Here is a 144,179-nt window from a genome sequence, read left to right as displayed (position 1 = left end):
TGCAAACAGCGGGAAAAAGACTAGGACAAAAGAGGCAGAAAAATATTCATAAAGTGTTGGTTAAAGAAAGATATGTAAATTAATTACTTCATGTGTCATGAGGGATACATTGAGATAAAAAGAAAAAAGAACAGTTTAGTGATACAGGAAATTGTCAGAGAACTGACACCTAACAAACTGGAGAACATTTTCACATGGAAAGTTGTTTAAATCCCAAATTCTTGCAATTTACAAGGCCACAAACATGAGAAAATACCTTACAGAGACGTGTCTACTGAAGCAGACAGACTGGCAAGATGCAGAGCACACCGCATTTCAGAGACTGGAAAAGTAAGTCCATCAGATATCAGCAACCCAGTTCTCTCCTCACACATTTACCAAGGGCACTCTTCTTCCCCAAATAACTTATTTCAGGGGATACAATTCTGATACCAGCTCACCTACTCCTCCCACTCAGAAGTGACCATTTAAAAGAGCAAAAGACCAAAGACATATCTGTATCCAATAAAGTCCAAAATTCTTATGCCAAGCATTTCATTGTTGGTTTATTTCTGAAGAAATAAGATTTTTAAGAAACTGTGAGAATCGCATATAGCATTCTCTCCTTTTATCTTAAAGGATTAGGCATTCTATCAGAGCAAATGCATTAATCACACAACTAATTATCACTGACTGCAATTAGAACTGCCCCAACATAGGTTAAGCAAAACCTGAACTCAGATTTTTTTTGGCAAACTTGCCCCTTCTGCTCCTTTACATTTAGAGCAGTTCTGCTGAGTACAGAAATAATATTTTAAACTGATACCCTGAGTAACACTAAAAAGTGATTATTATATGTTAACAAGTACGTATTTGAGAAATGGATTAAAATCAAGACTTTAAAATAGTATATTACAATACACCTCATTTCTTTTTTGACTCAGAACTATTCAAAACTGAACATGAAATTATGACAGTCTATACCAATATTACATTTAGTTTCATCAAGTGATTATCTCCAGTTCTTGCTCCCTTCATGTGCAATAATTCAGTTCTGGTTCAATTCTTCTCTAATCTGTTACAGACGTTTCAGTTCTACAATTTATCTTGACCAACAACGGTTTTCATGGCACCTAATGTTAAATTGTAATCTTATTTATGTAAATATTTAATGTGTTCTTTATCTTTGAAAAAGTTGAACAGTTAGCATCTGACAAATATGCTAATGCAGAAAACTATTCAGATAAGCATAAATAAGGCATAGGATGTTAGCTCCATTGGCAAAATAAATTACAAATAACCTTTAAATGGTTAGCAGCCAAAGTGATCTTTCTTATGAAAAATAACTAAACCCAAGATTAACATAAGCAAATTTAATGTTTGCTAAATTAAATAATTAAAATAGGACATTTTAACTGACATGAATCAACACAAAAATTTTATGAAGCTGACTACTGCTCAATTTTGCCAAGCAGGAGCAATATGAAATCTGGCACGGTGTGATTCAAAGCGCTACTGAAGCTGCCTGAGGTATTTCTTTCCGAGGTTCCAGAGCTGAGCGACAGAGCACAGAGAGCTAGATTTCAAAACGTTTTCCCAAGCTTTCATCATGGCTTTACACCTCATCCTGAGGAAACGTACCTAAAAGGGAAAGTTCCTGCATAATGAATGGCGGTGCGACTCTCAATTCACTTCCATGCAGATACCATTGTTCTCTGTTAAGGACTCAGGCACCTAAGCAAGTTAAGACAGATTCCACAGACCAGGGTTAACTGACCCGATGCATCCTGCTCTAGCCTGCAGCAAAATGCAGCTTTATCTAAATTAAGGGTGTAGTTTTAAGAGACAGCCTGAACCCATCTAACCTGAGGATGATACTAATAGGGCAGTCTCACAGTCTTCCATTCCCAGCCTTTCTATCCCCACATGCTCCTGCCATTTCCCATACAATAGAGGATGCTCATCTTATCCGCGGTGGGCTTTCGCCTCCCGCTATCCAGTCAGGTGGGCCACAGTACTTAGGAAAGCACAAGCAAGCAAGAGTAACCATAAGGGACAAGACGGAAAAAGCATCCCACCCCTACTAGCACTAGACCACAGCTAGACTGGCTCAGCCATATCTTAAAAGCACATTCCAAGATTAAGTTACTTGACGTTTGTCCCAGGCTAAGCTCACGCTCACAAGCAGTTGTCACAGGTTAGCTAATAAGTGTTAATGTGATAAGCTCTAATAAACTGATCATTAATTTGAGTCTTAAGAGCAAACCTTCACATTGTTTACATTCATCCACATAACTACACCCAGAGCAAATTAAAAGAAACCTACTCAATTTAACAATCCACCAGTCAACTCACCAGTCAAGTCACTCGGCTATTCTACCATTTAGATTGGTCCAAATTCAACAGAGGTACTTTCATCCCTACTGCTGTGTCAAGTTCATGCAGTCCAAACCGCTTAGTTTTAAGGGCAAAATACCCTTATCAAATAGGATATTACAAAGTACAAGTGGTGCACTGAAAGGAAACTTCTCATCCACAAAAATATTTTGCAGGTGAAAGCAAAGGAAGGATAGAGGATGACAGCTGAAAACTGAAATAATTGCTGGGAAATGGAGTTGAAACATGCACTTGTGAGGAATGCACAGCATGATGCAGTGGGTCTCACAGGGAGGGAGAACAGTACAGAACCTGAAGGCAGGGAAAGAGGTCTCTCAAACAGAACTAAAATTGAAAATGCTATGAATAAAGCTTCCCATTACCAAGAAGATTTGAGGGCAAAATTACAACACAGCATTATGTTACCTGCTACTAACCAGACTTCAGTAAATCCAGCAGTCTCAGAACATACACAAAAACACTAAAGGTGCTGAACTCATACCAAGAAGTAAACTTCTAATGGGAGTTATGGGTTTTTTTCCTCTCATATCGCCAGTTCATTCCAATAAAATGAAAGCCATTTCTTCCCTAAAGGTAGTCTGTACAGGTCTCATTTGCTCTAATATTCCTGAACTACATGCACATTATCTGCATGGAAGAATAGTATCCACAAATGTTTATCTCACAAGTTACATTTACTTAATCACTTATTAATAACTCAACTGTTTTAAATTTGACAATATTCAAATATAACTCAGCTTTTAGGGTACCAAATACCCAAAGTATTAATAAATAAATGAAACAGAGATGCTGATTGCTTTTTCTAAAGAGTGTGAACCAGTGAAAAAATATGCCAACATCCACATTAAGATAATAACAGTTTGTTTTAAAAATAGTAAAAAATTTTCTTATTCTTGAAATTGCATAGCTGCTTGGTAAGGCTAACTGGTCCATTTTCTGTCCTTTCAGAGCCCTCCCTCAGGAGACATGGATACTTATCACTAGAAGAACTGTGTAACTGTGTAACACTACTACATACAGTATCTGCTCCATGGCATATACCCAGGCTAGCTAAGAAATGAACAGAAAAAGCAAGCCTATCACTTCATGTGAAAAAAGGTACTTCAGCAGCAGCTTGAAAGGGTAATATCTGGCATTTCTATTCAAATACGAACAGAAAACTGAACACTTAGATGGAAGAGCAAACAAAGTTCTCGGAGCTGTCTTCCCTACTAGGGATGGGAAGAGACAGAAATGGTATGGAGATCAGTTCCACAAGTTGAGCTGTGGAAAAAACTGCTATACAAGATGGATTCTTTGCTTAGTTATTTCAACATAAGTTTATTACAGCATTTCTCCCATAATGTTCATTAACACACTATCCTATTTTCTTTAAGTGCTTTTTAAAACTAAATCTGAGTGCCTCAGAAGGTACCAGATAGCTACTTCTACTCAACACCTTAAACAATACTTGTCTGTATTTCTCTAAGTAAAAGTCACATATCAATACTAGGAGTAGCAACAGAACCTAGTTTCTCTCTAAAAGAAGATACCATCATCACTATGAAGTTAAAGCTATCCAAACATTTTAAGGCACCTACTGGTTAACAAATATAATTTAGTACAAATAATTATTGTTAAGTTGGGAGGGAGAGAAAAACTAATTAATACAATGAAAGCAACCATCTACAACACTTCCCCATACAAATCAGCTTTAAAAGAGGTATGCTTCCCAGTGAGATGTGAAAGTCTTAAGCAGGGAGAGACTCAAGAAGGAGAAGAGAAACTGTTAACTGACCTCCAAGCTCAGATTTCATTGTAGAAAGCAAGTCAGTAGTATGGAAGCAATCAACACATTTCCAAGGAGTAGGATATACATGAAAAACAAGGCTACTTGCTTTTATGCTGACAAGTAACTGTAATATGTGAACATCTCCATTCATTTCCTTATATCAAAAAAAAAATGACACTGTCTCTTAATACTTAATTGTACAAAAAAAAAATCTGGAAAATGTGTATGTAAGATTTTAAACAATAAGTAGAAGGGCCAAAAAGTTTGGCTGACTGGTTTCTTCTTGTTCAGGGATTTTCCTTTCGGAAGTCTGAGCTATAAGCAAACCTGAGTATATTTTTGCTCCAGTGCTGTTCACTACAGCACTACTATCAACTGGAAACCTGGTCATTTCAGAATTGAAAGAAAACAGAGCACTGCTGAAGTCTCCAACCAATGTGTTTATTCTCACACATGCAGGATGAAACCACTCCACGAAAAAATTAAGAGGTCTCTATTCATTCATTTTGTAACCAAAAACCAGGGAAAAACTGTTCAGGCATAAAGATATGTTCAAGAGAGTGCAACTGCAGGACAGAGCTATAATTAAATGCTTTAAAAAAAAAAAAAAAAAAGCACTGCCAGAAAAATAAAGTTAGTGATAATCTTTATATGTATGTATGCACATATCTTTAAGTGCTCCTGACTGAACTCTTCCACATTATTGTATCAGCAAAAATATTCAGTATGCTACTCTGTATCAGCAGAAGTATTCGAACAAAAGTGACATCTGTGCAAAATTAATGCTTCCTGCCTTAAATGGAGAACAAATATGCTATTTTAGAAGCACCACTTGCTCCACGATGCCTGGAAAGCCAAATAGTGAACTCAAGTTTCCAGTATTACAATGGAAACAGAATGAACTAAGGGATGGAAAGCAAGTGTGAGCAGAAGACAAAGCAAGGAAAAAAAAAAAAATCTTCAATTTAACTATTTCCAGCCTTTCAAAATACTCAAAAATTGAACATTAGATGATGACTGAAAGATCATCCTGAGGCGATTACTCAAGGGCTGAGAATGAAATTCACTCCTTTTCATTCTTACTCAGTCAGCATTTTAATAACCTTAAACTATGTCCTTAACTTGCTATTCATGCACTTTTCCCTGTATAACCTTAGCCTTATCATTTCATGCCAACCTAGCTATAAATGAACGTATGTTCAAACAAGAATTTTCAGGTGTCCCTTCAGATAGCTCTGATTGTCCAATCTGTGTACTTTCAATTACTACCACGCTTTTAACTTTGTAACAACTCAAAGTTAAATCCACCTCTGAAAGTCTTCAGCCTGAATTTGTCTCATTATTAAATGTTTTTCCCCTAAAACGCGCAGCTCAACAATATGTATTCGAATAAAAAAGACACTTATGGGATAAGAAACAGACCTATAGCTTATATATTCTGCAATTTTTCCCCTTCTAGCAGCAACAATTCATTAGCATTATGAAGTAAAACTCCTACTCATCAAGAATATCTAATAGTTTTAAAGCTCAGCAGGAGCATTTTATAACAAAAGGTCATCTTTCTACTTTTGCTTAACTGTAACTCTCCTCTTACATGAAATAAAAACAAAAAAAACCCAAAATACCACAAAACAAGTTTTTCCTCAGGTTTAATTTTGATTAAGTTATAAATACTTGCTAACATAAACATACTACATACCAGAAGCTTAATCTTTTCACAGCTGGAATCTCCAAGCAAGTTACAATACAAAAATGAGCTGCTGATCTCTAAAAGGTTGTATGAGTGGATACAAGTCTCTAAGATACTGAAATGGGAAATAACTCCAGAATATTCATCAAGATCAAATCAAAAGAAAAGCCAGATAAAGATGCTCACACTGAGCAGTACTGCTTTCTGTAATGGCATGACTGGGGGTTTATATTGTGCTTCTGGGACAACAGTGATTGTATGACATTTTAATACAAATAACCTTAGCAGTAGTATAAGAAATGGGTGACAATAATTAAAATGCTCCAAACTTTAAAACTTTCCATGTTTCCAATACAATATTATTACTTAAATAAGAACTTTACTACCAAAAATAAATCACATTAAAAACAAATGGACTAAAATCTGCATTTTTGTATATACAAAATATTAATCACGAACAAAGCAGCTCATATGCCTGTGCTGGCAGGACTAGGTTGTAAAGAACAGCAGGTCAGATGAACAGATCAACCTTAGCTATTTTAAAACTTGTAAACACATAACTATTTCCAGTTAAAAAACAGACCTGGAAGACAATGCTTAACCCCATGATCCACTGTACTACAAGATCCTTCTGACCTCACTGAGCATTCACACAGGCAGTGGCACACCAAGGACAGAGGTATACTGGGGCCACAGTAACGTGAACTTTGCGTCTTTGTACAGCGAGTTTAAATCATGAGCTACCCTAATGGTTCAGCTGGCTTTCACCAGATGCATCCCTGGCAGAAGTCCGAATTTAAAAGGGTCCTGAGACACCTAAGTAACTGAGATGTCAGAAAGGAGTATGTGTATATATCCCTCCTCCCAAAAGTCCCTCTCAAAATAGACCAAATCACATCTGAGTAACGCTTACTATGATAAAAGCTGTTTAAAGTGAATTCCTCGAATATTCAACTACTGTCATCTACAACAGCCTTTTCCAGAGGTGCTGGGAAACTGTCGTTACATGGCAATAATATAAACAATCTATTAGAGTTAATAATCTTGTTTGGCTGATGTATCTAGCACTATGCTTATATATTGCTTCAATGACCATTTCATTTTGAGATTATGGCATAATATATCAAATACAGTCACATTTCAGTGAAGAAGAAAACACCTCAATCTTACAAGAGAAACATTTTACTACAACACTAGAGCAGTTTTATTAAAGTGTAAATCTAATCCTCTTCACAATCATTTAAGCAGCCCACAAGCAGCTTGCCTGCTTTAACTCTTAGAGAAATTTTCCATCAAAAAATTTAAAACCTGATTTATTAAGAAAATAATCATTTTTTAAAATAAGCCACACTTTATAAACATGAAATGCTAACAGAAGACTGCAAGGCAGACTTCACTGAAATGTAAGAAAACCAAATTACCCTCCAAGATTACTTCATCAGTACCACACTGCTGTGCACGTCAAATACGTTCTCAGGTTCTAGGAGAAATTTACTCTTTTGAAGTGCTGGAAGTTTTGATCACTGTGTATTACAAATTGCAATAGGATGAAATAAACAGCAGAGGAAACCAACGGTAAAAGAGAGAAGGACTTCTTTTAATATCAATAGTCAAGTGAGAAAACCAATCGGAAAGGCACGAGGCTTCCTCTGACAGCTGTAACCTCTGAAAAGCCAATCCACATGCACAGAGGTCTGGCTGAGGCGGAGACAGGGATTCATTGAAGAAATTCTTGAGGGTGCCTTTACTATCAGCTCTACATACAAGTACAGATACATTAGGCAACAGCCGAAGTCTAAGCTAGACAACACAACTCGAAGGAGCACAAGAGTCAGTATTGAAAAAATAAATAAATAAATAAATAAAAATCAGTAGCACAGAATAGCACATTCGAACAGCAGAGCTGTGGGCATGAATTTTCAAAGTGCTGTCCTAATGCTTTGAAAACCCTGAGAAACTTATCTTTACCTTACAGGGACAAAACTTCTTTCTCCCTATCACACTACGAAAAGGAGAACAAGTATCATGTATGCGTTTTTAAAAGTTGCTGCTTAATTAAAAAAAATCATCTAAATGCTTAAAAGCATAATGCTTAACGCAACACGTCCAGCTGATGTGCCTGACAGCTGGCGTACACTCTGCAGCAGGAAACGCTTGCTTTCTTCTCATACTTAAAAAAAAAAAAAAAGCAAAGAAAAACCTCAAACACACACACACAAAAAAAATTCTTATAACCACTACCAAGAATTTCTAGCAGAGCATCTGTTTGCACGCCGCTGCCCCGTCCCGGCGGGAGCGGGAAGGCCGGTGCCGGCGCTCCGCCCCGGGCCGCGGCAGCAGCGACAGCGCCGCGGCCGCCCCGCTCCGCTCCGCTCCGCACTGCGCTCCCCGGCCCGGCCCGCTCCGCTCCCGCGGCGGCAGCCAAGGCGCGCTACGCCAACGGCGGCCACAGCGCCCGCCCGCTCATTCAGAGACGCCTCTTGCGCCTTCCTCCTTCCTACGCTAGCGTAAAGGCCTCCCCCCCACCACTAATCAAAACACTCGCGAGTCGGGACGCAAAGAAGATGGCGGAGCAGGGCCCGCTTACGGCGTCGGACAGCAGTTTACGCTGCGCTCTTTGCGCAGGGCCCCATAAGAACCGTGCAGCGCCGCGGCGGGGAGCGTGCGTAGTGCGCTTGGTGAATGCCAATGGCCTATTTCCCGTGAGGGGAGGGGGGTGTCTGATAAACAATGGTGCCCCCCCTGCGCGGCTCCCTTACCGATTCCTCCTCTTTCTCCATGCCCGTGGGCATCTGCGGCACAGCCCGGTTGATGGAGACGCAGTCGTTGAGGTCGGGCATGTCCTTGCCGCGGTAGATGGGCAGCGGTTTGGCGGCGTCTAGCGCCCGGGCTCGGAAGGAGAGTTTGCTCATTGTCTCCCCCTCACAATAACACCCCGGGGCCGGGCGGGCGGGGGGGCCCCTCACTGCGGCCGCGCCGCCGCCTCCCAGCCGCTCCCGCACCCGGCCCGCAACACCATGGAGGGTCCCGCCGCCCCGGAACAGCTCTCCGCGGGGCCGCCCGTAGCTCACAGCGCACGCCCCGCAGCCCTAGATCCGCGCCGGGCTCGCTCGATCCGCTCCCTGCGCCATGGCAAACATGGCGGACATTAACCAAAGCGGCCAGCGATCCCGACAGCCAACGCGAGAGCTCGGGACGGGGGCCGCGACGGTGGCGCCGCTCCCGCCGAGCCGGGGGCGGTTGCTGGTGGTGGCGGTGGTGATGGTGCTGGGGGAGACCCGCCGTCCTCCCGCCGCCGCCCCCCGCTCGGGCGGAGCGATAGAGTGCGCTGGCGGAGGCGGGTGGCTGCCGCCGCCGCGCGCGCGCCGGCCGTTGGGGCCGTTGGGGCCGTTGGGGCCGTTGGGGCCGTTGGGGCCGTTAAACCGCGCTACTTTACCACAGAGCAGCTGCGTTCGCCTCCCTCCAGAAGGCTCAAGCCCCGGAGCTGGAGGGCGCCCCCTCGGCCAGGTAACTCACGCCTCTCCAGGCTGACACCTCGGGTGTTTTATTCCCGAAACGATCAGCCAGCAGGAGAGAGGCTCCTCCGAAAACGACCTGATGCCGGGAAGGCGTGAGACACACCGTGCAGTCCCCTACTCACGTAATACATTTTAAGTGTATTCCCAACTACTCCTCACTGGGACGAAACTAGCCCCTTCTCAGAGACGGTCTCAGGTGCTTCAGCCTGTTCAGGCGGATTGTGGCTTCCCAGCAGCAGCAGCAGCTCTGTGACACCTGTCAGAGCGCAGCCATAGCAAATTTTGCTGGCAGTGAAACTTAAAGTCTTTATCCTTCTTTGTATTTTTATTTGGGATTATTCAGGCTCATCGGTTATTTGGGGATTAAAACAGATTTTAGCAATAAAAACAACTTAAATGGTGCAGAGAATTCACTTAGGTTGACATAAATTAACTTGATGGTACATAACTGCCCTCAGATTTGCCTTGTATGAGGGACGATTAGCCTTGTAGAGAAGACAGTGTTCATGCTGTGAAACAAGGCTTCAGCTACGCAGAATCACACAGTCCTCGCTGTACTCAGAGCTCCCTCACTACCTTTTGGACTTCAACACATCTGTGTAAGGCAGCACTGCTCACTGTTTAAGCATTGCTTGAATTAGAAATGTTGCTGTGCAAAACAAGACTGGGTAAAGGCCGCAGACTTCAGTTACGTCACAAACTAATAGTACAGAAATAAGCTCATACTGGCCCAGGATTTTTTTTTTCCTTCAGGAGTGATTTCCTGTATTGCTCTTTAAATGGATTTAGCTTTGAAAAGGGGCAGAAGTTCCATATACTGCAGAATGCAGGCACAAAATTTCTTATTTGTGAAATTTTGTACTAAAGTTTTGTCAATATCTGGAGTTACTTAAAGATAGCTATGTGTTGTATGTGTTGGCACTCTTCTACTATAAAAATGCCTTGTTCCTATTTGGCTTAGCCTACTTTCAAAGTATACTAAGCTAACCAGGAACAAGGCACCCAACTTTCAGAAGGAGATTGCCCACAACATGGAAAGAATAATCTTGAGCTACATGTGTGAGCAAAGCCACAGCCTTCTACCATTCCAGGGCTTCCCACATCTTTTCGGTGTATTGACTTTAGTCTGCAAAGCCCTTTGTAAAAGGTCTTTAGTACTTCAAATACCTCATCACTTGCATATTATCTTGACACCTTGAGATCAGGTCAGCTGCTTTTCCTCATCTCTTCCTTGGAGCTCTTACAGGAAATGTCAGTACAATCTTTTGTCTCTGGAACTAACCTGAACTGTTAGTCAAATAAAACTTGACCATGTTAACTTTTGGAGCTCAGTGCCGATTGTATTTAACACTCCGTTTTTTGATTTAAAAAAAGGCTGACTAAATAAGTTCAGTGTCTGAATTGCAGAGTGGTTTGGAGTTTGTTATTAGTTGCCTGATGCATTTGTTATTTATATAGTTTTATATAGTAAATGCAACTACTGTTCATGATAAACACAAGATTTACAAAATGAAGAGTAAAGAATTGCATCCACTAGAGAAAGAAATAAGGGAGATGGAACAAGTGCAATAATGCACAAGAAGGAAAAAGAAACAACAATAACTTTACCTACATAACCCATAGACCTGCATTAACTTGGGAAAGAGATCTTGAAATTATATTAGCTACTTCTATGAAAGCATCAGGTTAATGTTCAATAATAGTTATATGAACAAATGAAGCATTAAAAATTAGGAGAAAAGGAACAGAGAACAAAACTGTGATACACTGCCCTTATTTATAATTTCCTTAAAATATTTTTATTCATACGGAGACGATTCTTGACTTGGATTATAATTAACACCCTTCATGCAGAAGTGTATCATAAACCAGAGAGCTAAGTACCAATCTTATGTGCTTATAGCTGCTCAAACTGTGTAGGAGATGGGCAGCTGCACTCTTCATCAGCTGAAAATTTGGAGCATATTTCAAGAGTTATGCCATGTGCTAACAGTAGAAAACATGCAGAACTTGCCTGTGCAGTGGCTATTCAAGCCAGGCAAGGAGATCTACAGCAACATCTCTCAGTCTCCCATTACTGTGAATCAGGAGCAATTCTGTTACGGAAATTACTGCACAGAGACTCAGGTTCTGAACTTCTTTCTGCTCTAGAGATTTGATTCATTTTTGACAACTGCTTCCAACAATGTTTCTGCTTGCACAAACACTTAAAGTTGTGTAATCTACAGTTTAGAATTTATAGTTTAGTTAAGCACCATTTCAGAAGCAGCCAAATTTCCACCACCCAAAATTGATTTGATATCCCCAGATTGATTCACAGTTGCTTGGTAGCAGCTGAAGGTTGCCATTTTTCAAAGAGTAATTGCAGTGGGCTTCTGCATGAGCTTTGGATTTTCAGTCTTACTATGCAGCACTGAAAGATCAGTATTCAGATCTTCAGTCAAATTCAACTACAGCCTCTTCCTGAGGGGAAAACTGTGCATCTTGTTCATCCGCTCAGGTCTGTAGAGCAGTATAATCCCACTAGCTGTGGCTGAGAAAGTGGAAGTCGAAATAAGGATAGGGTAGTTGACAAAGTATATGAGGGGCGTGAACTCTAGTGTCAGTAAATAAAATGCATTTTCAGTTCATGGTTCATGAATTTTCTGTATAAACACCCATTATATAGATTCCTTACTTGTCAGTTACATAGTTGCAGCTTGCTGTACAAATAAATGCACTTTAAAAGATTAGCTTAGCTGCATGGGACAGGCAGTTCCTCCTGAAGTACTTCCTCAAGTAGTTAAATGACAAGAAGGACTTTCCTCTTTCTGCTGCCCTTCTAGCAAGAAAGCGGCATTTTATACACTGCCATAAGATTTTTTTTTTGCTTTTTCAGTTAGCACAATTGAACCATACATACTAATAACCTTACTCCCTTTGTGTGCATGTTTTGTTCCTTTTTCACTGCTTAAACCAAAACAGAAAAAAATGTAGCATATTTACCCTCAAGGTGGCTCTTGGTCCTAACCTCATCCCATTATTTTATTTTTATTCACAATGCACTTTTTTAAAAAAGAAAAGATGCCCTGTAGAATACTGAGGTTTTTTATATAGTTAAAAAAAGCTATTGCACATAGCTGAGAACATGAGTAAAACTAAAGTTTCAACTTACATTAATACTTCACGTAGCTTAGCTTTAAGCCAGAGCCATACATCTTTTTAGTACATATTCTTATCTCTTCATCTGTTAAAATATTACAGATTTTCTGAAGAAGTTCAGCTGTAAAAATAATTGCCAGCTGTACTTGACCTATAGATAAAATAGCTTACTTCTGATGCACAAATCAAGGAAACAATGTCTCAAACAAAATCATTTGTTCAGTAGTTGAATTCTGAATTGTCTTCATGTTTTCTATGTAAAATAATGCAATTGAATATACATATTTGTATGCTGGATGGACCAAAAATACCAAATTTCATTTGAACACATATATCTATGGAAGTCTGTTAGAGTCAGGATGAAAAAGAAATCCAGGAAGAACTGATGGTTTGGTTCACAGCAAGTGTAGTAATATTTGCTCTAGCCATTATTATTTTTCAGATTGCCCAGACTGTTCGTCTATCTGATAAAAGATACCCATTTTATTATAAGTATACGGTTAACAATATGACAGACAATAATATATAATGGCATAGAACTTATAGGATACAGTTATAAGACGGTAGGAAAAGTATGTATCATATCTTAGATACAGGCTATGGTGCTTTATGAGCTCTAACACAGCACATCCTTGCTTTTTGTTTCTGTTTCTCTATAATGATGTTTAACACAAGGAATGCTTGGTCACACTGTAGTTGGTTAAAAACTGGATCGTATCTGGAGGTCTTGTTGCAAGTTTTTTTCTGTTTCTTGCTAATAATTTACAGGTCACTGTATAAAGCTTACATGAAGCAGAAGCATTGTTTATGAACAATTATGTTAAGAATTCTCAGTGTGCTTTACTGCAGTATGACTTATCAGAAGCATTTAATAGTTCTTTGTTTTGTATGTGCTGTTTCCTTATAAGTACAAGGTGGAAAGAAGTATAAAAAACTGCACAGACAGTATAGAAATACAGATTCCAGAAGTGGTTAATGGCCTCTGAAAAAGCATGGTATAGTTCAGTCTTGTGGGGTGTTTGAAACTTTAATTAATTGTATTGTATTAAAAGTTAACTAGAATTTTAGGATGCTAATGACTTGACTGTAAATGCACAGAAATAATCATCTAGATACAAAGTATATAAAAGAATTATCTTTGAATGTTAGTCTTCTGCAACATGCCAAATATATAGTGCGTGAAGGTTTGAAGATAAGATTGTGAAAGTAATGATGATGATTCTATGCTCAGAAAGCAAATGTTTCCAATGTCATTGACACAACTATTGTGTATTCAGGGTTCCTGTCTTGGTAGCAGAAGCAGAAACCTCATTATAAGAGATTTTTGATCTCATGTTTAAGCAGAGCTTCACTAGAAGAGAGCCTAAATGTAGTCAGGAGGCTGGCTGAGTAACTTCAGCACAGGGAAAAGTGCTGAGCATTCTAGGAGATACATGAATGGACTAGGAGTCTTTTTAAAGGTTATGAAGTCCTTCTTTCTCCCTATGTCTGAAAACTCCTATTGAAGTGAAAGGAACCTCTGTCCTATTCATTTCAAAGGGGGTTTTGTCAGGAAAAAGAGCTTGATCAAAGTAGCTACTAAGCATGCTTAGTGGCTAATGTTCTCAGTTAAATATATCAGCTGTTCCAAACTATTTCTATTACAAATTTATTCAAAGGGTTTAGGGGACTGGCTGCCTGCACATTTTCCTCTTTCAGGTCACCAAAGCCCATCAGCCAAAACCTGAAATATACTATGGAATAGCTCCTTGGGAGGCTGTTAGATTTAAAGCATTGAATAAAAATTAGAAGACTGAAAAATAAGTTAAAACCTTGAGTCCAATAGCAATAGGCACTATATAAAACTATTAAAAAGGCAATTATGAAAATAGCTTGATTCCCAAAATTATAGCAGGAAGGTCAAATGATGAAAGATTCCTGAGCTAGGAAGCAGCAGGAAGCTCCTGATTTAGGAGTCATATACCAAAAATATCTATGTCAAGAAATAGGTTTAAATTGGCAGGAAAGTATGCTTTATATCTGAAGGTTACCAAAGGTATTGGAGAGGTCACCAAGTCTTTAAAGGAATCTGGTGCAGCTGTTTCCTATTGTATATAATTTTGGATTCCTAGTCAAAAATCCACTCTTGACCGTGCTGTTTTATTACACCATTCAACAAGTTAACAGTAGTACAATTATGAAACCAAATGAATTTGTCTTAGCATTATACTCCATAAACCTCTGCATTTATGTGACACTACTTCCTTAAATGACGCGGACTACACAGACTGGAACAACTAGTTTGCTCAATGGATATCAAAAGCTAAAGTAGCAGAAGTTTTCATTTTAAGAAAGGTCATTTTAGGTGCTTATAAAGACATTAAGTTTTTACCTTGTAGGCTGAAACTTGTTCTTCATCACCGTGGAAGTGCATACACATCTATATTAATCTCTCTCACATAGTTAAATACTTTTACTGAGTATACATAGAGCATGAAGTAAAACCGTTAGACACCTTTAAGAGTGTAACTCAGGAACACAGGAATGTAAGACTGAGATTTAAAATATGTAAGGAGGGGTAGAATATCAGGCAAAAATGATGCATTTGAAAACAAAAGGTTGTTCTAAAACAGCTATATTTCCCCCCAGAGAGTGTGTAATAATAAGGGTATTCATAGCTCAGATATCATGCATGTATTCAGATTACAGAAATCACCATGTCTCAGGAGTTAAGCCCACTGAAAATGGTAAACATTAAAAAGTTTATCAAAAGCATTTTGAACCCATTTGTTATCATTTAATCTTGAAAATGATAAGCATTGAAGGAATTGATAGTTCTTTTGATATATGACTTCATAGGAGATTCCAGTGTGGCATCATTGATATCATATGGTGTAATCTTGCAGATATTTCAGTGAAAGTGTAAAGGAAATTACTTAAGTCAGCTCTTTAAGTTACTCACATGCAGGTTTGGAAGACTGGCTAATGGCCCGAAAGTAACAGCTTTTTCTATGTCATTAAGTCCCATATATGAAAATGAACATAAGGAGGTAACGCTAAAATACCAAATCCCTCCTGTATTTTAGGAAAATCTCAGGATAGATTTTTAATATTTCCCTTAAAATAAACAACAACCCATTTGCAATTTTTCTCCTTCCCCTCTCAACCAAAAAAAAGAAAAGCCCCTCACACTAAACAAAACCATATGATGTGCTAGAGTGGCATGGGCTGTTCTCTTCCCGGTCATTCTGAGTAACAGTGCAGCTTTCACTGCTCACAAGGGATGTATGACTCATGTAAATATTGCATTTTAACTTGTTTCACCACCAGGAAAAAGGCAACTATACAATGGAATGACCAGCACAGAGGAGAACAATGGTTATTCCTGGAACTAGAAAACTGCTGTTATAATTGGCGCGTAATAAGTACACAGTATATACCATCAAGTATACCATCAAATTTTGGAAAATAACATTTGGCCTTAAAAAGAGAGAGATTTACCCAACTTTCATTTCGAAGAAACTAACAGAGAAAATCTTGAAAACTAAGTTTACAAATATATACAAATTTATCCCAATATCTCACAGCTCAGGAGGCAAATGCCACATAATTTTGGGGGGTGTTTTTTAAATCAATCTTTTTCTAGGAGCTGGGAGCTCCCCAACTCGTGTTAAAAAAACAAACAAACAAAAAAAGAACCTGCCACACAACTGCCTCTCTCCAAGTACATCAGTGCTTTTGTAAGGCTTGCCGATAAAACAGGAATCATGGATTTTTAAAAACTGTTATAATTTTTATTCAGATCTCAGAACCGAGGATGAAGGAATGTTCCTAAAATGAAATAGACTCTATGAAAAATTCTGCTCCAGCACTAAGTGATACTCCTTTTCCTCTTAAAAGCTTCATAATTCTGCTGAATTTTAACATAAGGGTGGAAATGGGCCTGCTTTCTAAAAATATGTTTGCAGACATCTGTAAAAAGAAGAAATCAGGAAATACACAAAACATAACTTTTACAAAATAACCTAAAAGCCACATCCTTACCTAAATAATCTTGAAAATTGCCGTCTCCTGGATTAGTGGCCCAGATACAACAATTTTTCTTCCTGCTTAGAAATGGCAACTTTTCCTCTGCCCACCTATTTCTCCCAAAACTGATACCATTTGCTTCAGACTGAGCCGAACTAGCAGTCCTTGCCAGTGTGGGAAAGTAGTATTTAATGATTTAATACAGTGAAAATTGGAACTATGATGTAGCTTGCACCAAAGTGTCAAGCCATGGAAAGACACCTTTGCCTGTGTCACCTACCAGTTTTTCCACTGTGGCAGAACAGCCCGACGGGGGGCTTGATGTCAGCCAGATTGTTTGCAGCCAGCCTGACATCAGGGTGCCTGGGCGAATCACAGTGACACAGCCTGGCTACTGATGTAGCCTATGGATACTGTGAATTCCAGCTGAGCAGGAAAGGGTACAATCCATGGCTTCTAGAGCTATGCTGGAAGAAAGCCTCTAGTGTAAATGCTGTTATTCCAGCAAAACTGTACCTTCTGTAGTATTGCTTGTTTTCCTTTTCAGAGAAGAAGCGGGATGGAAAACACTACCATATCAGTACAAAGTCCCACATTATATTTGCTTTTATACTAGCAATAGTATATTAACCCTTTAGTGTATAGACCATCAGTTCTCGCTCTTTTTTTTTTTTCCTTCTCAGATTATGTCCCTCCCTGATCTCTTAAAAAAGAAAATATATTTAGTGCTTCTTTGCAGCTGGGATAGCAAACTGGTCCACCACTAGAGCAGTGAGATGCTCGTGGTTGCTGTTCTTCCATGTACCAAGAGGAGCTCCTTGCTGCCTGCTCTGATGACCTCTCCTTCTGCGTCACTCTGTTCCTCTGAAGGGAATTGTTCTAGCGCTTACCACCAATTCTGGGTCTCATCAGCTGGCCTCAGCAGTGCAGGCCACCCGTGCTCTCTGTCATGGCTTGCCGGGCTCGGACAATAACAGGATGGCAAGGCATCCTTTAACCAGTGCTTTCAAAAGGCCACTTTGTGAGAATGAGTTCCTGTGATTCCATCCACTTCTGTGGATGATAGCCACTGTGCAGAAATAACCCAGCTTCTGCTCTTTGCAGTGATTCCCCTGCCCCAAATCTCTGTTGTGAATTGTGGTCTGGAGGTTTTTCCCTAGGAAGAAAGATTGCAGTTTCATTTTACTGCACCACTAATTAGAGGGAAGTTTAACATTGTTTGTAATCAGAATAGTGTCATTGTGTGTTCTGCACTTCAACCATAACTTCTGGAAAATGAGACCTGAGAACAATCAGAGAAAAAAACAAGTAAGTGTGTCACTCAATGAAGTTGCTATACATCAAGAAACAAAAATATTAGCTAGATTCTAAGAAAAGTCAAAAGAAAAATGAAAGTGTTAAGTTGACAATGAATAGTGCAGTGGCAATACTCTTTGTAGTATACTCTCAGTGAATAAATTCACACTTATTATGAAAGATGCACACAAAGTTTTTAGTTTTCTGTGATAATTTATGCAATGAACACAGATTTATAAATGTATTGAAGCTTCAAATTTCTGTAGTCCTTTGCAAAAGAAGAAAATAATGTAAAAAAGATACCTTTAATATGCAGATGTCAATCATAGCAAATCTGATACAGTATTTCCTCTTCCAAATTGCTATTGATCACTGTTCATTGACCAGTTCAGAAATATCTTGAAGTTATTGCATAACAAATACTTTAGAAAACCTGCTTCCAAGAAATTCACAAATTTATTCCAGCTATTGCTTCCTCAGAAACAGTAGTGTGAGCTACACTCAACTGAGCTCAATTTATTTGTATTTGAGTGACTAACGATTCAACATTGTTCCCTGAAAAGATGGGAAAACTTTGCGTGTTAGCACATTCAGCTTCTTCTCCACTTGCTCTTTTGGATTACAGTCAAGCTCTTTTGGAAAGGTGAGTAGTGTGTTTACTTGTGAGGTGGCTACACCTCAATGCCATGCATCCATTGCCAATTTCTGTCCTGGAAAGCACCACTTCAGGAATATAGACTCAGATGATGGGAGAGGTAGGAGTAGGCAGGGATAAGATGGCAGGAACTGGTTATACTAAAAAGGGCAAGTGAGATGCCAGGACAAGAGTTCTAGCTGTTCACATATATTGAGTCAACCCTTACCTTGCAGTCAGCTCCCCTTGGTGTAGCTGGCTAGCATGTACTGCAAAGACTTGGGTGAGGAGTGAAGATGAGCCCAGGGTTAGTACATGCACCATTCACTCCGTGTCGGGCTAGGGAGCTGGGAAAGATCAGCTGCACAGCATATGTGATGGGATAAGGCATGTAGAACATAGGTACCAAGGGCATGGCGTAGGTGCACAATGTTTTGGGTGTAATGCAGAGCTGAAAAAAAGGCCAGTTTGGAAAATTCAACAAACCAATACTAAGACAAAGTTGAATAGTCAGGAACAGGAATCTTTGGTGCATATTAGACAAGCACTGTCACTGTATGAATAATGCCATTCACAACTCTCAGAGCTTTTGTTTCAGTTTGGATTAATCTTTAGAAGATATTTTTATACAGCTGAGTCTGACTACATATTTCTCTAAGACTGAACTTGAAGCTGGATGTGAAGAGCCTATTCCTCATGTCCTAGACTCAGGTTTGGAGTACAGACGAAGCCATAGCTGTTGACAACATTTCTCTAAACTTCACTAAGATAGAAAGGAAGAAAAAGGTTAAAAGTGGGAACTGAATTATGGGATAAGAGGACACCTGTGAAGGGTGATGCCTTCAAGTTTGAATTTTCACATTTTACATTTAAGCAAATTATGAATAACTCAAGTTGATATTTGTGGAACTACAAGTAAAGATATGTAGTGCAATAAGAATTGAAAACCCTGAGAAAAGATCGTTTTGACATAAATATTTTATTTTAAATAAAAATTTCACTCTGTAGAGATGTGCAGTGAGACCATCTTCCCCTAGATGAATTAAATAATTGAGGAGGCTCAGAATTATACAGGTGGGCACCTAGGGTCTCTTAAGGTAGCTCACAGACAGAACACATCTCCGTGCATGTATTCACTTTGACAAGTCTGAGTAGCAATTATACAGCGACCATAGCAAGCATGTACCTATGGCAATCATGTAAATGCATCAGTAGCATTATTTCTGTTAAATAATTGCAAGCTGAAATGCTGTAATTTTTGACAATTTGGTGCTACCTGATTTGAGGTGGACTAGGACACTGCTTCCACACAAAACACTGCTTCCACTGGGAGCGGGGCATTGCAAATATCTTGCTTCCAGCACAGGTCATTGGGAAAGAGGGAGGATTTGTAGGAGTAATTATCACTGTTTGAAAAAAGCAGGTTATTCTATTTAGTCTTTTGTTTTCAGGTAACCCATTCATATTATTTTTCAGTGTACACAGAAAATTGATTAGTAAAAATAAGTGGCATTTGCTTTCATAAAAAATTTCTTTTGTTATAAGGTAAATATCAGTGATGCATGCATGGCAACCAACAGGTCAGAAGAGTCAGTGCACAAAAGAACAGGAACAGCAGAAAAGAACTGAAAATAAGAAAAGATCGGAAACGGCAAACCACACGGGGAAGTTTCTAAAGCGAGTGCCCAGGCAGTGTTAATCAGCATGAGACAAGCGATTGCAACTGTTTCACTTTCTATCTACGCTGGCGCGATTCAGTGTGAGGCAGAATTCTGGCATGCTTTGCTCTACGCAACTGGAACTTTGAAAGCTCTAGTAACAGTTGTGCAATACCTTATGCATTTGTTCATAGAAAAATCAAGCAATGTTGCAGGCGTGACGAGAATTTCTAACCCTGAAATTTCTGATCCTGAATAATGCCTGTGAGATTAAAAATCCAGACTCCGGGTGTTTCACTTTGCAATTTTTACTACATATACGCTCATGTACAGTTTCCTACAATGAAGACACATATAGCAAAAATCTTGTAAGACACTAAGCAATGGCTGGATTTTGTAATGTTTCAGTAAATACATAGATAATATCACTAATTATTCTTAGAAACAAAGGAGAAATACAGAAATGGGAAATACTGCCATTATATAAAATAAACAATGACATCAGAATTTTACTATAAATCTTCAACTGAAAAAAATATCAGTGCAATAGTTACAGTTTTCAGGAGCCCAAATTAATCCATTCCATTTTTTTCTCCTGTTTTCAGTGGTTGTTTACTAATGAATTTCTTTGCACAGTTCTTTCTTGATTTTAAACACAGATATTTTTGTGAGCTTTCCTTGAAGTCACAGACAGGTTAATCCTTTACAGGAAAATGACCCATAGAGCATAGGAGTTGCAAGGAGCAGTAATCCCAACCTGTAAAATTATCCAAAATATATTTGTAAACTACTAAGCTTTTTTTCTCTCGGTGAAATTATAATGCAACGTGGGATTTTCTTTGATCAGAGAAGACTGACAGATTTAAGCTCTCCTTAAAAGCAAAATAAGGTGAAGCTAGAGATATCTTCTCCTCTTGTCTTAACTACCAAACAGTACTCTATTGTAATAACTGGCATAGGAAATATAAACAAACATTTCTTTGTAGTTAGTGTATGTATTCTTCTGAGATGTTACCTGCTCAAGGAACTTGATGAACAACAGATAGTACTCAAAATGTAAACAATAATAAATGCACACAATGTCCACCACTGAACCCATAATGACCCATAAAACCAAATGATCTGTAGTAAATTTCTTGTTACATTCACCACTGAGCCTTTAAAAATTTCGTATAGTGGTTCTAGCAGGAAAAAGTATATTACTGTCAAAGTGGAAAACCAAATACATAGATTTAATCCAATAGCAAATTCTTTGTCTAAAACCTCCAGCTTATTGAAATGAGCGGCCTCCCAAGTTTATGAGAGCATTCTCAAGCTTTTCCTATACTGTTTTAGCACCTTCCAATAAAATATAATACCATATGGCAAAATCAGGAAAAAAAAATTGGAAGACAAAACAAAACAGTTATTCTAAATTGCTGTTAACAAAAGAAGAAGAGACATAGCACTGCGCAAGTGGAAGAACAATATAGAAACAACAGTTTGATACTTAAAATCACCACCAATGAAAAAAAGTTTTATTCTCAGAATGTGATGGCAGTCATTGAAATTAATATACCTATCAATGTATTTTGTCTGAGCCACGTTGTCCCTGCAGCTTAAGAAACAATAGTTATGGGGGTCTGTTAGGAAAGGTGCACATTTATGGGCACTCAGTAAGCCCTTTCTTGTTGCTTTAAAATGGCTTCTCTGGTGGCTCTCTTTCCCTTGAGAAATTAATTTTGGCAGAAAATCTTGTATTTATGAACCTTATAAGAGAGAATATTGAATGGATGAAGGGACCAGATGGTTCCACTCTTCAAGCCATGAGCTATGTCCTAGGGGAAATATTTTAATGCAGAAGCAGGAGCAATGTGTCTCCAGGAATATCCCAGTGAGCCTAGCAGCTTTAACTCATCGTCTGCAAAGTTTAGATACCAACTGTGTATCGTAACTCCCCTTTCCCATTAGCTACAAGCTAAATGTTGAAATATAGTAAGGTGAACTAAGTCACATAAGCTCCAGGTCAGAGATACTTCGGTTGAGTGGGACAAGATGAAATACAGCTAGTGCATAGCTTCCAGGAACTCAGATACCTGCAATACTATTTAAGGAATAATCCTTCTGCTATGCTAGGCTTCCTGTTGTCCTTCCAGAAATAGCTGCTGAGCTACTACATAGATCTGCTAATAGTCATGTCAGATCGTCCATGGTCCCTCTTCTAGAAAAAGGAGGTGTGGAAAATCCCATTTCTGGTTCAGAATCATCACGCAGACATCATGTGAGTGAAACTGGAGGAGCAAACTCTTCTCTTAGTTTGTTAATAACAAACTGACAGTAAATTGAAAGACTGAGCATGTGTGTATTGGGGTATAAACAAAATATGAAAGTGATTCTTCCCTTGTATTCTGCAGTTTGATATGCTGTCTGGAGAACTCTGTCTAGTTTTGGGCTCTCCGGTAGAAGAATGACTTTGACATACTGGAGCAAGTCCTGCAGAGCACTGCCAAGATGGTTAGGGGGCTGGAGCACGTGATGTATGAGGAAAGTCTAAAAGAACTGGGGTTGTTCTGTTTGGAGAACATCTTGTTTTAAAGACTCAATATACATTAGCTTTACATTGAAAGCTGAAGCTTCTCTTCTTTCTCCAGCCCCTCATCCATGCAAAATCAAACTGGTTGTGAGACGATCATCTTGCAACTATGATCTTTCTATAGGAGTAAAAAATTTTTTCAGAAGTCACGAGGGTTGAATCCTCATTCAAGCTGATCTTCAGGGATTGGGATCTGTGGCTCATAATGTGTAAAACAGCTCATACAATTTTATCTATTTCAAGTGGCTTTACCTTTGATGATTTAGCTACTTTTTTTTTTGTTCTTCCTATTAGCATGGGCCCAACTAATGTCAAAGCAGCAAAAGACAGTCCAGGACCATAGTCATGCATTTTTCAGAGGCTTTCAAAACAGAATTGTATCAACAAGAAGTCAACCAAAATGATCAAACCAGTTAATAATTTAGTCTGTGAGTTTCCCTAATTTCTTTTGGAAAAGTGAAAAACACAATAAAAATGTTTCCACACAGACTTTTTAATCAACTCTGTGATATTTCTGATGCACAAAATCTTAGCTTTCCATCTGAAAACTCTGATAATATGGATCTTGTCTAAGCTTAAACAAAATTTTCTTATGATCTATTTTTAACAAAAGGCTATCTAGGCCTGTTAGATTTTTAATGGACTAGCATTTTAAAAGAGATATGCATAATAGTAAGATTTGAAATAGAAAGTATATGTAACAAAAAAAAAAAAAACCCAGACAAGCAAGTCACATTAACAAAATTCATTTTCTTATATGACAAATTTGAAGAGGAAGAGAGAAGGATTAATTATTGTTTTGGTTTTGAAGGATTCTAAGGCTTCCTCTAATTTTTAGCTAATCCTCTTTCATTCAAACACTCAGCAATTTCAGATTGTCAGGTGTGGTTCAGAAAATTTGGCATTATTCAAATTCCAAATTACACTCTGGTTACATACACATGCTAGTTGCATATAGGAGAGCAGTGAGCACCATACAGTTGAAATAAAAACATACCTTCTCCTCAAAGAAACAGCCATTAAAAGAGTTCTTGCCATTATTTTAAACATTTCCTTTTTGTTTTCTATCTTATTTGGCTTCAGCAGTATCTGTGGTTGACATGTGGTAAGAATCCATGCTGAAGCAGCACTGAAGCATTATGTGGCTAGAATCTCCAGAATCCTGCCCATCACGAGTTTCTATGAATATACTCTTTTCTGGAGAAGAATGGGACTTTCATATTCCTGTAGCAATATTTGTATTAGCTTACTCGTTTATCCTTTTTTTTGTTGTTGTTGTGCTGATAAGTTTCAGACTTATGATTTTCACTCTAACTTCAGATATCTAGATGACAAGCTCAAAAGATTATCCTTTATTAATAAAACAGTGACCCCATGTCACCAGGAGCATACTAAAGTACTCTAAATTGGGAAACTATGGTTCTATTGTATGCAGCTTGCTTTTCATGCTTGCACCTGTTAAGTAATATGTTTTGCTCTTCTCTGACTACCAGTTAGAAAGGGAATAGCTTCTATATGTGACAAGACAACCGAAAAAGAAATCATAAGCCTTTGCATTCTATTGGGATTATTAATTTTCTGATGAACAGTTCCTCAGGTATTCATTCCACTGCAGGCAAATATTTCGTAATGCTTAACAATCACTGTGAAAGTTTTTCCGTTTCTCAGTTTCTCCAGCTCAGAACAAGAATGGAACCATTGTTACTACAGCATCAAAAGATTTGATGACATTCTTTCCAATGGGTCATGGTGTATTTTGAGACATCAAGGAGCATCTAAGGAACCCCCCGCTTGTGGGGCCTTAGATCTTAACACAATATGCTAAACACCACTTGGGCGTTGTAAAATTAATCTTTATATCTACTTCATGCTAGCCAAAATACCAGATCCATGGTACTTGACATCCAATATCTCCTGAATTAATGACCTCCCAATATTACTCTCTGTAAAATTACGTTATTAATTGTGAAACTGTGATATTTCCCCTCAAAGGGCTGCCAATAATGCTAGCTTTTCTTACTGTCCAAGATCCTGTCATTCACGTTAGACAGAAATGCTTCTTTTTTGGCCACCCAACAGTGGGAACGTTGAAGATGTTGGTATTCAAGTATCCTTTTTTAGCTATAATCCTGAGGTCTGCCAGTTTCATTTCCAGAACTGGTAAATTTGACAGTTCTAAATTCAATGGGTTTAACTGTTCCGCATTTGTCCTATTCCTATGGACACTTCATCATTCATGATACACTTTGAATAAATTAAATCATTTGAAATATTTTCCTCTTTTAAATGTACCTTTAATATGTTAGAAAATAAATTTTAAGAAGTCTTTTCAACATGAATGTTTGTGCACCCAGTACCCTAGGAGCCATAGTCATGGATGTATGAAGCAAAAACCCATTTCTGTCTGCCAAGTAATTTATAATCTAAATGGTGTAACCTTGGTTTTTGCACTTCCTTTGAATAAAATTTCATAGGTGCTCAGTTCTGAGATATGTATTTTTAGAAATGGTTTTATTTACATTACCTATGTGTTTATTTTTTAAATCATATCTTCAGGTAAATTCCTGTTACCTTCATTCATGACTAGACATGGCCATGTTAATGTAAATAGCCATTTGGTGATAGTTTAAAACATTCAGTGCAAATTTGATATTTTTATAGCAATAAGAGCAAGCAACATAAAAAAATCTTCATAAAAGTCAATTTTATTTCAGTAGTAACAGAGCACAGGATGTGGGGATACCAAGAAAACTCTTCTCCCCATAGGTGTGGTTAGTGGCAGGCAGTCAAAGTGGCATCACCACACCCAGGGTGTTTTTTTGCTAGTTACCAAACACTTCCAAAAAAACAATGTTTAAAATAAGTTTAAAAATAGATTTAACAAAACAAGTTTAATTTCAGTATGTCCAACAGTCCATTTAAGTATTTTGCTAAAAACATCTATTTTCAGCTTTCATGTTTTAATCCACAAACTGTTCTCTTCTCCTATTGCTCCTTGTTTGCTTTTGTTGGATATGTGAGAGTTTGCCTGAGAATTGCTCTCTCCTTGCGCTGGCACTAGGCTTTGCAGGCTCTCTGTAGCTCTGGCTTCACACTGTTGTACTTCAGCATGGTGGTCCCCGTCCTCAGTGTGCTGCTGAAAAACATCTATGTATAGATTAATGCAACAGGCAGCAAACAGTAAAGAATAGAGGCCTATGAATTTACTTAATATGAAAGAGCCTAGAATAGGTCATTTTACTTGCAATTCATGTTTTTCAGCAGTTAAAGCTGTTATGCTCAATAGTTGTAACTCCAGTTACTCCTGTCTGAATAATAAAAGATAAACTGGTGTATTTGGGGGATAAAGACTGGGCCTATATCTTAGATAGAAATTTTAGTTCTGTAGTTTTGCTTTGAGAAGTTTTCAATATAAATCTTAAATATACAAATTTATATAAATCTTCTTGTATGCAAACTTTCCAGCATGTATTCAAAAAGTGACTACTTTAAGCATGTGCTTAATTTAAGCATGACAAGTGATTTGCTAAACAGACTTACTTGTATGACTAAACCAACACATAGTTTGTTCAGTGGGACCAAAATTTGTTCCAGTGTGATTCATCAATGAGTAAGAATGATGCTATCCAGAGTTTTAATCTAAGCACAAATTTGAATAATGACCTGGATTTTTTGAAGAGGAGCTAACTAAGCAAGAAAAGAAAAAAAAAAACATTTATAAAGAATTCTATGGCTGATATCACTACCTATTTTCAGCTATATGAGTCAGTGAGCTATATCACATGGATTTTCACAGAAATATCAAAGCAAATCCCACTTCAAACCCACACCACTTCCCAATATATACCCTCACTCATCGATTCTGACAGAGCGACTGAACGTATATTTGTCTGAAATAAAAGCATAAGATAACACAGATCATAGCTACAGCAACAATTAGCTTTCTTACAGACTGTAATTTTCCGTGGAACTTCTGCCTAGGCTAATTTATAGAAAAACTGAGGAAAAAAAAAAAAAGCAATAACCAAATTCAGTTTGCTGGGATCTATAAGTGAGCTCTTTAGAACGTGTGCTGGGCTTAAGGGAGGCAAAATTTTTGCAAAATTGAAAAAAATAAAGATTTTTTCTAAAATAACAGAGATGGTAATTAGTGCAAATATTCCTTAATAATCATGGCTGAAAGAGCTTCAGCTGTCATGAAAGAATTAAAACCAAACATTTCTTCAATATCAGAGGCCTACTGAAATATAAATACGAGATATCTCTGGATACATGGGAGAAGCATAATTTGTACTGGTTCATGTTTTGAAACATGAAGCCAATTACTGTAGTGGAAGAAAACATCACTTAATCTGCTATAGTGTGTTTCTGCTAAATCACATCCTGCTAGAAGATGAAGCTTTGACGGACTTCCACTGTTTCCAGAATGTTCTGTAAGGTGCTGCATGGTGCTGCCAGATGTAAAGTCCTCTGGAAAACAAAAGAATGATTTAGGCAATATTTTTAATGGTGTATTCAGAACTGTAACATTTACACACAGGAAGACTGTTGTGTTGTATTTTTATTTCTTTTATGGAACTAAATAATTATGCTTTATAAGTCCTTCCATCTTAGGACATCATACTTTTTCCCAATAGTTTATAAACCTCTCTAATTAAAGATGATTAGGACCTCCCCACTACACAAACTAAAGAGAATTTAGAAAGGCAGCTGTGAAGAAGCAAGTAAAAAAGAGAAACAGAAGAAAACACTGACTTGCCTCACTGTTCCTTGCAAAGGTCTGCTTCCAGATCATCAGTTCAGCTCTGGGATTTGTGGGACGCCCCTGTTCTGCTGGACCCACGTTCACCAGTGAGCAAGTGTTCTTCGAACCCTGACTGAACAGGACGGGTGATATCAAACTCACCTTTGCAGTCGTCCAGGGAAACTTTACAAAGCTCCGTGAAGCCAGAGCGCAGCAGCCTCTGTCTTCAGCAACGCCAGCTGCCGAGAGCCCGAGCGCCCGCTCGCTCCGCTCCCCGCTGGCTGCCTCACCGGGCAATGTGCTGATCCAAAATCCACGAGTTGAAAGAATCATTGAAGGCAGCGACTGGTGAAGCTGTAAGCTCTACACTGTAACAGGACATTGCAGTGCTGCAGTCTTGGGGTTGCATAGTTCTGCGTTTTGTGGAATAGCTAGACTCCTTGTTTATACTGGAAGCACAAATATACGGCGGATCTTATCTACGTATATAAATACCTGATGGCAGGGGAGTAAAGAAGATGGAGCCAGACTCTTCTCAGGGGTGCCCAGTGACAGGACAAGAAGCAGTGGGCACAAAGCGAAACACAGGAAAGTCTACTTAAACATAAGAAAAAAAGCTTTACCATGAGGGTGGTCAAGTACTGGAACAGGTTACCCAGAGAGGTTGTGGAGCCTCCATCCTTGGTGAGGTTCAAAACCCGACTGGACACAGCCCTGAGCAACCTGCTTGAGCTGACCCTGCTTTAAGCACCTAAGGGCTGCCAAGATGAACAAGCAAGCAGCGAAACTATCATAGGAAAAAGAGATGAGAGGTGTTCGGCTTGTTTCGTCTAACAAAGTGAAAGCTGAGAAGGCATATGATTGCTGTCCGTAGAGGTATCGGAGAATAAATACCCAGACAGAAGCTAAACAACTGTGGTGGAAAAAGAACAAATGGATGAAAACTAAGTTTGAGCAAATGTAGGTTTGAAATTAGAAAAAGACTTCTACTCTGGAATGATCTCCCAATCAGAACAACTGCAATGAAAAATCGAATACATTTTGATGGAGCTTAAAAAATTCTAAAAGTTATACAACGCAGTGCTTAGTAGCACTGGCCAAGACTTTACTACATGAAGACCCTTGCACCACTATGTTTCAGGGTTAGAGTTTTTGTCATTTGTTTTTATGCAAAGTTCTTTAGACTATGTTCTTTGTTTTAGCACCAAACAAATAAGCATAGACTAAATAATGCACACTGTATTGCTTGGTGGATTTCTTGATAAGAAAAAGCACGTATGCAGGTTAAAAAATGAATTTCCTTCAGTGGCACAGAAAATTTGCAAGTTCTCCTAATGACCCAGGAAGAGGGAATTGCCTTGCAGTTATGAAAAGCAGGTCATTGACACTAAAGAGCGAAACACATTTCCAAATAGAGCAGCCTTTGTAGAATGCCAATTCAATTTTCGTGGACCATTCACATCCATTAAGCCCTGACCCAGAAGTAAAGGCAGGTAACTACTGCAATAATTTTATTGCTAAGCTTGATTGGGAGCAGGAATAAATTTAGCTTGGTTTACTTTGTGGATTAGACTGTGGTTTTAATATGATTTTTAGAAGATGCTCTATGAGAAATATTATAAAAATCTTTTCTAAAATCACTGAAAATTTGAATAGATGCTATTGTCTACAGGGTTTAAGTAAGAATTCATTTAAATTTCAAACAAAAAAGACAAAATGTGCAACATCAGTTAAAAGCAGTTATTTCTAAGAATGACAAACAAGCAAATCTTGGATTCTGTTTATTTACTTGAAAAAAATGGGTCCTGATACTTTTTTGCAATGCTAACATCAAAAGTTTTAAAAGAAACCTTGTTTTGTAGCTTGCCTTTTTTTTAAGAAATGTAAACTTCAAAACTTTTTACCCATTCTTTGGATCCAGAAGCAGAAAGAGCCAAATATTAACTGCTCATCAGTTGGCATGCATTACTTTTTTGTTTGTTTTATTGTAGAACAAAATTGAAATAAACCTCTGATTTAAGAGGCCCCCTAACTCATGAAATTTCTCAAGGAGAAGAAATCTCATTTTATCTTTTAAGAGATCATTAAAAAAACTATGTCGGCTGATAGTAAAAGGATTTCCAGAGTCTGATGTAAGGTTTATTTCCAATATTAATGTAGTTTACAATATAGAATATATTACAGAGCTGTAACTAATTATTAGTGATGTTACAGGAAGAATCTGAGTTTACCCAGTCAGATTCCTTGAATGAAGCCCCGACAATTGGACTCGGAGAGATTCATACTGATGTAAGAAATTTAATGATAAAATTTCATCGTATTGTAAAACCAGGAACAGTGCAGGGCTGGAGAAAGCACAAAAGGCGTCTTTTCTTCCCTCGGTGATAACATTTCAGCAAGCGGGAGCAGTGGCAAAGCGCTCTGACCGTTGACCACTGACCTACCACTGCAGAGCGAGCAGAGAGCTTGGGGCTAGTACTTGGATGATGTTGTGCATCGTAAGACATGCTTTCTTCACTGCCTGTCCTTGTACAGCCTGCTTTGGGGGGCAGCTAGATGAAACAGTTATCCTTTAGTATCTCTTCTGCTATCCAAGTTTTAATGACCACCCCCGGAGAACTTCAGGGCCACACACTATATTCCTCAACCCCCCCCAAGAATCGGCGGTTAAACCTGTGCCGCTGTGCGTTTGGATGTGTACAGCAGCCCTCGTTATTTACATCTGCCTGCGGCTGCTCCCACCAAACACATTCCCGGAGTGGGAACGTCTTGATCACAAGGTTCTGTTTATAGCTCCTTTAATTAATATTCATCGATCCTTTCCAGGAAATCAGATTTAAGCATAGGCAGAGCAAGCAGTAGCTTATGGCAGCAGGATGCCGGGAACAGCAAAACAGCCCCGGTCTCGACGCCTGCCTGCTCCTGCCAGGCCTGCAGCTGCGGCCGCCGCCGCTGCTATGGAGGCAGTTGGGGGTGGTGGTGGTGGGGAAGAGCTATTTTGGGGAGAAACAGCCACTCCCAGGAGCACAAGCGCTACCCTTGTCTCGGCGGGAGGAGCAGAGCTGCACATCTGCTGCCCCCCATCACTCCTCCTCCGTCGTCTACTTTCTCTCTTCCCCTTTTCTCCCAGGATAGGAATGGCCCCTCCTTGGCCCGGCCCAACTTCTTTCGCTCACATCTGTTGCTGAGAAATGCCCTGTATTCTGTGAACGGTTTGCAGAACAGATACATTGGCTCTTTTAAAAATGCTTCACATCTTCAAGATGTTCATCCCCTAAAAGTTTTAAGATCAAAATCAGTAAGCCTCTTACTTTTTCTTTCCATTTAGTAAATAATTGTGTTCATTTTGCTGCAGGTTCAATTATCCTCCTGATACACTTTGTTCTCTTGCTGTTTGTTCCATTATTGTATTAGACACTTAAGTCACCCTTATCAGACAACTAATAAGAGGATCATTGTAAATAGTTAATGGCAACATCTCCACTTGAAGACTAGTTAATAGAAACACGTCCTTCACGTCCTTCAGAGTTTGGCTCAACTTAAACTCTTGCTAGCAAAGCACAAGAAATCATTAAAAATATTCGCAGTTGCTCTGGGGTTTGTTAGAAGCTTTCATTGCCTGTTTTTTATTTATGCATCGCTCGTTATGAGATGATCCTCTTCAGCAGTAAAAGCGCAAAGACCACGGCACATTTTTGATTACGTGCACTACGAACGAGCTCACTGGCTCGCACGGCACGACCTTGGGCGCGCACCCAGCTCCCCGCGAGCCGGGAGCCTCTGCAAGGCGCTGCTCCTCCTCCGCCGCTCTGCGGAGGGGGCCTGCGTGCGGGAGGGAAGAGCGGCTCGGTTTGGGGGACACACAGGATAACATCTTGTTGCACAGATTCCATAATTAATTTTAATTTACTTAAATATTTAGTCTGTGGGGAGGAATATGACGAAGTTGCTTCAGGAGCTGACAACGGGCAGTTATTCTCAAGTTCTGATCCTGGAGGCATACGTGGTAATGAGAGCTGTATAAATACCTAGACAGATTGATTATATAAAATACATAGGATTCCCCCGGCACAGTCCTCTCCTGTGTTTTCAGAGTAATGGATACCTCTGAGCTTTGCTGGAGTAATTCGCTGTTCCCCAATTTCACAAGAAATTAAAACTGGCTTTGTCTGACTATTGGGGGATAAATATGATAGCATTAAAATGAAAGAAATACAGAAGAAAGTGGATGAATTAGACTGAATTGCCACTGCCTTATGTGGACAAGAGCAACAGAAGTCAAAATGTGGAGACATCAGTAGTTTCAGATTCGAGGATAGAGTTTAACAGACTGCACTTTCATTGCACAGGTGGAAGAAATCTTTACAGAGTGACTCAAAAAGCTGTCCAGTATGAAAGCACTAAATGTGCCAGATCAGGAGGCGATACTCTGAAAATGGCAGCTAGTTAAATTTATCCGACTTTTTGGGTTCAGCATGTGGAGGCTTCATTTCCGCACTAAAACTTCTCTGCAAAAGAGAATTTTCATTTGAAGACTTATGGCTTTGATTGTTAATGAAGTGGTTACTGATTTAATTTCTACCAGAAAAATCATACCTTCACCAAACATTAAATCAATAGACAACAGAAGTTGGGGAAATTGTTATTAAAATTCTAACGTGGAAATTCCCAAATCTTTTCCCCAACACACATAAAAATAAAATGATATAAATGTAAAAGAAAGCCAACAGATGTAGTGTCATATGGACTTGCTTAATAGCAATGCGTAGCCTTTCAAAAAAAGATTTACATTTACATTCACTACTAAAACTTGACATTTGCATTGAATAATTCATAATTTGTTGTTTATTATGCTTTGCTGCTTTTCTTAAATCCATGAATCTAAGTAATGTTATTTCTGCTGTTAGTGAAGTAGATTGATTCCCACAAATGCAGATATTTTGGTGTTAAAATGTAAAAATCAGCAAACACTCTGCATATAGCAGAAATACTCAATAAAGATTTAATTCGCACCATTATTGGGCTTGAGAATAGCTCTTCCACAAGTATCCCGAGCATCTTACCAACAATCGCCTGCAGTCAGGGTACGTGTTTTCACGCCTACACGCGTCTCATTTCATACAAACTCATTGCACCTTAGCATGGACGCAAATGAGATCGCCCTCGGTGCTCTCCACCACGCCTGGGAGACTTTGCAGCTCATCCACCGTTCGGTTCCCACCTCTTGCTGACCTTGCTCCAAACAAGAAAGCTGGCTGAAGATATGTCCGGATTCAGCAGCTCTGCGTCAGAGTGGTTGCCAAAAGGGGACCTAATGCCTGATTTCTGTTACTGCTTTGCTGTTTCTGACAGCAGCCTTGCAGATTTTAGGGTTGCAAACAGCATGCTTGTACGTTCATAAATCTCCTAACTAAAACTTGCACTGTTTTTTTTTTAATCTAAATTTAATCCTTGAAATTTTATTGTCTTTTTTAAGCTCACTCTCATAACCAAGTTGTTAATTACAAAGATTTAGGCAGTCTCAGTGTTTTCCTGGCGCTTAATCTGTTAGTCTGAGGGCAGCAGAGGGTGCTTTTGTAGACCTGCTGGCTCTCCTCCCGCATCAGTGCTTCTTTCGTTCCTTCTCTCCGAACAGTTTAATAATTCAGACTCGTGGATCAAACAGCACAGCAGATTTGATTCCACTAGCTTAGCACATGCTGAAGGGTCTAAGTACACTTCGCTCTACAGCTTCTCTGCAGAGGGGATTTGCCTAGGAGTAACCTCCCTCCTGACACCCGACTGGCCAGCGGGCAGGTCACGCTGCTTTGCAGGCCTGTTTTATTTTCATTTATTTATTTATTAACTAACTTTTCATGACCTGTGGACAAACTTGCTCCCTACAGATGCAGGCAGAGCGCTGCTCTACACCAGTGCGCACCCTGCAGACTTCACTAGATGAACCAGCAGCTACAAGCTGTAAGTACGGTGTCTAATAACATGTCTTCCAACATGAAGTTTTTTGAAAATTTAACAGTCTCTTTTCTATTCTGTATAGTTTATTCTTCTTTCGGTTCAACTTCTGTACTAAATATTGCATATATGATCAGGCCCTATCTGTGCACAAAAAAATCTGTGCAAAGTGTGACTATGCAGCCTTAGTGTTCCAGAATGGGAGTGTAAAAATTTAATGTTTAAAAACCAGAGTAGAGGAGGATGTCAGAGATTGTTATATCGCTGTTTCTCGAGATTCCTGATAATCAAAAGAACGTGTTAGAGACTTTAATAACTGGCTCCTAAGAGCCAATAACCTTCTTCATAACCTAAAAAGCAAATTAATAGAAAGGCTATCATGACATCATCTAAAATGCCAAATGCCTTTTATTTTCTTATTTATGTTCACTTTCTTTTTTGTAAAATAAATTTTTTAATATCTGAAAAACAAATAGCAGGCTGGAGAAGACTGCGTGTTGTTAGCAATTGAAACTAAGAACAGCTGTTCTGCGATGAGACCAACGGTGACACTGTAAGCAAGATGCTGAAAACCATTTCTTCCTCCTTTAAATATTCTTAAACATAGTTCACTGTTTTCTTCCTCACCAAATTTCCTGCCCGAATCCCCCCAAAGATCAAACACTTTTCACCTATACAGCAGCTCCAAGGTGTGCTGGACGACTTTCTTTTTTTTTGTGTGAAGTCCCAGATCTCTCTGCTTCCCAGTTGTTCTTCCCATTGCTGTTGCCCCCTCCCCATGCCCTGGAAGAGTTTAATCCTTGCAGAAACCTGCCGGGGGTGGTGGTGGGGGTGGTGGTGGTGGGCAGCAGTATTGCTTACCGTAAGAGATATCTAAGGTCAAAACCTGTAAAGAAAATGGCTTAGCTGAGGCAAAGAGAGATCCATAGGTCTCTGTGATCTCCCAGGTTATAGAAGGACCTATGAAGTCCGTAAATGCAGCTCATACGTGCTGGATGCTGGAGGCCTGGCTTCAAACCTGCGCTCGGGCCCAGGGCAGCGCCGCAGCAGCCCTCGCTCGCTCGCTCGCTCTCGCCCACGGCCTGGGTCTTGGTTTTTTGTTTTTTTGGGTTTTTTTTGTTTTGCAAGAACTGGAAGTCTGCCTACTCTCCTGGGAACATTCTGCAAAACCAGCAGCTGTTTCCGGGTACTTCTAATGCCTCTTTTGCATAGCTTAATATACTTCCACATTTATATATGGGAAACAGGTGCTTTTTCATATGATGAGAATTACCTGCGTATTTGGACAAGATATGCTTTGTCACCTGTGTGCCACCATGCTTCCCTCGCATCAGGATTAAAACGTTGCTCCAGGCTCTCCTTCTGTGTCCGCATCTTCTCTTTTTCCCCCAAGTAATTTTTTCCCCGACACAAGACAACAAAATATATTTAAAATCCAACAGGCAATTAAGTAGGCATGCCACTCTGGAGTCTATTTTTGAACACTGCGATGGTATCTTTGCGTCTAGCAGAGTAATTTCGGTCGTTTGGGCTGGTTTTGTTGCTATCTTTCAGTAGTGATATTGGGAGCAAGAATTACATGTTCTGTTTGTTGTTTTGTTTGTATGAAACTCTAACGATCTACGAGACTGAGTCATGGAACTACTATTTCTCATTTCTGTCACAATCAATTAAACTAATAATAGAATAAAACCCCTCTTTCCCTTATTTTTGGGGGTTAAATCCTCGCTTCTTCCTCAGAAGCACAGAACAGGTTCCACAACTGATAATAGATAATGGCGAGCCCTAATAATTTTTCCGAGTTTTATGACTCTTTCTCTTCCTAGGGAAGAGAGATAAGCAGCAAATTACTTTCCTGGAACTAAAAAAGTTCTACCACAAATTAATAATTGCTTCTACTTCAGATGGGTCTGATTCGATTGCTATTTGATGAGAATGAAACTTCTGTCGTGGGATTAAACAAGTATCTTCTCCATAAACTTGGTCCCTCGATCGAGGTATTAGAAAGAATTTCCCACTAGCTCCAAGAGGTTTTGCTTTTGCCTCACACGCTGTGGCTTCTTCAGTGTCGGCTTATACACACATACGTGCATATGTTCACATTCTACAAATAAATGTGAAGCAGGAATCAGCTGAGTAAAAGTTATATATATCTCTTTTTTTCAAACCAAAAGCATTTATTCCTCCCTGAATCTGGGGTATCGTTCTTCTGTTCCTTTGTACTGTAGGTCTAATTTTGGTATCTGGACATTTCCTCAGGGCAAGAATGTTTTTTTTTTATTATTTTTTACAGCATCACATGATCACTGGTTTCAATAACGGTTAATAGAGATTAACTTTATTAGCTAACTGCAGTCATTAACACCAACAGGAGGACTTACCTGCAAATTCTTTGCCCCGCCAGACCTTGATACGCCAGTGGCTGTAACAGAGACTTTGCTCTCTCATCTGCTGCTCTAATTGTTTTAGTGCTGCTCAAAGATGGACTGAAATCGTGGCTCAGATCCAGCTTGCAGACTTTGGTATTGATTTCCACCTGTAAATTTTAGAATGCCAGCTAGTACTAAATGTGTTTTTCCTGTTTTTTTCCTTTGCCTCCTGACAACCTATCTGGATGCATGTCCATCGACATGCTTCCCCGGTGCTTGCCTGCGCGTGGAAATACACGGGGGCAGCTTTTCATATCATCCTGCACGTGGTTACTCTTATTCTGGAATGAAGCTGTCTTCTCCAAATTAAGCGTAGTCCACAGTAAGTATATGAAACCCTCCCCCCACCTCCCCGCTTCCCATATCGTTTCTGGAATAAAAATTTCCAGAAAGAGCTATTATATAAATTTTTTTTTTCTGTTCTAAACCCTAAACCCTTATCTCCTGTTGGAATAGCATTCAATTATAGACAAATACTTATCTCGCAGCAGGTAAAAATATGAGAGATGAAATCTCTCCAGAATGTGCTTTCAAGGGAGAAAACAGAGAACGAGGGGGACGTTTCCAGCAAAATCAAACCGCTGTGATTTTTCAAAGCAACAAAAAGGTAGTTTCTTTTAATTGTTCATAGCCAATAAATAAATTAATTGTAAAACCTGGCAGAGAAATGATCTGTGGAGGCCTGATTCGCCACTGCTTTGCAGCACTTATCTTTCCCGTGCAAAGCGAGGGCGCCCTGCTGCCGCTTTGAGCTGTGCTTGTGATGAGTTTTGAACTAAATTATCTGTTTATGTGTTTTGGATTTTGTAAATTAAGAACAAGCTTAAACCACTTGGTTAATGTTTCTTAGGGAGTTCTGAAATGTGAATGTAAGATGCTCAGTTAGTACTGTTAAAAACAGCAGAGAGAATAAAGTAACTGAAGACTGCGTTAAAGGCGCAGTTATGTTTTGACGTAAATCAGTGTCCTGTTTTTTTGCCAGTGAAAGCTTCGACAGCCATCGATTTCCTTAACTTACCTGTCAGACGTCACATGGGATGACAGTACGCTGTGTACGATACAACAGGAAAACTACGGACAGGTGACCAGATTTTCAGTCTTAACTGTGAATTCTCTTGTTATTTAACATTTAAATCAACCTTAACATTGTTGGTTACTATTTAATTTTACAGTGGTGCCCATGGCCCCGTTTAGGATCGGGCATCCCCTTGTGCTAGGCATTTTACAAATACATAGGAAGACATAGTCCCTGCCCCGAAGAGAACATCACAGTAACTTTTTTTTCTGGTGATTTAATCATAATATTGACAACTTTATCAAAAATTACAAAACTGATATTAAAAAAATTTCTAATTCTTAGTAAGACTAGAATGGGTTTTTTTAAAAAATAGAAAAGCATTTTTATGCTACTGCTCTTCTGGAATTCTCACATTACAACCCTACATAGCAAAATACAAACTGTAACTAAGAAAGGTAGCAGTTCTAAGGTAATTCAGTCCACCATGAGTCCTCTAATATTTCTATACCACCAAACTCAGGGACTCCAAAATGATACCACATTACTTATAAACCTTCTGCAAAATTGACTGAGGAAATAACTTTAAGCTCTTTTTAACCCCTAAAACCTTAGACTGTGAGTATAATAGACCTAGGACATCAGAGAAGTGTTACTTTTTACTATGTGGATATTATTTTCATAGCTGATACCAGCAAAACTTTTTGTCAGAAGTGAAAATATGAAGAAAATCCATCGAAATAAATGAAAATATTTTTATGGTGTTCACAAAATGCACCATAATAGAAAGAGGAATATTTCCTTTAATTTGAATGTCATCTGAATGACTCAACCACATTGTCACCCACTTAGCAAAAAAAATAAAAAAATAAAAGGCATAATAAATAAATAAATAAATAGACAAGAATACGTAACACTTTACATCCTCAAAGAATCATGTAGTTAACTAATCTACCGAGATACCGATATACTTTGTGGGCTCGCTTTACTCAGCCAGTTCAGTTCTGTGTGATTGTGCCATATTAATGACAAATAAAGTGTTGTTCCACTTTCCACAATGGAGTATTTTTTCACCTTTTAAATATAGGAATTCTCTCTTAAATTAGAAAGTAGGCAAAAAGTATTTTTTTAAATTTTCATTTTAAGTCTTCTATTAGAAAAAATATAGATTTATTAAACAAAAAATAATAAGGTAGAAAGAAGGGTTGGGCCTCCATCAAAAAAGTATATTATGCTTTAATGCAAAGAGAAAGAAATGGCTCTATGGGCAAAATTCAAGTATGAGTGACCAGTTTTTTAATTGTAAAGTAGGTGCAACATTTCTTAAAATGTTACAACACTGCATGACCTGTAATGCTCACAATATTTACATTAACTGCTTACATGAAACCATAAAAACTCTAAAAGAGAAAAAAATTTGTATGGACTGAAACAAACTACTCCTAGCACCCACATCAATGCCATTATTAACCAATGAAACCAAGTGCACAAAAATACTTTACATAGTCTACTAATGTAAAGTATACATTGGTGAGAAAGTACAAACCTAATTAGTTAAAATGCCAAAAGAAGGGTTGGTCAATACAAACTCAGTTTTAGGACAGAAAGCAAAGGTAGAAATAAACTAAATATAAGCACGCACACGCGCATACACACACACACATACGCACACGTATTTATGAATAAAAAACGTAGGCGTAGACAACAGCAGAAAAGCAGGCTGGTATGGAAAATGGACAACATTAACTCTTTAAACATAACAAACACATTAACTCGTAACATAAAATGCCAACTCAGCTACACAAGCGATCACGTCACATGAGTTTGCATGTAGGACCATGGCGTCACACGACAGACGAATGAACCTACCCGCGGAAGGAAGGGCTCCGGCCCCCGGCCCCGCGGCCAGCGCAGCGCCGGCGCTCCGGGGCCGGGAGGGAGCGGAGCGGGCGCGAGACGCGCGCGCAAGCAGGGGAGCCCAGAGGTAGTGCTTTGTGCTCTGGCACCCGAGCGCCGAGGCCGGCAGAGCCTTCGGCCTCGTAGTCCTCGGGGACAGCTGGCCTCAGTCATGTCCTTCGGGCAGAGGAGCCTGGGATTTGGGCAAAGTGAATCGGAAGAGGAATAGCGACTCGCGATACTAGTGCCGCGTGCTGGCTACCGGAGAGTGGTCGCACCGCCAGCTTCACAGGGTGCTGATCGCTGCCAGTCCTTAGCTAGAGAGCAGAGATTTGGAAACTCAGGGAAAAAGGAACTCTGAGGTAAGTGGTGGTCCCAGATGAAGAGGTGGGGGTTAAGGACTCCATCCGGGGACCAGGAACGGTGAACTGAGAATTATTCGGGGAAGCCTTGAAGACAGAGTATGTCATCGCTTCCATCACCTTCACCACCATCCGTGTTAAAAATAAATGAAATAAAATTGAAATAATGTTGTGCTACACTTCCGTTTGTTAATTTTATAATGGCTCATAGCTTTAGACTTTTAAATCTGTAGTGTATTAATTTTTTTCTACATATGTTTCACATTTCTCACTTAATATAACATAAATAATTTGGTTAATAGATTTAACCTGCACATTTCAGCCACATTAATATATATAAGAATCTGTTAATGGTATAAATAATTCTTTTTAAATAAAATAAATCTGATATGTTACATAATACTGATAGAAATTACTGTTGCTAATAGTTTTGTAAGCCACCCTTAATTTTTCGTAGTAACACTGTAAGATGGATACTGGAATTACTTTTATGAACACTGTGGAGCATGCCCTCTCATTCTACTGCAAAACCAAACTGTAATCAGTACTGATCACGTTATTAAAATAGGGCTTCTGCCCCATTAAAAGTAAACAAGATGGTTAATGAAGTTAGATAATTTAAGCTAATAAATCTAGGGGTGTTGGAGGGTTCAATGTTACTGGGGATACAAACTGTTTAGTTTATCAGGTGGCTATGAAACTTTAACTACAGAAATGGTTGACTAAAATAGTCCATCTACTTTTTTTCTTTTTTTAATAAAATCTACAGCATTCTACTTCAAAAGTTAAGTAAATGAAAATGCAACCAACAGTTGCAGCCTTTGAGTTACTAATTAGACCTGTGATCCCACATCCCTTTGGGAATCTGCAAGGCTGCGCTCTCCTACAGAGACCGGAAATGGAGTACAGCACTTCCAGGCAAGGTTCATTCCAAACAGACAATATAAATGAACACTCAGTGGCGTGAAGTGTATGTCATAATTAAGGTATTACATAATCATGCCTTCTCTCTGCTGTTAAATACAAAAACAGCATCTTTTACATTATCATATAAAAGCATTTAGGCTGTATTTTTATTTATCACTTTACACTGGTAGTCTCTTGTATGTGTACTCAATAGAAACCAAAGAATTTTGTACACTATTTTTTTGTACAATAAAAGATAAAGTGTGCATTAGGTACGCTTGTACATGACAATATTGTACAATATTTACATTTCAGATATCACCATGAAATTCTGTATTATCTATATACACAATGAAAATTTCTCAGAAACATTTGGACTATTTCTTATAATCACAATTTTAGTATTATAGAAAAAAATTTCAGTAATCATCTGACATTGTTACTGTAACCTTTCAAGATTTCTGATTGGCTTATCCAGCAACCACTATCCCTCCTAATCATCAAAAATATTGTACCACTAATCCACGTAGCACCCTGTGATGGTATCTATCTGTCCTCATATAAATATTGATATAACCACGTCTATATCAATACCTACACACAGACTTATGTGCATGGTCATGTCGATAAGCACTGGACCAGTAACAAAGACATTCAATGTTATCTAGAGATCTTCCTCCTCTTGGGTTTTGGAGGCTTCACTTGTCTGTCTCCCTGTGGGATTTGGTGGACCTAAAAGTAAGTATATTTACAAGTTAGCAGCGAACATCAGGCAAAGTAACCAGTCAGTAACAAATGAGTTACAGGATTGCTTGAGATGCTATCACACTGCCCTCATGAAACGGTTCTTATTATTTAATGTTTAGATGGAAGCCGGAATAAAAAGGAAGCCCAAGAACTTTAAAACACACTGCCACAACCTGTGCATCTCCTGGATGCCACAACCTGGGCGTCTCAAACCTCTGCCACCTTGGAGACAGGTACCAACTACATTGAGCGCGCAACAAAAGCGTGATAACGTCAAACGCTATGAGACAAATCTTTATAAATCACTGTGACAATAGTGATAAAGTAAGAAGCAGGTAGGCAGCAAATATTGCTAACGTGCAAAAAATGAGAGAGGTCAAATTCAGGTCTGTGGCAGCATTATTAATGAACAAGCTACGTTCAGCAAACTGTTTTCATTTAACATTAAAATGAAATTTTCAGTTTCAAGTCAAATACTAGATTTATTTGAATGTGAAATATTTTTTCATCGACTGCTCAATAAAAAGCACAACACGAGTAGAAGAGACGACGTGTGAGAACGCATTACTGCCTAACGTGGGATACCACCACCATCTGTTGGTAGAAGTGAGCTTGTGTTTGAGAAAGAGCAGTTTTCAGCTTGCAAATAGCAGTCAGTCAAAAATAACAAATCCTTGAGCAATGTGTTAAATTGTTTCCTGGATTCCTTTCCAAATGCCTTCAGAGAGCTAATATTTACTGTATATTTAATGGCTCTTACAGTAGAGATAATGCTTTAAGCTAATTATCCTGTTTGCACATGCTTTTCATTCAAAACAACTGACATCTGAACAGCAGTAGCTGAAAAAAAATGCAAGTCACTACAACGAGAACAACCGTTGATTCCCTACGATTGTTTCCATCATAATATTCATGGAAATAAACCCTGATTACAAATTTTGTGACAAGATAATTAAAACACAATTCAAGACTATTTAGTGACGTACAGTCTGGCACATCGGCTTTTCTGCATTAGGAACAACCAGATCAGCAAAGCCAAATGGCAGCAGTTTCCCCCGAGCCAGTTTATATCTTAGTTAAAATGCATATAGCATACAGTTCTGATTAATACCGGCTTTATAAACAAAAGCAATGGAACTGGTATCGGTAGAACTGTTCAGCCCAGACATTTAAATTGTGGCGTAACAGACACAGAAGATGCGAGGGCCGTGAACAGATCTCACAGTTTGACTTTATTTGCAATAGGGCTACAATCAGTGGGTTTACTGATTCTTTTAAATATGCGGGTGTCCAAGTATCTTCAGTACTGAGCATCAAATATCAGCAAAAAGAACCTTTTATGCGTTCAAATGTTTTATAATTAATAATTTGAATAACTGCCAATGATATGTTATGAGATACACGTTATGTCACATGCACTCTGATACCCTTTTATGCATTTCTAAGTCTGCTTTAATGAAATTATAGGCATGTTTGTGATGTGAAGATCAGTACATCATATAAATCAATTTATAAATTAGAAAGATTCTGAGCTTGCAAAATAACAGTGTAAATATTTAAAAAAGCAGCACTGTTAGATTTGATATTAGGAATACTCTTTTTAACTTACCTTCAATGACAATAACTTTCATTTCACAAGAGAGAAAGTTTACTCAGAGAGTGTTACAAGCAAAAGAATGATATTTCTAAATGCAGTTTCAGTAACTTGCTAGTCAGCTGAAAAACAAATGAGCCTGATTTTGCACCACTAGTCAGAGAAAACCAAGGAATATGAGCGGGACTGGAACTGATCCAAATATTTTCAGGCTGCATGGATAAAAAGTATGTCCAGGAATCTATCTTTGTAAAAAATATAATTGGCAATGTAACTAAAACTATACATCTTTTCCAGCTTTTCAGAATGATTAGACATTTGCAGTTTTTAATGCAAGAGTAATACTGAAAATTCCACATCATTTTAGAAAATACAAACAAAATTTATATTAAAAAGCAATCCAAAACAGCACTCCCAGTCTTCAATTTGACACACATGCACAAACATAGAAAAATGAAAAGATTATTGCTAACATGAAGAGAGACTTACATTCCCAGACATTTTGTCTAGTTCACTCATGGCCTCATGAATAGCAGCTTCTAAATGGTTATTTAGCTTTCCACTTCTAGGAAGAAAAAATTAATTCTATCAGTAATTCTTAGTTGCAGAAAAAACCTTTAAGATTCATAATAAAGAAACACATGCATTCATCAGACATATTCTACTAACTGTATTCAGCCTCCCAGGTAGTTATAGTACAAATAGCAAAATCAGACCTATACACAGTATTATGTAAATTAAAAGCTTGTGTTATAATGACAAAAGAAAAATTAAGGACAGCACTTCAATGAGTTGTTAGTTACAATAGCCACAACATAGACTACAGCCACGAATAATAAGCAAGAGTACCGCACAGTAACATATCAATCTTGAACTATTATATTATATTTACATAAAAACACGGTGTTTTGTGCAACGTGCCTTTCCTTCTGTCGCTAGATTAGGAGAGCAACGAGCATCAGGCTCTCAGGGGTTTTGGTGAGGAGCAGTCAGTAGGCACAAGAAGAGTTCTCCAGCTGCTCTGCACTTTCTCAAAGACCTGAAGTGTTACTAAACCCGCAGTGTTGCTTGCCTCTGCCCGCTTCCCACACCATATTACACGCTGCATTTACTTTGTACTGGCAGTTGCATTTCAGCAATACATTTATGAAGGACTAAGTATGTTTGCTAATAGCTTCTTGAAAAATCAGTGCATGTTCTGCAAAGTTTTCCTCTTACCCGAAGTATGAAGCTCAAAGTTAAATAGCCCTTCTAATTTTAATTACCCGGAGGAAGAGAAGTCACATTGTTCCTCTCAAACGTTGCAGTTTTACCCTGGAAAGACAGCCCACTGAGGGCTACGATAAATACAGAAAGTGAATGCCCAGGGTTTCCCTCGTAGTTAACAGAGGGATGGAGATGCAGAGCAGGCGGCTAACCTCGGTGCGGTAACTGTTCCCAGAGGGAGCCTTCAGCTGAGGGAAGGGAGGCAGAATAGTTTCCTCTTCCAAATCTAAAGCTACCCCAAGTCATTGGGTAGCCCCATCCACATCTAGTATTACACTGACATTTCTGATTTATGTATATTTATTTAAAGAATTTTCCCCTCTTAAGCGCCATACTCAGCACTATGGGTCATACTTCTATGGCTTCTTGTTCAGAGTTGCAAGCTAGCAAATAGTGCTTAAGCACAAGTGACCATCATTTGTTGACAGCTTGTTGAGGATCTGTGCTTAAAAGATGGGCTGGTTCATTCTGATGAGTCCAACTCAACAGGGACATTTAGAAGAACAATGAACTTGAAGAGAAATGGCTGAATATGCGATGGGAGACGGACTGTCCTGGGGATTAGAGACAGTTCTGTGAGCATCCATCACAACACCCTTCTGAAGCAGGGAAGTGCTATTATCCCAACTCTGGAGATGCAGAAGTGAGGGGAGGAGCAAGAGTGCTGCCTAGCGTCTTAAAGCAAGATTATGGCACAGAGAGGAAACAACATAGCTTGTCCCAAGCTGACACTGGTGGTCTGGCTCGCTGGCCATCTATGACCTTCACAGAAGCAGGTGCTTTCTAAAAAATCTTCCCTTCAAAGAAAGAAAGATAGTCATGTCAGCCTGGACGTTCTTCCCTGGGACTTAAAAGATCCATAGTGACAAAGAGCACTGGCAAGAGATTCAAGAAGTGGCAGCAGGGACAAACGATGCAGACAGCATTGCTCTGCAGCAACTCCGTCCCCCTAGTTCAGCAGAATGATTTTCAAAACTATCAGTACAGCTGAGAGATCAAAGATGGGAGATCAGAGGGTCAGTTACGTTTTTCAGTCAAAGTTTTTTAGTCAACTGCTCTATCAGCAGCCCAGTATGTCTATATCTAATTTTTTTCCACTACTTAACACAATCTCCCTTTTTATTGGAGAACTAAAATGAAACAGTGTTTGCAAACCCAATATGAAGTGCTTTTCAATAACATTATTTGCCTAAAATTCAATATTAAATTAATTGAAGTTCATTACAAACAGTACAGAGAAACTTCATGCTATAACACATTTGATTTTAATGGCATTAGACCAAGGATAAACGTGCGTATACGAAGAATTGGTGCATCAATTAAAGCTTCCAATGAGAACTAAAAGAAATTGCAATTTTTAAATACTTTATTCCGCAGGTGTGCATACCACTAGTTTTCAAAATGTCAAAAATTCTGTATTGACATTAAAAACTTGAATTTCTGTTTTAACAGAACTGCATTTGAGCTGATGCTTAGTATGGCATTAACAGAATATCTAGCATTTCAGTAGCAATCAGTCCTAACAGAATGCAGGGAAATTTTAAAATGGTGTGGTACAGTTGCATAATTTCTCAGTTAAAACAATAAAGCCTTAGAGATCCTCCTTAGTGATGTATTTTTTCCCATGAACTTGCTATAAAGTATGGCAAACCCAAAAGTGAGGGATGTCACTCCATTACGTTGATTTTCATCGTCATAATGAAACAACATTAGCAATTAAAATAATCATAGGAAGCATTACATAATAGCCTTTTTTCAAATTTTTTTCTTAATATACCGCCTTTGGGTAGGAGCTTGATTAGATGACCTCTCGAGGTCTCTTCCACCCTTATTATGATGTCTATGAAAATTATTGCTATTTGGCAAAACAGCCATTTGAAAGTATTTAATATAAAAATGATCATTTGAATTATAGCCTTAAAACACTATTGCTGTGTACACTGCACCATGAAGAAGATGATCTGTCACTGAGCAAATCAAAGTTTTAGAAGTGCCCATCACTAACGTATCTATTTACTGCAGACAAATCACTTTAGCTAAAAGCCTGAAAGTTTAATTTCAAATAAATATATACATCAGGTCTCTAGTGATACAAACAAATCTGTGAATATCACAATTTTTGTTAAATTGTATTGAAAAGATTCTAGCAATACTTTCTTTTTCTTATTAAAAACCCATCACCTAATCTCTTTGAAAGCCTCTAACGGCCGACGGCTTTAGAGAGGGAATGTAAATTTGGCAGGCAGAGAGGAGAGCTGTTTTGTCAGAAGTGCTCCTTTCATCCTCTGCGCTAGAGCCCATTAAATTTTTACCAAATTGTATCAGAATGAAGTCTGAATGTGACTTCTTTGAGTTGAACAGGTAAGAACCTCTGAAGCTCCTTCCCACAGTGGGCATGTGCCAGACTTCAGCTGCGATCACTGCTCTGGGCTTCTGGCACTGGCAACAGGGAACCTTGATGTGGACCCACCGTGCTCGACCCAGACAGGATGGTGGAAGCAGCTACTAGATCCAAACGCAGAGCGGACAGACACACTGAGGTAGAGGATGGAGACTGACTGGAGCTGGAAGCTGGAAAAGCAGTGGAAGAGATGCAATAGCTCTTCCCCTACTCAAGTCCTGTTCAACTTTGAAGATGGCACATGGCCCATAGGAAGAGGGACGTCACAGACTTAACTCCCAAATGAATAAGCCATGCTCAACCTGCATTCTGAAAAAACTTGGTAAAATCTGGATGGATGGTAGGGATGGCAATGATGGCGATATTAAAAAGCACATTCCTGACAAAAGAGCAGCCTGGAGTGAGAACTAAACACAGAAGGACAGGAAACCACAGGAGCAGGAGAACCTGGTACTGGATGAAGACACTCAAGAGATACTCGCACGCAGTGGGACCAGAGAACACTAGTAGACAGAGGAACATAAAAAACTATGAAGCTTGGGAAGAACAAAAATTGGACCAGACGAGGCATTAAGAAGGGAAGACTCCAGCAGCTACTGCAGCAGAGATACAGCTGGACAGGTGAGGAAGCTGCTACGTCATGGCTGGCTTGAAGCCGAAAGACACAGTCCCAGTAAGGACAGAAAGGTCATGACCAGGAGGAACTGAGAAAGCTTGGGAAGGACGAGCGGTTTGTACCAGAGTACATCTTCCTATAGAGCCTAGAGCAAGTACAACCATTCAGGAGTCGTATCATTCCTCTGAGAAATCCCCACGCAAAACACCGCACCGTTTTCCAGGCAAGTTCTACACAAAATGCTCTGGATTATACTTGAAGTGGCAAAGCTCTACGTATAGCAGATCTAAAGCATCTGACTACGCCGATCAAATGTGCTACAATGACATTTTTTCTGGCTACTTGTTTGAAAACTTAAGAAACTGAACACGCAAAACATTCCCATTTAAAAAAACTAACAGTTAATGTGAGATTAACACTTAAAATTCACAAATACTGTATTTAGGGTTTTCTGTGCAACTTGAATTGCCCCTTACTACCATCCACACTATGATACAGTTTTTAGTTTCACAGACATTTTTTCCACCTCCTCCTAATTTAATGTGCATACGTCTGGAGACTGAGTCAAGACTGTGCAGCGAAGGAGATTATTGCGGCAGTCCCGGAAATAAAATTCGTTGCAAAAACTGGAAGACGCACTAGACCCAAGGCAAGGAACTGTGGGAACAGCAGGAGTGATTTGGGGGTTGAGATATCCCAAGGTCACGTTGAGGATCTGGACTCTAACCTTGCTCTGCCGAAGATGTTCAACCTATGCGATGTAGTTCATGCTCCTAAAACAAACTTCTCCTTGGGTTCTTTACTTGTGTATTCTTTATTACACAAGTGCCCAGGTAGGCGCCAGGACGGGACGTGCCCAAGGGCTGAGCTCTTGCACTTTATGCTCACGATGGCAACGGACACTAATAGGAAGGAGCTGTGTTCCACGCGTAACACCTACAACTAATTTAAATGTTCCAAAAAGCTTGGAGCCATGGGTGACAATGCAAGGTACCGCAGAGACATACACCACAGAAAAGACCACAAGGAGATTAGTAAGTTTTTCAGATCAATTTAGGACGGTAAACAGGTAAGAGAGGAAGGGGCTCCCCTCCAGTTCACGAAGAAAAAGCAAAAGATTTGAACGGCTACCATGAAACATGTGCAAGCAGAAATACGGACAGAAATGTATGCAAAGGCTGAAGCAACCCTAAGAAAAGGGGCAACCAGATGCCACCAACAGCAGCCGCTGCTTCCCCCTGCACCAGCAGCGGGACAGAATCAGCGACACCTCAAAAAATGGCCCTCGAATTGAGTGAAATTCCAGACAATTCCCTGCAGCTGCTAAATATACACATGCAGATCAGAAGATGGGAGTTTTTCTTAAATTGTACTGTTTATTTCATCTTTTACACCTCTTTAAATTTGCTCATGGTGTCACCTTACTTGAGTCGCATATTTTGCTTCAGAGACAACAGCAGATAACTGAGGAGTTGCCAAAAGCACTTTCCTGTTCTCACCACACACGCTTAAAAAAAGCAGTAAAATATTTTTGAGGGTGATCTTGGAAAAAAAAACCAACATTGTCTCACTGGCATTAAGAATATTTCTCTCGAGCACCGCATGACATATAAATAGAGGAAAAGCTTACACCTTAAAAGGAGCTGAAGACAAATAATTATTTAATTCCTTTAAGTCTGTGTTTATTGTTGTAAAGACGAGCACTGCAAGCTGACAGGGCTTCACGTTCCCCCGCAGACTCAAAGACAGACATTGCTGCTGCAGCAGTAGGTAAAACCCAGCATCCTAGAACAACTGCAATCACCGTGCAATTTCCACTTTTCTACCCTTTTATAGCTGTCAGGAATTTTCTCCTCTTAAAATCAACTTCATTTTCCCCTTTCGGTCTATGCCTACGTTTCCTGCTCTGATACTTCGTATTTCACAGTTTTTCTGTCCTTGTAAAACAGTAAGCAAGGGGGAAAGGCGAGCTAAACCCAAGCGGCTCCCACGTGCCTGCCTGGGCTCTGCCCGGAGGAGCCGCCGGGCTGAACGCAGCCAGGCGTCGCCAAGTCCCGGCCGCTGCTCACGACTGCGAAAACCACCGGATTTATCCGAGTCAGCCTGGGCTCTGCCTGCGGTCGGGCTGCCGGAGGGGAGGCAATGGGCAAGAGGGGCAGCTCTCCTTAAAAGGCAGGTTTAGGCAGGAAGGTTTCGGGGCGTTAGCTGCTTGCAGGTGTAAATCGCAGTCCTGCACGTGAGAGCTCGCACAGGCGCGCTGGCATTTCCCAAAGGCCACTGTAAACATCAGGCGATGCAACAAAAATGCAGACATCAGAGAGCGCGGACAATTATCATAACCAACATAAGGAATTCAGAAAATCAGCTCTCAGGGTTTGCAGGTCTGCTGAGCTCTCCAAAATGCAAGCCTCAGGAAGCAAAATAATTCAATTATTCCATTTCACTAGTGAATAAACGAGCGTTTACTTACTTTCTGTTCCTTTTTCTGGCTCGGTTGTAGGCTTCTAGACCTTCTGTTAGTGTCTTCAACTTCTCTGGCTCCACCTGAGTGAAGGTATGAACACCAAACCACATTACCCAGACCTGCAATTATTAAACACTGCTTTTACTTTACTGCTAGACATGCATTTTTTATGGAGCCTAATTTTCACTGCATCTATAAAACACTAACCTTCCCAGCAAAAAAGGGACTAATGTGTACCTGTACATACCCCCTCATATGTATATGTATATAATTTCTCTACATGTCCACACTACTAGCAATAGAAATACAAAAAGTAAAAACATGACATCTAGGAAAACAAAATTAAGAAGGAAAATCATATTTAAAAAAAATCTACTTTTTCTTTGTATTATTAATATGAACACTGTTTAAGTCTCATACTCTGTACTCACATTTTACACAGTTTTACACGCTTGAGACCACTTGGAATGCATTAAAATATTAAGTTCTCCAGTACACATGATACAAGTTTTACAGATGCCATCAACATTAGAGAGTTTTACATCGCCTCAAATTTCCAGGTAAAGCATTTCAGGCCTTAGTTCAACCATGCTGTTAATGACATGCCCAAATTCATCCCTTTTGCAGAAGAGCCACCGTAAACGCGTAAATTAAGTTAAAACAACCAACCAACCAACCAACCCACAGCCCCTAAAAAGCTTTGTTCAGGCATTAACCAGAGCTTGCTTTAGTGAGCTACTTTTTCGGTTCGGATAAAGGTCTTTTCTTCCTCTTAAGTACATACTTCAGTGATCTGCTGAATCAGGAATGCATCTGAGCACGTGCTCTAAAGGGTGGCCGAACTGGTATTTTAAGTACTTCAACTGGACATTTAAGTCCTCTTGAAATCAGCCAGAATATAATCTTACAAGCAGCCTGGACAGAAACCACTGCACATAACCACGGCACCGCTGCAGAGGTAGCGGCTATTACTAGTGTAAACAATACAAACGTGAAAGAAAATGAATTATATCTATACGATTGTATCATCTGCATTAGCCCCGTTAACTCTGCATCTTATTTTGCCTTGGTTCAGTCATTTCTACATTGACCAAAAAAAGAACTGAAAAATTCCTTTTCTTTGTTAGTAGCGTTGCATTTTGCTTGGCTCATTTTTAAGCCTTGCATAACTTCACAAGATCTTTATATAACATTTGTTTCATTAATAATAAGTACAGCTTGTATTCTGACACCAAGAAAATTAAATCAATAAATATAAATTTGTTAAGCATGCCTATGTACAATCTTAAAAAGAAATTTAAATGCAACTTCCCTCTAAACCCAACCTTTCAATTACTAAATAATTTATATTCACAATGAAACTGATTTTCAGAAGTGACGACCTGAAGTTAATGGGTGAGCAAGTTGTCAAAGTCTCTAGAAATCAGGCTAAATATAATAAATTCTTAGACCAAATTTAACATGTCTTGAACTTCTGCATCTGATAATGAAACCTGGGAATACTGCAGTTTGGGGGACTTGCAAGAGAACCGTCGCTGTCGGTGCAGCCGGCACATGGGGAGGCAAGATTTCCATTTTCATGAAACGGATTCGGTTACACGACAGATTGTACTGTGGACAGCACGGATCACCAAATTAAATAAATATACCTTTCCCTTCAAATTATGCTTACTTTTCATATAAGACAGCAGATACTTGAAATAATTCATTCCACAGTCGGACTTTGTAAAAATGCAAATGCGCATATGAAACACTATCTACTCAAAATAACCGCCTGGAGCTGGGGGGGTTTTACGGATAACCGTGAGCACAGAAGGCGCGCAGCGCTCGGGGGATGAACAGCCCAGCTCAGAAATGCATACGTTGCCTTACATGTCCTAAGTTAAAACGCGTTATGGGAAGCCACGTCTGCAACGCACTATAGCTGTAATTCAATCCTTATTTTTATAGGATGTTTGAAGAATAGCTAAAGAAAAATCTTATAATTTTCAACCTGGACAGAATTAAAGGGAAATAATATAATTAGTCCGAGCCTTTACCTATGAAACTGTACTACATGACAGAGATATAAATGAGCACTAAATTGCAGAGTATCCATATCCATGACAGATACGTGCATATAAGCAGCAAACTTTGCAGAAGGCTGCATATGCCTGCCATTAGATATATAAGAAAGTTTAACGGTAAACTGGTTTTAGGCAGAGTTCATATGATGTTTGGATAACAAGGGACTTAAATCTTTAGTACTGAACAGGCATCAATACCTTAATTTTTTGAATTGCACGATGGTAGAACACTAGAAAAGTCTGCTAGCACTTACTTTTTTGAAGAAGTAGGATCAAATTGCTAACTTAACCTGGTATCGAAAGCAAACAGGTTGGATATATTGGAGTTATAATGTCATAGGCCTTTGTTTACAATAAACCATTACAACACTAAATAATAAATACAAATCGGAAAAAGGTTTTAAAACTGTGTATTCAAAAGCCCAGCTAGAGGTACAAGGCAGTAAGAGACAGCCCAGAGGGTCTCCTCTTCAGGCAGGTCTCGCCATAGCTTTTTTCCTCTCTTTTTTAAGGTAGCCCTTATTTTGTTGGCATCTGCTTTCGCTGCCCTCCCCCAGACACTAAATATTTATCCACCTAGCTGTGTGCTTTTCAGGAATTTCTGCTGCCACTGCTCTACTTCCTGCAGATTCCTCCTTACTTTTCCAACAACCAAAACGCAAGCGTTCACTGGGAGAAAAAGGCACGTTCAACCTCTCTCCCTTCTCCTGTCGGAGACACCATTCTGGTTGCTCTTCAAATAGCAATATTCTTACATTTAGTACCCAAATTCTTTTAAATGGAAGTAAAAATTAAATTCATATATGATATAGAGAGCAGAGAACACACAACGCACAACGAAGCCCCACAGCACAGGAAAACTGATGCCACAATATAAGGAATTAACATTTGATTATACAAATACTTAAATAAGATGCTTTAAGAAGCCTCCTCAGAAAATACAATTTTCAAGACCGCTACTAGCGACTCCCATCACGAATTCCAGCCTTTCGGGATTTCCTGAAGCGCAGAATTTCTGAAGAGCATTTGCTTTGCAAGTTTTTTCTTTTTCCTTTTTTTTTTTGCTGCAGACCAGGCCGCCGGCACCTCTGCAGCTGGAAGCACACTGCCGGGGCACCGGAGCACCGCCACCGCCGGCCACCAGCAGCGAGAGCTCCTGCCGCTGCTCCGCTAGAAACGCACGTCTTTGCTCGTACTTATTTTCACCTCTCTTGCACTCTCTTACATCCCAGCTTTCAACCTCAAATCCTGCCCTCTGAATGGTAATTCATGCTGTATTTCTTGTTGGAGAAAATTAGACATACTTTTTATTATTAGGATTAAATGAAAGATCTTCTGAACCTAAAGGTGCTCCATCACGTGGGACCTGGTGGTGACGAACCTGAAGCAGTCTCTCTTGCTGCCTCCAAATTGCCTTGCGGTGCTGCACGAGCAGCAATACGTGCACTTGCACAGTTTAGAAGGGATCCATAGCTTGCTTCCATGTTGTTTGTTTTCCAGTATATAATAAAATCTATGCCATTAAATATTATATTATGCAACAAATGTATATTACATGAGAGAGACAAAATTAAGGTAGGTAGAATGTAGGTTTGCACAAAAGCAACTATACGTTTTCGTACTCACAAAGTGGTGAGAAGTTATAAAACTGCTAAGGAATGCAAATGTGAACATTTTCTGCAGTTTACAAAAGTTATAAAAATGTGAGCTCTTAAAATGTATTAAAAACAATCTTATAAATATGGATATGCATTAATTTTGTGACGTTAACACATACTTGGAACATCCATGCAGCGTAAGAAGGGCACCAGTAATTCATACAGGACAGCAAGGTTGTTCACCTCTTAATTTTTCCATTTTTATTTAATCGTTTACAGTTTGTGGTCTGCCTTATTAAGAAATGTTTGCCTATACTTTAAAAGCGTGTGTTATAACTCGGGGATCTAACTCTTTAAAGAGTGAGCTCCTCGGCATGCAAACACTGTTGCTAGAGCAGGCTGATTTCCCTAAAGTAAGAACTTCAGATCCGAAGGCTCGGAGAGGACCTCTTCGAAAGCTCTGCAGGTACCAACACCCCCGAGGAAGCTACCTGAAAACGGAGACTAACGTTGTGTTGAACCAGGGTCGAACCTGTTCTGGCCAAAGCATCGCCCCAGTTAATTTACAGCGCAAATTCGTTAGGGAGCTGTTGGACCGCTTGGGTAAACGATATTCGCACATCGGCCTCAGATGACTTTGTGACTACTAAGGGCAGTAGGAGCAGCTTTGGTTACAAGTTCCCGAGCCCCGCGCCGCCGGAGCGGGAGTGCTGCGGGGGAAGCACTCAACGCAGGCTGGCGCTCTCCTTGGGATGTCTGCTCTTGGCCGCTTTTTGGGGAAAGGAATACTTTGGTCTGGCTCAGGATGGCCATTCTCACGTTCCTGCGATGGTTTTCATGCACCACGTTCAGCAGGAATATGGGAAAAGGACAATATAATTTTTAAGTGGTTCCATTTCTTTGTGCTAGAGAGAAAAAGTTATTTCATTAGAGCTTTGTTTTCTGTTTACACATTTTTAGAATTTACATTTTTTTAAAATGGTATTTTAAAGCAGGTGGTATCTTCCCCGTTAACAGATGTTCCAAACCTGCTGTCAAGGAGGAAAAGCTTATACATTTCCTGCCAAAAAGCGTATGTGTCAGTCAGCAACCTTTTGCTTATTACAGATTCTTCATTCTGGTTAGATGAGTTTTACATTTTGCGGTTTTCATCACTTCTAGATGTCTACATACACCTTACACATCGGAGCAGTTTCTGCAGAAACAGTCAGAAGTTCAAGTAATTACAAAATCTAAGTTAAACAATTTTCTGTTAAAGCCAAATATTTTTTGTGTTGTAAGTATTTTGTGGACAAACTACTTAGTAAAGCAAAATTAGGCCTGAACATAATCTAACATATTTCATGGCACTGATAGAAATTCCTCATTAGGTAACTATGGGATAAACTCAGTTCTTCAAGTTATATATATGAAACAAAGCAATTTGTATTACTAGAATAAGAGACAAAGGAAAAAAAAAAAAGAAAGAAAAATATACCAAAATAAAGTTTTGATAAACATTTGCGTGGGTGTATGCATGTGTGCACAGACATATAGATAGATATGTGCATATATATATATATAAATATACCTTCCCCTCCTCAGTGTTTTGTTGACATGAATTGTGAACTTCTTCTTCTCTTACTAGTTTTCCAGGCCATGAAGTCAGTCCTTTGATTTGGCCCCAGACCAAGTCGCCAACATTAAACGTCCTCGGCCTGTAATGTATCAACTCATTTGAAGAAGGGGAATCTGGATTCCTTAGGTCATCTTCACTACTGATGCTTTTAGCATCTGAAGGGCTAGGCACACACCCATTAATGCTTTTGGCATTAAAATCTCCATTGTAATGGATATAGTCTTTCACCAATGAACTCTCCAAACTATTTGAGGAACTTGGAGACTGCTCTTCCAGGATTAGGTCTTGTTTAGAAGTGTTCAGCAACTCTCCAAATCCTCTGTTCTGTTGAGGCCTATTTCCATTTATGTGTGCACATCGTTCCACAGTGTTCTCCAGTCTTTCCTTAAAACTCATCATAGTTCTTTTGTAATTGTTATACCTGAAATTCTCCTCCAACATTTTATCACTTTGACAGTTTCGTTGTGACAACAATATCTGATGCTGCTCACCTTGTAATAATGGCAGTGTGGAGATGTTATTGGGTCTTTCATGACAAGGGCTACTATGGATATGGGTAGAGTGGTCTAGAAATTCCTCACATTTCCATCTATTTATCTCACTGACAGGACTCTGCTCCCCTTCCCACTGTTTTTTGGGTGTGTTACAACTTGTTGATTTGTAATATTCATACCCATCCCCTTCACTTGAATTTTTACCATGTTCTGAATTCTTCAGTATTCGTGTTCCTCTAGCGTTTCTTATCCTACCTTCATGATCAGAAACGGCAATGTTTCTTCCGTGGATTACTGCACTGACAGCACTAGAAAGATTTAATGGGTCACCAATCGAGGCTGTGAAGGCACTCATGGCACTCAAAGCTGGAATGGGACTCATCTGTGTTGTACTGCTAACGGCAGTGGTGACTACTACTTGCATTCCTTTGCTTGCAGCATCTACAACCGCTTTGTAGATAGCGTCCACCGATGTATCACCCTGAGCAGCGACATTGAGGTTATCCTTTGCCTGTTGTCCGAGAGATGGGTCAGTTCTTTGCTGCAAATCACAAGATGTTTCTTGGAAAGGAGGAAGCATAGTGTTGGAGCTCTCAGGAACTGGTGTCATTCCCATTTGAGTGATCATTCTTTTGTTTAGGACAGCAGCATCTTCCTGCATTCTCACCTGAAAAAAAAAAAGAAAGAGAAAAAGATGGAAATTGCTATTCTGCTTGAAGTTCCATTTCAATAGATAAACTGTGTTTTGTTTTAATTAAAAATTAGGAGGGTGACCTGGGTTACAATACATAAAAAATCTGATTTTGGTTATACATCAGCTACAAAGTTTAAGGCTGAAAAAGTAGATAGAAAAAAAAAAGCATAATTTAGAGGAAAACAAAACCCCTCGCTATTAGACTTTGCCTCACGGTGCAAAATAGACATGCATTTCATTTGCATGAAATGATACAACCTACCATCCACTGCTGTGACTACACTACCGTCTCCTCTTTTAGAGTCCTTTCAAGGGTTTCCTCTTCTGAATGAGGTACAGCATCCTCCCTTTTCCCTTCAAGTCCTAAACAACTCTACCAAGGTCAATATTTCTGTCCTCAGCTATTTTCTTTTGTTCCTTTTCAGACCCCAATTTTTCTTCTCTCCCTGCTCTTCTGGGCTCCTCTATGTTCGGTCCCCTTTGAACCTGTGGAATGTAGGTCACTTCGGAAATGCCCTTTCGGAACTGGCAAACATTTCTAATTTTTCCTTTTTCTTACGTGCTTCTCTCATGGGATATCTTTTTACTTCAGTCCCTGTAAACCACGTCTGCCTCCCTTCGCATTGCAGCTATTATGTCAGGCACTGCCACAGTAAACTGCAACCTTCAGATTAAACTAACTGTGCTTTTTATATTTCTTGTCACATATGTAGGGAGTGAAGACAACAATATTAATAGTAGTGCAATGACAAAAACCTTTAAGTAACAAGGGCAGAATATTTCCAAAAGCTCCTTTAAATACTTACCATTACTAAGTATTTATATAATTGAGCATCTGAAGCAAAAATAACTGAGATAAAGCTATCAAAATTCATACAAAACCAGAGAAAGGTAACAGGCAATTTTGGGACTGTGATTTTGCAACAGCAGTGAAATGTCTACACTGAGAAAACGACACGTCGTCTTCTTCCTTCTTGGAGGGTAAAAGCGTTCTCTGGCACTAGTATTTGCACGCTTCAGCCTTTACCTTTCGGGTTCTGCAGCAACCACAGTAATATTGAATAATACTAAATACATACTGTAACTCTGTTTTTATTACCTCTCTTGGTTGCTATGCTTCCTGTCAGTTTGTTATTTTAATAATTCAACTTGCATTATGAAGGATTGTCTATTTAGGCGGATAGTACAGAGGTATCATCTCTGCACAGTTTGTCACTGTATATTAACCCCAATGGCTGTTTTCTTCAGCATACACCGTCTAAATCAGAGCTAGCCTTTCTATTCCATTTCAGGGAGAATATAAGAGAACTGGTAGATACAGCAACCTACAATCAGCTTTTAAGTTCCTAGTTACTATAAAATACTAACGATATTTACTTTTCACCACTGAATTGTTCAGAGGGGTCTAAAAGTGAATTTATGATCATCTTTTCAGCATGAAAATTAATTTGCTAAAAAGGTATAGCAACTGTCAGAATACGCATAGCATAATTTTTTCAACATACAGAGCATAACTTTTTTTTTTCCCCAAAGAAACTATACCCAACTTCTAAGAAAGAAGGTATAAAATCTCAGTAACAAACGATACTGATTTGCAAAATGCAAAACCTACTGAAAGAGGCAAGCAACTGTGTACACCACGTTGCCTTACACATTCAGCAAAAATTCAGACTGTGGAGGATCCGGTTTTACCTCCTGAGAGCTGTGCATTTGTTTGAACACCGATTTGATTTTGCTCTCTACCTGGAAGTTTTGGAACAGACACGCCATGGGGTTCGGGTTGCTAGCCGGGCCAGGGAGCGGGGGCTGGCCCTGAAAGCCCTGCACGTTCTGGTACCCCTGGAGCAGGTGCTGCTGCTGCTGCTGATTTGAAGGAAACATCTGATTGTTGTTTAAGAGCGACTGGAGGTGACTCAGCTGATGGTTGTTCAGAGTAGTGTTTATAGATGACATGTCACCTGCAATTCAAACACAGGGAAACGCAAGTCAGCACGGTTTTCACAGGTCGGCAGGAGTTTCCTCGGCTCAAACTTTAACTGACTGCTAAGCAAATGCCTCTGTATAACACCACTTTTCCCCTTCAGTCTTCTACGGAAAGGTCCTCAAGGCATGCGTCTCCTACTCTTTACTCCTTTATTTCTTCAGCACTGCTTCTTTTGCATGCCACCTCTATCTGGGCTCTTTCTAAAGGTCTCTGACATGTCTGTCTGTCTGTCTGTCTGCGCAACGGTACACAGCCAAGTATGGCACGGGGAGCTTCTACGACATGCTGGGTCCTGGACTCTTACGCCTAGTTCCCAAAGAGTGACTGCTTCAAACAGGACTGGGGTGGTGGGCACGGGCGGGAGGAGGAGGAGGAGGAGGAGGAGGAGGAGGAGAGAGAGAGAGAGAAAGAGAGAAAATAATTTAAAAAACCCAACAAAACTGGTTTTTCATCAACCATGACAAAATAACTTGACCTAACTACGAAAGAGCAAAGGCTTTGTGGATCACGGACATGCCAGCCAACATGCCAAACGCTCTATTTTTTTTACATTGAACAGAAAAAACTGTATTAACATTTTTTATTACACAAAAATCTCACTGTGCATGAAAACAAATAAAAAATACCACAAGTTCTAGTAAAATAATACACTGTTGGACCTGACTTTATAAAATTAATAATAAAGCTTTAAAATGTATCCATTTCCTAATTTCTGTTATCAAGAGCTCACATTTTTTGTAAAGGTTTCAGAATCATTGGTTGATTGTATTTTACATGAAAAATGAAAAGTAGGGTTGAGTTCACAGTAGCAATTTGGTAGCTAGGTTTGAGGTATTAAGGAACGATGCTTTCCAGCTCTTCACCGCTATTTTATTCCTGCTAACAGTATACTTATTAATTTATGCAGTCCAAACAACAAAGGAACACTAGCTATATTGCATAGTCTAGTAAATTTAATCTAAAGACTAGGCACGAGAGAATTTAAACATAAGGTTTTTTATCACTTGTTTTGTGAGGCAGGTGCTTGTCAGGTGAGATACCCTGGGCTTCTAAACTACAAGATAAAGTAAAAAATGAAGAAATATGAGAACAGAAACATACAATAAAGGGCTCGAAGGGCAACTTCCCTCTTTGAACTTGCGCAAGGACTTACTTCGAGTGCTTTATGTATTACTTTACAGGGAATGTGCTTGTGGTTTTGGCACTTTTGCTTCATTTGGAAAAACGCATTTGGCCATTTTTCATCTACTGCACAGCTACTCGTACTAACCCTGTGATGCCACACGCACTTGAAATGAAACGCTGCATCCCAGAGATGCACCTGTGCTTTTAGTACTTGAAAAATGAAACGAGTTCAATTGCTTGCAGAATTTTAAGGTATATAGTAGGTCTAGGTGGCATCAGAATTCAGAACAGAATATAAGGTAATTTCCAAAACAGTTATTTAGTATTACTGAATTAAAGAAGAGTGTATTTAAAATTTCTTACAATAACAGTTATGTTTGTCTCCATAGAAATAAACAAGCTGTAACATATAAAAGCCTTATAGAAAATATTATGATAAAGTGGATTCTTTAAAAATAGAAACTAGAGTCAGAAATTCCCCCTCCCCAACCCTCTTCCTTTTTTTTTTTTTTTTCTTTTATATCTGTGAATAAATTGAACTTACCAAGCAGACCTGTCCCCAGTAGAGGGTTAAGTAGCTGTGGCACCACAGAGTTATTGTTGAGTTTAGCTGGACCAGATGCATTCCCAGCATTATTAGATATGTTGAGCAATGTTTCTGCCATTGACACCACTGCTGTCCCACCACCCAGGGTTGAGACAGACAGTGCTGCCACTGCTGATGATGTAGTGGTTGTGGTAGTGGTTGCTTGGGAGGAGGTGGCTATGGAAACCTCCGGATGATTAGCGGTGTTGCCCGACGCGGAGTTCAGGACACCTCCCACCAGCTGGGGATTCAAGGCCATTAATGCTGAGGCCCCAGAGACAGCTGGGAGGAGCAGGGGGTTGGAAGTAGTGTCAGCGCCCGAAAAGCTCGGCATGGGGTTCCCCAGGGGGTTGGTTAGGAGGGTCTCAACCCTGCTGCTCTCTGACTGAGCGCTCGGCAAGTGGTCGGGTGGGGCTGTCATCTGCGTTACTGAGGGCAAAGGGTTATTTTGCTGTTGCAGCAAATCTGAGATGGTCAGATTGAAAGATGGTAGGGGAAGCATGGCAGCTGCTTGGGCTTGGTTCTGGAGGAGGGTTGCTAGGAGCTGAAAGTGGACAGGCTGCAATACCTGCCCGTCCACGTCACTGGAGAGAAAAGCTAAAGCAGCATTTACATTTGGGTTGAGAAAACCTAAAGGGTTGAGGTTGACCTCAGACTTGCCTTCTCCTGCTGAAGGCTGTAGTATATTTAATAGATTCTGGTTTAGGAGATGTTGCTGATTCACTGGCAAAGAGATAGGTAGAGAATTGAGGAGGTTTTGATTCAAAGAGTGTGGAAGATTGTTGTTTGAAGAGCTGTTCTGCGGAAAATGAAGCGAGTGTTCGTGACCGGCAAAAGGGAAATCGCTCCCAATGGGCAGCTGGCTCTGGAGCGGGTTTCCAGCTGCAGTAGTGACTATAACACCATCTTGAAGAACAGATGTTGTCTTTGTGATGGCAGGTTGGCTGGTGCCAGCTATGGCTATAGATGATGATGGTCCTGAAACCCCTGCAATGCAAAGGAACAAAATATTAATAGTGCGCTGCCTTTTGCAAAACAGTCATCAAAGTTACAAAGCAACTAGGTTAATCCAAAAGAGCAGTGTTTGAAACTTGTGCATAGGAAAGAAAATATTCTGAGCATCCAGATTTCGGTATTTCTTAAATATGAAGGAATCTGCAATGAATTACTTCAGGTAATATATACTGTGCCACATCTCATCAGAAATTATGTATCTATATACTTGTGTTTCCCTTAAATTTCTTGAACAGTAAGGGGAGTTCATTCATTATATTTTTTTATTAGTGTGAGCTTGAAAGTAACTGTGACTTAATGTCATTAGTCACGGACCAATGTGAATTTAACTACAATTTAACTACAAGGATGAAGGATTGATGGGAGACGTGGAAGGTGCTGGGGGAAGTGCGTGACCGCATGATCTAAATGCAGATGTGAAGCTTGTGCTCTTCGGGTTTATTACCAGATCTATTCCACTAATGGGGTTTTGGAGAATTATTATTTTAAAGCCTTATTTTGGATGCTTGAAGAAAAACACAATGATGATCATGATTATGATAAAATCTAACAAGCAAAATATATTATGGTCAAATGTAAAGTATCAGACAAAAAACCCAGATTATTTATTTAGAAAAAACATAAGTAATTGGCATGGTCTAATCATATCCATCACTTGGCATGGAAGGAAAGACCAAGTCTTGCCAACTAGATAGATTTACTCTGATGGTATTACCCAAAAAACCATTATTATTCTTCCCCCATTTCCATGTATCTTCATACCACTTTGACCAAAGTTGAAGTCTAAAATAAATTATGCATTTTCTTTTAATTGAGGGAGAGTACTGAACTGACAGTGATCATACACAAAACAAACATGAGGGGAGACTAGGAGAATTAAAGCAAGTGAAATTACCTTGAGCTACGCCTTTCTACTTTATGCATTGTATTAGAGAATGAACGTTAAAAATACATATTAAAATAAACTAAGGTTTTGATGCTATGAAATCATTTTCCATTCCAAACTGCCCTGTATACATAGCTAATCTGAAGAAGATCCGAAGGTATCAAGTATCATTTATCTAAAGAAATACTATTTGAAAAGTTACATGCAACTAACTGGTAAGTAGCGTAAAGTATTGACAGCTCAAGAAGGCATGAAAATTAAGAGAGTATGAGAGTCCTCGTGCTGAACTCAAGGAAAGAAAGATCACACCTTGTCCTTCAGGTACCGTTATCACATTTCAGTACAGAAATTAAATAATAAATTAAAAAGAGATAAAAGTAAAAACAAATTGTAATCATACAGCACAGGGTACCCTATTCTGCTGTAAGGAGAAATACGTTAAGAAAGCAATAAAAACGGTTCCGTGACACACACATTTCTCTAGGCTGTTTTGGAACAAAAGACGGATAAGCCCTTGAGAAAAAAAACAACGTGCGCTGAAAATACGTATCCCGTTGGATTGCCACTTACAGGTTCGTGTTTGAACCTTCGGGTTAGGCAGCTCAGCAACTGCTCCGTCTTGACCCCCTCTCACCCCCCTGCCTCGCCAGCCCCAAAACACAGACGTCCGCGCTGCAGGCACCTGCCTGACGAGAGCCAGCAAGAAGCTGCCAATGAGGCAAGTCGCTCAGCTGCCTCAAACCGCGGTGAAGGTGGTAAGAGCAGCCCACGGGCGCAAGCGCGAAGCCTACGGCTACGGGCAGCGACTCTGCCCTCTGGCCAGGCACCTGCCTGTTCTGGAGACCAGGGGTCTCCGACAAGGTCTCTGAAATGGAGCATAACGGGAGGAAAAAAGAAAAAAAAGAAGATTCTCTCGAGCACACATTTACAAAGGAAGATGTACGTAACCTACTGAGACGATGTGTTGAAAAGGATTTGTGTCCGGGGGCGCGTGCACGTGTTTTCTTTTTACCAAGAGTTTTGGGAGTGTTCTGCTACTTCCGAAAAGCAGCCAAGAGTAAAACACAGTTCAGTCACATCAGCAGCGTGTCACTATAGTATTCGCTGGGCGCTTCTATTTCTTAATATAAATTCAACTCAGAATCATTTTCAACATGTATTATTAGTATTATTTATTTCTAACACTCAACTGAAAAACCTGGTTACTCAAATTCAATTACCCAAATCCCAGAGAACTTCAACTAAACTATAACTACGTTTTTTCCTTTTTTGCTAACCTCTGAAATATCTTCAATTACATTTTTCAAAAAGTAATATAACACTTTTTAGGATCTTTGGGGCTAAAAGCAAATTCTTTTTTCTTTCACCACAGACAACACTCCTATCTCTAAGAGTTTCAGTCTAATTATAGGCTTGTAATGGAGCAGTGCATTACAAAACCTACAGCGATACACGCTGAATGTCACACGCTGCTCTCAGGAGAAAGCAAGGCAGCGGGGAAAAACTTTCTCGCTTACAAAAAAGAAAAATTTCAACTTTTTTTTTTTTTAAATCAGAATATTCAGAGCTGCCGCTCTGAGGATCTGAGCGTCAGGAGAAGTCCCAAAGAGCAAACCGCGGATTTCAGAGAGACAAGAGCAAAGCCATGCCCGCGAGGGATCAGCTGTACCGCTGCCAAAGGAAAGGAGATGGGTTTGGCACACGGAAATACACGGGCCCTCTCAAACGACGCCGGCGGAGACAGGGCTCGCGGGGATAACTCGCTCACACAACCAAACGTCTGTCTCTGCACTTAGAGACGCATTAAACATTACTTTCTCCAGTTGTAATTTAGCCTAATATGGGCAAGTAATACCCAAATACCTTCACAGAGCTATTCCTACCACTTGTAAGTGACCTTTGGCATAAGAAACTTGCTGTCATATAGATAAAGGCAGGCTGTGATCAGCTTAGCCTGACCTACAGGGAAAGCCTGCTAAACCAGGCTTTTAAAGGCACAAGTTTGTTTCAGCCAGTTTCGCTTTTTCTTCTTCTTTTTTTTAAAGAAACTCTTCACTCCTGCACTAGGGAGAGGATGATATAAGCAATTTTTTTACCCAGTGGACAGGGAAGCCTTCCCTAGAGGAAATTTCCTTCAATGTCTTAAGCAGAACATGGGCAGATTTTTAATTCAGGCCTGAGCAAACTATCCTATATTTAGCTCTCATGAATATAAAACCTAATTTAGGTTTTTCAAGTGGACCTAATCTGTTTCTAATTTATTTATGATCATATTTTCCATTCCAGTCAGGTAAATGGTCACACCAAAGAATATATTTCGAGCTGGTAAAATTGTTGCTCATTTTTTGCCGAACAACAGCCTGTTTTTTATCCCCCATTAAACACTACTTCCAGAAATCCAACCTGAGAGGTCTACAGTGCATTCAACACTTGCCCTTCCTTCAGATTAATTAGGCAATTAATTAATTGCTATTGGGAAAAAGAAAATCTTGATGGAACCTGAGTAGTAAGAAGAAAATGTTTATTTCAATCCAGATTTGAGAAATTAGGGATTTAAAGCCTGGCTTTTAGAAGTGATGAGCAGCAGGAAACCACCCCTGCTTCTGTTAAACCTGCCTCACAGAAAGACGCAGCATGAATTAGGATAGAAAAGTCGTGAAGAACTGAAAAGTTGTGCAGCTAATACACTATTCACAACTGCATTCTGGAACGAATCTATCCACACCAACAGACTGATGTGTCAGAACAGAATTTTTGAATCTCTTCCAAAACAGCATCACTAACAAGTCAATATTGCAGATGGAGAAACACATGCAAACGCATCCTCATTAAAATACAGTGCTGCTAGTCATCTTCTGAATTCTTTATCCCAACCCAAAAGACAAAATACTGAATTGTTTTTTTTTCCTTATAAAACACATGGAAGAAAGCGATGCCCAACATCAGAAGTGTAAAGCCACAAAGAGTTCTAGGAAATTGTAGGGAAAAACGCAAGACATCGCCCTGAAGTAGCAGGAAGGATAAGCTATACCGCTGGTGCACCACCAGCCAAAGTCCTAGGAAGAGGCCTATCCTTCCGCATCAGGCAGCAGCAATAAAGCACAGCAGCGGCCACCTGAATTGACTCCGGATGTCCTTAGAGGCCCGTCTTTTATTCAAAGCAGTATTTTGAACCATACATCGTATCTACTACAATTTTCCGGGAGGGCAGGATGCCAGGGAGAAACACAGGGTGCAGGTCAGTCGGGAAGGATCTCTGCGCGACTGGGTGCCGCAGGCAGGAACGCTACAAGGAAAACAGAACTGCAATTCTGACCGTTTGCGTTTCCTTCGGGCCCCAAGGAGGATGACGGGGAGAAGAGAAGAAGAAGCACCACAGCACTGAAGGTGTTCAGTGGCGCGTTGGCTCGCCCAGCGCTGCAACCTGCAACGCTGCGGTAATCCTCCGCCTAGACTCCAAGCTGACAGTGAAGGTGTTTTAATGAGAAGTGCGAAGGGGAGTTGAAAGCTAAGAGGAAATCACAAGCTTTATTGCATGTTTCATGAAAACATGACAGTTTGCATCCTGGAAACCCAAGGCACCGTAAATGTTAGCTCAGTAAACAACAGTCCTCAATAACGAGAAGTTTTCAGAGTAAAAGTGGAATGAAAAAAAGATGAAGGAGTTAGAATAAAAGTAATCAAAGCCTACGATGAAAGCAGGCTTCCCAGTCTTGCAGATACAGATGTCTGCCAAGAGCCCGTTCACCAGGTACTGAAAAAAAGGAACCGTCTTTGCAATGCTGTGAGTACAAGAGATATCCAGAGCGGCGAAAAATATACCTATTGTCTTAGAGGGTCAAATTAATGTTTTGGGAATCAATAAATGGAAATTCAAGAGGATATACTTTTTTTTTTTTTTTTTTTAAGTTTTTTGCTTTCATTTATGTGCATTTTTAGTTTGTTTTTTTGAAAGCAGGTTTGCTTTCCGGTGTGGATTGTGCCTTCCCGAACTGCACCCCATTCCTTTTTCTGAAGTATTGCTTGACAGGTGCCCTTAAGCAGATGCAATAACATAATATGTATTATGAAATCAGTCTGCATTCAAGAAGATTCACTCCCTGCTCACTTAAAATAAGGAGATTAGAGTGGAAGATATTTATGATTTATATATCAGTGTTGTTTTACCATGAAATGGCAGGAACATATACGTACACACACTGCACCCTTATTTGTATTTTTCCATAAGAAGAGTAGGAGTCTAAACAATACTTGTTTCATATATGCCATTCTGGCTTGGAAGCACTCGTTTTTAACTGTTTAATTTCAACTTAATGGCAGAATAAACTCATCTCGGAATTAAACAAATGTTAGTATCAAAAACTTTGGCACCAGCTGAACAGGCCAAATCCTACATTTGCACACATAAGACTGTAACTCGCTCGGGTTCCTACCGAAATTAATGGTGGGCAGCTTTGCTGAGGGCACTGAGAAAACCTGACAAAGGAGTAAGGTCTTACCCTGATATTTATTTTTTCTTAAAATATCTTTAAAAATGAGGATTAAAACTACATTTTACTTAGCTCAATAGATAAGTAAAATTACAATTTAATAGGCATAAACACCAATTTTTCGGATTGTATATTGAATATCTAAAAGCCATTTATATGCATGTAAAACCCACTGAAATCAGGGTGATTTGAAAGAGCTCCATACATTATACCCTGAGCTTCTGCAACAACTCCTGGTACACAGCCGCGTTTGGCAGGGGACATTTATTTCCCTGCCGCGCTCCAATACAGTACTGAAGATTACAACGTCCTTGACTGTGCACCCCGCACAAACGAAACCCCGTGGTAACATCACTCCTTGAGACAACATTTGCATTTGGGATGGGTGAAACAGAACCACTAAAGCAGAGTTTTGGAGAAAAGAATGTGGTCTAGCGGATCAAATATCAGTAACTAGGCAGAGATCTTGACCCCTAGCTCTGAGGTGGATTCGCTGGGATAAATTGTTTTGTCTCATTCAGCCCGATTCGACGTTAGCTCCAGGGAGGTAAAAAAGGGAGAGCTCTAGTTTCGAAGGTACTGTGGGCTTGGGAATGGGGAGAGGAGAAACGTTAGCAAAAGTTTCTTAATTTCTCAAGAATTTCTCTCTCTCATACAATAAGAGCAGGCAGATGGGATACAAGGAAAAGGAAGGTCATCTGGTGTCGGGCTGGTAGGATGTATCTAGATGTCCGTCTAGTTTTGAATTCTAGTCTTTTAAACAGCATTAAGATTTGAATGGCAAGCCTCAATGGTTGTCCTCAGAAAGAGAGACTGGGATGTGAGCTATCGATTTCAGACCAAGCAAAGGGAGAGTCAAAAACAAAGTAACATTTCTGCAGCAAGTAGAAGGAAATTAGGTAGGAACACTAATGACTTCATACACTGTGAGCAATGCTCAACTTCCTTGCAAACCAGACAACTCAAACTGAAAGCAAATTGCTGTAGCCCTCACAGATACTAAACGTATTTCCATGAAATTAAAGAACATCTAACTATATTGTATTTTTATAATAAAACACAAAATGGCAATTCCAATATAGCAATTAGAAGGTGATAATGCAAAGGATATTTTACAATACATTCCTCTGTGAGAAACTATACATTATGCATTCTAACATTTCAATAGTTTCAACGTTGCATTGATGGAATTTGTGGAATAAATTAACCAAGGAGACAGGTATTAGATTAGGCACTTAGGAAATTAAAAGTGCTCAAACAAAACTGTGCTTGTCCTTTCAGGAAAGCACTTTTAAAAAAATCAAAATCTGTAAAATAAACAAACAAACAATTCCCCCTGCCAAACAATATTGGCTGCATTCTGCTGTAATTTAGTGGAGGACTCACTCAAGATCATTACGACATTAATATCTAAAACGTTTTAAGAGTTTAAAAACAAATCTTATACATACCACTTTTAAAATTTGCCAATTCTTACAATTCTGCATATTAAAACCAAAGTGCAGCTAGCATATTATTTTACAATTGGTATTTTCTTTACTGTTTGTTTAATTTAAAACATCTCCTGTTTTTGAAACCCTAGTCAAACTCACATTTAACTCCTTGGTCATACAATGAGCTTCTTGCTAAAACCTCCGCCCTTTTCTTCCTCTCCTAGGGTCAAACTCGGCAGCTCTCGCAGAAGGAATCTGCGAGATTCCTTTCGAAGAGATTCAGCGATGGTGTACCATCCTTGACAGTCAGCGTAATGCAGGAAAACTTGGTTAGAAAGAGAGGAAAGTTTCACTGCACACCTTACCCTAAGATTCTGAAGGTGTCAAAGCACAAGAGATCACTTACTCATTCTAATCGCCACTATATCGCAAAATGTTTGTGCAACGTTTACTGTAAAGAGTCTCCAATCCACGCTTGAGACCTCCAGAAACTACTAATATGAAATAACAGTAAAATAAATAAGTTTTCTGTTTTAGAGATACAAACACACTCTTTGCGTTAATGGCAGAATTTTTAAATTGGCAATTGTGAGAAGTTTAGCTTTCACCAAAGTATAAAGCCTGGTGGAAGCAATATGACTTCATATTCCTTAAAAATTGTAGACAACACGTTCCTACTTTAACTATATATCCCATCACTTACCTATAAACTTAGAACCAACGGCTATACACTTTTATAATTATGTTCTCTACATTCTTTTTGGAATGGAAAACATGTGAGATATTTATCTGGTCACACATTTATTATAGTGCTTTCAATTCCAAAGAAACTATAACTCAGCGGTTAACTGCAGACTCCTGCCGGTCGTCCTCCTTATCGAGCTTGTGGGCTTCCTCGAGACGACGGAGAAATCGTGCAACAGTGGACCAATAAATAACGTGTCCTCCTCAGTCCCGCAGAACCAGGGGCTGCTCAGTTTGAAAAACCGGGCTCCTCTTACACCTGATCCTCCTTCTGAGCAGAGCTTTTCTGAGACGGACTGAACTGCCTCACTGCAGTGTCGTGCTCCTCACAGCAGCAGCCGAGCGCGTTACGGGGACTACCAAGGGCACGGTGCTGCGCAATCATATACTCTTTACTTGCAACCAAACAGCTGCTCCATTTGCCCCATTTCTAATACTTAGGGTTTTTCAAACTCTTACTCTAACAGATTATTTTAAGGAAAAAAAAATCATCCAGGACTACTGCGCACAGTCTCTGCCAACTTCTGAAAAGTGACTTAATGAAGACTGAGTCTTTCAAAATTTTTTGTGGAAGGGCAAAAAGCCCGAAGTAGTTTCTAGGACAAAATAAATGCTTAAAATGAGGCATTTTCTTAAATACCCGACTGAATCTCGGTCTTGGTTCTTCTCCTTGCCCCTGTCTCTTCCGACTTCTCCTCTTCTACATTTTACCATCACTGCTGTTTTTAAAATGACTTTGGGAAAACTATTCTTATGTGCTTAGCTGTTAACAGAAAGCAGAAGCAGTTTTCTAGTAAAAAACCTGACAAGACAAAGGCATGCATTAAGGAGGAGTCGTTCAGTATTTTCCATGTTGGCACTTGTCTGCTCTCTTTCTGCATCATTCCCCCATTCGCAGTTGTGGGAGATGCGCTCCAAATGAGGCATGACTTTTTTTTTCTTTTTTTTGCAAATTTGCAAAAACTAAAAATCCAATAAAAGCATTATTTTTCTAGCAATAGTCCCCTCTCCACCCTCTAGGAAGTTTTGTAATTGCCCACTGGTTCTGCTCAGCAATATTTTCAGAAGATGTGGAGAGCGAACTATGTATAGGAAATCTGGTATTTAATTAATTCACTTTTTCTTCATGATCATCTCTTTAATAAAACAGGACCCATCTTTCTGCACTTTCTTTAATAAATCTTCTGATTTTTATTAATATAAATTCCTATAGAAGTGTATGGCGGTCAAAACACACACTAACCTGACAGGAGTCTGGGTAACCAAAGGAGTATATTCTTGGGAGTCAGTGGCAAATTCAAATTAAAAAAACAAACTCCAAAACGAGCTGTGCGTGTAAGCACACGAGGTGCTCAGTAAGTGGAGCTCAGCACAGCCGAGCTTTTAATCTTTGCATTTATCTCAGAGCTAAAGCCACTGTGATTCATCACCTTGGTAGAGCAGGGCCTGCGGGGCCCAAAACAGTAGCTGAAGTCAAGGTATAGCTAATATACGTTGATAGTATCAAGCTCAGAACCGAGTACTCCAAGCTGTAACCGCTGCCACCACAACCAAGGGTGAGGGACGCAGGGGCAAGGGTGAGGGACACGCAACCGCACACGTCTACGCAGGAGCCCAGCACCTAGAGCATTTGCCCCGGGAGGTGGGAGAAGCCGTAAGGGACCCCGTTATGAGCCTCGACAAGCCAACACCCGGTGTTACTGTTTCTGATCTCCGCTTTCCCAAATTCAACCCGCATAACCAGACTGAAGTATCTATAAATAAAACATTCTTACGTTTCCTTCTTCCACTTCTATTAAAATTAGAGGTTTATGCATTTCAGGTCCTGATACTAAACAACTGAGTTAATTAAGTAGAGATCGAGCTGATTCCCAAGTGTTTCCAATTTGCTAGCACTCTCTAACAATAAACATTCATAAATAGAGGTAATTAGAAAAAAAATAATCTATTCCACTTCCAAATTCTTCATCTACTGCAAACATCACGGTAGCAAGTAAGTTTGCACCAACTGTGTAAGGGTCTATCACACGTTAACAATTATGGTTGCAGCTAATATGGTCACTGATGCTTATTAAGGCAATAATTCCTTTATGTTCAGAGAATGAGAGCGGTTTTGTGCGCAAGTCTTCTATCAAGAGTAAAAAGGGCAAATAATTAGAATATTCATTTCAAAGGCAGGGTAGGGAGCAGACTTGACCTGCCATACATGTCTTATACCTGGATATCCTATTCTTCATAGGAAACATTTCCCCCTTTCTTTACAGTCCTCATTTGAATAGTAAATGAATCACTTTTTTTCCTTCCCCAAATATTAATACAAAAACACAGGAGAATATTGAAAAAGTAGTGCCAGATTTCAAATAATGGTAATTCCTTATAATCACAATTTTTTGTTGTTCCTGAGAAAAAGTCTTTCTGTACATTTATATAAACACTGAAAGACAAAAATCAATAGAACATTTCAATCTGCTTTATAATTAGAAGAGTACCTCGTTGGCATCCTGTCCGGGGGTTATTTAAATTTAATAAGAGACTTTTCTCAGACATAACAAGTTTCATAGAGGATGCCAGCCAGCCACTCTTCCAATTTTAAAGTCTGGGGAAAAGTTCTACTGATTTTATATTTCAGTGATATATAAAAGTAATTTGGGGACCAAATCCAAAGGCTCACATATTAGAATATGCCACTTTGCACAAGTTTAATGGTTTGCACCATGGTGCAAACTTTGACCATACTGTTCAGTATTTTCTAGAATAGTCTATCTTGTCTGATGCATAGGAAGACAATTTTCAGAGAACCAAGGGCCTAAACTATTTTGAAGGCTACTACTACATCCAATAGTGCATTTAACCAAAAATTCCTTTTATTCAGATAAGACTTTATGCTTTAGTTTCCAAACATCATCAAAAAACCAGGTATGGTTCCAGCACCGTTCCTTTCCATCTGCCTCACAACCTAAACCATTTGCATTCATGGCACTCCTGGAAAATAAGAAAGAATACTTACCCCAGACTATAAAAAGGAAAAGAAAGAAAAAGCAGGTTGACAGAAATTAAAATTGGAAGTGATGCTGCTTACATCACAGGTCAGTATTTTTCACTTAGATTAAGCACAAATCCTTTAGTTAGACTAATGCAATTCATTCTTCAGGGGACTTAGTTTTGTGCTATAAGCAAAAAGCAAGAGAAAACAGAACATTTCAAACGGCAGAGCATTGGGACATGTCCTGAAGAAGGCCAGAAGAGACCACCCTTATTATTCAGTTAGATCCTCTGCACACTTAGGTTGTGAAATCTCCTAAGGACTCTCTGCTAATACGTTCAACATGCCCTCTGCTAGTGCGTTGCAATGTTTAGTATTCTCACAAAAAGAAAACCATTCATTTCTTTGATGCTGAATTCACCAGCTTTCAGCCACTAGATGTTGTCATTGCATGTCTGTCAACAAGGTAAAAAAAAAAATTATCCTCTCCATCTTCTCAGATATTGGCCAAGTATAAATACCTAAAGGAAGAGATATAATTCCCTGGCTATATCTGCACTTATTTGAAAGAGCAGATTCCCGAATGCTCCTTAGTGCTGGAGGATCTCATGGCCAGCTTGATGCCCTCCTCTGCCGACAAACCCACAGGATGGAGACAGCCAAGCCTGACTTCAGGACCTTTGGTAAGACATAGTATGGACTTAACCTCTAAGGCTAAGATATCTTGAGACCTGACCTGCGATCCCCATAGCAGCTGTGGCTCCTCTGAGCTCTCTAGCATTTCTGTACCTTTCATGAGGAGAGACCAGACCACCACATCCTAACTGGTCTTCTCAAGCCATCCACAGAGCCAAGAGCATCCAGAGTTTCAATGTGTATTTCCGTTTTCATACTTCCAAACATTTAACTAACTTCTATTTTCTTTCTTTTTTTTTTCTGACAGTTTGCATTAAGTCTGTTAAATCAAAGACTCCTAAGGCCTCTCTTTGACTCACTGTTTTTCAAGATAATATTCCATGTTCAACTCTGCATTCCCAATTATATTGCACTATAATTGGTGCATTAAAACAGGTTTTGTCTGAGTGGAAAAGAAACTCCTAATTGAATGGCATTGGTCACATGTGCTCCTCCTTATTTAATTTTTTAATTTAATTATATCTTACTACTCTTCTAATCTGTAAATTTCACCAGTACAATTTTGCTATCCTGAATCCATGGCAAGGAGAACCTCAATAGTTTTTTCCCCCTAATATGTATCTGTCCTTTATCTGTCACTATTAAACTTGTAGACCTGGAGTTTCTTGTACTTCTGATATTCAAATATTTGAGATAACTTATTGTCTTTAATCCTATTAGCTATGGTTATTAGATTAGTTCCCTTGGTTTCCCTTATCAACTTTATTTCCAAACATTTTTTCATTTGTTTTCCTTTATCCCATCCTTTATGCATTCTGCATTCTTAGCAGGGCTTGAATGTCGACTGTTCAACACTTACACACAGATTTTCTACGCTGTGAACGTCTGGACTACCTGCACATCCTAACAGCAAGAATAAAGCAAATGAGCCAGACTCTGCAATAACATATAATACACAGCGATACCTTCCCATTACAGAAAGAACAGACAAAGATTGCTTCTGAGGGGCAATGTGGCTTAATGAATAAATCTTAAAGCTGCCAGATTAGCAAACTGGATTTTACCTTCAGTTTGTATTAGAACTACGAGAGCTTGATTAGTAATGAGAAATACAATGTCAAAAGTTAGCAGAAATACTAATGTTGCTCATTGGAAAAAACGAGTCTAGTACTCAATCTCTTGGCCGAAAATGGACTCTTTTCAAATGAATAGCCCTAAATAATCTATACAGATTTGCTGCCAGTTCCTCCTATGAGACAGTTGTTATTAAACAGTGTTTGCAACACAAATATCGCAGAACCGAGAGCTGGAAACTTAATAAAAATGAAATGAATGTAACTGGTTTTCAAGTGCTCAAACTAGGAAAACCACTGAAAGTCTCCTACTGCATAAATATAAAATTTTATTTCAATATTTTTTTCATTTTTATTGCTATCACACTCATACTGAAAATTACCTGGAAACTAAAGATATTATCTGCAGATGAAGGAAACACAAGCTAGAACAACAAAACAGTGTTCTTGTGGTTAAAGTATAATTAAAAGCCCAGGCAATAACCAGCTAGCTAATTGTGGTGATTCTCAGTATTTTTTCTTTTAGGAACTATTTTCTGATGAGCAGCTATTCCGAACACTGGCACAGAAACAGAAAACAGATTTAGCAACTAAAATACGTAAAACAAAGCAAAAAAGGCCACAGACTCAAACGTGGACATGTTTGCTGAGTTTCCTGAAGACACCTGACTCAGCTGAACTGCTCTTGTACACCTGGTTCACCCTGCGTGTTTGACACACTCAACTCCATACACCAAAGCGATCGCCCTGCTACACCTCTGCACAGAATAACTCATAACCTTCCTCCGCAGCATTTTTGTCACATTGGACATAAGCGAATGCAGACAGGTAACTAACTTTTATTTTTTAAAGGTTAATATTAATGCAAAATATTCAACATTTCACATTTCTACAACACTTAGATATCTCTATCAAGTAACTTAAAACATTTAACTGAAATCAAAACACTGAAGTAGTCCTTGTACCATCCTGAGTAAGACACTATTACGAAGGCTTGGATTTAGAGCTTGTTAGCAATGACCCAGCAGCAATGGCAGTGGTTTCAAGAAAGCAACACTTCCATTCCACTGTAAAATATAACAAAATGCCCCTATCTGGATTTTAGCGTGCTATGGGTCATATTCAGCTGCTATGCTGGAGCCACACACTTCTGCTATATCTCAGGCAGGAGGGTGGATGAAGGTTTATGCACAGGTTTAGGGCCCTGAGTCTGGGAATAATGCACAGACATCAGAATCTCAAATTTTGATATCAAATGGGTCTTCAGGCTTCTAGCCTTCATGGATATTAATAAATAAATAACTGCAGGTTGTGTATATTTTGCAGCCCCCAGAACCAAAGAAACAAAAAACTTCACTAGTGAGGAACCAAGCATATTTCAATCTTCCTAGTCTTTGCCTACATAGAATTACCATTTGCCATTTGGATAGGGAAAATAGTGTCAATTTAAGCCCATACAATTATATTTTTAAAATTCTAACAGTTATCTCTATGGTATTAGAAAAACCACTGTTTTCTGGTTTAACTTCAGTTGCTCGGAAGAAGGTTTAAGGTAAATCAGAGAAGTCAGTTACAGCAGAACAAAAGTCCCCCTGTGGGGTTACATACACGTAACTATCCCTATATTGATGAGAACTGGACTAGCTGTTTAGGTTGAAACACGTTTCTTCAGGAGGCTTTGCCCAAGCCCGCAAGCAGAGCACAGCGAAGTGCACGTGCACGCCTCCGTCCTGTCGCTGCTGTCCCGCAGGAGGCTCGTGGCTCACACTACCATTGCGTCCTCCTCGTACAAACATTTGCCTTCTCAGGGAGCGATCCAGCTTGCCTGGAGGCAAGGACTGGCAATGCAAAGAAAGGCTCTGATTAACTGAAGGAGGGGTGATGACAAGCCGTGCTGCCTGCCCAAAAGTCAGTTTTTGCGTGAGCGGTCCCTGCTACAACCCGACCAGAGCAGGGCACGACTATGGGAAACGGCCGGGGCCAAAGTGATGGAGCAGGACCAAGAAGATCCCACGGGGGGATGTATTTAGATTCTCTATTCTTAGAAGTCCACTTTAATGACCTTTAGGTAATGTTTTATTGACAATTCTTAAATAATGCAAAATTTTTGTTAATCAGTTCCAGTCTGTATTTCCTGCAGGGATCTTGAACCTTTTCAATCCTTTCCCTAGGTGAGGCAAGTCACTACTGCTCAGTTTTCTGGTGGTAACTGCTGGTGTACAGGCTCTGATCTCACATCACCTTCACTCTTTTCTGTTCTCTGAAGGGCAATTTAATGTAGTTCAATGTTGCAATAACTTCACTGCTTTCTTCTGCTGTGTGGATCATGCCAACACAGGAGAACCCAAACCACTGTTTCCACTGAACTCAGCAGAGGTGGATCCCCACAGGGTTCATGCAAAAGGGATCTTGTAGTATGCACGGTGGTAGAAGAAAGCAAGCTTCTAAGGCAAAACTTGACCTTTCGTCTATTCAGGAGAGAGTTCAGGGTCTCAGGATAGACAGAAGGTATCAGGAAATACTCTTGTCAGCCTGGCAAGACAAAACTACCATGAAAGGGTTAATAGCTGATTGCTTGTGACATAAACCACCACCATATCTAAGGAAAAGAAGCCTTTTTCGCTGGAATGGAGAGAAACCACTAAAAGCCATTAGAAACTGTGACCGGTATCATTTTAGAAAAATTATTTTATCTAATTCAGCTCTGTATTTTGAGGAGTAAACAGCTCTCTTAGAAGCAGCCCTGGAATACATATCAGGTTCTTCCCTGGGCTAACGAGACAGCTTGCACGCTTACAGGCACTTTCGTTTGACCTGATGCAGTTTATCTATGATTGTATCAAACAAACACTTTGAAAGTTAACTGAGCTGCAAGACCGAAATATCAAATAGAAGTTTTTTCTGCTTACGAAATTAACACAGTATCGTCTTTCAAAAATTTGTACTTTGTTCAGCCAATAGTAGTTAAATGAAACCCACATTTTTGAGTTGTCTCCCTTTTATCTTTAAAGAGCACAAAGATAGTAACAGCTGCATACCTGCTTCCTCTGGAAGTCTTCATTGATGAACAAACCAGGAAATCTCGCTACACTCTTCCAACCAAATACACAGTTTATTCAACCATCTAATTATCAGCTTAGTAAAATTAACAAGATCAAGGCAAACACAGGCTTGACACTCCCCCTCCCAACCCCAAGGAAGGTTATTTCGCAAACTTTTGTACCCCTAGTATTTGCTCTAATCTCGACAGCACCCGCCTATTTAATGCAAGGGGCAGAGAGCACATACCTAGCCAGGAACAGACACTACTAGGTCAGCCATAGCATTCTAGGATTGAAGTAGCAGGACATGCTGCAAAAAACAATTTATTTGGGCAAGTGTTTGAAGAAAGTTGAGGTCTAGGTGTGTACAAAAGCGCATGGATTTTATTTATGAGGAGCGTGTGGAAGTTAATAGAAGCAAAGAGTGGGCACAGGAAGGAGGCCAGGATGTTTTTGTACAGAAAAAGGGAGATAGATTTTAGTCTACCACTGTTTTTTCTTATTGGTTTTATTTTTGAGTATCTGGATATCAGCATGAAATATGCATATTTTTTATATTGGTAAGTTCAGATTTCAAAAGTAGATATGCAGAAGGAATCCATTTAAAAATAGTCACAATATATTTCCAAACAGTCAAACATATGGGTATCCTTTTAAAAGGAAACATACCTGCTTCAGGACTGGTTTGATTACAGCTGCTAACAATGCTGTTTGGTATCACTGGAGTGGAGGATGCCTGGATTCTTGGCTGAGGTGGGTTCGGATGTAATGAATTTCCTAACGCCACTCCTGACTGACTGAGCATCCCACAGTTCCCGCTAGCCTGCATCTGATTTATTAAACCTGCCAGATGGTTGGTTGAGCCTGGGCTAGTACCGTGGACAAAGTTAGTGTTTGTGTTCTGGCAGTGCATACCTTCCCCTCTCAACGGTAAACTCTGTGCCAGTGAATTCTGAAGAGTGCCAGGGTTCATATTGGTGTCTGCAAAATGCATCTGGTTACCAGAGCAAGGTAAAACAGTATTTGAGCTCCCACAACTGGTGGTACTATTGCTGCTCATGTGAGAGCTTTGACAACTCATGGACTGAAGTAACTGGGACATTGAACTGATGGGAAATGAGCTTTGACTTTGTTTTCTTATCAAATCGGATCCAGCCTTGGAGACTCCCGAACTGTCCAACTGAGACTGTCTCAGCAAACTCAACACCGTGGTGGTTGGCTGCTTTCTTTTTCTCAGAGGATCTTTTTGCTGAGACATCAGTTTATCTCTCAGTGCTGCTCGACCACTTTGCCCTTCGCTTGTTGGTAGGAGCACATTGGCAGCAGGAGGGAACATGGTATTTAAAGTGCTATGTCCTTCGTTGTTGCCACCACTGGCAACAGGTCCAGAATTGCTACTGCTGTTATTGTTGTTACCAGCAAGTTTATTTTGATTTGCTAGCTGTGCTTTGGCTGCTGCTGAGAGTAAACTACTTGCTGGAAAAGAGGCAGCGTTGTGCTGGTTCAAGATCTGATTTAAAGGCATTCCCAGCAAACCAGGCTGACTCTTCAAGGAACCACTTCCAGCCGATGCAGTGGAAAAAACTGCATTGTTTGGAGGATTTAATACATTACTCATTCCAGCAATTAATGGGTTAGGGATGTCCTTGTATTGATTAAGTCCATCATGCTTGGTGGAAGGGCTAGATGGCATAGATGGTCTGGGTGACCCTATTGTTGACCTTGGGGACCTGGGAGGAACTTTAATACCACTACAGGATGACTGTGGTCCTACTGGAGGCAGCAGGAAATTTCCATGATCTGATGACGTGGAAGAAGAACGTGATCTTTGGGGAGAAGCCTCGATCCTTCCAATCCCGGACCCCATCATGTGAACAGGGGATGTCACTGGCGAAGGAGAGAGGGAAGTTGAAGCTGAATGCTGAACTCTTTGAACATGACTTCCATGGTTCAGGTGACCAGGTTTTACAGTTGGCAAAGGAAGATTACTTGGCAAAGGGACGACAGCAGGAGGCATGCTTACATTCATCACAGGTACCTGAGAGTGGACATTTGAATGGAAAGTAGTTGGGTTAATGATAACAGGATTCTGATTCACTGGTTTGCTAGGAATAGGGTCAAGTATGCCAAGCGGATCCTTTTCTGATGTTAATGGCTTTTTCTGAAGAGCACAAGAAGGCGGTGGAGGAGGTGGAGGTGGACCTTGGGGCGGTTTATGGTGAAACATTGCTCGTGGTACTTCCATACCAGTTGAAAAATTACACATAGGTTTTTTCATTACTGGGCTTTTTGTGGTCAAGGTTGGGGAAAGAGGTATATTAGTCCTTCCAGCCATTGCACAGGATGACTGTATGGGAGAACCATGTAGCATTACTGATGGTGGAGATAAAGGTGTCCTGTTCATGTGAATAGGACTGGAGTTGGGTGCTCCATGAAAATTGGGATTGTTCCTTGTGAAAACGTCAGGGCTTCCAAGTGGGTCAGTCCTAGGAGAGATTGAGCCATCTCCATATATCTGTGATCCTGATGAAGCTGGACTGGGCATCCCACCATGACTGCCACGATATGGAGACTTCTGTCCAAGTTCATTACTACCCAATCTCTGCCTAGGATAGACAGAATGAAGTTCTTGTTGCTGGCTTCCAGCCATTTCTTGCACGTAAAGCCTACCCATGGCATTAGATGCCCCTATCATCAACTTGAAAGGAGTCTTACATTCCGGCATCACAGAATTTGTAATTCCTTCATGTGATTTATTCCTCATTGATCTTGGAGTTGCTGCTTGAGTAGGAACTACTGGAGTTGCACCTGATATTAAAAACACAAGAGTTACTAATTAGAAATCTGAAATCACAATTCAGTGCATGAAAATATTTGTGAAAGCTAGAAAGCCTTTTAACTAAACTTCTGCCTAACCAGAAATAATACCTAAATCATCAAGTACTTGCTGGAATGGTGCACGCTCCCGTATTACATGGTGCAATTGTCTATATATTAACTCCATATCCCATATAAACGCTGTATGAATATGAACAAACTACTTTAAATCTTGTGTTTCTTAGGTTTCAAGCATACTGGCTACCTACATAGAATTTATTTTAGCACAGTCCTTCCAAAACATAAACTCCTAAAAGCGTTTTTTCCCCCCCTTTTTTCTCTTCCCTCTAACAACCATCTCCAGTGCTCTGCTCCTGAATCTTCAGCGTCACCACTTCGGCTACAGCGCTAGCTAGATGAGCTGGCAGGAGGAGTGGGCTGTCACTAACACGGGGAAAAGGAGTCTCTGGCACCATCTATTGAGTACAGGAGGAAACAAGGACCAACCAGGGGTGAGACCCTCTTTTCCTCTTGCCCTGCAGAGAGCAGGACCCTGCCCCAAATGCTGTCCCTGATGAGGATGGTTGGGGAGCCGTGCTGTACGCACTTAAGCATAAGCCTAATGCTGAGAAGGGGGCTACGCAAGGCAGGACGCAGCTTCCGCCGCTGCTCTGCACCAGTCAGTGGCCCTGAAGGCACCGAGAGCCGGACCTCCGAGTTAATTGGTTCTTGGTAACTGCTTTGTGGAAAGGGGAGGACATGATATAATGTCCTTTAATGCTTGACTGAATTAAGGCTTTTCCTGCAGCTTCTGCAACAGTTTTTGTTTGGGATCAGGTTATTAAATTTAAGAAGGGGCTCTTCCTTACATCCTTGTTTTCAGGATAAAGGCCTCGGGGATATTTACGTATGTGCACATGTGAATCCTGTTCTCTATTATGAAAAACTTACTGTAAATTCCAGTTTTGAGACCAGAATTTCCTACATGCACAAAGCCACTTAGGCCCACTAATACCAGTTTTGTTTTTTAAAAGCTTTTATTTTTTCAGTGTTTTACTTTAAGAATACCATCACAAGCAGCTCCAAGTCTGGTGGACTTTCTGCCAGTTTTGCCGCTCTGGGAATTTGTAATTCAGATTTCAGTGTGAGCTTAGTAAGGGAAAAATGAATGCATTCTTGGCATGCAGCCTCTGAATATGCAAAGTTAAATTTGAGTAATGAGCTAAAGATTTCATGTTCAAATGAATTCGGAGGTACCTTTAAAATTCCTTACTCACAAGAACTCAATTTCCTTCTTTCTTCAGTCTGGCCCTAGTAGACAGATGGCACTGACAATTCTGCCTTCATCCTATTTGCTCAACCAGCTACATCATGACAGAAACAAACATGATACCTTTCCCAAAATATAACCCAAGTCTCATTCAGTGGACAGATCTCAAGACTGAACTGCAAAATGAAATATGTACAAGAACCCTCACCTTGAATGCTGGACCTAAGCAAACTGCCAAATGTAAGTGTGCATAAATGAAAAGACATTCTTTCATTTATTAATGCACTTCATTGGGAAATTGTCTTTTTCATCTAGTGCACAAAATGCTTGTCAAGAGAAGGTAAGACTGAATAAACAGGATTTTTGTCTTTACTATTTAACTGGCTTTCCTCTTTTATTTTCTAGTCCTTTTTAAAAAGAAATGTAATTTAAGAACTACTAATAAAGAACAATAAAAAAATTAATATGGAAAATGCATAGTAATTTGGGAAAATGTACTGTTCGGTATAAAAACATAAATTACACCCCCAAAACCAACTTAAACAAAGCTTTAAAACCATAAATAGCAATCTGAAAATGCAATACTACACCAGTACCATGAACAACACAGGCATCTTAGCACTGTCTACATAACTGAAATTTATTATTGGTTTTTATAGTCTTTAAATTTTCCATTTCAAAGTCAGGTTGCAGATGGTTAGAAACTAGCCAGCTATTATTTTAGCAATATAGAATTGCAAAAGATCTCTCAGATTATCAAGGGCCATTTTCGAGCAGATGCAGGTGTCATAGCATATAATCATAAACTTACTGAGCTCTGTCTTAAAAGTAACTTCACTCCCTTGTCCTAACTGCTCAGATTAGCAAGACTACTTCAGAACCTTTTGTTGTAATCCTTAAAAACTTAGTTTTCAGTTTAAATTTCTGTGCAAATCGCATAGTTTTTGAAGCCTTTTTTCAATGCTAATTTTGTCCTTTGTTTAAAGCAGCTTTATTTTCTGGTGCCGATTCTCCTAGTGTCGTTACTGACAGCAGTCATATCTCCTTTCAGCCACCATTTTGCTAGGCTAAACGAGCCAAACACTTTTAGAGCGCCTTCGTAAAACAGGTTTTGCACTTCTCTAGCTATTCTATTGGCCTCTGTTGCACCAGCCTGAGTGCCTCTCTCCTGAGTGCTGCTAGCGAGAACAAAAGCACGGGAAGCTGGCGTACGACAACATTTGTACTTCTCTACTTCAGAATCACATTGATCTGCACCATACTGCCATCTGGTACTGCTCAGAGGCATCTTTGATCAGCTAGCATATCCAGGTCGTCGTCTTTCTCAATAATTCACAGGTAATAGCTTTTGTTATTAGTCCCCAGGTGAATAACCTTACAATTAATAGGTTTGTTGCTACACCTTTCTTGCCGTCCAGTTCTCAGTGACTGCCCGTTTTTTCAACGTATTACGATCTTCTCTTGTTTTGATAATACCTGTCAGCTTCATCCATCAACAAATTACTTCATTTTTATGTTGATATGAATAATTAAAATATTAATCCAGGTTGGTCTGAAAAAATAATCCTTGAGAAATTACAGTGGAGATCTTCTCTAGCTGTATATTCTGCCCTGCAATACAATTTCCCACTTAGCCTGGTCCTTAGCCATATTATAATCCCTTTATAATCACTTTACTCAGCTTCTCTAATTTCCCATGTGACAGAATATCAGACATATTACTACAGTTCCAAAAGATGAGCGCTAATGTATTTCCTTTGTTTAGAACAATCTGCTATCTTTTCCAAGAAAATCATGCTCTTAGTGTGGGATGACCTGCTTTTTAGACCCATTTTCTATCTATCTACATTTCTTTAATTATTCTTTTTTTCTGAACCTGTTTACAATTGCAGTATAGATACAGGACTTTTGGGGGTGTTTTTGTATAGCACTTTATAATTTTTAGAAATTAGGTAATTAGATGATTCTGCCTGATTTTACTTACTTGTTCCACCACCAGGACTAGTTAGAACTAGTGAAGGATGTGGTGCTTCCATGCTTTTATGAAGTGTAGCCACAGCAATAATTTTCCTTTTATGTATGCATAGTTTGGTGACATCTTCGTCTGCTTTAACATCTTCAGCAGTTCTCTGCTTCACAGCAGCTCCAGGATCAAAATTAAATACCTGGGAGTAAAAATTCCAACTTTTAAAATACTTATCATATAGACAGCAAACTTAGCAAAATATACCTGAACCAGAAATTTTACATTAAATTACATTTGCCTCTGTTCTTTAGATCTATCTGACAGGTCCCACATTGCACAGGATGTACCTTATAGTATGCTTTGAAACTGCAAATAAAAATTGAATATATTTATAATAAATAAACAGAGACATGTAAATTGCCATTTAGTAATATAGAACGCTAACACCCTGCAGTTTAAAAAGTTTAAAGCTGGGGTGGGGAGGAGAGGAAAAAAGAGTTACGTGTGATTGAGATCATTTTATCATTAAGAGGGAAAGTTTACAATTTGTATGTAGATGTTACAACTGTGTATTTTAGTATGTTATAGTGATTCAGCTCAGTTACTGGAAATAATACATCTCTGTTATATTTATGCATATGGAGCACCTTTTATGTCTACTTTTAAAACACGTTATCAAAACACGTGAATTATTGGTCTAATTCTAGCAGCTTCTGGGCTCCTATGAGGAAGCATTCCACACATCAGCTCCCGCTGAAGCTACTGCTGAAGTCCGTTTCTCTTTCCAGTTTTCGCACGTTAACACAACGCTGTTGACGGAAGGTTTCTAACTTGACAGGAAAGCGTTCAAACATAGCAAGAACCAAATCAGATCTTTTCCATGAATGAGAGTGGGAGAGACTGGGAAAGGGAAGGGGAGGTGGAGAGGGAGATTCATTTTACGGTTTTCCCTTTCCCCATTCATCTATATTCTGCTAATGAATAACCTCTCCCACTTACATATTTAAAAACCATACCAATTCCTTGGGTGCCTACCAGTTATCTCACTTTACATATACGTGATGTGAACAGAGGTTCCGTTCTAGTGTAGTGCACCAGCTGACATAGTGGATAAGGATGATAATTGGGGATACAGAAGTAGGCTTTTCTTTACCTTGGGAAGAACAAGAGGACATTCCAGGCCACACTTGCATGTTCCATCAGTCAGCAAGTACGTCTTCACCTGCTCCAAGCAGGATAATAAAGACCCACTGGGACTGAAAAGGAAGAGAATTGATAAATAAAAGCAATTTGATAGGTAATGACATCTATCTACTGTTCTAACAGCTCACATAGTGAACATGAAAAATAACACAGATATGATTTCATATTCTGTTTCACAGTACTTCCTGCTTTTAGTCAAGACCCAAGATGATGCTTTAAAAACAGCAAAAAAATCCTACTTTCAAGGAAGATCTGATTACAGAAAAACAAACTTGGCAAGTGTGGAGAAAAGAAAGTAGCTGAGATTATTGATATTTACTGTTCACATTACAGTCATGCTGGAAATCCTTAACTGCTGCCTGACAGCACCGAGATTGCTTTTCCCTGTCCTTTCTCTATCTATAGAGTGCAAGAGGGAGGCAGCCAGCGCAGTCCCCACGGACCTCCGCTCCCTCCAGCCCATCGCTGCCGCTCCAGGGAGGCAGGACAGTCGTCGGTACTTTTTAGGACTGGGACCTAATTTTAAAAGAAAACATTGCAAAAATGTGTTTCAAGAAATATGAAAAGCCAACACGGGAAATGGAGAACAGTAATAAACTGCTGCGGCTCTGTCTGTCACGTGCATAAACAATTTGGTTTTATTCAGCTAAAATTTCATATCTCTCACTGGAAGTGAGAAATATTACACCAAGAAGCCAGTCCAGTGAGTTTCTGATAAACCGCATATGGATTTCTCTAACTCCCACCAGAAAATCATTATCTCCATATCCAAAAATAGGACACTGGAAATTCTGCTACAGCAAAATCACTAATTCATAAGAGGGAAAAAAGTTCTCATGTCACAAGTCTCTAACTTCCAGATTGCTCTTTATTACTTAGCCATCTAAACTGTTTATTGGTGAAAGCATAAAATAATTAGTGAGGACTGGCCAAAACACTGGCTCCTAATGGCAGCTGTAAATAGCCCTAATTTTAACAAAAACAATGTCACTGGAATATTTTGGATCACAAAAAATTCAGAAGTCAAAATAGCAAACTATGACAAACTTTCATATTTCAAACCAAATGTATAAACAACTAATTCTGCATGACAAAGACTGAGTTATATATATAGCAACATCTGCAAATGACATTTAAAGTTATGTTAGCAGTTTAATTAAGTGGTTTGTCTGCCAAACCTGGCCTGAAATAGTCATTTTAGAGAGAACTACTTAGGTTGAAAATGCCTAACAGTGAAAGTTCTGAAGAAAGCAAGATAAAACAGCAATCTAAAAATACATAGTACAGGTATGAAGGAAAAACTGATAGGTAGGCTAGAACATCAACCCCCTCCTGCCTTAAACTGAAGCACCTTGGCAACGGGGATAACTAAATAAATAAGTAAATAATAATAATTAAAAAAAAAAACCCCAAAACACACTTTATTCCAAAATCCCAGAGCTGGCCCATCACTTTGACCAGACAGGATCTCACAGCCTGTTTGCAGCAAGCACAAGGGGAAGGTCTGCTCACTCCAGGCCAGCTCTGCAACTGAAGATGTGACTCAGCTTCCCATCAGAGAAGCTCAGTTTGCCATTTGCCCTACACTACCCCATCCACACGCAAAATCCCCATGGACCATTTCTGCGATGCTTTAAAAGCTCATCTTAAATGGCATCTCTGGGGATATGCTCTGGAGTCAGGATACCATTTTATTTGCGTTGGTAAAAGGCCTACTTAGCAGCAAGAACTAAGCTCTTGTGTAATTTTGCTTATTAGCAGTCCCTTGGCTTCCCAAGTGGCCCCAAATGCCCAGAACGGATGAGTTCTCCGGCAGTTCTCCGAGGGGATCACAAAGCGGCTCCGTTCAGCGCCGTGCAGGGAACCTCAGGAGACCACAGCCTTCACATGAACACACCGCAACGTGGACAGCCCTGATTCGCAGTGCTGTTGCCCACAGCTGGAGTAGATTTCTTTTTCTGCCCGAACCCTGGGCAGACAGAGAAGGCAGGTCTGATGAAACCCAGGCATACACGACAGCCCTACCGATGTCCCTCAGAAATCACCTCCTCGGCACGCTAGTCAAACCCTCCCTGGACCCGTGTCCTTGGAAGGTCTCCTCTGCGGGTGCCGATTTCCTCCCGCTTCTCTACTGCAAAGGGCAACCTCCGGCTTCCTTCCCAAGGCACCTCCAGCCTCCTGTCGCTGAGGAATCCAGACGCTTTAGGACCCCGCAGAAACAGCAGATTATAAAACCTATTTGGATCAGTTACTGACGGTTATGAAATCTTTTCCCATTATCAAAGGGCTTTTCTCAGTTTATTCCACTCGTGATTATTCACAAACAGCAACCTGAAGAAAAGCTCTAGATTCCTGAATTCTACTTTAAGACTGCAGCACAGTTTTACTAAGAAAATCACTGAGACTCAGAGTTTTTACCAGGTAATAAAAGCTTATTAATTTATGAATTTAATCCGGAGCTGATAGTTGATAGAAAATGTGTACGCTTTACATGGAAGCACAAATAAAATAAGTCCTTATCTAGCTGGGATCACCTATCCTAGTTAACTCATGTCGGGTCTTAATACGCACGCTGATTTCCCCTTAGATAGCTTTTGAGTCAATACTGTTTGACCTTCTGCTCTCTCAGTAAAGCCGTGAATATCCCCAGGGAAGCCGTTAGCTAGCGCAGCGCTAGACCAGGCGACCCGAGCGCTGGGGCACTCGCCAGCCGCGAAGGGTGACACAACGAGGGCGGACCCGAGCCAGCGCTGGTGGCACTCTGCGCCAAGCAGGAGGCTGCACCAGCCGACGTCCGCCCCGTCCAGGCAGCACGTCCGCGCTGACGGTGCCCTTCACCCAATAAGCACGTACGAGCCGTGGGACACATCCGAAGCGTTGCGTAGCCTTCCCTTACTTGGGACACATTACAGAAGGCAACCGGAGATTTAACCGTTGGATTAACAGGAAAAACAACACGTGGGCGAACCTTGGGGAGAGGGTGGCAATAACACGAGCTTCTCCAAGATGGAAAAGCCAACTGGTGAACTAAGCGGGAGTAGAAACAACAGTTTGCATCAGGCAATTTCGAAAGTTGTTTCTCCTGAACAAAGATCACATGCATAAAAACAAGACAGAGAAGTAACTGTCAGGATGATACCAACACGTACTACTTTATAAGCGTACACGAGACACACTTGAAGCAGCAGCACAGGCTAGGTGGCCTGCTTCTTACAGCTGTACAAAATGAAGTTCAAAATTAAGCAGGATAACCAGCTGTATAAAAATACCAAATGCAAGTCCTGCTGCCTGGATATAGGGATGACAGAAAAAACCCAACTCTTTCTTTCTCATTGATTTTTAACTAAGGCAGAGGCCCAGTAAATTATAGCTATAATGAGAAATACATGGGAAAAGTGATTTATCTTTGACATGCATATCGCTGACATGGACTTTGCTTGGTTCTGCTAATTAAGAATATAACAAGAAATCCTGGAATGCATTTGATTTTTTATGTTAGTTCAGTGTAAAGCTGGAGTATGCTTTGACTCATTAAAGAATTCTATATTGGTATTACATAAAATGTTGTGAAGAAGTGGTTATTTCAATCACAGAATATTGGGATAAGATTAAGCAAATAATAAGACTAGTAATCATTTAATATTAATGCGATGTAAATCTGATATATCTGTATTTTGTTAAAGCCAACTATGACTTTTTCCCAATAACATTAATTTATAGTCTGCCTAAACACACTCATTTAATAGTAATTTCAATTAATTTATTTGTGACTGTTTCAGGATGAAACAAAAAAAATCCAATAAGCTAACAAAATAAACAAATAAAACACCTAAAACTTCAGTGAGAGGTTACAGTCCAGGCTTGTATCCCTGTTTTTCTGCATGAGAAACATGGGGAAATCTGTACAAGTAAATCTTGCTGGAGAACACCAGTGATGTTGAACACAGAACCTTCACAGAATGTTTAAAAACTGATGATTTCCGGAGCTACTGAAGTTACGGAGTTACACCACTTAATTTCCTTCCAAAAGAAAGTATGAAAAATGCAAACATATAATGTAGATCTGGAACATAAACCCAGAAAAGACTTAAGGAAGAAGAACAGAATGGCAGAACAAAGTTATGTGACATTGCATGAACTAAGTTGAAGACTGGCTACTGACAGAAGAAGAAAGTCCCACTCTGTCCAATCTGCAAAAAGTTGTTTTTATGCCTGGTCACTGATGTGAACTCAACTGGCAAAGGATCTAATGAACATTCAGTGCTGGCGCAAGGGAAAGGCAATGTTTATGCATCTGGGAGTAAGATGGAGACAGCATCACTTTCTCATCATCTCAGCTGCAACGTATAACTTAATTCTCTGGTTAGTTTCATTATAAAAGGTTTGAATAATACAAATATTAAGTAAGGTTAAATCTGCTACTGTTCAACTTTAAAATCCACATGACCATAATAAGTAATAAAGAACTATTCATGCCTAAAGCAAAATGTACAGCAAGGGTATCAAATTTTCAAGACTTAGCAATATTAGATTTGGATGGCAGAACACATGTTATGGGCATGCGAATGGCGCAATTCCACTGACTTCAATGGGCTCCACTAATACCAGTGGAAAAACTGGTCTAGCACTTCCAAAAGAAGAACAAATCCTTGAAGTTCTTGAGCACAAAAGATTAGTTGAGCTGCTGATTTACCACATGTTCTGGCAAAACTACAATGAAAACAAAACCAGTCACCATTTTACATAACCTTACCTGATATAGAGCACTCCACTTTGGTCCACCCGCCGTTGCCACCCAACTGGAACTTGCACTGCTGGTGGCCCTCCATCCGTGTCCCCTCCGTCACACTCCTTTCCTCCATTCATTTTTCTGTTTCTGTTTATGAGTCTTCAAAGATATCAACAGTAAGATGATATCCTTTTACTACATGTCATCATGGCCTCCCAAAGAAGGCCATTCAGTACACCTTTCCCCAAATTGTACAAAGTGCATTGGGAGGCTCCAGCTCAGTTTGAAACCAAGTCCTTAAAAGTGGCCATTTTTGTTAATGAGTCAGTTTCCCATTATAATCCACATTAAATATGCAATGTTTAACTCCTTATATATTCATAAGGATGGACTATATAGATAAAAATTAGTGCTTCCAACCTGGGAAAATGATAATTCACCAATCCTTTGTTACCTGTCAGAAAGGAGAATGGGGAAAAGGAGAATTTCTAGTTCAACAGCATGGCTCCAAGCTTGATGACTGTCTAAGATAACTTGTATTTTGTGAAAGCTCGTCTCATTTTTATAAATATGAGTCAGATCTAATACCTCCAGGTATTATACCCTTTATATGCCACATTCTTTTTGTTTTCTTTTTATCTTCCATTCATTATCCAAGTTCTCTTCTTGAGATTCTTTCATGACTCCCCAGCTCCAATAAAACAGTCTGAAAAACACAGATATAGAAAACACATGAGCCATTTTCTTACATCTTTTAGCCCAGTTCTGTAACTCATGAAGATGTATACATCTGCATTTGTTTACATCAAGATATCATATACATCAAGAGTTTAGAATCAAAATTTTAACCATCAATGAAACTGTAAAATAAGGGTTAGGGTAAATACAATCTCACTAGCATATTCTATTTATATGTGAATGCAACTGAATTATATCTGTAACCGCAACTGCAGTTATTAAATAGTTAATGTATAGTTTGGGTGAATTAGGGATACATCTTTTAACTGAAGTTTCACAAATGCTTCTATTCAAAATTATCACTGAATGACTCACTCAGTTAATGCCCTTTATAAACTGTTTATAAAACTAAACGAATTTAATGTGAAGGAAGTTGCTTTTAGGGTTGATAATATCCATAAGAATGGAAAAAATTTTGCATTTAAACTAGATTGCAATAATCAGTGTAAAAAAAGTTGTACAATAAAAAGGAAAAAGCCAGCATCATTAGATTTCTTAATCTAAGTTTAATATCAGAATCTTCAGGTTTTTCTGCATAGATGTCAGAATGCCTATGAAACAACTTAAATGTCAGAAGTAATACACTTTTCCGATATTCTTGTATGAGCAAGTCTTCTTTAAAGTAGTTCAGAATTACATGAACTGTTATCCCCCCAAAATAAAGTTTTATAAGGAATCCAGACAAGAACTAACTCTCGAGATTGGAAGTTTTATTAAGGAATATGCAATTCTAGTAAGTATGTTATAAAAACTAGAAAACAATAATCCTAGAACTCTAACATTAAAGAGCATTGATGACTTTCTATTGTAGTAAAAACTCTATTACAGGTTTTATTTGTAATTGTATGCCAATTCCGCCTCATCGTTCCCACTGCTAACATTTTTAAATACAGCAACTGTTGCTATAGACCTGGCTGATTTTTATAAGAAAAAGTTTTCTGAGATAGAAAGACTGAGGATTTTAAAACATTTCTACAACAGCATCAACAACACATTAGGTGTACGTGTAACAATAACAGCAGCTCCTTCAAGACCACTAGAGGAAGACTCCAGAGACATAAATTCAGTCCTCGAAATGATTCCTTTAAGTATTCTTATGCAGTACATGCTCTTTGGATGTGCTACTTAAAAATGTAAAGTTCAAAATGTTACATAACGAAAAAAAAGAAACCGATGTAATATTTACGAAGTGATGTGGACTGGAAAGCAGCAGGCTGGACATATTCCCTCGACTAAGGTGCAGAGATCTAAAGACTAAACACTGCGATTCCTTCCTGGAAGAAGGCTTCCCGAAAAGCCTGCCACAGCTTTCAGGGACCTGTTTCAACTTTCCTATACTCTGGAGTACCCCAACAGGATGTAATCCTTGGCTGGCCAAAACTGGGGAAAGGATGAGGAAAATATATGGCTAGAGGTTTGCACAGATAAGATCCTGATTAAAACAGGGAGGTTGGAATGACTGCATTTATTTCTTCAGAGTTACGTACACATAACTCCCAAGTTGCCCAGTGCGTGCAGTGTGTCTTGCTTACAGCAAGCACCTCGGAACAATTCCACTTTGCAAGATACTTGCATGCCCTGCCTTTTTTTTTTTTAAGAGAACATATTTTATTAGTAAATGGAAAATGGAAAATTTTATTACTAAATTGTGAATCTCCATCCAGGAGGTGGAATCAAAACGCTATGGAAATTGCACAAGTTTTGACCTACAGCCCAGATACATGTTTAAAGAAGCAAGGCATAATTTGTGACATATTTGCTGCTTCACCTGCCAAATGAAGGTAATTTGTAAGAGAGAAAAGAGCTTTCTGCGGGCATCACCTGGGGCTTCTCCAGACAGACACCTGCCTTGGAAGCCTCCTGCCCGTTCCTCTCCACCGCGCCCTGCCGGCGAAAGGAGCGGAGGCCCCGCGGAGAGGCTCGGCTGAAGCCCTACCCCCTTCCTCGGCAGGCAGGGTCTGCGTAAATGCGTTACGCGTGGCACTCCGTGCAGCCTGGCCACCTGCTACAGAACTGAAGATCCTGGTCGCTGACACTGGGAAGGTGAATAAGGACAAGCTAAAGAAGATTAGAGTGAATGTCACATGAAACACCTTGCCGTCTTTCATACAAACAATATATCCTTTAATCTCTAAATCTGGCAAACAGAAATGGGATCTGGGAAGCACTTGGCAACAGGACAAGACTCTCGAGTCCTGGACTCCTGAGTTGAGCCTTTTAGTTTAACAAAGTTTTGTCTTGGTTGCTAGGTTGGTTTTATCCCGATTAGCAGGATAACAGATGATGTTTCATCAAGTACAAGACTGAATTTACCTTTAAGTTTCGTTATTATTGCAAAAAGGTGCTTTGGAATTTTATTACAGGTTCCATGTAAGACTAAAATAAGTAAATTATCTCCCCATTATTTTTAATGAGAATTAACATTCCGTAATACACTAAAATTAGAATCAGAAAAGACATATTAAAAATACTGGAAGCAGATGCTACAGAGAAGGCTCATTTCTTGACCCAGCCTAACTTGTTGCTATTTAGGGCAATTACATTGGATCCATTACGAGGAAATAATAGCCATCAAATTTTTTTTTTTTGCACAAGCAGCAAGAGACACTTGCAAGTAACCTTATATTTTTACTGGTTCTACGATGCCATGTATCAGCTAATGTTGCAATCTATCACTACCATAATGTTTATCATCATTTAATCAGATAAATCATCTTTCTGTGCTACACATATCTTGAAATAGTATGGCAAGAAGCAAAAAACTTCATATAACTGCTTCTTCTGTGGCAAATATTTAAAGATTTTTACTCGGTACAGTGAGTTGGTATAAAATGGCTGCTTCAGCCATATGCTTTTTGGCAAAATTTATTATTTATACGACTTTTTCTTGAAGGCTACTAGAGACTGAAGAACTGTAAAGTAGTACAAGGATTTCAGTGATGTAAAAATCAGAGCATACACATGATTATCCATTTTTTCCCAAGGTACAAAAATATTTCAAACAACACACACACCCTAAGCAGAAAACAGCAAACGATGCTGTTCCCATTAACCAGGTTGGACCTTTTATCTTTTAACTTACTGCACTTGTGTAAGTTGGGCTCTGCGAGGACACGCCAACGTGCCTGCATGCAATGAATTACAGGGAAAAAAGGCTGAGGCTCTCTGGAAGCTTCTTAGAAGTACATAGCTCATCAGTGTGTAACTAGTCACGTTTTTATGTGTTTAGATGAAAATGCTTACGGAAGCAAGATTAGTTCGGTAAACCTCAGCACAGTTCAGCGTGGATTTCCACAAATTACAGGCAATAAAATAATCAGAAATTGCTTATTGTAACCATCGCATATATCTATTAGGCATAAACGACAAAAATAAGAGGTTGCCACTGATGCTGTCATACAAAAGCTTTCACTGAAACCCACATCCAGAGCTGCTATCCGTTATTTTATTCCACTGCACGACACCATAGAAAAGCTAAGCGTGGCAGAGATTCCCTCCAACAGGAGTCAGTCCTTCCAGCTCTGCCGCGAGAAGGGACACCCTTCGCATGCCCCAACACCCGCTTCTCAGGCGAGGAAAACGGAGCTGAGGAAGGCAACAGGGGAGAAGAGGACGAGAGTCCCTTAAAGCTGCTTGAGCCTGGCTCTTTTTCACCCTACAGCTGGCACAGGCGGGTTTCACAATATGTTTTAAACGGTGATGCAGGCCAGCCTGGACAAGGAGCTGCAAGTTCTGAGGAGACACCTGCAGAGGACAGCGGCACTGTGCTATTAGGTTTGACCAACCCTTCCGCGGCTGAAAAAGGACACTTAAATCCCAGCAGGGATCGGCATGACTGTGAATGCCCTGACGTACGGAGCATCCGCTTGACTACTCAAACCTTTACATTTCTTGCCAGCCCAGAATCTTCCAACTCAATTGCCCAAACGCTGTTGCTTCCGATGTACCATCTTCCCTTTCTCTACCAAAGTATTCTAACCAAAGTAATTCTATTGGTTAAGAAAGTATTTGGATTTTGGACTGGATCCAAAGTATTTTGCACACTGGATTCTATCCAAAGGCCTGATTTTCATCAACCCATGTAATAAATACCTCTTCTCTGTAATCTCATAATAACTCCAGACAGCTCATGTTATCTCACCACGAGTAACACAACTTTCCATATCCAAATCAATTACTTCTTTTTTTCTGTGTGCCAAGACATGCCTTTTAGATTTGTTTTGCACTCCACTTTCATTATAATATGTTTAAAAATATTTCATGAGAACTATATAAAACTATACTGAACTGTTTTCCCCCTACTTCCCCCTGCAAATAACCTTCCTCCCATGAAAATTTTCTCCCTAGTTTTCATATGCTGAAAGCATGTTTTCAATTTTTAATGGAGTTGTCTCACTTTTTAAAATGCTCCACTTTCAAAGCTTCTTTGAATGCTTAGCTGTTAATGTTTACTTTATCAATTTTTAGTTAAGTGGTGAAATAGAAAACTTGGTATAAAGTAAAATAAACTTAAATTAGATAATAATAGTCTGGATTCACAGCTATCACATGATAGATGAACCCACATCTGGACTTACATCCATCACAGTGATACCCATGTAACATTTATTTCATTAATATGGATGTAAACTCAGTAAGTCATATTTTGACATTCTAATATTGAAAATATGCTTTGTAACTTTTTAAGAATGAACGTTTAAGTGTGTTTAACAATTCTACGCATTACAGAGAAAAGCTGCTCAGAGGCCTTGACAAAAGACTGCCTCTCTGATGCACAAAACTCAGCCCTTACTGAGGGCATGACCACAGATTTTGGGTATAAAGTTTTGCAAACACTCAGAACATCCACAAAACATACTGTGTATAAATTCAAATACCAAACTCACTTCCAAGCTTTACTTTCTATCACAGAAATACTTATGATCTATATTTAATAAAATTCAAAAAAACATCCCCCACAGTTATTGTTAAAGGAAAATTCTGTGTTTTACTGATATTAGTTCATACACATTCAGAAATAGAACTGCCCTCAAATCATGGTCTTGGGGTTTTAGAACTAACACAAATTTTTAGCTTGTTAAAGAGCATTATTTTCAAACTATGCAGAGTTAAAATGAGCTTTTATTTAGTTATCACTTGCTAATTATTAATCTGTTTAAGTCTATCAAAGCAATTAGTTAGGATTCTCTTGTATCATCTAATTAGAAACAAATGCATGTTCCATCACTTTTGGGGAATGCTTTTCCATTTTGAAAAGAAGCATTCTGTTCACTAATTAGATCGGTATTGAACAATTTATGAAGTGCTATTTTTATGTGAGTGGTTAAATAAACCTATGTACCTAATGTATATTTTGTTATATTGGATTCTAGGACTAAAGCATAGCTGTATACATGATATACTCTGGTCTTTGTTTTGAGAAAGACATCTTCATCTTATTCGTAAACAAGGAGTATTAAGAATACACTGCAACAACCATAAAATTGATCTGTATTGAATGATTTAATTAAAATGGTACATTTTAAATTGCTTTTAGTGCAGAAGCAGTTTATAGCAGTCCAACTACCTCTGGTAGGAAAGTATTTTGAACTGTACAAATGACAGCACTGTTAGGTACTGGAACAAGGCTCATGTGGTCCTAACTTAAACTGGTTTTGATGGCGTTGAACTTTTCAGGATTGGAAGACACCAATTTAACCACTCTATAAAATGAGCGCTATTTGGATGAATTCACTCTTAAATAGCGAACAATTTCATTCAAGCCCCAAGGCCATCTTACCCAGCCCTCTCCACGTCCACCATGATCTTTGCCCACTGCATACGCCCCGGCTCAGAGAGAATTTCTTAGCTGCATGGACATAATCCTGCAGCACTTGGTTTCTAATGCTGCCAGACTAGACGATGGGAGCAGCCGCTTCAGGGCGTACTATTTAGGAACCTACAACAATGAAACAATTTTCAGCTGTATCGCTGATAGCTAGGGAAAAGATTCTGACAGAAAAGCAGTGATTTATTTTCATGGATTCTGGCTGATCATTAGGACTGCACAATACGAACCTCTTCTGCTAGGCTACGCTGGACCAGAACGCCTTTAGCTAAATAGAAATTGTAACCCTTCCTAGCGATACTTCCAGTACCGAGAAAAAGCAACGAGGTTTCCTCGATTTATGAGACTTAGCTAACTAGCACTACAGCTCTCCAAGGCAATGGCTGCACTGGAAAGGAGAGCGACTCTTTTCACATCCTTTACGTAGTGTAAGCATAGAAGCAAAATCTGAAACTTGCTCAAAGTGTGATTCCTTTTAACACATCTAGCTGTGCGACTCCCCGAGTTGGGAACAACTGAGGTCTTCATTTCCAATAAAAAGATGGAAAGAGTATTTCCTTTAGGGAACTGGTCATAACTGTGTGTATGTGAGACAGGCCTATGCTGCTTATACTTACTTTACACTGCCAAAACAAAGCAATCAGGCTTTTTTTACTTTTAAAGTTAAAACTAATATTTGGTAGGAACACAAGCAATTCAAAACAGCTAAGTTATTCTGCCGAACAGAATTTCATGTCACCATTATCAGCAAACCTTTTTTAGGGAATGTTATGAAATAAAATGTCACTAACCTACTGCTAATAAGAGGAAGTGAAGAAATGTCCATTTTGTCACTCTAAAGAGGAGTTTGTATAATGAAAAATGTTTGTCTCCAGCAACCTACCAATCTAGGGAAAGTGAAAATGGACATAGATGTTTTTCTGTTTTTAAAATGACCAAAAGCCTTTCGTGCATTTACTTTTCAATAGCCTCATTTCCATCTGCAAACATAAAGCTGCAGTAATCTTACACAAACCGATTATTTTTTTTTATTTTCTGAAACAGAGCAGCAAGTAAAGTATTATGCAGCAGAGAAGAGACTGCATAATGAGGTTCCCATCTGATGAGTTTAAAAGGATAAAACTTTCTATAACAAAGACAAATCATACTTAAACTCTTCTTCTGAACAGCTTCTTCTCTCCAGTTCTTCCTTCCCTCACATCATGCATGTTCAGTGCGTGCAGCCAGTTCTGCACCCGGAAAGGACTCTCTTGTTTGGTCCCCTTCAAGCTTTCTTTGGGTAAGAAATTCTGTCTCCTCTAAAACCTATTTTACCATAGAGAACTCCAAGACTCTTCAAGTATTTTATTTTGTGGACAAAGTTCCTTTCCAGATTTTAGTGTTTTGGAGCAGGGATAAGTAGTTAATTTTGAGGTTAGATGTCCTCTATCTTAATTCTCTGCGGCTTCCCTTTCATGGTTGTAACACTGACTTTTTAAAAATTGGTGGACGTTCTGTTAGCTCTAGAAGAGACAGCAAGCTCTAGAAGTCTAGCACTAGAAAGTTAGCAAAACAGACACCATATCATGAGAAAAGACAACCGTGAAATGTGGAAGAAAAAAAAAAGCAGTCTGCACTACAAGAGAGAAACAATTCAGACCTTCAAAGAGCAACTGCCGCAACAAAAACGGATAGCAAAACAGAATAATCTGATTTGTCACAGTGGGGTCCATCTCTCTCTTGCTAACTTAATACACAGATACATTAGAAAATGACCACTGTAGACAATTACGTTTGTCAGGAAAAGTGATAAGGAAGTTACAGACCAACATAAACTTAAAACTGTAGAAGTAACGCACTGATTATCATCAAGAAATTCAGCTACAAATATAATAAAGGTTCAGACTACTTCCAAAGTAGATCCAAGCACATAAAGAAAAGAAGAAAGTTGTTCCCTCAATGTTTCAGTCTTCCAAAATCTCAAATTATTAAATATAATTTTATAACAGTTTTTTAATGTAGCTTGTATGAATTTCAGAAACAAAAAAAAAAGCAGGAAAATTCAATTCATTTTCACTTACACAGTTAAAAAAAAAAAGAAAAGAAAAGAAAAGAGAAAAAATCAGGTTACTGGAAATATGATCAACAGCTTTGAACTGCAGTCCTGACAATTATCCCTCAGTTAAGATAACCCCAAATCTCCATTAACTGTGCTATGTAATGTCAAAAATACAGCAGTAAAGGGTGAAAATAAAATTATGCTTCTGAATCTCAAATGCAGAGACCTCAGTAAGCTACATAAACTTCCTTTGTATTAGACACCTGAAGTTCAGGACACAGAAATACTTAAATCATTTGAATAATTCAGACTGAGTTTCTGAGTAAGACAATGTCAAAAACATAGTAGGATTGCAAATTAAGCCTCTAAATTATGCTTTTGTGCCAAAGTAATATGTCATGTGACTATACTATTTTTAGACACATGGAATTTTTTCTCCAAATGTCTTTTTTTTTTTAAACATTGTTTACTGAAATATGCACCTCTACTCAGCAATTTCCCTCATGAAAATACTCTTAAGATATTAAAAATAAGATAACAAACCCCAGCTATTCAGACACCTTAACGCAAACTCTGCAGCATTATCTGGCATAACAGTAAAAGTGCTTGAGAGCTTAGGCTGCCCCTCTGAAATCTGGCGTGCTACAAACCTGCACAGTATGATGCATGAATCTCTTTCTAGCATTAGTAGATTATTATTCACTGTCTTTCAATGATACACTAATTGAATGCATATTTGGAGGATTTGGCCCCACTGTTTTATTTATGAGATAGTCAGTATTAAGAGTCTTCCTCTCTTTTCTAAAAGAGCACTCAGAAGTTTAAGGATATGTACAAAAAATAGTGGGTTATTTTAATCCTTTTAAATGCCTTCACTCCATGAAAATTATGACAAATATTTATTGATATACAAGAAGCCCATTAATTTTAAGTTTAATATTTTAAAATAAATCTCTATGAAGGCTTGTATACTTGACCTTTTCTTATGTAGTTTCCTTTTTCTATTTACACAGGTCTGAGTCAACTGTTTTATGAATATACCTCTCAATTTAAAATACTCTCTCAGCCTCCTGTTAAACCTTGTATTTGGTTTGCTGTGTAAGAAATATGAAATAAGTAATGCAAATATACAGTATTTTGAATATGCTAATTAGCAGTAGTATACAGGATAAAAAAAAACTGACCTTTTTCCTCATTAAGCATTAGATTTAAGGTGGATATGTTCGTCTTGTTCATTCCAAGCTGAAAAACAAAGAATCAGTTGAAACAGAAGATAAGCAATACGGTCCTCTTATTATGTTAAGATTTCAATATTAAATTATTCTTAATTAGTCCTTAATATTTATACTCATTTAATCAGTGAGGTTTCTTTGAACAGTGTTTCTACTTTGAAACTCTGCAACAAACACCTGTTTGCACTCCATATTTTGTACACATTTTATTTCAATAAAACATCATAAGCATATAAAAGATAATCTAAAGTACAACTTAAAAAACCCCCTACTCTACTGAAGTTTACTCTGCATTCCAGCAACAATGACAATAAAGTTCTCAACTGTGCATACGCAAGATTTTGTGCTTACTGAGCCAAAACCTCTTTGCTGTCTCGCTGGCCCAGGGAGAGCTCAGAACTTCGTTAACCTGCCCCTGTTCTCCGCGGGCTGCTGCAGCAGAGCTTCTGGCAAGACTCACCAACTCATAATCCCCTTTACTCCAAGATTTACATTCAAGAAAAAGCAAGGTATATTCAATCTACTCAAATAGGCATAGTATCTAAATGTTAGTTTCTGCATATTTTTAGGCTGAATTTTTACATAACAAGTGTCAGAGCTATTCACATTGACACCTTAATACAAGGACAAATTTCATTGTCCAATAAACTGCCAAAGACTACTTTCTGGCTCCTGGGAAATGAAATACGTGTTTTTATGATGATAAAAATCACTCTGCTCTCCATTTTACTACAAGGGTTGTGAAACTCTCCTTGGAGTTATTTCACCATCCAAACGATGCTAAAAGTCTAGATTTTAATTAAAAAAAAAAAAAAAATCTTTCCCTGCATATGTTTCCAGAAGCACAATTTTAGAAAAATATTTTTAAGTTAGGACTCAGAGATGGAACATGAAATTTCTTCTCAAATTTTTAGGTTACTAACCTGCACTTTAACACAGAAGTCTGGGCATTTTCAATAAGTGTCTAAAGAACCTTTGTACAACAGACTTCTAAAAGCAAATTCTTTTGCCACTTCTAAACAGTTTTTTTCTACAGTTAACAGAAGTGTTAAAAGGCAAAAACTTTGGCTATCTGGACTTTGACCAACAAAAGCCAATTTACTGTGCTTCTGAAAAAAGGATACGCAGGCTGCTAAGCATACTTTACTTTAGGTAAAAGCTTTTTTTTTGCCTCCTTAAATACCCCCTTTCTTCCTCTGCAAAACAGGAATGAGTGTTTTTATACTGAACGGATCTCTCAAGACTTCCACACCCTCTCCCAAATAGTTGGGCACTAGGAAAGACTGGTATTGCCTCTTCCCGGGATATCGTTAGGTGTAAGGTAGAGCTCGACGGTCCCTGAACGATGCTCAACGCTGTCTTGTCAGGTGTCTGTGGCTTTGCTCACTTGAGGCACTGTAAAACCTGATTTTACTACACGTGCAATAAAACGCACGTACTCTAAGCTGGACAAGAAAAGGTTTGATTCCCTTGAGAGGGAATTCAAGCTCGACAAGTGAAAAAGCACTGCACCAGCTCATCAAAGCAGAGAAAACAAAACTGAGAGTAAAGACCATGGGTTCGCAGGAATTAGTAACGCCTTTCCCTATTTCCCTCTTAATTATAACGTTTTAAAAGCTTTTTAAAAGACACTCATTTAGTAACACAAATATATCCTGCCACCAAAAAAAAAAAAGCCCCAAAAACCAAAAACCAAATGTGGCCACCTGTGTCATGAACAGATGCCATCAACTTTTGGAATAAAAATATAAGAAATGTGAATTCAAGGTATAGACAGGTAAGACAGCTTTCTGCTTCTCTTTTTTAATGTATTTATTTCTTATGTTACACTGATGCATACCATCTCAATGAAAGTCTGAATTCACTGAAATCAATGGCAAGCATCCAAAGACTATTGAACCTGAATTTCACTCCAGCTTAGATAAGGTCTTTTAAAGCACTTTATACAAGAAAAAAAGGCCTTTGGTTCATTTTCATGTACTGAAACTTGCTGTCAGTAAGTAAAGATTTTAAATACCAAATACCTTAAACTGGAATATGTTACCATTAGTACAAGAAGTTTTGAGGGAAGTAAAACAAGGCTAACGCCAGAGTCAAGCTGGTAGAATTACCGACACTGCGACTCCGGTGAGGGACCTCAGGAGAGCAATCTAGGCAGCCCACGGGCACTGAAGGAAGATCAAATTTACCAAGACCATCTCTGGATGCTGCTTCTCTATGCGTTTTAAAAACTTTCAATCACAGACTTCATCACAGCTGTAGGTAAAAATTCCCAGTTTTTCATCTGTATTTACAGTCAGGTATCAGGAAAAACAAAAAGGTGGCCTGCTTTCTCCTAACATCTATCCTAAACTATCTTTAGTGCAAATTAAACTTTTCTGTATTTTTTTATCCACAGAGGAACTGCCACCATTCCTTTTATAAAAAGCTCTTATCTTTTTCAAGCCTCCCATCCATCCTCCAGTATTCTTTTTTCCTACAATAAACAAACACAATTCTTTCAACGCTAAGTCTCTCACTAGTTTGTTGTTCTCCTTTGCCCTCTTCCAGCTAACGAAAACTGTTTTTCAAGAGCAGTGTCCAAAACTGCAAAATATATTCTACCTGAGGTTTTACTAACTTACTAGCTTGTAAAATTGCCAGCACTCAAGGAAAGAACATTTATGATGCGTATTTTCTTCAAGCTCTCCAATCATCTTCCTCTTTTAGAGGGAAAATGCAAAGAAACACAGAAGTTTCCGAAAAATTACTGAAATTATTAAAAATTATTTTTAATACCTTTTTTTCAAGCCAAATGTCTGTCCAGAAAGTAAAAAAGATTTTAAAGGAGGGAAGAGGTCTTTAAGGAAGGAGAGATAGGAGATCTAGGTTTGTGCTGTCTCTAGAAGAGAAGGTGAAGGGGGAGATCCCATTGCTCCTTTCAACTAGCTAATGGCGGAGTAGAGAGACGATGGAGCCAGACTCTTCTTGGATGTTCACATTAAAGGACAAGAGGCAGCACATGGAGTTGCGAGATGGGAAGTTTTAAACAGACGTTAGGGAAAGATTTTCACCGTGAGGATGATTTGGTATATCCTTGTACAGAGGCCCAGTGAAGTCGTGGGATCTCCAACCTTAGAGGTATTCGAAATTCAGATGGAGAAGGCCCTGGACAACCTGTTCAAAGTTGGCCTTGCTTTGAACAGGGGGTTGCACCAGACGACCTCCAAATGTCCCTTCCAAATGATATCATTCCAGGATTATGTGGTAATTCTGTCTCGTGGCTTCCCTAGCTACTGTTGTTTGCTATCTTCAACAGAAAACATTAAACAATGCTTCATTAATACAAGTATTTGTGTCTTTTCATCCAACATCATGGAGAAAAGAATCTGTTCATTTACATGCTCAGCAATTTACTTATCTCAGAATCCAGAGCTTTTCTTAGAGACGCTTGCCTTATGACCTATTCACGTCCGAGACCGGCCAAATTTGATTATAAAGGGAGTAATGCCCTCACTAGAAAGTTATGAAATCCTGCAAGTCTGCTTTCAAGAATTTACAGTATCAGGTATGGAAGCCAGGAAAACAAGCACTTCTGAACGTAGCCACGAAAGTGTTAGAGTCCATAGGTACAATTTACAAATGCCAAGGAGAAAACACCACAGTGCCTTCCAAATTTTCATAAAATCCTACCAAAGTAGAGTGCTTTTCTGTTAACTCTCTCTACTGAAAGGGGCAGCTCTCTAAAAAATACAGATTCAAAATGACTTGGGAACCTCAAGTATTCTGTGGGAATACCATAAAGACAGGTTCCATTTTCTCCTTTCCCAATACAAGCTGCTTTATGAAGACCAACAAGGAAGAAATTCCTGATGAGAATGCAAACATACCAGTCTGTTTAAAAACCTTATTTTGAAGCAATAGTACTCAACTACATTGAATCATTATGATGCCCAAACAACCTATTGCAGATTGACATAATTTTATTTAAAAAAGAATAATGTACATATTTCTTCAACTGGGGCACATCAGATTAGGATTCTCTTCAGTCTTTTCTGGAGGGATTTAAAAAAGCTTTGGAGAAATCTTAAAGCTATGGAATTAGGCTGGTATTTATAGCTCAGATTCCTAGTGTGCTCTTTGAGCTTCCTAGGACGTTCTTTTTCTCCATCTGCTGGCTGCTGACATGGTATAACCTTATATTTTGAATATGAAAATGTATAAGAATAAGAGCACTTGATTTTACATTTCACGGTAAAGTTCTAGCTTCATCTCAGGACAAGCCAGCTACACTTAGTTTCTACAATATAATCTAGGTCAAGAAGGGTGCTGAGTATTTTCTGATGCCAATAAGTGGAGTTCTATTGTTTAATTATGTCAAAATATATTACTACCAATTATGACTAATACTCATATGAATCACACTGTTACAAAATTATAATTTTCTTATCATTAAAATACTGTACTTTATATGCTGTTTCAATGGAATGTGTTAAATCTAGGTCAACAATGCTTTTTTCTTCCTTGTTCAATTAGCAAAAAGGTCCACGTATGGGTGCACTGTCTATCTTACAGAAAGATATGAATTGCTAAATTGTTTACTCCAGCACCGTTAAATGCTGAATTTTTCACTGTCTACTGTTCTTCTGATTAGCTTTTCTAACATTGCCTCAAATATGTTATAATATATCACCTGAAATATCTTTTGCAACAATCTTTCCTACAACAGCACAGATCTATGAAAATGAAATCCTAAGTCTGTTTAAAAAGATTCACTGATTTGCTTTTGAATACTTACCTTCAACGCTCCTCATGGTCTTGCTTCTAGTGACTTGGGGATCTTCAGGTTTCTTAAAATTCTTTGTGCCCTTTCAGCTTTGCTTTAGATATTCTCCTGTTTACAGCTCGGTGATGGGCTACGGCCATTGAGGCTGGGTCCTGGCCTTGCTGCACCCCTCATGTGTGGAACTCCTGCACCCCACGTTACATCTGTCGAGACAGGAACATTGCTCGAATTAAAGGATGAGCCAAATGATTTTATTTCACTTTTCCTGACTGCTTTCGAAGCCATTATCCAATTACTTTGTAGTATAAACTGCAATAATACTTGCTTTAAAATAAGGGTAGGATAGCTCTGACTGGAACTGATGGAAAAAAAAGGTATGTTTTACTAAATTATGATGGTTATTTCATTGTCTGCAAGAACGAGTAGATTTCTATAAAAATAAGTATATGGATTTTTAAAAGGATGGAACTAGTATAAAACTGTATGCATACAAAGTCACATCTTCAAACAAATGTAGTTGTAGTGACGCATGCTAAAACCTTCAGCTAGTAAGGCAAAAAGCCTTGGCCTTAAAGAGCCAAAATATTGCAGCTAATACTACATGAAAATACTTTAAAAATACAGTTGCAATTTCTCTTGCTTTTTCTCTCTTTTTTTGTTTTTTTTTTTTGTTTTATTTTTAAATCACCTGACTGGCCTCAGTCACGTAGAAGGTCCCACCAGCATGGTTTGCGAGCTACCAAAGGGGACTGCTCAAGCACAGGGATACGGGCGAACCCCCGCGCAGGGCCGCAGCGAGGGGCACTACGTAATGCCTCCCACTCAACAACGAAAGCACGGGGCTGCTGAGGAGCTATTTACTTAAGAAACGACGCCAAAACATGCCTGCGGCCCTCCGCTTGCTCCGAGTTGGGCTCCGCTTGCGGCAGCTTCAGTGTCTGCGACCCTGAGAGGAGCTAACGACCTTCGCAGGACTCTGAGTCAATTAATCAGTTCTTTCAGAGGTGAAATGGATTGGTGCTCGTTAGGTTAAAGGCATATCCAGAAGAGTTAATGTAGGCCTTTACGTGTTATACTTTGAAGCCTGTGGGCTCAATAACAGTGTACTTAGGGATTAGAAACACACTTTCAACAAATTCAGAATTATAGTGGTTTTTACGTTGTTTGAATAAATCTTCTATTCCAACGGATGCAACATGTCCAATCACTGTTTCTTCAGATCCTACCGAAAGCCTAAAGTATCTGTTCTGATCTACAGGTCTTTTAAAAAATGTTTGCCATCATAGTAAGGGTCTTGGCTGTTGTTAAAAACCTTTTCCTCTCTCCAACAGAGAACACAAAACATGTAAGAAAACCTCCAGTTTAGTCAAACAGGATATATGCGGATTCATCAAAAGTAGACTGGTAGCAAATACCAAACACAGTATTTACTACATTTCTTAAATATCTCAGTTAAGTTCATAAGCAAAAAAAAGTTTGCTTTCTCGGCAATGACCTGCTCTTTAGCTTTTATTGATTTATTATTATTAGTACCAGTAATTCAACTGAGCTATTAGTTGATCAGCACCTTTCCAATTTAAGGGCAAAATAGGGTCACAATATATTGTAAAAATAGATACCAGACAGTCTGTTTTTTTTAAGATGTATTTACCAACCCAGTAGAGTCTATCATGGATCTAGCTTGTTTTTTTTCACAGGCAAACTATTTAGAAGGAAAAAACTTAACTCATTAGAGTTCTCTAGCCGATATCACTTTGAAAATTGTGTTCCTATAAAAACATAAATATATATTGTATGAAGTTCTTACTCTTTAGGCTTTCTTGAAGTCTGGGACACCAGACAGCTTTCAGTTTTGAGCACTGTACATTCAATGTTTCTGAAGATTACTAGGCTTAGCAGTTCTTAAAACTGAACGTTTTTATTTACTGAGACTACTAAAAGATACATAGGTGATGGCTATGCAGCTAACATCAGTAGTCTACCAATGCCCGTGAACACCAGGAAATAGATAAAAAGTCTTCTTAAAGACTAAAGAGTGCTTTGTTCAAAACTGTTAAATCTTCTGCTTCCGCAAAGTCTAAAGATAAAGATAGCAGGCCAAAATGACAGCTTGTTCTTGTTGCCAGATCATCCAGTCCACAGACATTAAAAAGATGATTAAAATAAAAATAAATAATAAAACATTCATAATAAAGTAACAAAATCGATATTATTGCTATTACTAAAATAAAGCCTCTTCCTCTTAGTTGAAAGGGTTTACAACAAATAAAACAATCAGAACACTAATATCAAAGCAATGCGACTTGACAAAAGCAAGGAGTCATAGGGATCCAAATATACTACAGAAAAAATACTGCATTTTAGCCAGTGAAAATTTGGGGTATTCAGTGAAGAAAACTGCAGTTGCTCATCACAAAGCCAGACTTCATGCGAAAGGAGAACGATGTCTTGGTATGGACACAGATGTGGTGGAGACTGGGGCCGCGGGGAGCTTCCTCCTGCCAAGCGTCCCCAGGACTTGCAAAGTTGGGCTCTCAGGAGCGGGCCTTAGCTACGAGTTTTTAGCTTACCAAGAAAGCAAACGGCAATGTTTTCTACATTACTCAGAAATTCTAAATTCTAAAGCTTAAAATCTGACATATAAATGGCACAATTTAAATAGACAAATTTCTTCAACTGTAGGAATGATAGAATTTTTAACTTTCTTCCTCTCTATATAAATCTGATGTATGAAATATTTGAAAAAATAAACATCTTTAAGTTACTCATAAAATTGTAAATAAATACCTTAAGAATCTATGGCTTCATAACATAGCTTTCCTTTACAGCAATAAAACAAATGGAAAGATGGTATAACCTATCTCTAAAGAACCTGCATACAAATATATCTCAGACTGTAATTTCACTATGGAAATAATATTCTTTGGATAAAATTATTTATTCATGTTTAAATACATTGAAAGGTATTGATTGGAGACATTTTTGTAAAGACCTTCCCTTAAGCACATAACGCTACTCACAGCAAACATTGTAAAACAAATTTACTGGAAATAATTTCAGTAGATGGTGAAGTAGCCCAGCAATGAAACCTAAGTCATACTCGAGCTTAAAATAACTAGGTCATATGGACAAGACTGAAGACTGAAGTGGCATCAGTAGAAGAAGCTTCTAGTGAAGGCCCCAAGAAACCTACATTATTAAAATAAATTTGAATATATAACCTGTTTTTTGACCTGTAATATCTAAATACAATAGTATCAATGAACTAATGATAAAAATTGTCTTATTGAGCATATGGAAATGAAAACATGTAAAAATTTCTGCTGAAAGAGCAATTACATTACCTTAATTATATATCTTCAGTTTACAAACTTACTAACATTAAAACATTACCATCACAGACATAGGTGACCAGCCATACAGTATAGTTTTATAAAACGCTAAGCCTAAATCACCAGTGATAATCAAAATGGTCCTGTGTATCTCAGTCTAGAAAATTTTTGCAGCTAATACAAATTCAGTAGGTTCAATCTTGCTGTTCCCCTCCTGAAGTCTTTCTCTCTCTCTCCTTTTAACCAACCTTCTTATTTTTCTTTGCCTATTAGGAACTATCTCTTTTTTGTGATAAAGAACTAAAATAATCATCTGTAAAAAATTTCAAAGGATTTTTTTCCCCCGTTCAATTAAAAAATGAACACTTGACATTGAAAAAAAGCACTTATACTTCTGGAAATCTGCTATTTAATGTAAGATAGTGATTATTAGAGACTGTCCCAGCTATTATTAAATAGTTAGCACTGCATCATGCATGAAAAGATTTTTTATCATTCAGAAGTAAGTATAGGACTTATACACTGACTACAAAACATTTATGCTTCTATTGCATACATATCCATAATAAACTTCCCCATGAGTTCTCACCAAGGTGCAGGAATCTAATGGTGAATGTATTTTTGGAGGAAGAGACAGCTGTTTTTTCTGCGAGTGCGCTTTCTCATTTGCTTGTGAGCTTTCTATTACATAATAAATCTGTGCTAACAGATTAAAAATCCAAAGACTGTCCCCATCTAACTTTTTAAGATACACACAATATTCTTATAATTATAGTACTTGACGAATCTAAAATTCAGGATGCTCTACTTTTCATAAGACTGCACTAAAAAAAGCCAAAAAATGCTTTCCAGTAAAAGAAACAGGCCCACCAACTTTTCAGTTGTGTGCTGTCACGAATGAGTAGAGAATGGCAGTCAGCGAGTTTTCTTTCATGTTTGCTTTTCAGATATGTTTTAACTGTATAGTGCCTAAACTAATCTACTTGACTATTGGCTATTTCTCAGATTATTCTTTCCATGTGTAAACAGTGTTGATTAACACGTTGCTTCAGAAGAAAGAAAAAACAGAAGAAAATTTAAAAATTCAGACAACTGCATTTACTATCTGTATGTGACAGGAAGGGAACGAGTGGGAAGGAGAGAGAATTTGCTTACCTCAGATCAGGTAGACTGGTGGAGATGATCCACCAGACTTTGGTGGGTCTCTGAACTGGAAGGAATTTGGGAAGTATCGTTTCTTCAAGTCTTTATGATTCTTTGTCTGTTTTGTTGTGAAAACACCTCTTCTTCCTGTAATAAAACATACCTCGTACTAAAACAAGAGTTGCAGAAGGACAAGTTATCAATACCTGTACTTAATGTAATCTGCGTGGCTTCTCTAACATACTGCTTCACTGCACAAAAACCACAGGGGCACTCACAAACTCAAACATTGAGCGAAAGTGGTTAGTTTATGGAGGATCTCTCTGTAGTCAGTGAAGAAAGGTAGACCCCAAAGTGCCATTTAAAGCACCTAAATTAATTGGTATTCTGAACTGCCTTCTAGAAGGACCTCTCTTTCTTCATGGACCATAAACACAAAAGCAGAAGAATAGCCTCTGAAGTTGAGGGTTCAACTTTGGGTGTATCCTCCATTGCTTTGCAATTTTCACAGAATTTAAAACTATAAAAATAGAGCCTACATATTTGGAGAATAAGGAAAACTGACCTTTTTATTCAGATATTCTTGAGAAGAACTACCATAAAACTTCAAAGAATTAAAATCATCAAAAAGATGCCCAGTGCTTGTTACTTACATATAATTATATGTATACCCCCCCAATATATAAAAATTAACATGAGCAATGCAAAGTAGCTTAGATACTTATGAAAGCAGATTTTAGAACTGTAAGCATTTTAACAGTTTTGGCCCTGTGATGATAGTACTGAGCATACTCAACCCCCCACCATTATCATTTACATATACTCACACATGGAAATACATTATAATGATGCTTTCACACTTTTACCAAAAAAAGCTTAAATAGAAAAGTAGCTTAAGTGATTTTTTTTCCTAAAAGAAACACAGCTACAGATAATTCTGTGAATTGAATGTGTGAATGAAAATTGTGAACTCTGCTTCAGCAGGGCCTTGCATTTATTTATTTATTTCTATATTTATTTTATTTATTCCCATAATCAGCATAAATAGTTGCCAAAAATACCTTTGCACGATTATTATTGGACAAACTAGAGGGATCGTCAGATTTTTAGCTTTCCCAGCGTAGATCTGGAACCTTGGTAAGTCTAGAAGATCTGGCTTAATTCAGGGCTCTGTTAGCTCCACAGCAGAAAGCCTGAAAACTCTGAGGACCCCAGCATTTTCCCTTCCTTCTTCATTTTCTGGAACTTGGGCAGGAAATGCCCAACACGTAGAGCCTTAACCATGACATGGTGGCATAACCCAGTCCTTCTCTGCCAGGGCTCCATCCTCCCTCCCCTTGCTCCCGGCTGCTCCCTCTCTTTGCAGAGGCCACCCCGGTTCCACCGCTCGGTGAACCAGACACGGAGCCCATTTGTGCATTTCTACCGGATTAGCTTTAACCTAGATCAGCTCCCTAATCCGCACGGCTGGAGGAAGGCTTGTGCCGGGCTATGCGCTTAGGAAGCAACGGCACACATGCCGGGATGAATAACCCAAAGCGGGACCTGCTCTTTCAGCAGCGCATTTGCCTTACACCAGTTTAACGTGCTTGGGGAAATGCAGTATCAGTTGGTTCATTCATTTTATTTCAGAATAGCATACGATTGAAAATACCTTCTCCTTCCCCCGTTTTCATAGGCAGACTTCAGTATATTATTTCACTGTTTAAATAAAAGTAGTGTTTAGCTATCTACACAGTCAAAATGTATGATCCTAATTCTAAATTTTAACTGCCGTAATACCTAAGAGTAGTTAGGGTATGTCTTAAAATCTGTTCTGAGTTACCTGATTAAAGTCTTCATAAAGCTGCTGGAAATGCATAATCCTGTTTCTTACTGATTAGAACTGACATACATTATCCTAAAAGTTCCTAGACATAGTATCTGGAGAAAATGAAGTTAAAACATAACAGATGATATAGGAAAGCAAGAAAAAAAAAAAAATTTCTGCCTTCCCAGACTACCTTTGCATGCATGTATGGCCTTTCAGAACTGTACGATTCTTTTATACCATAGCCACATTACTATAATAACTTAAAAAATGCATTTAAGGGCCTAACAATGCAAAAAAAAAAAATTTAAAGCTAAAAAATACACTATTAAAATATAGGTCTTTTAGAGGAGCTTAAAGATTAGCTATAAGGCTAACACACTAACATGTTTGTTTTATGTATATGATATATATCTGACGATAACATAATAACATTTCTCACAGACTTGGTAACTGTCATGTGAGTAGATGTAGCTTTGTATAGAGAGGATGTAAGGGGGATACTACATAGTTGTTTTATCTGCAGTTACATAAAAAAAGAAATGGATTTTTAATTTGCAAAAGGAGAAAATCAGAGACATCAATTTAGTCAATAGCTGCAATCCTATAAACCCTACAAATCTGATACTTTCATAAAGTGACAAGTACTGATAATATATATCTTACAAATATGAAAAGACTTTTATTTTATAAAAAGCCTTGGTTTGGATAGCATAGGTGCATGTTACCATTCAGAAACACCATACATGCAGTCTCCACCCAGCGATTTAAAAACTGAATGAAAACAATCAAATTGACAAATAGATCAGTTCCAAACTATAAAGAAAATCACTGCCATGCACAACCTTGGGTAATAAAGAGGTAAGCACAGTGCAGGTCCACGTACCACAGCACTCATCGGACCTAACTGCTGGTTGCTATGGCAAGCATTGGCCTGTATTCTGTACATTAAACAGTAGTATGTTTTCTGCTTCCTTGTTCTCGGATTTTGACGCAGTTAATACTCGAGATTTATACTTATAAGGTGTGAGAATTGAAGGTTCTCTCAAATAATCATATATTTCAATTTATTTTGGTTTTGCAAAAAGATTTCATAACTAAAAATTAATTAATAATTTAAATTTTTTTCATTCATTTGTAACAGCATATTTAAAACTTGTGATTTATTTCCATTAGCTTTGTTGCATACCTGTTGTATATGCATTTCTGTTTTCTAGTTCAAAATATAAGCAATGGAAATGCAATCTACTTTTCTCCTTCACTGATCTTTAATTTAATATAGAGATAACTCTGGAACTGATGAGAACTGAGATGATAAACAAATGCTTTTAGCTGTGGATAATGCCAGTTTGTCTCCCCGCCCCCTTCTCCCTTTTTAAACAACATTTGTTAGAGATACAAAAGAATGAATTAATCAAGATGTTTTTTATTCAGTGGTTACTACTTTAAAGTAACAGAATAACTGACTTTATTTCTGTGTTTGCCCATATTGGAGATGTAGTTGTATTCCAAAGGTGCAATAGGCAGCTCGCGGTAGAATACAAGTCACTCTCCTGAGAGGACTTCCCCCTTTGTATGGCTAATGTAAAGCCATAATATACAAAATAAAAATACCCCAAAGCGAACACATTTGACAAAATACTCTCAGTAGAAGAGAGAAACACAAACCTCTTCCCACCCAAGGGGTCCACACTGACCCAACTGCAACCTCAGGTGTCCGCTACCAACAAAAAAATCCATAACAAAACTTGCTAAAAGTCAAACGCTTTTTTTTAGACAAAAAAAAGCTTCCTTTCGATCTCGATGCTGTTTCCATTCTCAGCAAGCGTACACATTCCCTCTCTTCCCCACAAACGATAATAAAGATTTTGTGCGCAACTTTGGCACCATGGCTTGACATCGGGAACTACCACAGAGAACTTTGCGTGGGGATCAGTAGCCCTGGATTATGACTTTTTACTTCTCTTGGACATGGTAATTTATTTGACCTGCAGGAACAAAGTCTCCGACGGCTATTTACAAACTGTATAAAGGAGAAGTTCACACTTCGCCTACGTTCCATGGATAAATCCACCAGCAGCATAAGTAACAGGGAAAAAAGGATACCTGGACTTTAAGCTGAATCTCTTATCCAAAGCCTCTAACTCATAAGGAAAGAAGAAATTAAATTTGGCACGTGCACTTACAGTTTATATTTTTCTTAATGATACATAATCATTGGATAAGGTGTCTTCTTTTAGACATGATATTGTGCCACTGTTTAAAATTAGATCCTCCAACAAGGAGACAATGTAAACTTTTCCGAACTGTGCTATTTCTTATTTAAATATTCTTGGCAGAGTTACCCAGAACTGGCAATTCTTGCGTCTTTTCAACTCTCGTTCTTTCTGAGCAGGCCAAACGCAGCCGTCAGAGTTGACGGTGAAAGGACTCAGGGCCTGACCGGCTTCCACTATGGACGCTTTCTTCAAGAAGATGACGACTTTTCCTCAGACTCGGACTGCAACCAAAGCTGGAGGCAGAGAAATCGGTTTTCACCTAAGTTTGAAATATTACATTGTACATCTGAAGTTCACGGAGAAAAGAATCAGCTTTTTTGTTCACTGTAAATGGACAACAGCATCTATGAATGTTTCTTCAGTTGTTACGGCGCAGGTATGAGTTAACTAGAAACTCTTAAGGAAGCCAAGTTGCAAACCAACCAACCAACCAACTCCCCCGCCGTCGGCTGCCCCACAGTCCTTTCCTGACCACGAAGCCTTTGAAAGAGGAAGAAGTACCTTGAGGACGTTCAGGAAGCGTTATTCACCACCAGTGACTTTGGTGCCAATGTTTTTAACGTGTCGATTTTCGCTCTTTGCTTATTCGCTGTTGTGACTAACTTCGGCACTGTAATATTCATCCTTTCCACACTGGCCATAAGATTTCAACCTCCCAGTAAAGTGACAACCAAACCCACCACACACGCAGTACTAGATTTCATTACTTAATACCTCTTCGGTGCTTTAAAAGCTGCTAAATTTCGTGACGCTTCGCAAAAACCTGAACAGTCTCTGTAACGCCAGCTGTCCCTGCCTGAAACCGAACAGGCTGAGAAGGTCCAAGACAAATTCCCGGCGGGAAGGAATTCCACCTCGCTGCCTAGCCCCTCGCACGCTGTCCCCTGCTAGCCGCCTCCGTCACCAGCGACCTGCCGGCAGTTTGCTGCTTCTATGTACTGCTTTCGAACCGACGGCACTGCTAATTAGTACTACTAATTGTCCAGTTCATTCATAAAGTATCGGGATGGTATTTTAGTAATCCCCTGGCAGACGACTCCTAATGCAGAATGCGGTTTCCGGAATTTTAATTCTATTCTTGCTAAGGTTAATAGATGGTTTCCCGCTGAGTTTAGTATAATTCACACTGGATCACTACTGAGCATGTATTTTTATAAAATGCCCTACTATTTGAATCTCTGTTCTATTACCTTAAAAAACCCACCTTATTAATTCATAAATAGAGATAAAAATTCTCTAAAAATTAAAAATTCTCTAAAAATTTAGCCCATGATCAAGTTAATTTTTTTTAGAAAGCTTCCATTAGATTTTATGAAGTTTGTTTTTAAGGTACTTCAAAGTATCATGGTACTATCATTACACATTTCCCTGAGTTTTAGAAATATATACCATTTTTTGGAAATGGCGTGAAGACCAGACAGACAAGTTAAATATTATTAAGCTTCTTTTAATAACAAATGTCCCAAATATCATTGGGGAAAAACATATCCATCCTCTTAAAAGGGTAAGAAAACTGGCTTCTTTGTTGCAAGGGTTTTCTGAAGTCACTGTTAAATACTCTGTTATCCATCATTTTTACTCTGTATTAAATACAGTTAAGTAATAAGTTTGTGAGAAGGGCAGAGATGAGAAAAAGACCACAGGACCACAATAGCTAGTATATAAACATATTTAAGACCTCATGAGATCTTAATGAATTTACTAATTTGAAAGCTTAATGGTGATCTTGGGCAATTACTGATATATATATATATATACACACATATACACACACACATACATACACATATATACATACACATACATGGGGGGGGGTATCGTTATGGTCAATACGGTGCTTGTAATGCTTGCTGTAGAATTTGATAAAGCTGAATTTTTCCAAAATGACATTTTGAAGTCCAACCCATACATTGGGAAATATAAAAAATCCAAGAGAAAACCCAAGAGAAACAAAACGGCACAGAAAACTGGCAATAGTAGATGAAAATATCAATTTAATCTGATAACTACTCAAGGAAAAATACACAATTTATTACCCATAGAGAACTGCTTTGATGACACCTGATGATTACAACGCACAGAAACATCCTAAGGTCAATGAGAAAGCCATTCCTAAGTGTGCAGACCCTAAATTGCCCTCAGAAAGTCAACAGCCATCCTAGCAAACTTGCCAGAATCCTTTCAGTTTCAGTTTGGGGGAATTCCCTCTTGGAGAGGCCATGAAAACCATGTTCTCAAGTATGTGACTAAGGGATGCATACAGAAATTGCCAAGCCTACTGGCTACACCTCAATTCCTCTAATTTATTTTTTGACATAGGAGTAAAGCACAAATACTTGTGCATGAATCACGTTCTCCCCCCGCTGGGAGAAGCAGCTGTGCTGCCTTGAAGGCTTCTTCTGCAAAGTTGATTCCTGACTCTCACCTGCAACTCTTCTTGCTCCTCCGCTTTTTCTCCTCCTCACCACAATTTTGCTCTTGGATCTAATCCCACACATATATCATGTGGATAATCTGCACTTACTATAATCCTGAAACTTCCTCATATCCTGCTCAAATCCTTTCCTGCACATGGTAACATATTGCCCGACATCATCTTAACTCGCTCTCTCTTGCTCCTGTTCCCCCATCCGATTTTCTCCTGGATTCACCCCTTTCCCAGACCCCAAACACCCCTTTATTCTGCAATCAGTTCCATCCAAAAGCATCTTTGCCTTCTTGCCAGGCCTTCAGTTATTCTCCCAGCCCCCTCCTAACTTACTTCACTCCTTTCCATTTCTGTATCTCTACCTCAGTTCCAATCCTATACTTCATTTCTCCATTTCTCTAGTAATTCTCTATGGGGTCTCATCAGGGAAAGCTTGGCCCAATGTATTTTTTTTTCAGCTGCCTCATCTCATTTAGAGGAACATGGTAAGGAAAGCATGCACCCTTCCTTGAGGGATGCGTTTGATGATGTTAGCGCTAACGGGAAACAGAATTCCCAGCTCCCGGATTGACTAGGGAGAGCTGTAGCTGGTGAAGACCATCAGTAAGAGGCACAGCCGTGGGCTAGATTAAGCGACTGATGGATATGAAAGCATTTCTATTCACATTAGGCTTTTTCAGAAAAGAATCTAAAAATGGACAAATAAATAAGCTGGTATTTTGTGCCTGTAAAGAAAAAATAAAGACAGTCCTCCTAATGTACACCTACTCCCTACTTCTTTCCAGGGTTGGCACTGAAGAGCTGTTCTCCCCCAGATCAGACTGCAGGCTGGACGAATTACTCCAGCAGCCCTACTCCCTCAAACCCTCATACGTGACCAGAAGCGTATCCATCTCCCAGGCAAAATTAAGAACCACTTCCCTGGAAATGAGATTTCAGTCACATGACAAAGTATTTTCAAGCAAATGACAAAGGAGAGACCAGAAAGCACGTCTCTTCAGCGTATCCATCTGAAGAGCGACTCACCCCTGCGGTAAGCCTGAAAAAGAGACAAATGGAAATGCACGGGGAAAAATCTAAGCCTACGTCCGCTGAAGGCAAACGTAGTTTCGTCATCTGCTTCCGTGGGGGTTCAACCAAGTCCACACAACTGCTATGGCGGCACGCGGCAACAGAGGTAGGACACACTTTCTTCAGAAGCAGACGACTAAACTGCTAGTTAAGTGCAGCAAAAGTAGAGCAAAGTCTCAAGACGGTGCTGGCTATGTGCTGTTTTAGGTCAGGATTTCATCTCGCTTGCCTAAGGGAACTGTGTAGACAACGTCTGGTTGCTGTTCTCCAGGACGGTTTACCACGTATTTAGGCGCATCTGGTTTCGCAGCGTGACGCCTAACAGTTTGAACAGCAGACGGAGCCCGGGGCACTGCTTGGTTTTCCCGACTTCACAAAAATCCGGACGAGTAAAACCAAGCATATTTAGGAAACATGCTATATAGATATGCCATCTGATGCCCTACTCAGCGAACTAAGAGGTTGCAAGGACTGACATAAGGGCTCTAGGGAAGCCAGGTTTTCCTTCTGGAGAGTGCCATTAGAGCACTTTGGGACGTCGTTATCACGGTGTTTTCTGTCACACCGCTCCACTCTCGCTGTTGGGAAGGCTGTCTCATCCCAGCGGTTTGTAATGGGAAAAAATTCAAGTTCTTTGGAGATGATTGCAGTTCTAGCTACAGCCAGCATAGAAAAAGCATTTTACTCAATGTCCCCTAGCACGAGTCAGTCACAAGTCACCCGATGTCAGAAAGCGATTAACTCGCAGGTATTTATTCAATACCCCAACAAAGATACTCAACAGCGGCAATACTCAAAGCAAGCAAACGGGCGTGAAGCTACAGGAGAGGCAACGGGAACCTTTGCAGCACAGTTCGCCATCGCGCAGCAGCGGCGTCGCTGCCGCGGCGCCACGCAAACGGCCCTCCGGCCCCTCCGCGCACGGAGCCAGCTCTTCGGCAACGCCACGCGTTTCAGCTTTTCTTTTTTTTAATTTGCAGACCGCTACAAATAAAAAGCTCTGCATTTTCCAATTCCCATTTTAATACAGTATTTTGTAATACAGATTTATACATTTAAATTACATGCTCAAGAATAATGAGTGGACAGAGGCATGTAACTGGTTTATTGGTCTGGTTTTCTGCTTTTGTTATGTAAAACAGTAATGATAATTTTTATCAAATAAAAAAAAATTCATATTCTTTTTACTCTGAGCAATTCACCAACGAGAAAGAACAAGGCAGATTCCCAAGCTAACAGTTAGAGGTGCTGATGCATTATGAGGTGTCAGCTATTCATACAGCAAATGAAAAACCAGAGGAAAAATACATTTCATAATAAAGTTATAATAAATTTTCAGAAAGCCGTATCGCACAGTATCATAAATTTACTATGTCTTTGCTTTACTGAGACAACTGAATAACTTCTGGGGGAAGGGGATAAAAACAAAAATAGAAAGAATTGCCTTGGAAAAAAAGCCCCACCTACTGAAAACAGATGCAGTATTTTATCCCACATAAGGCAAGAGAAAGGGGATGGTAGTAAAAGCAAGCATTTAAAGCTGTCAAGGTATTTGACAGTAAAACAACAATAAGAGAAAGTAAAATGGATTTTTACAAAGGACATACAAAAACATACATTGAAGGATAAAGGAAAGATAAGCTATTTTTATACAAGAAAAAAAGAATCCATCAAAATCACAAATTTAACATATTTTCTACAAGCTTGTTATACTCCAAAATCTACAATGTAAATTCAAAATAAAAGGTGCATTAGGTTCTTTGCTTGTAAAAACTTCTTCAGAAAGCAATTCAGTGAACGGCTACATTAATGCTGTCATACAGAGATCAAGAAAAATGCAAGTTTCCTGTGCTACAGCAACTGAACTAATGAATTTTACTAGCTTCAGGTCAGCCAGCTCTTCACATCAGCAGAGCACGCGGAGAAAAAGGATCCCAAACCATTACTTTTAGCAGCAGTTAACAGATAACTGGTTATACCTTGGTTTGGTTTTGATTACAAATTCTATGTAAAATTTGCTCTGCCACCAAAAACAACTGTCAAGCCAAAGAAATTTCTAACACATGACAGGAAAGACTTAAGTCCTCCAGTTGTTAACAAGAAATTAAACACTTCTAATTGCTTTGCAAGTTTTCTTAATTTAGTAATTAAAAAATGCAAGTATAACAGCTGCATAGCTTTGCAATTTTGTATGGATCCAACAGTAGCGAACGACACAGTGTCAAGTGGCCAAATTTAACGAATACATTTTTTTCCTTCTTCGCAGAAATCACACCGTAAGCTTCCCATTTACTCCCTTTTTAGCACGTTTTTGCCCTACCTGGATTTAGGTAACATGAAATAAAGTTCGTGACTCTGCATTTTGGACTGCCCTTCTCAGCTTGCAAAGGTCTCCAAGGCAGAAGCAGGGCGCCTGAGCGGAAGGAGTTAAGGGGAGCTGCCGGCCGACAAAAAAAAAAAAAAAAATCACTGAACATCCATTCAACGAGAAAAACCTGAAATTCCTACCGCATTACGCTAGATTGAAATTGATGGGGCAATCAGATCCCCGAGCAGCTACTAATCCGGTAGATAAAAAGATTTCTATTCGAAGCAAGCACTGAGATATTAACAGCGAGCTGGAGCCAAAGGGCCAAAGCGACTCTTCACCTTAACGTAGACTCACCCGGCTCTGGCCAGCCGCAGCGGGAGCGCGGTGCGCGACTGCGGGCGACCGAAGCCGCCCGCGGGACCCTACGGCCCGTCGCCGTTGCCAGCAAAGGCAAAGCGCCGAGGTCGGGAAGCGAACGCCGCGCGGCGCCCTTCTTGCCTCCTCCACAACGCGTCCAAGCTGGCACCGGCGCAGCCTCCCCGCAGCTCACTAGTTCGGAGCTCTAACTACTAAAAACTGATCCAAACTAATTAGGCGCGTGCCTCATTTAAAGCAACCGAGTGGTTCCACTGCCTTCAAAAGATTACTCATTGCTAGAAGTAATTGAATATAATCTAATTAGATTTTAAAAATATCTTGTGAAGGATGCCAGTAAGTAGTCCTGGTTATGCCCAAGGAGAAATTTTTAGTTAGCTTTTTTGAACATGCCAAAATGGAAACATGACAAACACACTGAAACAAAAGTTGGGACCTAAAAAAGTCATTTAAAATTCTACTCCTTCATCCTCACTTGGGATTAACAAGATGATCAAAAAGTATAATGAACAGGATCTTCACTCGAGGAACTAAAGACTTGCAATCTTATCTTATTGTAATCACAGGGTGTCAGCAAAAACATGATCATACATAAAGGTGCAAAATTAAGATACTGAAGGAAATGGAAGTGTGCTCTAGTGCATTAGGAAATATCTATTTTAGCTACTGCTCAATTTCAGAGAACAGATGAAAACATTTAAAGTTTGGGCAACAAGGATTTTTTTTTTTAATATCAAGACAGCCTGCAAACAGGTAGGTGAGAATACCTTTAATTCCCAGCCAACCTCATACGGCTAGTTTAACATACCAGTTGTTAAAGCGGCAAGGTTTTAAATAGTTACACAAAATATTTAACCGCTACGTTATATAAGAGGAAATATATAAGGAACGTTTCCTAACCTTTACCTAATCATCCCAAAATACGTCTTAGACCATAGTTTAGCACGTATTTATGATGATATGACTTTAAAAGAGTATGGAGACAGCCATGGCTCCACGTCTCATTCCCACTCCTGAGCCACCCTCTCCTCGCTCCAGCACAGCTCCCGCGGGCTTCTGAAACCGCCCCGGGTGACGAACGGCTCAGGGAAGCAGCCGGCAAGCGCACACGCGGACCTCCGAAGCGCGCGCGCGCGCGGTGCCCTTGCGGCCGCGGAGCCTCCCGGCCAGCACCCCCGCGGCTCTGCAAGCCGCGCGGAAGCAGAAGGAAGGGGCACCGATGGGGGAACCGTGGCCGGAAAAGAAAACAGCAGTAGAAGTGCTGGCTTAAGTTCAAGTAAAATTACATCCTAACTTTCTTCGTAACTGAAGAGTTCTCTGCTTTACAGCGTCTGTAATTTCTAGTGGCTTCCTAACATTTTAAATGAATTTGTCAGTAGTCTTTTGGCCACTGAGAGCCAGCAGGTATGAGTAACGGTGTGTAATTCGTTCCTCAATTCCAGTAGCTACAAGCTTTTTGACAGCTGTTTCTTGAATACTTTTAGTAACACATATCTTATCTAGAAGTTTCAGTGCTAGAGACAGTGACTCAAATTACACACAAAACAAGACTTTAAGAAGAGATATAGGAAATAAGCCAGAAATACTTGTAAAGTACCAACGCAATCGCTATTAAAATTAGCATGCAAATGTGTCATTATAATGTAAAATATCTAACCAGGACATACAATGGCAAATGGACATCACCAAAAAAGTCAGAATCCTGCAAACTCAAGTAGCGAAATCGTTTTTAAGCAGAGTTTCAAATAGCCAACGCAAACCAGATGCAGACTTCCGAATTATATACTTTTTGAACAACAAACATCTTCTCTGTTAATCCATCAAATTCAGAAGCTACTTACGCAGCTGGAGCCTCCTCTTGCGCAAGAGGGCTTAGGCACGCTAGAAACACAAAGCAGTGTACATTTACCCAAGCGAAGGATTTCCCCTAAACATCCGCAAGCCTGTAGTAAACAGAAACATTCAGGACGCTTGTGTCTAACCGCTGCAGGCCAGCCCAACTAGGCCTACCAAGGCAAATACAGTTTCTCTTTTGGCACATGCAAGGATTTTAGGCAGCAGGTAACAACGAACAGTTTAAAACAAGCTTCTTCAAGCAAACTTTTGGTTTATTCTTCCAAAGAACGCAAGTAAATAAAAAAGCCATGAGTTCACCCGCACAGCAGCCGTACTGTAACCTAGCATCCTCCCTATCAGCAAGAACTACTGGTATATCCACGTACAAATTATCTTATATTGGTATTTCTTCCCACTTGATACAATTAAGCCATTTTGAGGTAGAGTTAATTTGACAGCGCACAGTAACCAACCTATCCTTTCTCCTTTATCAGTTTCACCTGTTGTTTTAATCCGAATACAAGACCCTACTGCAAACAGTGAACTTGTTGCAACCCTACCGCGAATGGTAGCCTGGGCACTCACAAGTCGGAAAGCTGAAAATACTTGCTTTATGTGCAAATATTAGGGAATAAGCAATTACTCAAGCTTACAGAGCAGCCCTTTTCTAAACCTCAAACCATGATGAAGCTTTTTGAAACTATAGCAACACAATTTAATATACTATACTGCGATGCAGGTGGGGTCACGTTTATTGACATCAGGTTTTGCAGGTATTTCGACTGTCCCTGGCATTAAGTTATTTGACATTCATGGAATCATCCTAGGTTAAGCTGAACAGCAATACGCTGCATCAGGTTGCATTTTAGCAACTACACCACCGCAAGCTTAGCAAGCAATTCAGGATCTGAGATATTTTGTATTACTGCAAAGGCACTGCATATAACAGTTACTGTATGTAATGCTACATCAGAGAAAAAATTACTCTGAATTACAAGTATAGCACTTACGCACGGTTATGAACCTTGAAACCTATCAGTGTGATTTTTCCTCTCTTTTCTCTTTTTAGCTGGCATTGGCACAGGGAGTGCTGGCACAGACTGTTTTCATTTTGCACACAACTAAGACCAGTGCTCATTTCCTGGGACAGTTGATTTAAAATTGGTATGTGCTCTCTGAGGATGCACAGAGTATTTGCAGGCAGGTTCATACACCTCGGAACAGCAGAGCAAGCCAGGGGACGGCATCGAGGACGTGATACCTGGACGCGGGGCTTGGGCTTGGCCTGCGTGTGCAACCTGATACGCCCTACGCTGCTCAGCAGAGGCTTTTTGTTTCCTAATTATCAAATTATATATTCTTTAGTTTCCTTTGTTTTGTTGCATTAAGTAGCTGTTACATGTTTTTGGACTGAATAAGGAAGTGCCAGGGTACAGCATAACTGTTTTGGTGCAGTTTTTGTTTTTCAGAAGGGAGGAAAGGGAACAGACAGACGATTTATTTTTGGCCTCTTTGGGTTTGAACAGCAATGCTAACCAAACACTTTCATTTGTCAGACAAAAAGTGAGACTGGGGTTAAGGTGCTTACTAATAGGTATCAGAGAGCTTTCTGCAGTGTTAGCTTTATTTAAGCAGAAACACGTTAAGCTTAATAGTTTACAAAACGAAAAAGCACGACGGAATTACGAGAGCAACAAGAAGTCACAGCATACAACGGTAAGGTACTGTATTTTAAAAGTACCTGTATAATAACACCAGACCCGTCTATGCTCCTCAGTGAAGCCTCATTCTGCCTCCTCCCACTCTCCCCGCAGCCATCTCCACCTCCTTTAGCGCAGGAAACGTTTCTTCAAGCTGTGCAAAAGGAGCTGAAAGTCTCTATTTCCTAACTCAGCCAGCAGCAATTGCCAGGTACTATGCAAAACCGAAACATGCCCTGCTCAAAGCAGGCAGGTACCGCTCGGGGTCCTGCAGCCCACGTGCGACATCCGACCACGCAGACCTCTAGCCCCAAAGCACTATTTGCTCGTGTCCCACCATCAAGCGCTGTAGTCGTCAGCACACCGGTGAAACACCCAAGCTGTACTTTGTACGGAGCGCAACTCTTCGATGGAGGAGCTGGAGAGATTTTTTGGCACCAGTAGGGATTACAGTGAATTAATAGAGTAAATTAACAGACATGCAGGAAAGTTCTCCTCCGGCATCCAAAAAGTCTAAAGCCATTTTTGGACTTGTACACACGAACCACTAGAACAACAACAGATGAAGAGAGTCTGATTCTTGAAAAGGACTGGCCAAAGGCCTTAAATCTTGTATTCCTGTCAAAATATTTCCAAAGATACCACGGGTGGCATCTAGCAAAAGCCGAGTCCTAAAAAAATTAAACCAGCCTAATTAGGAAGCGAGCTAGCTACACCATTCCATAGTAAGTAGGTATGAAACAACAAAGGTAAGAAGTATATAAGGTGCAAGGCTCCAGAGATCACCAATATCTGCATTTGAAACTATAACAAGATCTTAGCCAGCATAATTAGCAACATGGCTGTATTTAAGGGAGAGGTGGGTAAAAGTTGGACAAAATGCAAGTCTTCCTAATACTCAAAAATTGTCTTCAAGGTGTGGTACTTTTAAAGCTATTTTAGTATATTTTCTTAGTAAGCACAGATGAGGCTTGTGTTTTATTGTCTTCTGCAATCTTTTGCTCCCAAGTCTTTAAGTATTGACTCAGCTTTCTCTTCCCTGAGCTTTAAGAAACAAATCTTGATTTGGTTTTACTGTTAAGCCTGCCCACTGACGGGGAGCGCAAAGGGACCTCCGCGGAGGCACCGGATCGCAACAGCCGTGCACAAAGGCCGGGAAGCGGAACCGCGGCGAAACGCCGCCGCCGAACTGCTCGGGGCAGACGTGGCAGCCTGGCCGGACGCCGCGTGGGAACCGCGCGGCCAGGCAGCGGCAGAGGTCCTCTTCAGCAGACACAGGCCGCCTGGAGAGGCAGACGGCGGCGGCGGCACATGACAGAGATTTGGACAAATCGCGACGTGTCAGAGGTTATCCCGCCATTTACACCGGCCAGACCTCGAGCCCAGCAATTTACTGAATATAAATCACCAAGTTGCAGAAGTTAGGGAAAAAGTCTGCTCAAAACTCGTATTTATTTTCTCTGGAAAGTGCTCTCAAAAGAAGCTTATTACAAAATCTTCAATATTCCCCAGAAGTCTTTATTTATTTATTTATCTTTTATTAGTGCAAAAGAGTCATGGAAATGAAAGACAGACGCAGCTTTAGCATTCAGACAGTGTTCCCTAATGTTGCCAACAAATAGTTTTTATATGGCACAAGTACTAGATGAGTTCAGGGACAGATAAGAAAAATTTAACTGATATGGAGTCTGTAGCCTAGAGCTGGTATTGCAAGACATGCCGTGAAAATACCTAAAAATGTGTCAAATCCAAAAGAAGGACCAGGCATCTCAAATGAGATGCCCATCTAGAATTTGGCAATGAAACACACTTCAATCAACACAGCACTGCACTGCGTGACCATGACCGAACCCCCGCGGCAATTCTGCCATCCGTTTCAACGGAGCCGGGACCTCACTCAGGCTTCAGAAATTGCTATGGACACTGACTGCATCCTCAGATGTATCTACTTTAAAAAACACCTTTTAATCATCACTAAATGACCATATTTAGTTCCACACCGAAACATACAGTTCAATCCTAGATTTAGGTTTTGTACGTTTCTATTTCCACCTAAACAAAATAATTTACTGTCACATCAGTCCACTAAGACTTTTGCACTTTTTTTTCCCTTTCAATGAATGCATCCCACTATCCTGAGTATTATACAAACATGAATCTAAGCTAAAGCTTAGTAAGAAACGTACCTCAAACAATTGCTTTCGGTAGCCCTCCTCCACCACAGCCCTGCTCCAAGAGCCACCTCCCGGCTCCGCGGAAAGCCCCCGTGTCCCCCACGCCCTCCCTCTGCCTCCCCTCCGTTCGGCTCGCTTGCCAGCAGTGCCACCGAGCTCGGGGGCTAAACTGGCTTTAGCATCTTACATACTTAGTTCCGGATGTAGGAAATGATCGTGGAGGAGGAAGAGAGAGACCCTTCTCCCCTTCCAGTCCCGCGCGTAATCCCTCTGACCTGCTCCCGAGCAGACCCCAGGAGTCACTTAGGGCTTTAGCTTCTCCTCCAGAAGAGCTCCGTATCCGTAAAAGACGGACCGGGCCAGGCACAAAAGCTCAAAGCGATTCTGGGCTAAGTCTGTGCTTACGGCCCAGTCTCTAAGTTTACACCAAGGCATTTTTTCTCTATCACAGATTCTTTTTTTTATTATACATTTGGGGCAACAGAAGCCTTAATTTACTTTTTGGCTTCCCCAAATCTCTAAATTCTATTTAACATGTACCACATTCATTCTCATCAGCAATTTAGGGGATAAAGCAGTGAGGCATGACAGTAACATAGCTGCAAACTTAGTACACTATAGATCTATTATATGCTAGAGAACCATAGTGAAAGTGTACCAGACTACATTAATTATCACAGAGTTTAGGGTACCATTTTAAAATAAATGGCTTTCACAGACTTTTCCAAATTCACAATTTTTTTTTTTTTTTGGCTAATAATGCAGGAAAATGCTAAAACATGTACAACTAAGAGAGATGAAAAAAGTATTCTACTATAAGAAAAACAACATGCAACAATACTATCATGAAAGACATTTTAGTACCTATTAACGAAGGGAAAGATTTTAAGTTCTTCTAGATGAAAGGTAGAGTATTATTAATTTTATATAAGAAGCAATTTTTTACTATTATAGGTAATCAAACAAGAAAGCAGTTTTCTAGGTGAAATGATGGGCTCACTATTAATTTCATGCTTCAAAACCAGATCAGGTAGCTTTCAAAAATGCAAACTTTAATCCAAACTAATTCCCCTTTTCTGGGAAAAAGTGTGATGGCCTGCATATTGTAGGAGGTCAGACAACGCAGTCAACGTTGTCCCTTCTGGCCTTCAAATTTGTTAGATTTCCCTTACTCTCCATTAGATATCCCCCCAAAATAGACCTACCTTGGTCAGAAAAGTACCAAAAGCAGTGGAGACAGAAGACACAACTGAAGAAGCTATGTTCAATTAGAATACACTACTTCCATCTTTACACACTTCTATAAAAGAAGTATTTCTAGCCTGAAAGCATTTTATTATTAGCTGTGCTTTACTGTTCTGCAAAAATAATGCAAGTTTGTGCAGTAAGCGTGTGTCCGTAGAGCTCGCTTCACTGGGGAGAAAGGCGGGAGTCGGGAGGGACGCAGCCTGAATTAGTACCAGCTGATACGGTGCGTGGTCCAGCTGCCCGGACCTCGCTGCTTGGCTTCATCTGCTTCTCCCTACCCCATCGCTGCAGCTGCATCCCGCTCGTCCATCGGTAATTACAAGACATCTTGGATGTCTGCGTGTAACATGTATTGCATGTTATGAATGACAGAGTCCCACACACTTGATACAGTGGATGTTTAACTTATTTTTTAGTTAAACTGGAAATTACAAGCTTTTTTGTCAAATTTATCAGTACCTTGTTTTTGAAAGACAGCATGCTAAAGCAGTGACCCATTTTGATAACAAGAATCTAGAAAGCTCTTTCTTATGTCCTAACAGGGCAAAAACCCCAACGATTTCACAAGATCTTTGTGCGGCCAAAATGAAACGTCAATATTCTGCTCACATGCTGAATACAAGGCTCTTTTTTTGTAGTTTTTTTTTTAAAGGAAAGAGACTAAACAAAAATGGGGTATTAATCAAACGGGCGTACTCCCACCACCTTTAACACGTCGGTAAAAGCTGTGTTAGGTAAGCCATTTGAAAAGTATGCAACTTCCAAGTACCATCATCCTGAGGAAGGTGTCCCAATTCTTTCTAAAAGACGACACCGTAAAAAGAACCGACTTCTACAGGACTACAGGTATGCAGATAAAGTATCGTGGCTATCCACAGTCTTAATACTGTTCAGGACAGATGGAAAAAAAAATCAGCTGAATATTGGCAATGTGGCTTTTTTTTTTTTTTTTTAAGTAACATATTCTAACGCAGTGATATGCTGATCTGCTCCACTAGCAAATACATAGTTTAGTTTCACAATACGAACGAATTTACGAAGCATCTTAAAACGCCCCTCTGTAGGAGCAACTGTACTCTTCTCTAGCATCACTGGTTCCAAATGATTGTTTGCCAGGGATCACAACCAATTTTAATAAATACTAACCTGATCAAGGCACATGCATCAGTTTCTGCTGATAAAAGTTACAGACAGGCCACACGGTTTGCTAAGATTTTTAAACTTTAAGTGGTATAATAGCAGTTAGAATGATATTTGAGTAAAATGACATATTGATCAATCTTCCATACAGACAAAATAGTATACCAGTATTAACCAAGTTAATGTTGAATTCATGTTTTTCGGCTAGCAGACAGTTATCTAACCTTCTGCAAGTCAATGGTAATACTGGCATTAAACTTTAATGAAGCAAAGTTTTCTTACTTTCTCCAGCTGTGAAATTTCACACTACACACAAAGTACTAACTCACTTTACCAAGATCTCTTGAATACACACTTGGGGTTTGCAAATCCATAAAGAAGCCAAAAGTTGGCAAGCAACCAATGGCCAAGCGCTCCCTCTCCTTCCTAAAAAATTAACACCTTTATTCCGAGTTGTTCTTAGTACAGCATGGAGAGGTTGCGTGGGTCAGTCCACAGGGGAGCGTACTAAGCTGCTCTGGAAGACACTGCCCTCTTTCACACCTGCAGCAAAAGCCAGGACTTGGACTAGTGTCCTCAGACTCCTGTATCTATCCGTTGAATTTGCTTTCAGAGTATGTAATGATACTTCTTCAAGGGATGAAATCGCATATTCATGTGCCTTGGGTATATGTTTTTCTTCTATACTATGAGAACGCAATATAAATTGAAATCTACTACAGGAGAACTTCATTCAGCACCATGAGCACCTTCCAACCAGACCACCTACGTGCCGGGTTATTCCGGCTGCCGTTATGCCTACCGTCATCGCTCATTTGCCCGCAGAATGCTGCTGTACCAATGTCGCCCTCTGTCACTCAAACGCTTGAGGTGTTTGACATACAAAGAAGATTAAAGGGAAAAAAAAAAGATATACACCTTACGTCTTGTAAGTATAAATGTCTGCATTAGAAGGCAGGAAAACTTCCAACAGAACTTGTAGAGTAAGAAGAAAAGCTGCATTAAAATTATCTACGTGAGGTTTGATTATATACTGTTTTTCTTTTTCTGCCTTTTATTGAAGGTACACAGTCATAAACCGCGACCAGGTCTGCTGTTCCATTTCCTGCTTCCATTTGCCAGAATAGCAAATAAATCAGAATTCTGTTATGTATCTACCTTCTCATAAACTATTTTCAAATCAGAAATAACATTCAACAATGAACATTTTAATTTTATTTATCAATAATATAAAAATAACTGTATCCCTTTTTTCTAGCATTTAAACAATACGGATCTGAAATACAGGGCTGTTACTTTGAAATTCATTCTGGGATCTACGTCCTAAATAGCTTTAGTTCCTGTATTAAGAACTCAGACAGATGAAGTTGGTTAAAAATAGGTATTTTCATTATTCCTAATACCTTACAAACAAAAGCTTAGTTTACCAACTCTTTTCATGAGCTCAAGTACTTTTTCCCCTCCCAGACTTGTACCTACTGCCTTTCATACACTGAAGATAAAAACCTTAACAAATTTAAAGAATCCTTTGAAATGATGTAATTTCAGCTTGGGAAATTAAGTTAAAGGAAACTGTGGCAACCACATACACATCTAGGTGAAAATCTTCTCTCATTAACATCTTTCAGGGATGTGAGAGAAAAAAAAAATAAAAAAAATCCTGTGCCGGATGACAATTATGGAGTATCATCACAGTTTTTCAGCGGAGAATGGTTCTTCTCTTCAGAAATTCTGCATGACTGTGAAATTAAAAGCATCACTAGTTTGGATTTTAAAATGTTTCGCTAAACTGGGATCCTTCCATGTGAAGAGACAAAGATGTTTCTGAGATCTGTGGAGGTTGATCTGCAGGTATCAACTTCTTCCTTTAACAGAAATATGCTGATACAGGCCAGTTAAGAATTTGAACAGTTATGACTGTTTAAAGATAAAATAAAAACAAAAATTAGACTGTTTCATTTGAGAGCTGTTCCTTCTCATTGCAGGAAAAGCAAGTTGCAGGTACACGCTGCAAACGGGAAGTAACGAATAACTTTGAACTGGTTCTCTATCTGTAACCACAGATCTATAGATTTTTATTTTTTAAATCACTGGGTTTTTTTTAATTAATTTTTTTCATTTGTCTTTTGTCTCCAGATTAGCATTTAGAATAATATGATTAATTCCCCTCACTATTAAACAAGGTGTTTAAAAAGACTATGCTTATTTCTTGAGCAAACTAAAGAGACCGGCTGGACCGACCGGCTTGCACTGAACGTTGCCTCTACTTGTGCATCAAATTGCAGGAACCAGCGGGATGAGGTCAGACCAGAAGGGGATAAGGAGCGGCGATCCAGGCTGAACAGGGCCACTCCAAATCAGGGCTGTGGGCAAAGCCTTGGAGCGCCGAGGGTTCATCCCTTCCCCCCGCTCCCCCGGCGGGATGCAATTCTCGCGTAGCCGGAGCCGACCGCGAAGCATCTCGGCATGACAAGGGGCCGGGGGCCACCGGCACCGAGAAGAACCTAACCGCGGTCGGGGTCACCAGCACCAGGAACCCAACCCAACCGCTTGCCTGAGGAGAAGGTGCCGCAGCAGAGAAATCCTCCTCTTGGGAGAGTCTTCTCTTTCTTTTAGACTAGCTACCCTTGAGTTTCTTTTTAGAACATTGTTTTTTTAGACGGAATTATGAAAGCAAATTAGAAGACCTCAATTTGGTTTGTTGTTACAACAGAGAGGAATTATCCTGTTTAAAATACTGCATTCTACATGCGTTTTTCCTTTATATATTTTTTCTAATTAACAAATAACGATGGCAGATCGATGATCTGTTATTTTAAACAAGTAGGTCTTGTAGAGAAAACAAAAGAGGACCTAGCTCAATTATCACAGAAATCTCTTGATGTATTACAAGAAAATGGATATTTGTAGAACTTTCTAAACTCATGGACTGAGTTAATAATAAAATACACACACCTTCTGGAGACATACAAGTTACTGTGATATGATACCAATCCTTAAACAATTAATTCAAAAGCTTTGCACATGTGTATCGAGCTTTCTTTCATTAAGAAAAATGATTTAAAAAGGGAATTTTAACAGTTTTGCTATAAAATTATCAGTCTTACAGAGACACAAATAATTTACCTTAGAATCAGAAACTTTTACATTATTTAACTTTGAAATTCCAATTAAACCACTAGGCTTGATTAATTTAGTAACAGTAAAAATGTGTGGGAATATTTACTTTTCTTTGGGGCGCTCTCTGTCCCAATTTTTCAAAACAGAAAGCTCCTGTAGTTTGCAATATTTATTTCCAGTATCTGTTTCAAGAAGCAGTTTAAAACATCAGCCCACATTTGACTTGAAAAATCTTCCAGAATGACCAGCTGGAAAACAAATGGGGACCACTGAAAGCAAACAGCCAAAATGTATATTTTTAGGTCAGTCCCACCCTTCTTGTTCCTGTCAAATGTGAATAACTCAGCAAAAGAGGTACAATATTTTTTGCTGAGACAGACACTTACCGCTTAAATTGATTATATTTAAAACATATTCTAAAATTTGGCTGAGAGTAGAGATATAGAAAGTATAAGTTCCACTTTTTTTCAAAATCCTTCAAATAATTTCTGCAGAAGTGGCTTTTGAATTAAGTAGGCTTCCCTTTATTAAATTTAAAACAGCATAATTAGGTTATATCTTGCATTAGAGAAAATAACTTTGGTTTTCACAAAATAAATACCATTTCATATTAAAAGATGAGAGAGACAGAGAATTGACTGTTCTCAGAAATACATTAGGGCCTCAGAAAAGACAACTGGACTCCTTGGTTTTAATAACAACTCAGGAAAAATTGTCTGTCAATCTGGACTGCAGACAGCTCCAGGGAGAAAAATGATGCAACTGTGCTCCTTTCCTATCTTAGAATAATTACTATCAAAACATTAGTAATGACACAGTTCTAAGACAAACTATTGAGAGCGGCACTGTGTGCGCAATGCCAAGTCATATATTATAGACTTCAGTGTAGTTAAACAGCCTTATAAATTCTAAAGTTTGGATAGCGTGAGGCCCGCTTTTGTACAGTGATATATCACGGATGCCAGGATTATGCAGCTCAGAAAGTTCCCAAAGACTATGCGGCTCGCAGCTGGAGACGGCGCACAGGACTAAACACCACTGTCACTTTTATCACACAGTATAAAATCCGATCTAGCTACTAGAATTTTCCATGTACCATTTAAAAAGATAAAACACATGAAACAGATGTTAGGACCGCCTATCCATCTTACGCTTGCATAACCAGTTTCCTATTTTATTAATGCTGTATCTCTCTGATATATTTTTGCATCCTTCTGCATGACTAAAAAGAAACAAAAATTATGAGAACTTGTAACGTATAGTTCTGGTTTCTTTCACACGCTGGAACAAATAGTACAAACCAATAAGCTGCATCTCCATTTATGGATAAGAAAATCCAGCGTTCACGTTAAGATGCTATACGAACACTAAAAACATCCCTACATTCCATGCTCTCTTCTAGTGGACAGCCTAAAGGTTGACATGCACGTTTCTTGAAATGCAAATTTTTAACGTAGGCACGCATCATGGCAAGGACGCACGGTTTGGCAGAGAGGGCTGATCTTCGCCCTAGGGCTGCGTGCCAGCAGCGCCCGGCAGCAGAGCCGGCACGCTCAGCTCTCCAGGGCACCTGGCAGTGCCGCAGAGGAGCCCGGGCCCGGAGGGGACGCGCACCAGCTGCCCGGGGCACAGGCACGAAGATAGGCCACTTCCCGCGTCCGGCTGCGCAGGCATTGCCCTCAGCGACACGGGTGTAAGGCTGGAGCCAGAACGGAACTAATTCGGGAAGGTAAGTGACATGCCGGAAGGCTGCGTGAGAACAGAAAACGGACCTGGAATAGAAAACAGCTGACATTGGGAATCACTTGGACAAGGCAGAAAGAGAAAATGAAGACAAGAGAGAGAGATGTGGAAGAGACAGGACATGAGACATGCAAGGGGCTAGGACACAAGTAAAAACGGCTCAGGATGAAACTGGTATTGGGAACACAGGAGAACAAAACTAGGACTAAAAGGCAGTGCCCAGGCCAACAACCCTTTCAATTCCTAGGCTTTGCGTGAAGAATCACAGCTCCCACTTTCCCGGCTTGACGAAAGTCTTCATGGAGCGAGCACCCCAGTTCTGCACTCACTGTAAAAAGCATGTGAACCCCAGCAGCCCATCAACAGAGGCGGCAAGAAAAGTTCATAGAACGAATATGTTTCTGCAAAATGTCTTGGGCTTCACAGGCTGGGTTTGGCTACAAAGTCTTAGAGAAAACCTGTTGCTAAAAGGTATAATAAAGCGCATAAGCAAATTCCTAACTCTGTCTTCAGAGCAAAGTTAGCAAATTGCACAATACAGAAGATCTGGAACCATGAACAATTAAAAATACTATATAGCCACATACTGATTAAATGCCATCTATTTAGTGCAAGGATTTCCTTTTATGGGGAAAAACAGCACACTATCATATAATTAAAGACTGCATGATAATGCAGGTACAAGTAGGTGAACCAAGGTCACTAAGGTTTTGAAGTATTAGACTGCAAGCACAGTAATGCGTATTAAATACAAAAAGCCCCTACATTTAAAAATAGATCAAATGGAATAGAAACAGTGTCTGCACATACTTACACAGCTGTGAACAGTTTAGTACTGGTAGACAAAAAAAGTGCAAAGTAAGAGCTAAGTTACAGAGAATAAGGGCTAAATGTTTTTTGGATTTAGTCAGAAGCATTCTGAGGTTTACCCACACGTATATATTAAAACTTTAAGGAAATAACCAGTTAAACATTAACCTTACAGAAAGAAAGACTTTCCCTGTACCAGTTTTTCAGATACAATAAAGGATTCTTCTTAACCCAAATGCAAACTTTTATCCCCAGTTTTCCTTCATCAAAATCTGGGAGTTCCCCCTTTTGGAGCAACTAAAAGCATACTCAAAAAGCCATCCTTGCAGGAAACAGTAACAACAACAGCCAAAAAAGATTTAATCTCACCATGGCACAGGTATAAATAATCTCTCAGCTCAGTAGAATTTATCTTTTAAATAAAAAAGGTCTTCCATTCTGGGGTTCAAAAAAAAAAGGAAAAAAAAAAAGAAAAGGAGAAAACTGCCTTCCTTTCTTTCTTAATTTGAGCTTTCCTCAAACAGCTACTCTTTGTTTCCTTATTTTAGGTCATGTAATTCAGTTATGCATGCCACACTCTTTAACTATTTCCCATCTGCTTTTCTCTTATAAAAATCATTTGGAAGCTGAGAAAACCTAGAATGATCCAAAAGCTAATAAAACCAGGGCTGCATTAGCTCAGATACATCTGCCAATGACCACTGCATATGGCAATATATGTTTTAGTATCCTTGCAGTCAAACCTGGGCTGGAAAAAAACAAACAAAACAAAACAAACTAAAAACTCCAAAGTGAAAAAGTGTTATTACAGGAAAACTCCTACTTATATACAAAAGATACTGAACAGACACTAACACAAATGCATCACAAACACTAAATAAATAAATAAGGTCTTTTATTCTCATAGGATAGAAGGGAGACGCAGAACCTTGATCCCGTGCATCCTGGACCTGATGCTCCACTAGGCTTGGCCTGAGCTAACTACTTCATTCCAAAGATTTTCAATTCATGCTGCTTGAAGAATCAGTAATAAAGATCTGCAGAACAAGCTCTTCCCCAGCAGATCATGGCTGCCCAGAGATGCGGAAAGGAAGACCATTAGTTCAGTACACCGCACAAACTTTGCACTACGTACATCACTGGGCTGCATTGCATGGCCTCGCGCTGCAGGTGAGAAGAGCATCGACAGCGGCACAGCGCCCCAACAACGCGGTGAGTTTTATTCTTCAATAAACAGCTCATGAAAGCTATCTGAAGTTCAGATTTTGGGAGCTAAATAACTTACTCAGGAAACGAAGACCATTCAAAAGAATTTTATGCACTTTATTTCAGAAAGTCTAAGAGGTAGTTGCTGTATTCAGAAGTTCAAAAATCAAGCTGTACCTTCGTTTTGGACCTGTCTACTAAAACGGAGAAAGGCAAATATGCAGATTTCAAGTGAATTAAAGTGCCCCATTAGGAGTTTAATTATATTCTGGAATTATGTCTTAATTGGTTTGCTTATAGATGAGCTGTACAGCTAACCAAAAATCTACTGCCATATAATCATCACTAAATTTCAGATATTGCCATATGTAAATTTAACAGTAGATAATGAGTGGGAAAATTAGCTCTATTTCCATAACAGATACAATCTTCTCACAATATTACCTGAGGTGTTTTATACAGTTAGTTTTAGAATAAACAGACAAAAAATACACACGAAACTATTCTGAGTATCTGACGTATTTTGGTGATCAGAGTCCATATACTCAAAATAAATAGTACGAGCAGAGACATGTCTCTAACTAACACCTAATTAAAATGAAGTCACATTTCCAAAATCCTACAGAAAACTTTAAGAGACCAATCACTGTATCTTATTTTTGTGTTGCTGGCTATTTCTTTTCCACATAACTTTCATTTTTTCAAGTAGCAATCCCCACGTCTAACTACACTTCATACTGCAACATATAAGGTATTCCTGGTTATGATCAGTATCACACACAGATGATGCAAGTGATCAGCGGTACAAAAAACTCGGGAAGGATAAGGACTGCCATAGTAAATGCAGAATCACCAAGTCAAGGATTCATATTTTTATAACTAAAAGAAGGAAAAAGATCCAACTGCTTTCATATAGCTCATTTTTCATATTAGTTATTAAAAAGCTTAAAACTTTCAAAAGTGAAACCAGGCTAATATTCTTGAAGGAAAAAAAAATCTAACTTATTAGTCATATATAAGTATATAACACAGATATTTTACTCACCTTTGCTGTCTAAAGGAAACAGATTTCAAACATCTTCTCTGTAAATGACATATTCTTCAGTATTTATACCTCCATTGACCACCATCGTCAATAAGGATCTGTAAAAATCCACCACAAAACAGTACATAAGCCAGGTCAGTTGCAACTATACTTAGGATTTAAAAAAAAATTGTATTTATTTATATATTTATTTATTATGAAGGCACAAACTACAATTGTACCTTGTATACGATATATTAATTTACTTAGTGCTTTTAAAAGCAAATGGACAAGCACTAAAGCTATTCCATCAGAAGGCATTTATCTACATGAGTCACAAAACAATTACTCTGCATTAACATATTTAAGATTCTAACTAGAGCAAACTGGGGAAATTCACTGTTATCATACCAAAATAACAACAACAACCACCACCCATGAGTTAGTTAAAGATTATATAAGACATATTAAATACACAAATCAATATTGAAGAATGCTATATGATATGCAATAATAAACACATTTATTATGAAAAGTTAAAATAGCTCCCTAAACTCTGAAAAATCAAATTAAAGATAACTTCAAGACAAGGCCCCTAAAAATGCCAGCTGCAGTTTTAAACGAAAAAATGCCATTCACTAACATAACCATACAGTGCCATTGGTTAGTACTGGTTTCCCATTTCAGAACCACAAATATAGGAAAATGAATTAAAAAACAGTAAATGTCTGCACTTACGGTAATGTCAGAAACCAGATGAACTAGTCTAAGTATGTTGAAGCGTATTAACTTTACTTCATTTGGAAAGTAACTTAGGCTAAAACGCCCAAGAGTTACACACGTTAAAGCCTCAGTTTCTCTCAGCAAACCGGAACCCACTCGACTATATTACAAGCACGACAGCGTTTTGGAGAACGCTCCCCTAGCAAGGGGACTGCAGCGGGTAGCTCTGCCCCGCAAGGCAGACGGAGCCTGACAACGGCCCTAAGCCAACGCAACCCTCATGTACACGCCTGACGTTATGTATAAAATTAAGCTCCTCCGCCGGTGCCGGTGTAGCCTAATATATGCTGCAATATTCTTGAACTCTTTTGGTCCTGATTTAGCAATAGGAGCCATTAACTATGAAGTTAATTGAGTTAAAAAAAAAAAATTCTTCTCCTAAGTAATTTTTCCCTCTGCTCAGTTGATTGGGCTCGGTTCGCCTTTTCTCAGGTTAAGGAGGAGCCCAGCTTCGAGCGGAGGCAAAGGAAAAGCCGCCGCCGCCGACTCCAGAGCACGCACGATCCGATCGGCACGGGAACTTGGGTTCAAACAGGCCGTTCGCTCATCCTGGAAGGCGCTCCGTTTTTTACAGCCCATTTAGCTATTTCTTTGCGGGCCTGGAAGAGGCGATGGCCTGCGGCGAGGGCTTTGGCGTGGGAAGGCAAGGCTGAGCGCGCCAGAGGCTTCGCAGGACCGCGGCCACTCGCTGCCGCGCGGACACCCAGGCCGAGCTAACTACCCTTAACGGCACAAATGCCATGTTTCTGCCCTTCGCCCGTATCGGCCTCAGCTTTAGGGCACTGCTCGATCCGCTCTGCCCATGCTTCCTTCTTCGGAAGGAAATCCAACCCCTGAGGTTTCACCGCTGCAGAAGAAACATCTCCCAAATCGACTTCATCCTCAAAGCAGCAGATACCCGAGGCTCAAGCGGGTACTTGCTCCTCATCCTAGCGCCTCCAAAAATCTAAAATCCTTGTAGGAGAGTAACCGTCACACCAGTCCCGAAAATAAAACATAACAGTTGCATACACTACCATGAATATGCTTTATTCCCCCCTCCCCCCCCATGAAAATCTTAGCAATAAATTGGCTGCACATTGGGCCTTGACGCTTGCCAAGCTTGGCGTTGATGGATTGGTACAGGGGGAAAGTCCCAGATCCGGAATGACCCTGTTAGGGGATGAAAAAGCCGCCGTGGGGGAACGCAGCGCGGCACTGCCCCAGCGGACCGCCGCTGTCAGATGCGGTTCACCATGGGGCTGAGGGGGAGCAGAAGAGGCGAAAAAGTGTTTTTAAATAATCGAAGCCTAACGAAACACCTTGACGGGCAAAACAAACAGGCAGACAACAAGTTTTGCTGACAGGCAGCTCATGATCACAGCCGGACACGATGAGGTACCGAACGCTGTTGCTTTATGGTAAGCAGTAGGGACATTGCAAACGAAACGCTTAAAAACCCAGCACTTTTACTTCAATAGGTCTATATTTGGTGCGGTCATGACATACGCTTCTTTGGTTAGCTACGATAGGCTTTGGGTGCGTTTCACTTGTTTCATACACCAGCCCAACAAACTCAGAGGAATAAACTGACGCAGAAGCAAAACCAGATCCCTCAACAGGTCTGTTCGGTAAGTTCTGCCGGTGGGACGTTCATCGCTGGTAAGTGGAAGAACACCTTCAGACGACTGCATCGTGAGAGCAGAGCTGCCCCGAGAACCCAAGAAAAGTCTTTTTTAGACAGAGAAAATGTAATACGGAGCAACTGCAGGGAAAGAAACGTCGCATGTCACCGTAGCATTTTAAGAATTAGTTTTCGAAGCGTTTCAGAATCGGTGGTTTGTTTCCCTACAAGCCACCTTGCGCACGCAGTTAGGTGCTGAGACAGTCTATCAATCGCCCTTCAAACCTGGCCTTCAATTTTCTTAAGTTGAATCTTACCCCAAACTCCCCAGATTTTTTAAACGCTACTGCATTGATTACCTTTTCTTTTTGCCTGCTGCATAAATCACTCCCACTATGTCTTCTATATATTAGCAGATGACTATATTTTCTTTTTTTGTTGGCACTGAATTGCACAACCAAAATCCAGATATTTAAATTCTGCTCCCATTGCAGACGTTATTTCTGATCTTTTTGGTCTTTTTCTCATTCACAACAATGGCAATAATTGTAAGGATACAATTAATTTTGTTCTCACAGCCTTAAAGGAATTTTGAACATCACTACAGGGGAAAAAAAAAAAAATTCTTCTGTGTTAATACCCATATGTTTCAGGAGAATATTACAAAGCTCTTGGGACTGGTTCATTTTACTAAGGGTAAACACCCGTGTTTGGTGATTTTGTTCTTCATATGGCTTTGTGATCCTTTTCTTAACAGCCAGAAGGAGTCAGTACAATCTCAGCTTCAATTAATGTGAGTTTACCAATGAAATTAAAACATTACTTCATTTTAATAACACATAATCTTATTTACAATTCCTGTTTCACATATGTCATCTAACACTGACGCAAAAGAGGAAGACAGTTGCAAGGCACTAGAAATACAGGGACATTCCTAAACAGGTCTCATATTAGAGATTTTCTGTCTACCCCCCCCCCCCCCCCCCAAAAAAACCCAAAACCAAACACCCCCTCCAACTATATTCTGAATTTTTTTAAACTCTTGAGCACCTTGCTTTGAATGTTGTTACTCTGAATATTCTACAGAATAAAGAGTTGGTTCTATAAGATTTGCATACTAGTCTGGTGCCAACCCACAAAACATATGTCTGTGCTCAAATGCAAGAATCTGTTTTGATTCTTTTTTTCCTTCCTGGACAGGGAACAAAACAAATGAATCTTCTTCTGAGATACTAAACTTGCTCAATCCCCAAATACATCATGGTACATACAACCAAAAGAATATTTTGGTTAATTTATTACCAAACAGCAATTTTGAAGAAGATAAACTGAACACATCATAATAATCATTCAAGGTAAATGCTCAAAAATCATTTGGGAAATATAATATATTGTTTGTAGACATTATTATTTACACCCATGGGTGCTACTGAGTCTTAAAAATAACAGATTTATTTTTTAACCTAAATATTTTATAGCATAGCTATGTAAAAACATCAATATGTTTTTCTAATGTCATTACCTGAATGCTTAGTTCCTACTGTAAATAGTCCTTTGTACCCTATTTTGGCCATCTTTGGGATAATGCAGATTTTCTGCTATTAATATTATTGACCTAGCAGCAGGAAGTATTGTTCAAGCATTTTACAAAATAACTGAAACTGAGACGCGTACAGAGTAGATTTCTGAGCCCACTACCGGCTCTCTTCAGGTCGGCCTTCGGGCCTGTACAAGCTCTGAGGAAACCAGGGTTGTGTGGGCTCCGACATCCGTCCCCATCCACCCCCCCGGGGGCTTTGCTTTTAATTAGAGCACCATAAATGCAAACAAAAGACACTATAACCTCAGGAATTAAATATTTGCATTTGCTTCAGTGAATCAGCTTCTTGATAGAGCCAAATTTTGCACAGGCAGAAATCAAAAGCAACTGCAATCAAGTTAAATGTGTTACTTTAAATTACATACGTGTAAAACGTGCCTGAGCTTCACACAGACTTCCACACATAAAAGGAACCCATTAGCTTGAAGGGGTGCAGAATTTGAGACCATTTTGTTTCAAATAATGGACTATATGGAAGAAGGGCTACCACAGAAGTGCTACAAAGGCTTGCAACTCCTATCAGTCGTTTGCCTCTGGGAGATACGTTTTTGTTAGTTGTAAGAGAAAATTTACAGTCTGATGAAGATTATTTCATGTCAAGATAAATGTACAAGGAGAACGTTAGAAACTTGAGTATACACAAATATTAGAATATCTGCATGCAGTTATACAAGGATAAATCAGTCTCTTCCAAATTTTAGCTCTTTTCTGTGTCTTTTCTAAATGTTTGAAGTGACAAATTTAAAGGATTGGTAGATTTGAAAAACACTGAATGGATCTTTGTTATTTTTACATCCACAAACACATATCACATACCGGTGAACGCACCTGACACGCATAGTGGAAGACAAAGAAAGCAACTGCAACAAGCCTTGCACAAAATGCACTGCAATCTAGAATAAGGTTAAATTCTCGTATTTTATGATCCTCAAGACAACTCAGCTCAGCTGAAAAGGCATACCTCTGAAAAAGGATTAGGAGGAGGAAGTCTGATTTTCTTTTTTTGTTTCACAATGATGCAGAAAAGGCAGTCTCAGTTTTTTAAATTAATATTTTAAATAAAAAATAAACAAAACAGGTCTGTCTTATCTTGTTTTTGTCAAAGAACAGCAAGTGAGAACTAATGAGATCACACAGGAGACAACTTTGCTCCAGTATTGTTCTATGAATGAATTTCTTCCTGCTTTTGGCCATTATAAACCATTTTATTGACACCAATGTAACTGAACTGTCTGATAGGCATTAGGAAAAAAAAAGACATTTTTACTAAAAATTTGAAAGCCTCACTACTTTTATCATTGGTAAACTGAAGCAGCTCAGTCTTCACAGTTCTCCAGAACACATTTCTGGAAGAACCCTCCTCCCTCCAGTCTGAGGGACCCATTAAACTACATTATAAAGAAATCCCATTTCTTTTCCAAATGCAAATATCTTTCTCTCCCTTACAAGTTACTTATAAATACTTATTTAGCAGCTCAAGTTTCTTTAAAGCTGAACAGTGTAATTTCTTCTACAATTAACGAAAGCAAAATTCTCCATGAAGATATATTTTCATTTAAAACACCTATTTGTCTCTTCAATGCTCAAAGCCAATGTCATATTGTGTAATGGGCAACCATCTCCTGGAGTACCGTAGGACTTCAGGTCCTGCATCTAATGGAACTAAAAACATATTTGAGCTTACGTAAGGGGTAGGACAGAAACACAAAAAAAACCACAAAACAAATCCAAACAAGCCAACAAACAAAAAAACGCTCTACAACTACTCAAGCTCTGCAGAAGATCTCAGGTGCCCCCCTCGCACAAAACACACGCGCCAGATTCTCCCACAGCACCATTCCCGGACACGTGATGGCTGGGATCGTCCTAGAAACAATCTGGACTTTTCTTCTACGCTGTTATTTGATACGACCTTAACAGGAAAGCATGCTCCTAAAGCTGGAGAGCTTAAAGTGAGTACAGATGTTATGACTCACTCACCAGAGCATGAGGAAGCTTTTGCATCAATTTTCTTCACGTCTCAGGCAATCTTTGAACCAGGCTGCCCGCCGAGGATCTGCACGAGCAGCAGCGCTGGGAAGATGAAGACGGTGGGGTTTAAGCTGAGATCAAAACGTCTGAGATCCTCGGGGAGGGGGGGGGAGACAAAGCAGGAAACTCCGAGCGCTGGGAAGAGGAGGAAGACCAGGAAACCCGGCAGACTGGCCGCGACGCTGGAGGGGGACCCTGAGGCGGTAGCGAAGAAACTGGAAGAGCCCTGTCGCCGTACGAATAGCCCAGAAACTGGGAAAGATGAGAGGAGGGCAGGGGCCCCGACTCAGGCCGGCGAGATGGGGCAAGGCGGCGGCGGAGCAAGGGAAAAGCCCAACGCCGCCCCGGGGCAATTACTGTCCACAGCAAACTGAGCTGTATTGCAATAAACACTGCAACACATTTATTATTAATCTGGCCTATCAAGAGACTTAAAAAAATGCCTCATACATCTACCTATCGACATTACATAGGCTCTGTATTTTAGATAGTATAAAACGCGCCGACTGTAAAAGCTATCTACATCAGAAGCGCCGTTCAGAGCAAAGGCCCAGCACGCTGTTTCCAGCACTGGTCATAAGCAGGTGTCCAGAAGAGCAAGAGCTGACAAATAAATGTTGAATGGCAGGTTCTGCACAAACAGATCCTTATGCTGAATTTTTCTGTAAACCAGTGACATATATTAACATATTTACTCCAGAAAAATCAGGTGGTCTTTTTGATGTAAACCGTGATGCTTTTTCAGACTGAAGGGGAGAGGTTGAAAAACTAAGTCACAAGTAAGGAAAAACCGGGAAGAAAATCCTGTTAAATAAAAAGGAATTATTACGGACTCAAATTTTACTATGGACTAAGTATCATTCAATTCAAAAGTATATGGACTCAAGTCTATGCCTCACGTACTGTGTTGCACATGGTTCGTCTACAGTCTTCTGACATACTAAAATACACATGTACAAAAAGTTGTAAGAATCAGGGCTATGATCTTTCACGTTACTTTTCAACAAGCCTATGGTTTTCACAACACTCATCCAGTTGTATTGAATTCTTCCTTTAAAGAAGTGCAGCAAAAATACAAATTAGCCTTCAATCTGATATAACATGGTAACAGAATTATACTAAGGCTGATAAATGTTGAGTAACGTGTGACCTAATGAGGACAGTACGGAGACCTTAAAAAGCCTGAGACCGTTTCACATTTGCGGGGGGCGAGAAGGAAGAAGGATCTGCAGAACTGTAGAAAGCTTACATCAACTGTGCCGTGGGGGAAAAAAAAGTTTATAAAAAATAATGTGACGCTAAAAACAAATTTCAGATTTTAAAGTGAAAATATCAGAAAATGCTGAAAATGAATGTAATTTCCACTTATGGGTAGAAACACGTGTTGCAGCATGGAATTCACTGAAAGAACAGCTGATCTGTTGTGCTCACGCGGCAGCTCCTGCTCAAATGAGAACATGGCATTGCTCAAATTGAAGCTAATTCGGCGACTAAACATTTTCAAAACTAAGCTTGAAGCCATAATCTTTCCGGCTGCTCCGGTGCTGCAGCTGCCCCTCAGTTGAGGGAACCCATCCCGTCCCAGCTAGGTCGCTCCCAGTCCCGGCACCTGGCTCTGCACACGGAGGCGCTGCGGCTGGCTCGCCCGGCGCCACATCAAGGCTCATCAGGCACATCGCACGTTCACTTGTTCTTTGAAAACATAAAAAACGAGTAGGATTTACTACAAATATCCTTTACTTGTAATTGCATGACCACGGCTGAAGTTATAACATCTGTTCATGTCTCCCCCAAGCACTCTTGCTGTAGCCTGACTTACTGTAAAAAGCATATCCCCCAAATATATTCTTGAATATAATTTATTTTATAAGTCATGTGAAGATGACATTTTACTTATAGAAAACAGAGGAAGAGCAATTTAGTGACCTCCTCAAATTCTCCATATGTCAGTGGTATAGATGGAAATAAAATCTGAAATTTCTGTCAACTCTAATCTTGTCACTGTAACAGTACAATCCCTCTGATAGTTCAAATCCTTTTGATAATCTGAGAATGTAGAAGCCAAGAAAATGAATGAAAAGGATTAGGGATATTAGCTACTTTTTATTTTTGGATTCAAGAAAGAAAATGGAAATATTATTTTTATAACTATGCAAGTATTACTGTGCTTTATGAAATAATGTTGTTCTTCTGTTTAGATGGTTCCAAAAATATTCACCTCCAATCTGTGGCAGTTGATATCCCCTAACAGCATTTTGTAGCTCCAGGGCAGTCTATGTCTATAACAAATCTGTAGAGAACTGATGTCATAGTAATAATTTTTCTAAACATAGAACCAAAGACTGAAAGAACTGCATTACAGAGCTGTAGGTATCAAGCCTTAGTTTTTGAATGGATATTTCATGTCCATACTTGCATCTAATACCTGCAAAGACATTACAAGTTGGACTAAAGTTCCATTTTTGGCTGATTTTGAGAAACTAAGTACTGACATTAACTACTATAAAATAATTAGTGTGCTTGTGCTTTCAAATACTGAGTATCAGAAACCATGCGACTGAATGAAAAACTGAAAAGAGGACACTACACGGCAGATAAAACACTGACATCTCTTCAGAGACCTTCTGTTAAAAAGGAAAAAATGGCGCAGTGTTGAGCCTCAATTGTTTGAGGAAATATTCCTCTCCTTCAAAACTGAATTACAAACATTTAGCAAAAGCACAAAATGCTATAAATTTAAGAATGCATGCATCTGTGATGATTACATAGCAAAAGAAAAATAAATGCATCTTCAGATATGCCTCTTGTTCTGTTTTCTGTCTTTTTTAAACAATAAAGACAATAAAATGCAACAGAAAGCTTGTATTAACTGGCTGATCGTGCAAGGGTTTCTGTTCAACAGCATGTTTGCATTCATTTAGCTGAAGCATAGTTATTTAGGGCAAAATGCAAAGTTTTATAGCACGTTTCAGATACCAATAGGCAGAATGCAACTGTTTTGTAGAAAATCAGGTACCAAACAGGAAAGGACATGGAGACATCACCAGAGCCCCTGTCGTCTGTTTAGCAGGGTCACACCTTAAGATCTGTATGTACAGAGATCAGCCAGTTGTCTGATACCACCAATTACACATGACATTCAGTATAGCAATATTCCTTTTTTTAACCTCTAGCCAGACTCTCAAAAGAGTTCAGCAGCCTGTTGTGCCAGATGACTTTCCCACCCGGCAGAAAAAAAAAACCCCAAAAACCCAAGCCCCCAGCCCAAACAGTAAGAGGAAGAGGCACATGGGGTCGGGGCACTGCAGGAAATAGGATGGCAAAAGATGCTGGAGCAGAGACTGGGGGTGCCCGTGCATGCACAGCTCCTGACGCACGGGAGGAGATGCAGGACGTGGCATTGCTACATCCTTGAAAACAATTTCAGGTCAAAGATTGGAAATGAAATCTTTCCTCCATACTGCAGTCCATCAAATTTGTTATTTTATTTTATTTTTTTGCACGCAGATATTCACATATCAATACAGAAGAGAAATGAAACTGAAAGAGAAGGTAATTATTAAAACAAGAATTACTGGGATTCCCAAAGCAATAGACCTATTCATAGCAGCATGAAAGGGCGAGCTGTTCTGTATAGGTACCGGTACTATCAAGGCTAAGGACTTGCTCTTCGTTTGCACTAGTCTGCAATCTCCTGGTTATTGTAACCTACAGTTTCTATTAATTTTTCTATACATTACAATAAGTTCTGAGGAAACTGAAAAATTCTTGTCTTTGGGACCCAGCACCAGTTTCAGGATTTAACAAAAGTAAACTAGTCATCTTGATTCCACTAAATAAATTGATATAGATATTTCCATGCATATCTTATTTATAAAGAAATGAAGCAGAAAGGAGGATTAGGAAACCTGTTTCTATGAAATCTTGGAATCCTAGTTAGCAGGTTATCGGGGTCTTCTCTGCGTTTTTGACTTCAGCTTCTTTTAACTTCGGCTGCTGCTAACTGTATTTAATTTACCAGAACAAGAAATATTTGGTTTGCATCTTAACATCTATAGTTTTATAAAGGATTTCTCTTCTGACAGAATTTCCAGAAACAAATTCAAAAGTGGCCCAAACTCTCACAAGATTTAGTGGAGGCATATTTCTTTCTATCAGCAGTGCATGGACACCATGAAAATGAAACCCAGTAGCACTTGCCATATAAAATTTAAGTGTTTTTTGTTGAATCTGTAGAAATACAGATGCCTGGCATCTATTCTTTGAGGCTTTACATATCCTACCACATTTTTACATATTCCTGTTACTGTGCCTGCTTTCCCTTTTCCCTGATGTTCAGAAATGAGCACGGACAGGAGGGCCACCCAGCCGCTGGAGCAAACATACCTACTAGCTGCTACTGGGGATACCAAGCAAGTGGCACTGTAGGCCCTGACAGCGGGAAAAAGAAAACAGCAAAAGGTGAGAGAAAGGAGATGAAAGCTGGGGACATGCCATAAATACCAAAATGTCTCACTGTCTAACTGTTGCTTTGAAAAAAACAAAAAAACCAAAACAACAAAAAACCAAAACTCAACAACCCTACAACACAGGAAAGATAATTTTAAGGACAGAGAATAGCTATCAAAAGCAAGAATCAAACAGAAAATAGCAGGAAAAAAGCAATTCTCTACATGTTCAGGTAAAACAGTATAAGCTTTGCTTTTACTTTTAATAACACTAGAAAAAAGTTGGCAAGGTAATCTTTTTATCCCACTGCATGCATTAAGAGAATGGTACTCACACTACAAATACCATCCACACAATGTTTGAGCTCAAAGCATGAGTCATATTTACCAACAAATTTTTCCCTCTATTAAAATAAGAGGGACAATTTTGCAGAATTCCATAATTGCAGTACTTTTAACACAAGACCGTATACAACTATCACCCTCAGACTGATTACTACCACAAACAGGGAACGTCATCCTCCAAAACTCCATCGCTTCCTTTGCACCCAGACCGACATGAGCCATTTCATAGCTGATTATTTAGGAGCCAACACAAAAGGCATCGGTAACAACTTCGTTGCACTAGTCTAATCTAATAAACAATACCTTGTAAGATGGCTGCATTACTGACAGAAAGGAATTTATCTCCCTTTTCAACTACGTACACACCAGGTACAGATCAGTCCTGTGGAACCTGCAGATCACTAAGAAACATGAAAATACTTCCCAATGTAATAATGCAAACGTTTTTAAAAATAGACTATTTGAAGTTACGCCCACATTCCCTCCTCGGTTAAATAAAAAAAATAAAATCTT

General features: G+C 39.4%; 2 protein-coding genes across 13 annotated transcripts in view; both read right to left on the bottom strand.

The window, feature by feature from the left end:
• Positions 1-9,019, bottom strand: part of EPC2 (enhancer of polycomb homolog 2) — a 53,598-nt gene extending 44,579 nt beyond the window's left edge. Inside the window, exon 1 of the mRNA XM_026088988.1 lies at positions 8,597-9,019. Within this exon, the coding sequence (XP_025944773.1) occupies positions 8,597-8,749 (153 nt within the window). The 5' untranslated portion in view covers positions 8,750-9,019. The remainder of the gene's footprint in view (positions 1-8,596) is intronic.
• Positions 9,020-40,113: 31,094 nt separating this feature from the next.
• MBD5 (methyl-CpG binding domain protein 5) lies at positions 40,114-138,924 on the bottom strand. Of its 12 annotated transcripts, none has more exons than XM_026089048.1 (17): positions 138,823-138,924; positions 132,878-132,975; positions 116,490-116,606; positions 110,737-110,903; positions 106,594-106,728; positions 102,119-102,309; positions 97,294-97,351; positions 87,531-88,212; positions 82,728-82,830; positions 81,593-81,773; positions 76,191-78,329; positions 59,180-60,208; positions 57,270-57,484; positions 54,291-55,499; positions 49,063-49,175; positions 42,799-42,874; positions 40,114-40,700 (listed from the first exon to the last, which is right to left on the bottom strand). In XM_026089048.1, the coding sequence occupies exons 8-17, from the start codon at positions 87,641-87,643 to the stop codon at positions 40,629-40,631; spliced, it is 5,250 nt and encodes a 1,749-aa protein (XP_025944833.1). In that variant the 5' UTR covers positions 87,644-88,212; positions 97,294-97,351; positions 102,119-102,309; positions 106,594-106,728; positions 110,737-110,903; positions 116,490-116,606; positions 132,878-132,975; positions 138,823-138,924; the 3' UTR covers positions 40,114-40,628. The 12 variants fall into 12 exon arrangements, with proteins under 12 accessions (XP_025944833.1, XP_025944837.1, XP_025944836.1 ...); XM_026089052.1 differs by lacking the exon at positions 116,490-116,606 and adding an exon at positions 94,024-94,182; XM_026089051.1 differs by lacking the exon at positions 116,490-116,606 and having other exon boundaries at positions 87,531-87,665; positions 87,961-88,212.
• Between the last annotated feature and the right edge of the window lie 5,255 nt (positions 138,925-144,179).

Source organism: Apteryx rowi, unplaced genomic scaffold (assembly GCF_003343035.1).
Source record: "Apteryx rowi isolate R43461 unplaced genomic scaffold, aptRow1 scaffold_8, whole genome shotgun sequence".
Taxonomy (NCBI): domain Eukaryota; kingdom Metazoa; phylum Chordata; class Aves; order Apterygiformes; family Apterygidae; genus Apteryx; species Apteryx rowi.
Note: the sequence above shows the minus strand (reverse complement) of the source record. Positions and strands in the feature narration are given on the sequence as shown.

What these genes read in the sequence shown, in the direction of transcription:
- MBD5 (XM_026089048.1), bottom strand. Translation starts at nt 87,643, where the DNA reads ATGAATGGAGGAAAGGAGTGTGACGGAGGGGACACGGATGGAGGGCCA. An exon ending in GTCCTCTTGTTCTTCCCAAG is followed by an intron (nt 81,774 to 82,727) that starts GTAAAGAAAAGC and finishes TTTTACTCCCAG; the next exon opens with GTATTTAATTTTGATCCTGG. An exon ending in GTCTGTTCCAAAACTTCCAG is followed by an intron (nt 55,500 to 57,269) that starts GTAGAGAGCAAA and finishes TTTTTTTTTCAG; the next exon opens with GTGAGAATGCAGGAAGATGC.